Source organism: Podarcis erhardii (genome assembly GCF_964252035.2).
Source record: "Podarcis erhardii genome assembly, chromosome: 9".
Taxonomy (NCBI): Eukaryota; Metazoa; Chordata; class Lepidosauria; order Squamata; family Lacertidae; genus Podarcis; species Podarcis erhardii.
Genome location: NC_138512.1, coordinates 64262811 through 64396233, shown reverse-complemented (window position 1 = coordinate 64396233; position 133423 = coordinate 64262811). Strand labels below are relative to the sequence as shown.

The 133423-nt window shown below is 44.8% G+C and overlaps 1 protein-coding gene across 2 annotated transcripts; it reads left to right on the top strand.

Moving 5' to 3' along the window:
* Positions 1-34620: 34620 nt before the first annotated feature.
* MMRN1 (multimerin 1) lies at positions 34621-106717 on the top strand. 2 transcript variants are annotated; one of them, XM_081876646.1, is made up of 8 exons: positions 34621-35300; positions 55931-56050; positions 60827-60933; positions 72318-72428; positions 74995-75165; positions 84260-86212; positions 99540-99689; positions 103745-106717. In XM_081876646.1, the coding sequence occupies exons 1-8, from the start codon at positions 34762-34764 to the stop codon at positions 104164-104166; spliced, it is 3573 nt and encodes a 1190-aa protein (XP_081732772.1). In that variant the 5' UTR covers positions 34621-34761; the 3' UTR covers positions 104167-106717. The 2 variants fall into 2 exon arrangements, with proteins under 2 accessions (XP_081732772.1, XP_081732771.1); XM_081876645.1 differs by having other exon boundaries at positions 74992-75165.
* Positions 106718-133423: the final 26706 nt, after the last annotated feature.

Sequence of the window (133423 nt, the reverse complement as noted above, 5' to 3'; positions counted from 1 at the left end):
AAAATCTAACAGAGCAAATGGATGTGGTAACCTTTTAAAGGCATGTGCGCGCCCCATATTAAAAGCTTCCTTGCGGAGATAAAGCACCTCAGCGAGATAGGTCTACGGAGAACAGTTTCTCAGCCCGTGCTAGCGTCACATAGTCCGGGGTGTGCTTTGTATGGAGATCATTCAAAGATGCCTCCTGTGGTCTGAACTGGTGGAGCCCTGCAAGAGCTGTAGCACATGGCAGTCTTGATTTGTGCATTTTGGCTCTTTTATGCCACCCAAATTACCCCATTCCTGATTTCCAAAGCTGTGAATGGAAATGCACAAAGGCATGGGCTTGCCTGTTTGTCCAATGATACAGAGCTAATGAACCAAGGGTCATCTAGTCCAAGCCATATGAGCTTATGGCTGAATTACTTTAGGCAAGCTGCTTTCTCCCAGCCTCAGTTTTAACTCTCCAATCTGCAGAATGGGGGTAAAGTTGACTTATTTTAAGACCGGGGTGAATTGCAGCTCCCATCATCCCTGACCAAGCATTGGTCATGCTGGCTTGGAACTGAAATTCAAGAACAGGTGGAAGGTTCCAGGTTTATGAAGGGACTGTTGTACAGATCACTGAGATAATTGATGGGAAATGCTTTGGGCACATAGCAACATTTATATCACAATTTTCCTAAGTATAACTCATAGTTTTGTTCTTTGCATTTCCATGAACAAAACAAAGTTTGATGAGCAACCTTTTACATGGTCCATTTCCACAAGAAGTGATGTATGGAAGTGAGAGTTGGACCATAAAGAAGGCTGATCGCCAAAGAATTGATGCTTTTGAATTATGGTGCTGGAGGAGACTCTTGAGAGTCCCATGGACTGCAAGAAGATCAAACCTCTCCATTCTGAAGGAAATCAGCCCTGAGTGCTCACTGGAAGGACAGATCCTGAAGCTGAGGCTCCAATACTTTGGCCACCTCATGAGAAGAGAAGACTCCCTGGAAAAGACCCTGGTGTTGGGAAAGATGGAGGGCACAAGGAGAAGGGGATGACAGAGGACGAGATGGTTGGACAGTGTTCTCGAAGCTACCAGCATGAGTTTGACCAAACTGCGGGAGGCAGTGGAAGACAGGAGTGCCTGGCGTGCTCTGGTCCATGGGGTCACGAAGAGTTGGATAAGACTAAACAACTAAACAACAACAACAAGAAGAAGAAAAATAACAAATCCTATCAGTGCTCTCTTTGTTGTTGTTGTTTAGTCGTTTAGTCGTGTCCGACTCTTCGTGACCCCATGGACCAGAGCACGCCAGGCACTCCTGTCTTCCATTGCCTCCAGCAGTTTGGTCAAACTCATGCTGGTAGCTTCGAGAACACTGTCCAACCATCTCGTCCTCTGTCGTCCCCTTCTCCTTGTGCCCTCAATTGTTATTTTTACTGTTTTTTTAAAAAGATACAGGTTGAGGATGGGAGGACAGATCCTCAGTAGTATTTCCTCCCCCTCCCCTTGCCAGGTACTTAGAGATATCAATCTTCTGTTTTCTTCATTGGCATCATGCTGAACTATTAAACGGACTCCTTCTGCACGACCAAACCAGGTCAGATGTACAGTATTAGTAGCCATCAAAGGCCATCAGTGCTCAATTCCAACTAGATATTTTCAGCAATGATACTGCATATCACTTCAGGACTAAAGCACCTCCTGTCTTGATTATTGGTAAACAAATAATATTATTAATCAGGGGAGATATTCAACTGTATAATTGCAAAAACAGAATGACTTCTGCTTGGGCAACAGACCTCTTCCCTCCAGTGGCGTTGCAATGGGGGTGCGGTGCGCCCCAGGTGCCATGTCTGGGGGGCGGGTGACAAGAAGGCACCCCACTGGGGCTCACCCCGCCACGGCAGCACAAGCAGCCATCATGCCACCGCAGCTGCATGTGACATATCCTTAGTTTGCGGCTGCAGCCGCGAACAGAGGATCCTGGTGCCAGCGGCAAACCGCTATGTACAGCACATGTGCGGCGTCACACAAATGTGCTGTACTTAACGCCGCCGCACATGCGCTGTACATAGCGGTTTGCCACCGGTGCGGCTCCCACGCTGTATGGACAGCAATGGGATCCCTCCATCGCCACTACAGCCGCCTGTAGAGGATCCTCCGTTCATGGCTGCAACTGCCAGCAGAAGATCCTGGCACCGTCCGTACAGCGCTGGAGCGCCGGCGCCGGCAAACCGCTATGTACAGTGCATGTGCAGTGTTGCTACATACGGCGCATGTGTCGTACATAGCGATGCCACACATGTGCCCTACGTAGAGACGCTCCACCCCGGGTGTCACAACACCTTCATTTGCCCCTGGTTTCCCCCTTCTCCTCCCTTGCCCCCCCAAATCTGTTCTAGTTTTTTCTTGACTTTCTGGAGCAGGTTGGGGGATAGCATGGGGTGTCTGGAGAGAAATGGAAGTCCCATAGTGTAAGTGGAATTAGTTCCGCTTGTGCAATTATTTCATTGAATACCACTCACATTCTTTAACTTCCCCCACTGTTTGATTATAATTCTTCGCATTGCAAGCAAGCAGTCATGTTCTTTTCTACATCACACAAAGTTTAACTCTTTTCCAAAGAACTTAGCAAAGTTTTCTATGGTTTCCTTCTCTATGTTCCTTCTGTCCTCTGTTTTTTAAGCAAAGCAAGTTCTCTTCCCGACAACAAAGTCATCCGGTAGAGCACAGCGACTAATCTTTCAAGCTTTATATAACCACCTCCTGCAGCCCTCTGTGTGTTTTTAAAGCAATTGTCTTATATAAATGTGTTTCATCTGGCTCTCAGGCAGCTCAACCATCAGGCAAGGGAAGGGAAGGAGTTTGAGGGAATATTCATGTCTCTCTAGCATGCTGGGAAGAGAAAGGATAAGAACTGTAATTTTTGTTGGTGGTTATTAGACAAAACGGTAGGAATTGGTGAATTTGTCATTTTTGGTTTCTCATTTTTCCAATGTTAAGTTCAGTTCTTGACATTTCCACATCAGTTTGTGAATTACTTTTTTTTAAAAAGAGTCCTAATGCTAACTCATCAGCATTTTGGTATGAATTTCGCCTTACACATTTTGTTCTGCAATTTTGCCCAGTGTACACATTTTGCAGAGCAATTTCCCCTAACCTTAATGTTAGATTACTGCAGTGCGTTATATGTGTGGCTGCCTCTGAAGATGGCTTGGAAACTTCAGTGTGTGACAGATATAGGCTTCAAGCCTATACACACTGACCTGGGAATAAGTCACACCATTGAACTCAGTGGTACTTACTTCTGATTAGACGTTCCTAGGATCACACTGTTATTGGTGAAGCATACTTATTTTTCTTGAACAGTTTTAAACTGCGATTTCCATTCTGGAATATGAGATGTGGGAAAGGGAGAGGAACATATCTCCACAATTCAGCTTAATTTACATTTTATTTAAAGTTCAGTGCTCACAAAACCTCATGTCTTCAGAAAGGTTGAATGTCTAGACTGTAATTATAGCTAGTCTCCCTGGCGCCTGGTACTTCCAGATAACATCCCTAACTCGTGGGAGATGGTTCTCTTTTATTAAAAACCATACAATATTCAGGCCATGAAAATGTATTTAAATGCAACTAAAATATGCAGTCCTCCTACCTCCCACTTGATTTGACATAGGAAGCTGCCTTATTACAAATCATGATTTTGTCCATCAAATTCAGCATCATCTCCAACAGGTATGGGGAACCAGCAGCTCTCTAGATGTTGCTGGACTGCAACCCCCATCCATTTTCCCCAAATGACCATTGACTGTGCTGGCTGGGGCTAATGGGGGTTGGAGTCCAATAACATTCAGAGGGGCCACCAGCTGTAAGAAGAGCCTACTGGATCAGGCCAGTGGCCTGCAGCAGCCAACCAGATGCAAATGGAAGAAGAAGAAGAAGAGGAGGAGGAGGAGAGGAGGAGGAGTTTGGATTTGATATCCCGCTTTATCACTACCTGAAGGAGTCTCAAAGCAGCTAACAATCTCCTTTCCCTTCCTCCCCCACAACAAACACTCTGTGAAGTGAGTAGGGCTGAGAGACTTGAAAGAAGTGTGACTAGCCCAAGGTCACCCAGCAGCTGCATGTGGAGGAGCGGAGATGTGAACCCGGTTCACCAGATTACGAGTCTACTGCTCTTAACCACTACACCACACTGGCTCTCTGGAAAGCCCACAAGCCGCACCTGAAATTTCAAGAAGCACAAAGAGGCTATTAGTGGCCTCTTCACAGGAGGGGAGAGTGCTCTGGTGTTCAACCCTCTACTTGAGGGCTCCCACAGATGTCTGGGTGACCACTGGGTGACCACTGGGTGACCACAGGATGCTGTTCTTAACAGGCATTCAGAAGCATGTTGTCTCTCACTGTGGAGGCAGAACATAACCATCAAGTTAAGTAGCCACTAATAGTCTTATCTTCCATGAATTTGTTCCACACTCCTGAACTACAGTGATCTCCAGGTTTCAGTCAAGGGTTTTCCCCAACTTGGAAATGCCAATACTTGGACCGGAGACCTTTTCCACATAAAGGATGTGCCTGAGCTCTATCCCTTCTCCAGTGCATGGCTGCATGGCATCTGTTTACAGGTTACAGCATGCAGGTTCTATTTCCACTTACCTTTCTGTTTAGTGCTATTGTTCTCCATGGACATAAAAATAGGTCCAAATGTCCTTTTTGTCCAACATCCCGCTTCCTTCTGCAGTCATGCAGGTGCCCCCAAAGAGACCAGAAGCAAGTCCTGATGACAACAGCCAAGCCTCTGCTAACCCACCTCCCAGTTCATAAGAGGTGTGCTGCCTTTGAACACCTGATTCCTTATCATGGCCAGTAGCTGTTGAAATACCCATCCTCTGTGAATGTGTCCATTTTGTAAAGTCTCGGTAGCCATCACCATACGTGGTGTGACCACACTTGGAATCCTATGTACAGTTCTGGTTGCCACACCTCAAAGAGGATGCCGTAGAGCTGGAAAAGTTTCAGGAAATGATCATTGGGCTGGAAGAACTCTCTGGGGCAGGAGGGTTGAAACATCAGAGGCTTTTTAGTTGGGGGGGAGTGATAAGTGGGAATGGAATAGAAATGTGTAAGGTGGTGTAGAGAAAGCCAACAATGATTTTCCCCCCTCCCTTTTTTGTAATACCAACAGTCATGCAAAGAAACTGAATAGTGAGAGATTCAGGGCAGGCAGAAAGGAGCATTTCTCCACACAGCACATAGTGAAGACTGTGCAACTGTGCTATCACAAGGGGTACTGATGGCCATGTTAGAATTCCTGCTCCATGATTGCAGTCATGGGATTGTTGTCTTTCACATGATGGTATATGTTTTGACTCCACAGAGTGGGAAGTGACATGCTCCATGTGTGTTTATAGGTAAATAAAATAGATTAGCCAAAATGCTGAGTTGCTGAGGACTGTTACGCAAGTTGCGCAAACTCTGTGGATCCCTAAGTGTGCTGGTGTCGGTTGGCATCAGTCGCTGTAATGTTCGGGCTGAAGAAAGCTTTTGAAGCTCTCGAACGATCGACCAGGAGGGAGGGAACATGTGTCTCTGCCAGGGTCCTACTCGAGTGTAGGCTGAGCTCCTGACAGGCCACCCCTCTGGATGTCTTTAAAGGGGGTTTAGAGAATCCAGGGAGGGAAAGCCTATCCTTGGCTGCTAGACAAGATGGCTGTGTTCTACCTCCACAGTTGGAGACAAGGTGTCTCTGAATGCCAGTGGTTGTGGAGCTCAAGTGTGAAGAGTGCTTGTTGAAGCTGATGGGAATTGTATCTCAAGTCACCAGGCTGGTGGGAGTTTTAGCTGGAAAGCACCCAGTTGGTGAAGGCTGCATTGCTCCAGCTGTGCAGAAAACAGCAGTGGCCAGACAAGGGCAAGAAAGGAGACCTACAAAAAGGTAGATCTCTTTCTGAAATCAGTGAACCTTAATTCCGAGTAACTCTTTTAGAATTTGTTTGACTGATGCATAAGGGATGGATAGCCCAAGCAGCCTCTGCATGTCTACTCAGAAGTTGGTTCTATTGAGATCAATGGGGTTTTACACCCAAGCAAGTATGCACAGGATTTCAGCCTTGCCTCCACCAACTCTGCTGTACCACTCCCCTCCTTTTTAAAACAATTACCTAACTGAAAACCCTAAATGCCGCCAGAAAGCCGATTTGCTTCTTTTTTTGCTGAATTCTATTCTCAACTAACAAGATCTCTAGGGAACTGAGAGAACAATTTACTTCACTGGTTTTTCAGCGTTCTTCTCTCAGGGGAGGAGAAGCATATTCCTTAGCACAGTACAATAGAGAAATCTAGATTGCGCATACAGACTCTAGGATTTAGATATAGATAAGTGCTTGCAATACCCCTTGTCCAAGCCAGGCCTGTAACTTCTGCATAAAACAGTAGATGAAATATTCAAACATATGAAACAATGTAAAGTGTTGTTAAAGCCATCCAAAACCATGTACATGGCAAATGTGCTGGCCGAGCCCTGCAAAGATGTGCATGAATGCATGTACACCATATTTCCTGCACACCAGGAGCATATCTACACAACAGTGTGCAGTAAAGTGGCAAAGCACATAGGTAACGTCCCCGGTGCAATCCCAGCATCTCCAAGAAAGATTCTAATATGAAATCAAGCTTGCAACCAGTGTAGACCAGGGGTAGCCAACATAGCTGTTGCTGCACTCCAGTTCCCATCATCCTTGGCCATTGGCTGTGTTGGCTCGGGTTGATGGGAGTTGTAGTCAAACAACAGCTAGGAAGCCCCATGTTGGTTATCTCAAGAACCCAGTATAGATGACCCTGAACTAGATGGACCAATAGTCTGACTTGGCACAGCGCCAGCTTCCTAGGGATGCCAACTTTTCATTTCAAAAATTCTGGCCCATGAGCAGAGCTTTAGGGGGAAACCTGAAGCTGGTTGTGGGGTGAATCCTAGTGGACTCCATAGCAGCATTGTGAATACCAAAAAGTTTCTGATATATGCAGAGCTCATAGGAAGAGCTTTGTCTTTCCTCCTGAAGCTGGCGCTCAACAATAGGATGTGCTGAGCTTGAGTTCTGCTGTAAAATGGGAAGCGTCACAGGCAAGTGGGTTGGAGAGCAACCCCCAGCTGCCAGTCTGAGGTGGCCACGTTCTTCCGTCACCACCACTCTTCTCTCACAGCTGGGAGGGTGGGTGGCTGCTGGTAATGTGTGTGCTCTGCTGTCTCATCTTGCAGCAGCGAGCAAAATGCTAAGCTGGGGCTAAAATTCAACAACCTTGCTTTTGAGTGCACAAGGGCCCTTGCTTAATAATAATAATAATAATAATAATAATAATAATAATAATAATAATTTATTTATACCCTGCCCATCTGGCTGGGCTTCCCCAGCCACTCTGGGCGGCTTCCAAAAAAATATTAAAATACTGTAATACATCAAACATTAAAAGCTTCCCTAAACAGGGCTGCCTTCAGATGTCTTCTAAAAGTCTGGTAGTTGTTGTTCTCTTTGACATCTGGTGGGAGGGCGTTCCACAGGTTGGGTGCCACTACCAAGAAGGCCCTCTGCCTGGTTCCCTGTAACTTGGCTTCTCACAGTGAGGGAACCGCCAGAAGGCCCTCGGAGCTGGACTTCAGTGTCCAGGCTGAACGATGGGGGTGGAGTCACTCCTTCAGATATACTGGACTGAGGCCGTTTGGGGCTTTAAAGGTCAGCACCAACACTTTGCATGCAGAAGGTCTCTGGTTCAATCCCTGATTCTGCCTGGTTCAATTTGCCTGGTTCAATCTCCAGGCAGGACTGGAGACCCCTGTCTGATATCCCATAGAACCGCTGTCATAGACAATACTGAACCAAATGAACCATGGATCAGACTTACTAGGTTTTTACATAAATATGTGAATATACTGCTGATTTTGACCAAAAGAAAATCCAACTTCTCTCAAAAATTGTTGGCAACCAAGCTCGACATATGACCTTTCTTCAAAAAATCCAGGCTATTCTGCCAAAGTTAAAAGCAAAGCAGATCACAAATGACAAACAGCCCAGCCAGTCTGCTTCCCTTTCTTCGAGTTTGATGAGAACTTTAAGAGAAGTCCCCTTTCCTTGTGACCCACAGGAATGGTCGTTCTCAGAGCTGGGGCTAAGACTAGGCTTCCAATACTGGTAATAGCTTTTCCCCTCTAGAGCAGTGATGACCAAACTTAGCCCTCCAGCTGTTTTGGGACTACAACTCCCATCATCCCTTGCTAACAGGACCAGTGGTCAGGGATGATGGGAACTGCAGTCCCAAAACAGCTGGAAGGCCACGTTTGGCCATTGCTGCTTTAGAAAATATATAATGAGAAACAAAAAATGAAATACAGACCCAAAGTGTGATCATAGACTTTAATATCAATATTCAGTATGGAGTAATGGTGGTCGGAATTAACAGAAGCAAAATTAAAAAGAAAGAAATATGGTCAAATAAATTAATAATAATAATAATAATAATAATTATTATTATTATCTTGGACTTTTTGTAGGAAAAACAAATGAATGATTCTGAGGCACCCTGACTTAAATATTGTCTAACTGAATGTGGAGAAGATGGATGTTGTTCACATGGACAGAAGGTTTTAAATAACCATATTTTCTTTTTTCATGTAACTGGCGGATGAAAAACCAAGAGTTATTTTTTTAATCTTTTGCTAATGTTCCTTTTTCTGTTGTTTTCTTTATTCTATTCTTCTCTCTTCCTCTTTTTCCTTTCTTTATTTCTATTGTTGCTTCCATTCCCTTTGCTGTTTCTCTCTTTTGTTTTTTATTTATTTCATAGCTGAAGATGCTGCTGAACTCAAACTCCCCTCAGTCCCAGGCAGCATGGCCAAGGAGCAGGGATAGTGGGAATTGTAGTTCAAGGGTTTCAGAGGGCATCTCAGTGGCTATCATGGGCTTAAGGCATTAGTTGGTCCCAATTCTTACCTTCTGCTTGAGAATAGTGACGTTTTGGTCCTTGTGGTTCCCTTGCCTGAATGGACCCAGTCCTTTTTTGCTCTCCTGCACGTCATGTCCACACGCTGCACATACAGTCTGACAACAGAGTGATTGCAGCTTCTTGTTTTGTTTTTTTTAAGAATATTTTTTTATTAACTGACCAATCACATCAAATCAAACCAAATTACATAAATTCCAAATTACACAGCCGAATTTTAAATTTTTGTTGGGGGTACCCATATTTCAAGTTCTGAAGGGGATCCAATCAACTTCTTGCTTCTTACTGCTGTTTTAATGTCCACAAATCTAACCTTATCATGTTCACAGTACTATCCAGTCCTTTCTTCTTGTTTTTCCACATCTCTTGTTGTTATTTTCATATATTTTTCCTTTCTCTTTGTGACCTCTGATAGTCTCCACAAGCTGGTTAGACAGTTTGTAATCCTGCGTGGATATTATTATGTTTTATCCAGTAGCCATATCCAGACGTTTTCCATGTAACATCACTTCCATACATCAAAACAGTCTTAGCGTCATTAATCTTCACCAATCTGCCTCCTTTCTCAAAACCTCTGAGGAGATTCACCAGGAATGCAGTCTGAAAACAAGTCCATTCCTTCTCTGGGCTATAAATCCTTTGGCAAGATGGCGACTCCGAATTAATTGCTGCGCCATTCCAAAAGCTCTTATTGCTTCTCGATCTCCATAAAGCATACTTTTGGTTAAAGTTTATCTCCACACAGACCTTAATCATCCTGCTTGGGTCAGTTCAACAGACGATTCTAATGAGGAGGGGTTCTTGTAAATCACATAGAAGGAAAGTAAAAAAGGTCGTCTCTCCCCCCCCCCCCCCCGTGATTGCAGCTTCTTGTGATCCCAGAGGGAGCCTTCATGATTTCCACATAGCCTGCTCTGTTCCAGATCAGTAGACTATGGACAGACAGAACAGAAAGCTGGCTCTGTGTTTAAAGCTGTCCGGGGAAATTGATAGTTTTGAAGAAATGAAAGTGATGCTTCTCAGCCTGATTTTATTCACATGCCAGGAGTTGTGGTAGGTCCCACTTGGGCTTCTAAATCGGTTTTCAGAAACCTGGTTTGAATTTCAAATATCCCTAATGTGAAAGAGTTCGGTGTTTTTGGTGGATAAATGAATGAGATTAGAACTATAAAGTATAAAGAGTGTGACTTTCTGTGATTCTATGCAGGCACAGAAAATGAACATTGGTACTCAGCAGAGTATCTAACATCCTTAGAAGCTCAGCTTTCATTTTGCAAAAACACAAGTTTCCAGCACCTCTGATTCTAGGCTTAAAGGTATGCACTAAATAAAGATTTGCAAGAAAAACCTCAGAAGGCAGGAAAGAGTAAGGGGGCAGGACCACTTGTTAATTTGAAATTAATTTGATTGGTGCAAGGGGGGACATGTCAGCATTTTGCATAACATGCATGACTGACATCAGCATGGCACGCAATGTGCCTGCACAGCATGTAATGTGTGCACATGACATCAGCACATCATGTGGTGTACTACCTCTACCCTTAACCCCCCTCTACCCTTAGCCTCCCCCTACAGGAGAGGCGACTTATAGCATTTTGTATTATTTGTGTGAGAGCTGGATCATAAAAAAGCCTGATCACCAAAGAATTGATGCTTTTGAATTATGGTGCTGGAGGAGACTCTTGAGAGTCCCATGGACTGCAAGAAGATCAAACCTCTCCATTCTGAAGGAAATCAGCCCTGAGTGCTCCCTGGAAGGACAGATCCTGAAGCTGAGGCTCCAATACTTTGGCCACCTCATGAGAAGAGAAGACTCCCTGGAAAAGACCCTGATGTTGGGAAAGATGGAGGGCACAAGGAGAAGGGGACGACAGAGGACGAGATGGTTGGACATTGTTCTCGAAGCTACTAACGTGAGTTTGACCAAACTGCGGGAGGCAGTGGAAGACAGGAGTGCCTGGCATGTTCTGGTCCATTGGGCCATGAAGAGTCGGACATGGCTAAACGGCTAAACAATTATTTGTGTTTACACTCCCCCTTCCAGAAGGAGTCTCCAGTTATTTTCTCATCATTCAAAGGAAGACGGTCACATTAGCCATCGGCCCTCCAAGAGCAGCATGAAAAGGCAGAAAATTCAAGTCCAATTTATGATGGTTGCATTTTTACTGTCAGGGAGAAGGGGAGAGGCACATGTAGGAGGCCTTGTCTCTTTTCTGGGGTGGTGGGCAGCAACATATCTTTGGCCAGCCCTTTTTATGCAACCAAACACCCCTCTTTGCAAATCTCCACCACCACCCAAAGAATCCCAGGAAGAGGACCCTTGTTGCCCTCCCACAAATAGGACTGAAGAATTTAGAGCTATTTCACTTTAGCTTCAGATTTAAGCTCTATGTGAGGTACCTCCAGACAGCAGATTTCAAGTTAGGTAGAAACTGGAGTATATCCCTCCCTATGTATCATGTAAGGTCTTGACCTCCAAGTGTGGGAAAGACCCATGGGCTGTCGACAGCAGTAGCCCACCTTAGGTAGACTTGCCCATATTTCACACACACACACACACACACACACACACACACACACACACACTTTTATTGGGTTTTTTAAACATATCCTTTCCAACAATCATATAACATAACTTCTTATCTTATAAGAGAGCCAGTGTGGTGTAGTGGTTAAGAGCGGTAGACTCGTAATCTGGTGAGCCGGGTTCACTTCCCTGCTCCTCCACATGCAGCTGCTGGGTGACCTTGGACTAGTCCCACTTTTTTGAAGTCTCTCAGTCTCACTCACCTCACAGAGTGTTTGTTGTGGGGGAGGAAGGGAAAGGAGAATGTTAGCCGCTTTGAGACTCCTTCGGGTAGTGATAAAGCGGGATATCAAATCCAAACTCTTCTTCTTCTTCTTCTTATCTTATACAATGTTTTAGACTTCCGTCAACACCTCTGATGATTTTTCGTTCTTTATCACTCATTTCTTAATTACTCTTAATTATCATTAACTAATAACTCTCCTCATAGTCCTTCTTGCAATATTTCAAATAGTCCTCCTTACAAAACTTCTTGCAGTCCTACTAGTGTAATCTGTTCATTACAATTACTTTTCAAATAGTTCGTATATTTACTCCGACTTGCCCATATTTCCAGGACGCTGATGGCATGCCTGCTATTTTTACCCTGCTTTCTGATTTTCAGTGTCTTTCCTTTCCCCTCCCGGAGGGCTGAGGAAGTATGGGATGCCAGCGCTCTCTCCCTGGCATTCTGGGATAACTGGAGCGTAGGATTGCTCTGCCCCTTATTGATTCCCAAGCCAACTTGCTTGATGATATAAATCAAGCCACCCCCACCTTGACCCTGCGTTGTAAAATATTGAATCGGTTCCCCCATGATGCACTAGATAAAATTAGATTGTTGATGTCATTGAAACTCACCCCGCTCACCCCAGCCGGGATGTTGCTCTGTGATTTACGTTAATCATTTTCATGGAGTCAGTCCAGCCCTTTTGAAATAATGACAGCCTTGCAAGTGCTTAAGGAAAGCATGTCAGGGAGACTATTGTGAGTGATGTGCTAAGGATAAAACACCAGACAAACCTCTTCTCGGTTTTGCTGGTGAATGCTCACCTCCCCCCAAATACCCATCCAAATGAAGAGAATAGTCATGGAGCAGAACATAACAGTTCCTGGTTTCTAAAATGAGTGCTGCTGGTGCTCAGAATGGCAGTGACATAGGAAGCCCCTTAGCACCACCAGAAAGGGCTGGGGGAGCCCAATTTTAAACCCTTGGGAGCTGCTGCCAGTTACTTCAGCAGAGACTTTGTGCTGGCCAATAGGCAATGGCTTTTTCCCACCTGACATGCCTCTCCCTCCAGCCCTAGGAGTCTTCATAAGAGAGCTGTTTTCAGAGGAAGGACTGCGAAGGTTGAGAGGCTTTGTGCTGGCCATCAGGCAATGGCTTTTTTTCCAGCCCTAGGAGTCTTTCCCAGACCATGACTTTAAGAACAGCAGAAGCAGCTGGGAAGAGAGAAGAGGAGTTCAAGGAGACTTTAAGGGAGTTCACACATTGTGTTCAACGGGTGTGTGAACTTACGTACACCAATAGCAGAAATGTATACTCGTACAGTTATTATCTCATGTAACGAGTGTACGGTTTGTGCACAATAGCTGAGGTGTACACATCAACAAGTGTACACTTTTTCACACAAACATTTGAAGAGAATGATTGTACCTGCATTCAGTATAACACATGAACAAGCCATCTGTTTTAACTGAAATAGGCTGAAATAGAGACAACCTATAATTCCACCCTGAAGAAATTCCAATAGTCTTATGAGAGGGTGTTTTGTTTTTTGTTTGTTTCCTCTTAAAGTTCATCAGATCTAGGGTGGCTTCTTTGCATCACTAAAAGCGGAGGATAAAATAAGATATGGATTTGTATAAAATGTGCACCTGCTAATTTATATGTCTAGATGCAGATTTTGAATCTGTGGACCATCTCCTGTTTGCTATCTCTGAGAACATTTGCTCATCTTATCGTCAAGCTTGTAGCTTCCTTTTAAATTCCTCAGATGTTTCACCTGAAAAGAAACCTTCAAATTTGCTTCACGTTTGACTTTTGGTGAAATCTGGTGGCAGCAGAAGTGTTATGTGGAACACCCCATAATGTTTTAACAAAATTAAAATATCCAAAATAGTTCCATTTTCAGTTTATGCAACGTTTTTGGTGAGTATACTTGAGTATATAATGAAGCCCAATATCCCCTCCCCCCCAAAAAAAATCCTACGTGGCTGCAATTGTAAAACTCTTACAATAATAAAGGTCAATCTGACTAGTCAGGTTGTTCATCTTATTTTCCCCACAGGAAATTCTCAAAGCAAAACGCCAGACAGGGAAATTTCGTAAATGGATCTTTTCATTTTGGAGGCTATGATTGAGAGATACGCCCTAGAGTTTCTTGGAACAACAATGAAGATACTTCAAGTGAATGGAAAGTTTCTCCAGGGGGGCTTTAAAATTGACTCCTTTAAAGTGAGTATTGATTCTTTTAAAGCCATGATGTAGTAAACTACCATAATGGATTTGAAGGACCAGCAAAATACCAGAGAAATAAAGGTCAAAGGCTGAAATCCTAACCTTGATTACATAGGATTGTAGCTAAAATGTGTTAATTCTCCCCACCCGACCTTACAGTCTGTCAGGGAACTGCCATCAGGGCCGGAGGGAGAGAGCGGGCTCCGGAGGGGTCCCAGAGAGAGTCCTGGGATGGGGAGAGGCAGCCCATCTTCTGGGGAAGAGAATCAGCGTAGCACCAGTGGAGAAGGGGGGCAGATGGGGGAATCAGCGAGGCAGTCCCATGACTCCTTGCCAGGGACCAGCGGGGAGAGTAAGGGTCCTCCGCTGCCTACACCCTCCTTGCGCAGAAGGCTTCTGCGCAGGGAGAGTAGAAGGAGACTGGGCGTCAAAGAGCTTCTTTGCTGCCAGGATGCGTCAAAGAGCTTCTTGGGCTGCCAGGATGATGTGATTAAGGACCAGAACAAATTTGGTATAGCAGATCTGTGATTGGGCTCTCAACCCCTTTTAACTCAAAAGCAGCTGCACTGAGTTCCAATTTTGAACAGAGCATTGTTGCTTCAGAAGGTGGTGCTTAGCTTCCTCCCTGCCTGGCCATGTTTTTCCAACCCAGATTTCTTACCGAAACTGCTATTAGCCCAGTGGTCTTTTGGGGGGAGGGACAGAAGGGGTAGGAATAATAGATACTTGTATTATCATACCAGTTACCCACCCCAGCAGAGCTAATAGCAGCTCTGGGTGGGTGGGGTATTTAAATTAGGAAAAGGACACATGGGAAAGTGATTAACCAACTATTCTGTCCCCAGCACTGCTACGCTAATCAACATCGAAACTATCACTTTTTCTTTTAAAAAAACACACCCATGTCTCAGACATAAGACACCATGGGAAATCAAATGTCCCTATGGCACCTGCAATTTTCCCAGGGCACCTGAGATCTTTGTATGGATCCTCAGTGAGAACTTTTTGCTTCTGTCAGTCAAGTAAGTGGAAAGAAGGCTGGGAGAAACTTTTCTCCGACTCAGATTGGAAGGCAAGATGCTGAGATTTATAGGAAACTATGAACTTCTGTGACACTAGTAGTGCCCAGGTCATTTAGTACAACTCTACTCTTGGTACCTTTGCTTTCTGAATATAGGATTTTTTTCTGGCATGGTGCCCATATTGTGGATTTTCCTCCATAGTGGGCACATTCTCTTTTTGCTTCCATTAAACTGACATACTGTTAGGCTTCAGGGAATCGAATCCCTCCCCCTGTGGCAGCAATTAATCAAATGAAAAGAGCATTCTTACCAGATAGTTTCTTTAATAATCACAGCAAGACACAAAGGAATGCATATCTCTCTAAAAACGGTGTAGCTCCCAGTAAAGGTTCACCCCCTTTGTCCCCATTAATCAACATTACTCCTACGTCTGGTAATCTGAACTTTTTGTCTTTGCGTTTTCTGTTCCATCACTCTCAGAGCCCGTCGAGTCCTAGGCGAGGGGGGGGGGTCAAGAATGCTGTCCAAGGACACTGAATCTGCCAGCTGTCTCTCCCTTGGTGTTTTCCTCTTCTAGCTGTTCCTCACCCAGTATTTCCAGGCTTTCCCCCCTCTGGACTATGCCCCTCTGCAAACCACTGATCTAACAAGCCACTCTGTGAACGTATTAGCGCCAAGTGTGGCTCAATGAGAACTTACCCCCCCCCTCAAGAGTTCAGACAACTGCAGAAAATTATGATTCCATCCTAATGAACCTGAAGCATATCCTCTATATTCACTCCACTTGCTGTATCTTTTCAGCCTGAACATTGCTCAACGGTTCTTTTTACCCAAACTAAGCCTTATGTTTCACTTAGTGAGAGCCAGTGTGGTGTAGTGGTTAAGAGTGGTGGACTCGTAATCTGGTGAACCGGGTTCGATTCCCCGCTCCTCCACATGCAGCTGCTGGGTGACCTTGGGCTAGTCACACTTCTTTGAAGTCTCTCAGCTCCCCTCACCTCCCAGATTGTTTGTTGTGGGGGAGGAAGGGAAAGGAGATTGTTAGCTGCTTTGAGACTCCTTAGGGTAGTGATAAAGCGGGATATCAAATCCAAACTCTTCTCTTCTTCTCTTCTTCCACTATGTGGTGAGGAGAAGGATAGCAGAAGCAGCTATAAATTCAAAAGATGGCAGATCTTTGAAGGCCACAGTCTTTTACCTAGGAGCATGTCCCACCGAATTCTGTGTGATTGACTTCTAAGCAGAAATGCACAGGGTTTCACGGTACAACATGTTCTGAGCACATATAAGTGGAGTCTGCTTGCAAATGCACTGATCCAAGGCAGCTTCACATTTCCTAATATGGTTGCTGCAACAAGTAATTCATAGAACCAAAGAACCATAGAATCATAAAACTGTAGAGTTGGAAAGGACCACAAGGGTCTTCTAGTTCAACCCCCTGAAATGCAGGAATCTTTTGCACAACGTGAGGCTTGAACCCACAACCCTGAGATAAAGAGCCTCATGCTCTACCAAACTGAGCTATCCCTGGTGATCCATTGCTTTGATTTATTATTATGTTAATACTCCACTTCTACCCCCATTACAATCCTGTGAGACACATTAGGCCAGGCATCCCCAAACTCGGCCCTCCAGATGTTTTGGGACTACAATTCCCATCATCCCTGACCACTGGTCCTGTTAGCTAGGGATGGTGGGAGCTGTAGTCCCAAAACATCTGGAGGACCGAGTTTGGGGATGCCTGCATTAGGCTTTGAGATTGCAACTGGTCCAGCCCCTTTTCCTTCATTCTCCTTCCTTTGGACCTTTTGCTTATCCAAAACTAACTTCCATTCTAGTTCCAACAGACAACCTTCCTTTCCTCTTCTAATGCATGGCAGAAACTCCCCCTGCCCCGGACCAACACAAACTTACTTTCATGTACAGTATTTCATTTTTTCCCAGTTAACAAAGCATCCACTCCTTTCTTGCTACTCTCCTTAGCCAGCCACTAATCTCTGCCCTCACTTTTGCCTTCTTCTAAGCATCCGTTGCACTAATTGCATGGCTTCCAGCCATGTCAGGGGATTTTAGAGGATTTAATTCTAGGGGTGTGCATGTGGGGCATTGACCGTTGTGGCCGAATTCACTCATTAAATCTGGGATAGTACATCATGAGTGCAGTGCAGAATGCCTAAAGGAGTCCCTATAGTTCAAAGGGGTGGGGAAGCGCTGTGTGAGGGGTTCTCTGTCTGCTCCAAACCAGTATGATTAAAAATAATGGGCTGGCAGAGATGGAGAAAAAGACACCCTGACAAATGTGTTGCTGTGGAGAAGAGGATGTAGGCCATTGGGATCAAATTAAAGAAAGGGGATGGTAATCAAAATTTGGAAGAACATCTGGGTGGTGTGAGATGTTTGACAGTGGAACAGACCAGAGGGGAGTTTGGGGGAGTGTGACCAGTTTGCTCACATTGGCCGTTGAGCTGAGAGGGCGCTGCAGGGGGTGCCACAACAATGATGTAAAATGGAAGGCAAAAGGTGGGGTGGGGGCACCGATTTTTGGGTTTGCATATGATGCTGCTGAAATTTGAAAGCCCAAAGTCCACCACCAAACAGATTGTCTTGAAAGGTGGTTGGATGGACTCATTAGAATTTGTTTAGCAAAGGATGGGCAGTCACCCATCTGGGATGCTAGAACAGCAGATTGCTATATCATATTTTACAGCCTTTTTAAACAAACAATTCCATTTCTTTTAGGTAAGTCCAAAAAGGTAAAGGTAAAGGACCCCTGACAGTTAAGTCCAGTCACAAGCGACTCTGGGGTTGCAGTGCTCATGTCGCTTTACTGGCCAAGGGAGCCGATGTTTGTCCGTGGACAGTTTTTCTGGGTCATGTGGCCAGCATGACTGAGCCGCTTCTGGCGAAACCAGATCAGCACACAGAAATGCTGTTTACCTTCCTGCCAGAGTGGTACCTATTTATCTACTTACACTTTGACGTGCTTTTGGACTGCTAAGTTGGCAGGAGCAGGGACCGAGCAATGGGAGCTCACCCCATCACGGGGATTTGAACCGCCGACCTTCCGATTGGCAAGCCCTAGGCTCTGTGGTTTAGACCACAGTGCCACCCGTGTCCCTTAGGTAAATCTACAGTTGTTTAAATTGCAGTACACACACACACACACACACACACTTCAAGTTTTAAAACAAAACACTTCTGGGACTAATAATAATAATAATAATAATAATAATAATAAATTTTATTTATATCCCGCCCTCCCCAGCCGAAGCCGGGCTCAGGGCGGCTAACAACACTAAAACAGTACAACATTATAAAAACTTTATAAAAATTAATTAAAATCAAAATTGATGGCAACCATAAACTAAAGTTTTGTAAAGATTGCCAAAGGAGGGAGTCAGGCTGCGCCCTGACCAAAGGCCAGGTGGAACAGCTCTGTCTTGCAGGCCCTGCGGAAAGATGTCAAGTCCTGCAGGGCCCTTGTCTCTTGTGACAGAGCATTCCACCAGGTTGGAGCCGCAGCCGAAAAAGCCCTGGCTCTAGTTGAGGCCAGCCTAACCTCTCTGTGGCCTGGGACCTTCAAGGTGTTTTTATTTGAAGACCGTAAGTTCCTCTGTGGGGCATACCAGGAGAGGCGGTCCCGTAGGTACGAGGGCCCTAGGCCGTATAGGGCTTTGAAGGTTAAAACCAGCACCTTAAACCTGATCCTGTACTCCACCGGGAGCCAGTGCAGCTGGTATAGCACCGGATGAATGTGATCTCTAAGCGAAGACCCCATAAGGAGTCTCGCTGCGGCATTCTGCACCCGCTGGAGTCTCTGGGTCAGTCTCAAGGGCAGCCCCACGTAGAGCGAGTTACAATAATCCAGTCTGGAGGTGACCGTCGCGTGGATCACAGTGGCTAGGTCAGGGCGAGAGAGGTAAGGAGCCAACTGCTTAGCTTGGCGGAGATGAAAAAATGCCGCCTTTGTTATAGCTGCAATCTGCGCCTCCATGGAGAGGGAGGTATCGAAGATTACACCCAAACTCTTAACGGATGGTGCTGGCACTAATTGCACCCCTGCAAGAGATGGGAGTTGCCCCCTCAGTCCCATGTCGTCCCGTCCCAGCCAGAGGACCTCTGTCTTCGAAGGATTTAACTTCAACCGGCTCCCACGTAACCATCCAGCCACAGCTTCCAGACATCTGGTCAGTGTGTCTGGGGCCGAGTCAGGATAGCCATCCATCAACAGATAGAGTTGGGTGTCATCAGCATACTGATGGCAGCCCAGCCCAAAACTCCGGACAAGCTGGGCGAGGGGGCGCATAAAGATGTTAAAAAGCATCGGGGAGAGTATCGCACCCTGGGGCACACCACACACCAAGGAGTGGCGGGATGACAATTCCCCCCCAAATGCCACCCTCTGTCCCCGACCAGAGAGAAACGAGCACAGCCATTGAAGGACTGTGCCCTGGATCCCCACGTCGGCAAGGCGGTGGTCCAGGAGTTCGTGATCGACCATGTCAAAGGCTGCTGACAGGTCTAGAAGAATCAGCAGCCCCGACCCGCCTCGATCCAGCTGCCTGCGGAGATCATCTGTTAGGGCGACCAGAGCCGTCTCGGTCCCATGACCAGCGCGGAAGCCGGACTGGAATGGATCCAGAGCCGATGCTTCATCCAGAAACCTACCAAGCTGTTCAGCAACTGCTTATCTAGGACATCAGGTAATCTGAGCCAACATGCAGAGGATTTTATGCATGCATACCCTGTTCAGACATTACAACTCTGCATGGACATCAGGTGGCAAAATACATTAGGCAGTGTTTTGTGAGGGACGGTATCCGAAAAAGGAAACGATACCTGTTTCAAAGGGTGCGATGGACTTCATGTGAAATTGGAGGAGGTGAGCACTTATCCATTCTTCTGTCCACCATTTTCCCCAACATACATGTCCATCTGGGGAAAGTTTAAGCACACGCACCATTTGCTATGACCTTTGTGCAAATTATTCATAAAAACCTTGACATCTTTGAAGCATAGAAGGGGCAACCTGTTTTTCCAGTTCCTTAGATCCCAAAACTAAGAACTTGTCAAGAATGTATAACTTGCTGTTGAAATGGAACACTCAGGATGAAATGGTGAAATCTGCTATGATTAAATGGGCACAAGATGTTGGACATAACATTATGATGGCTGACTGGGAACAGTTATGGACCACAGGTATGAAATTTACGGCATGTAATGCCTTAAGAGAGAATTTAATGAAAATGATTTACAGGTGGTACATGACACCAGTCAAGCTTGCAAAAATTTATCATTTGCCCAGAAACAAATGTTGGAAATGTAATGAGACTGAAGGTACATTCTTTCACCTTTGGTGGACATGCCCAAGGATTAAGACATTCTGGGAGATGATTTATAATGAAATGAAAAAGGTATTTAAATATACCTTCCTGAAGAAACCAGAGGCCTTTCTCCTGGGCATGGTCGGCCAATTGGTGCCAAAGAAGGATAGAACATTTTTTATGTACGCAACAACAGCAGCAAGAATACTTATTGCAAAGTATTGGAAGACTCAAGATTTACCCACCCGGGAAGAGTGGCAGTTGAAGTTGATGAACTACATGGAATTGGCGGAAATGACTAGCAGAATCCGAGACCAGGGAGAAGAGATGGCGGAAGAAGATTGGAAGAAATTTAAAGATTATCTACAGAAATATTGTAAAATTAAGGAATGTTAGAAAGATGTTGGAATGAAGTTAAATGGCTTTAGCAGAAATGTTATAAAGAATTAAGTACAATAGATTGTAAATGGATTAAAGGAAAAAATAATGTTAGAATTTGTCAAGTTAAATGATAGGATAGAAAATTGAGGAAGATGGAAAGGATTCGCTGAAACAATTAATCGAAGTGGAATACAAAAAAAGGGAGGTGTGAGGAGGTCGCTGAAACAAGTAAAAGAAAGTTAATAACATTGAAAGTATTGGATGTGGGTTTTTTAATTGTTTTTGTTTTATTTTTGTTATGTATATGTAGTATTTTTGTCTTTGTATTGTATTGTATGGTTTTGTTATGTTTAATTCTTTTTCTTTTTTTCTGTAACTTTCAAAACTTTAATAAATATTATTTTTTTTAAAAAAACACACCTGTTTTTCCAGTTCCTTTCTGGCCACCAGATCAGAGGTGTCATCAGGGCAGGGGTTGTGGGGGGGGGCAGAAATATGGGGGCCTACTCCGCAGAATGAGGGTCCTCCCAAAAATGCAGTGCTGATGGTCTGCCGTACTTTAAAATAGATTTACTATCTATACATTCCCATCTCAAGAGTCTCCTTTGCAAGACTAGGAAGTCCAGAGGTTATAACTGACCACTGGATCAAACATCTGGTTTCAGCAATAAATATGCATTTTGGTGGCTACAGATGAGTGGGTTTAAATATGGAATTTGAAGGTTAATTTAGACAAACAAACCAAAGCTTCCTTCTAAGCTATTTATGGTTAAATTTCACTAAATCTCTTGGGGAGGTGGGGGTTATGAATTAAAACATATACATACATAACAATTTTTACCCATTTCTGTTGACAATTTGTGTTTTTGAAGAGAGAGAATTGTGATTGATCTGTTTATAAATCCTGTTGGTTCTGCTCTGTTGTCCAAATACCGATCTAATAAATTAGCTGATGGCTAAATTAAAAATAAAACTATAAATCATTCTGGCAATTAGCACAAGCTGCTTAATGTGTGACCTGTGTTACAGTTTCCTTGCCAAATATGCATTGTAACTGTTACTTTCATTTATGAAAAAATGCCGTGGAATGAGCTGCTTTAGCAGCATTTTATTGTTTCCAAAAAGGAAAGCTTAAAGGTGTGTTTTACAATGAAATTGCAGCCTGGATCAAGAATTTATTTTGATATTTCATTCATTTTTTAATTTCATTTAATAAAATGTATATTATTAATAACATAAATATTATATTTATTAAATCTCTATACCACCCTTCATCCATAGATCACAGGGCAGTTTAAAATATAAAAACACAGAGTTATACTCTCCCCTCAACAATTTAAAAGGCCGTAGATTTAAATAATAAAGCATTACAGTTTAAGGTGTACATTGAAGATGTATTGCGTGGCTATTCCCTCCCCCCCCACAGGTGTAAAGAATAAAGACACAGGACACAAGAATTTAAGTTAATGGGCGAAAATGGCCACAACTTTATTGATTACAGGTAAGAGAGGTATTGGCTTTAGGCATTGGCCCCTAACCGACTATCCGGTCTAACCGGGAAGGGTTAAACACCAACAGGGGGAGCTACCTGAGATGCGTATCCCTAGGCGCTCCCCGAGGGGTTACCGCTCGGGGGCGCGCTTTAGGCCCTAGCCTCCGTAGGTTTCGGACGAGGCGTCGCCCCTCGGAGTCCTTTAACGAACTACCCTTCAATCATTGGGGGAGGTGATGGCGCTCCTCCCCCCCGACCTCATTTGCATGACAATACCCCGGGCAATGCCTACCGCTAAAACCGGGAAAGTTGTGACGAATTTGCTACGAGGTAGGCGAAAAACCAAGTGGCTCACGAACCAGCCAATTAGCCAAATGGGAAAAAATTCCTACCTGGCCCCAAACGGCAACCGGCCGAAGCCCATAGCAAGGTCGATGGCAGAACCTAAAGGGTGGGTGGGTGGGAATTCGCGCTCGCTGCCAGGGAGAAAAGGGGCGAGCCGGTGGCTGCCCCGACCTTATGTGGCCTCTAGGAGGCCCGCCCCTGCCGCCAGCCAATTGGCTGGCGCGCGGGGGTGTGACTGGGGAATCCCTGAATCGCGCGAGGCTGACCCCAGCCTCGCCGGAACGTGGGGGGTGACTGGGGAAACCCTGTAATCCCGCGAGGCTGACCTCAGCCCCGCGGGAGTGTGGGAGGGGTCGTGAGCCCGCAACTCCACCCCCTCCTGAGGATCGGTAGTGGCATTGTATCTGAATGCATGAAGTGCGGTTGCAGCAAATTCACATTTGCAAAATTTGTAGAAGTGCATTGAACAGAAAATGGAATTTGGTATGGTCAACACACCAGTCAAATCTATAGTCGGTAGCAAATGTGGGTTTACAACCATCTACTGTTGGGGTTGTTTTTATTTATTTATTTAATGTTGAGGGTCGTATTCAGATGCTACCTGTAAGGGCCTACATACTGGCCACCGACATGGCAAAAGCCATCAGGAATGCTTTCTCTCTGGACTCATCTACAGTATACATTTAAAGCGGCATCATACTACTTGAAGCAGTCATGTCTTCGCCCCAAGAACAGGTTAAGAACAGTTTCAGGTTAAGAACAGACCTCTGGAACGAATTAAGTACTTAATCTGAGGTACCACTGTATGCTATAATATTATTATATATCATACTGCAAGGTCTTGCGATAACTACCATATCCACCATCCCTCTTCCTGGATCTTGTCCCCAAAGACAAGACCAACACAAAGCTAGAGACATACTTATATGGGGGACACCAGATTGCAGAGGCTTCCTAGGTATTCCAGATGGGATGGTGCAAATCTTCTGTAGTGTCTGCCTTTTCCCCCTGGGTAACTTCATCACATTGTGAACTTAGCATTTCCCAGAGCCTTCTCTCTTTAAGGCTCCATCTCCATGCACGCCCCCAGTTACCATAACAACCTAATGCAGCACATTTCCACTCCTTGATCTCAATTATAGTGTCTTTTCAAATCTGATTACCCAGTTTAACTAATAAACTGCTACATCCAAGCTGCTGGCTACTTTTATGTCTGCAGTTTTATGGTAGAAGGCCATCTTTTCATGTCCTCCCGAGCAAATTGGGAGGTGATGCTCAAAGGGGGCAATTCAAATTAAATTCCCATGCTGGCACACACACACACTGGCAACCTAGAGCATGAACTAGCTTGCTGAAAATCAGAACTGAAAACAAGCCACGTATACCAGCTTATTTCACATATTAGCTCCTGCGTTGTCGGTTGGATTTTAACTATTAAATTAAAGGTCTGAACCATATTGGCAAATTAATTGGTTTAATAAAAGGGTTTTGTACAGCTCCCTTCACTTCTCTCAATTCTGTATTTCCATTTCTATTTCTTGTTCTGCTGCACTTTTTGGGGGGTATTGGTCTGTGTGGAACAATCCCACTTCTGACACCATGTGTTGACTGCTGAAATTTGTCTAATGATTGAGTCTCCACACAGGTGATGGCTGCAGGAGTTGCAGGAAGGAGGCATATGAGGCGCCATCCAACTATCTTAGGGGCTGCCCTCTGGATTTGTGTAGGGTTTACTCCTTGGCCTTTTTTTCTTAAAAGATGATGTGCCGGAAGGCAGCGGGGTTTACTCCTGAATATACTTTCTCTTGAATAAGCATGGCCACAAGGCAGCGGAGATTTAGGATCAGAGTTTTCCTTCATCTAGATGGGTCACCTTCCTTTTTTATATATATAAATATTTATTAAGGTTTCCAATTCAATACAAACATAAACACCACAAAAAAGAGACAAATAATACACAAAAAAGAAAATACAAAAATATCAAAAACACATAATTTAAACAAAATAAAACAAGTATAATTCCGATCACTTATTTCCGTTACCTTATGTCTCGAACCTCCTCTCACCTCCCCCTTTTGTATTCCAAATCAAATCTTAACTCAGCAAATTCTTATTGTAACTTAATATGGATTATTTTAGCTTATCACTCAGCCTTTGCATTACAGCTGGTAACCACTTAATTTCAGTCCAACATCATTCTAGCATTCATTAATTTTGCAATATTTCTGTAAATAGTCTGTAAATTTCCTCCAGTCCTCTTCCGCCGACTCTTTTCCCTGGTCTCGGATTCTGCTGGTCATTTCTGCCAATCCCATGTAATCAATCATCTTCATCTGCCATTCTTCCAGAGTGGGTAAATCTTGTGTCTTCCAATATTTTGCAATGAGAATTCTTGCTGCAGTTGTCGCATACATAAAGAAAGTTCTGTCCTTATTTGGCACCAATTGGCCAACCATGCCCAGGAGAAAGGCCTCTGGTTTTTTCAAAAAGGTATATTTAAATATCTTTTTCATCTCATTATAAATCATTTCCCAGAAAGCCTTAATCCTTGGGCACGTCCACCAAAGATGAAAGAAGGTACCTTCAGTCTCCTTACATTTCCAACATTTGTTATCGGGCAAATGATATATTTTTGCAAGCTTGACTGGGGTCATGTACCACCTGTAAATCATTTTCATAATATTCTCTGGGTCACCTTCCCAGGTTGATGAGCCTCATCTGCCCCACATTTCCCTCAACAGAACATGCAGAACCTGCCTTCTTGACTACTTAAAGGTAAAGGGACCCCGACTGTTAAGTCCAGTCACAGACAACTCCGGGGTTGCGACGCTCATCTCGCTTTACTGGCCGAGGGAGCCGGCATTTGTCCGCAGACAGCTTTCTGGGTCATGTGGCCAGCATGACCAAGCTGCTTCTGGTGAAGCAGAGCAGCACACAGAAACACCGTTTACCTTCCCGTTGGAGTGGTACCTATTTATCTATTTCAAACTGCTAGGTTGGCAGGAGCTGGGACCGAGCAACAGGAGCTCACCCTGTCGCGAGGATTTGAACTGCTGACCTTTTGATCAGCAAGCCCTAGGCTCTGTGGTTTAGACCACAGCGCCACCTGTGTCCCTCTTGACTACTTACACTAAAGATAATTAAAAACTTGGTTTGCTGGTCCCAGCTGTACTGTGGCTGCTTCTTGGCCTCTGAGGGTACTGCAATGTCTCCATCCCCATTCACCTGCACTTCACCCTAAGTCTTTTGGAGAAAGACTATGAAGACGCTGGGAAAAAGTTTCTTCCTGAATCAGAATGTGGCATGACACTGTTTTAAATGACTAGTGCAGATGGGGCCTAAATCTGCACCATCTTCTGTATCACAGTCCTTCTCCCATTAACATTCTCTTCAGTGTTTGAGAGGCACCTTCCACTTGCAAATGAAATCATTGTTATTAATTTTGCAATGTTTAAGGATCCCTTGTTCAGAAACTCTCTGCCTGTGTGTGTCAAGATGGAACCCAAAATCTGAGGGCTCAGGGCAACCAATCTCATGTGTTCATCCAGCTTCTCCTAGCTCCTAGCAGAAAAAACAGAGTGTGAACCATTGAAATAAAATGGAGGGCTTTCATCATTTTCTTACGAGTAGGAGTACAAACCAACGTATGCTGTGCTTTGCCTTTGTCCTCAGCTTTTACTGCGAGAGGTTTAAAAATACCAAGGAGCAGGTTCATTTAATAAGCTCACTGTCGTCATTTTATCACAGCCCTGAACTTAACTGAGCACACATTTTGCTAGAGGTCTCAAAGCGGAGCTTTTCTGGAAACGGAGAGTAATTTATTGGGCAGGGGAGGATATTTTGCTTGCATATTGAATTTGACATTTCATTGTTAAATTATTTTATTGCAGCGGCTCACTCAGTTTTATTGGGACATTTCAGTTAATCCTTGGCACTATAGCTATAGACAGCTAGGTGATAGATTTAGGTCATTCAGCAGTGACCTCATTATTTTTCTAAAATGGGATCCCCTCAGAACATAATGATGGGCAATATCTTGTGATTGTGATCCAGTTGCCGTGAAGAGGCCACATGGCCAACATGATTCCCTTCTTGCCGGACTACAACTCCCAGTTGCTGGCCAATGGCCATGCTGGCTGTGGCTGATGGGAGTTGTAGTCCAACAATGTCTGGAGGGCAACACTCCCCTTGAACTCTACAGGTCATCCCCAATCAACATGGAAGGCTTTCTTCCCACTGCCTAACATTTCTGCTGGCAACTTGTGGCATCGTGGACACATTATCATGTGTGTAAGTATAATAAACAATCTGTCTCAGAAATTCCATCCAGCTATCCCATTCGTCTTCAGACTCTGTTGATTGAGAGCGTCTTAACCTGCAAAGTTAGTCCATCTGACAGTTTCTATATCTCACCATTATGAGTAAAAGCATTAGATCTGTCAGATGTTTCTTGCAATATTCACCCTTCGATGGAGAGTGCTTAGTTAAGAAAAAGAGACATCCTTGACTCTTTGACGTAAAGGCTTAATATGTACTCATCCTCTTGAGTGTGTGCCGTTCGACACGGCTAGTAAATAAAAAGCAACTAGGGTTTCCTGCTAGACCAAAAATATTGATTTTTATAGGCTCTTCGCCTTCCTTGCGGTGATACTGAGAAGTGGGAGGCAGTGATATATGGAACTTGGGAGAGCCAGAATCTCTCTAATATGGTTCCTGATTTATGTGTCTGGTAACAAGTGCCGTAACCATGCCAGCACAACAACCCCATCTTTTATGAAGCCTCACATGCTTCCAGCCACAATCCCACCAGCCTGTAGTGAGATGTGTGTTTTCTTCTACTGTCTCTCCACAGTCAGAAGATGGACACTGGTAAATCACATGAAGAGAGGTCATCAGTAAATCCAGATGCAGAACAAATAGGATCCACTTCACAATGCGCTTGATTGTATCAAGAAATCATGTGCTGTTTGCTCAGGAGAAATGTGCTTTCACCTGCTTGAAAGAAGAACGGCCAGTTCATGAATAAAGAAAAGGAGGAGTTGTGGATCCATGCCTTTGTACTCTGCTTTCCATGTGAGAAACTGGGGTTTCTGAGAGCCAGTGTGGTGTAGTGGTTAAGAGCGGTAGTCTCGTAATCTGGGGAACCAGGTTTGCGTCTCCGCTCCTCTACATGCAACTGCTGGGTGACCTTGGGCTAGTCACACTTCTCTGAAGTCTCTCAGCCCCACTCACCTCACAGTGTTTGTTGTGGGGGAGGAAGGGAAAGGAGAATGTTAGCCGCTTTGAGACTCCTTAAAGGGAGTAAAAGGCGGGATATCAAATCCAAACTCTTCTTCTTCTTCTGTGTTGAAGCTCCTCCCTCCAATCTTTTCCTTTATGAGCTCGAGAGAATTATTTTGCCTCAAGCTTAAAGATGAAGAGTGGGTATCCTGAGCATGGCAGCATCTCTTGTGACACAAAGCAGAAGGCATCACTGCCTCTGATGGCGGGCAGGAGCTTGAAGTACATTAGGCACCATGAACAGACGTGAGTGTGAGCTTTTTCTTAATAAAAAACCTTATTTCCCCCCATCAAGTTGATGTAGGAATGCATGAGAAATTTAATTTGGTTCACATTTAAAACCAAATGTATCGAATTTGCATTTTCCAAAACAATATGGGAACCGAAAGAAAGCGATCCTTCAAAAACGTGCACATATCTGAAATTTTGTGATGCGGTCTTCAACCAATGTTTACAAAAATGCAAATAAGGGTGCCTAAAAATGATTGTGTTCGCAAAGATATATTAGGAGGAATTCCTTGCGAAAATGTGTACATTAGACAAAATTGCATACAAAATTGTGCTTAGGAGAAATTCACACTAAAATGCTGGTGAATTTTCATGGGAACTGCAGTGCTTTAGCTCTAACAATTCTCAGAACTCCTAAGAAAACCCCACAGCTTCTAGGATTCTTTGGGGGAAGTCATGACAGTTTAAAGTGCTATGATACTGCTTTAACTCGATAGTGCAGCTGAGGCCTGACTTTACATAGCCTTCTTGAACCATATTAGAAACAATATTGCACAAAGAATGAGCTTGCCTATTATGCAAAGGAATAGCAGCCAAATAGTTGGTATCTACTGCACTTCCCCACATTCTGTGCTTCTGAGGCTGATCATATTCAAAGCCAGCATTTGTTTCTCCATTAAATATGATTGAGGAAGGTGGTGAATGAAGAATAGTCCAGAAGAAAGACTTACGGCATATTTTATCATAGAAGTAACAAATCAGAGAAGGGCAGTGGCAGCAGAGGGGAGGGGAGAGGATCAATTACTCTTGTTATCCTTCCACTTCCAAGCATAGGCAACAGTAACTTATTTCTTATAAAGTTTGATGGACTATTCCATTTTATTAGTACTATTCATCTTTCTGATGTTATTTGATGTCAGCATCCTCACTCCTCTCCTTTAGAAAGTTAGCACTGATTGCAGGATTGTGTGTACATATTGTTGTTAAGGTTGTGGGGTGTCTGGACTCCCCCTTCTAATTCTGGGCCACGCTTCTAATTCCAGGGTGCCAGACATGTTGAATTTAACATGTTAAACTGTAACCCAGGCTGGCTTTCTGATGAAATCATTGCCTGGAGAGATGGACCATTAAAAAAGCGCAAAGAAATGGCTGATGAAGAGACTCTCTGATTCAGAAAGCAAAGGGGGAAAACCCCTGAGTTAGCAGAGACAAAAGGACAGAGTTTCAGGAGGGAGGGGCAGAACTGCAGTGTGCAGTGAGGTAGGCGGAAGGAGAAACAGTTGCATTTTGCAAGCTGGAGCGGAGGGGGCGGGAAGCAGAGCATCAGGTGGGCTTTCTGTTTTATGTTGCAGAGAGGGTCAGACCTGATGTTTGGGGTCTCCTGGAATCTGAGGCTGCAGCAATGGAAGGAACAGGGCCCTCGTGGGGATGTGAACGCTCTGCACTCTCCCCATTTAAGACTCAGGTTGTATATATGTGTAAATAAACCATGTATCATAAAGACACCACAGTCTCCGCTGTGCCTCATTGTCTAAAAGGAAACTCAGCCCCTGGTAAACATGTCTGGTACCCTTGGAATCTCACAGCGCTCAGAGATTGGGGTGGCTTGTAAATGATGTACCCTTTCCAATAACTTCAGCTAGTTTGGAGGATCATATCTCATCTTTTGCTGGCCCAAAGAATTGCTTTACCCCTTTCTTTGCAGAAGCCACAATTAAACCAGGAAGCCTCTAATTAACCACAGTTTCCTGTTCTGGTGGAACCAGGAAACTATAGTTGCCAGCTTCAGAAAAAGCCAGGATGTTTAAACTAGCTTCACACTGTGCTTTAATATCTTGGCTTATTCGAAGGCTGGCAACCATAGCATGCCTCTGAATACCAGTTGCTTTTGCTCACTTCCTGCTTCTGGGCTTCCCAAAGGCATCAGGTTCACCAATGTGAGAGACAGGATAGTGGCTTAGAAATCTCTTTGGTCTGATCCAGCCGGACACTTCTTAGATTCTTGTGAACTGTGGCCCATACATTACCATCTTATAAACAACCTTTGAACCCAGCTTCAATTAATACACAACTTTTTTGTACTCCCTCCCTTCTCCAAACATATGGTTTCATTTTTAGTCATCGGTACTAAGAAATGACGTTGGTGCCTTTCACAGTTCCCATCCATGCTGGGTGTGGAAGGACAGGGGAACCCCAAAACCCTTTCCAGAAACATATTGCACCAGCTTGCATTCACTTCCCTTTTGTAAGCAGTAACTCCATCATCTTAAGAAATCCTGTGTTTTATATTTTGAGTGTTGCAATGGTGTACAGCTATATACTATCTATTTTCTAAACCTCCTGCAAAGACCAAAATGTTCTCACTTCTCCTTTCATAAGAAGGGGGTGGGGGTGGTATTACATTACCAAAACATATTACAACAAAACCAAGCCCTGGCACTTTCCCCAACTCTTTGTGCATATCCATATATTAAAAGAGGATTAGATCAATTCATGGAGGAGAGTTATCAATGCCTATTGAAGCATGATGGCTGTGCTTTGTCTCTACAGTTTGAGGCAGCAATGCTTCTGAATACTAGTTGCTGGAAACCCCATCTCCGAAATTTGCAATGCAGTTCTCCAGTGTTGTGTACCAAAAATGCAAATAAATGACTATACGTTGGTGAAAATAACACCAAAATGCATTATATTAGAAGGAAATGCTTTGCAAAAATGTTCATGTAAACATAGATGACAAGAAAAGTTTCATGACGACTTCTTTTTTTTTTCATTAAAAAATTGCCAATTGATGTGGAAATGTGAACTAAATTTAAAATTGGAAAAATGCAAAGCTGAGAGATCCTAGTACTGCAAGGAGCCAAAGCTGTGCTCCTCCTTGTGACTACCCTAATATGTGATACTGAAAGCTTGAGGTGAGTAAAGAAGGTGTGACCTGCTCTGAAATTGCATTTTCAATGAAGAACGGCTAAGAAAATGAAATGAAACCGAAACTGCCCCACAGATTCCCTTGCTGTTCCTCATCTCTTTCAAAACCCACAGAGTCTCTGCAGGGACTCTGAAAGGTCGACACCAACCCTGCAGGGTGGGATCCTAGAGCATTGAGCTCAGTATTCAAGCTGGCCATCATCTCCATGTCAGGTCCATGTTTAGGAGACATATGCCAGCTCCACAACACACCAAGCACCCCTTCCCCCTTCTTTTTCTGGATTTCTAATTGTGGGCTTAATTTCCATCCTGTCCCTTCTAAAACTGGGGGGAAGCTCTGTCCCCTGCACATAAGTTCAGATTGCAAAAGCATCTACTTTGAAGTGTGCTTGAAATGAAGGGTAATTGATTGTAGCCTCGACTGCTGATCAGCCACCCTGAAATGCAGGCATCTGGGCTTTTACTCCCCTGTCCTATTGTTATGTACTGAGTTGAATAGGATCCAAAATGCAGCAGTCTGATTGGTCCTAGAACAATAGGATCCAAAATGCAGCAGTCTGATTGGTCTTAGAACAATAGGATTCAGAATGCAGCAGTCTGATTGGTCCTAGAACAATAGGATTCAGAATGCAGCAGTCTGATTGGTCCTAGAACAATAGGATCCAAAAGGCAGCAGTCTGATTGGTCCTAGAACAATAGGATTCAGAATGCAGCAGTCTGATTGGTCCTAGAACAATGCCGCAGTATGATTGGTCCGCAGGAGCCACCCAATCCAGCTCCAGGTGGAAGTGAATCCACAACCTGATTGGCCTACAGGAGTATTGCGGAATTAGCCATTCACGTGCAGCCCATTGTGTAAAGAATGTATATAAAGCAGATATTGTGGGGGAACTTCCATTCCTCCTCATCACTATGAGCTGAATAAAGAGCATGAAATCCATTCTCGACTCCGAGTATATTTCACCTATTAAATCCTGCTCCCCCCCCCCCCAGACTGCCCTGTTACTTTTACCTACATAGCAATTACCCTTTTGCGGAGGTGTCTTCAAAAACCTGAGTCTTTGGCTTCTGAAAGCACAAGGCCACATGCGTGAGGAATATGGGGCATCTGGCTCCATTGTCACTGTCCTGGCTTCCTTCCCGATTTGCCCAGCACATTATCGACTGTTACAGCTGTAACTTAGCGCAGCAGCTCTGCCCAGCTAATCGGAGTTGTTTATGTCTTCAGCAGCCTTCGCCCGTTCCTGAGAAGTGTCGCTAATGAGATGCTGTCAGCTGCAGGGATGTGAGGAACCTCTTGCACTCGCGGCGGATAATTCAGGAGGCCACTTCAGCAGCTGCCCAGACTTGCTCAGAGAGAAGATGACTGCCTTTCAGTTACAATTAGTCCGTGCGCTCCACAATCTTTGGCAGGCTGCAACAAAAAGGCCCACTTCTCTTTGCATTTGATCTGAATGACTGCGCCAGATTCTGGTGTTTCCACTTCAATACCAGGCTGTATAGTGGGATGCAGCTAGGGGAACCTCCATAGTTCAGTGCTAGAGTGCTTGCTTTGCATTCACATGACCTCAGGTTCAATCCCTGGCATCTCCAGAAAGACCCTTGACTGAAACCCCAGAGAGCTGCTGCCAGATAGTGTTGACAAGATTAGGCTAGATGGACCAATGGTCTGATTCACTATAAGGCGGCTTCCATGTACCTATGGGACTGCCTCTCCTGGTATGCCCCACGGAGGACCTTAAGGTCCACAAATGACAACATTTCGGAGGTCTCAAGTCACAAAGTGGTCAGATTGATCTCAGCTTGGGCCAGGGCCTTTTCCGTACTGGCCCCGACTTGGTGGAACGCTCTGTCACAAGAGACTAGGGCCCTACGGGACTTGACATCTTTCTTGCAGGGCCTGCAAGACAGAGCTGTTCCTCCTGGCCTTTGGTTTGGACTCAGTCTGACTCTTATGTTTCCCTCCCCTTATGGTCTTGATCTATGGGCTACTTTTAAAATGAGGCCGCATTTTAAACTGCATTTTAACCTGTATTTTAAATTGGTCCCCCCTCCCATTATGTTTTTACTGTAATTTTACTGGTGTTAGCTGCCCTGAGCCCAGCTCTGGCTCGGGAGGGTGGGGTATAAATAACTATTATTATTATTAATAATATTAATAATGATAATAATAATTATCTGCCCTCTCACACTGGTGATGCTGCAGCTTCCCTGGATAGTGATGCGGTTGGGGTGAGGAAGGGCAGTGGTGAGGTCAGGGCTGTATGGGTGCACAGAATCTCATAATTGTAGAGTTTGAAGGTCCCCCAAGTGCCATCTAATCCAAACCCCTGCAATCCAGGAATCTCAACTAAAGCATCCATGACAGATGGCCATCCAACCTCTGCTTAAAAACCTCCAATGAAGGACATTTCTGTGGGAGTCCATTCCACAATCAAATGGACTCCGTCAGGAGTTTGTGGACCAGGGCCAGATTTAGAAGCCCTAAACACTTTAAAATTTTGGTTCCCCCATATATATCTAATTCAAAATATAAACAATAATAAACCGTAAAATAATCCCCCCCCGAAATGAAACAAAACCCACAGTATGATGGAAAATAATTGTTATTTGTGTATACTTCCACTTTATTTATTTATTTACTTGTTATTGTTGTATTTTTTGGGACGCGGGTGGCACTGTGGGTTAAACCACAGAGCCTAGGACTTGCCGATCAGAAGGTCAGTGGTTCGAATCGCCGCGACGGGGTGAGCTCCCGTTGCTCGTTCCCTGCTCCTGCCAACCTAGCAGTTCAAAAGCACATCAAAGTGCAAGTAGATAAACAGGTACTGCTCTGGTGGGAAGGTAAACGGCGTTTCCGTGCGCTGCTCTGGTTCGCCAGAAGCGGCTTAGTCATGCTGGCCACATGACCCGGAAGCTGTATGCTGGCTCCCTCAGCCACTAAAGCGAGATGAGCGCCGCAGCCCCAGGATCGGTCACAACTGGACCTAATGGTCAGGCGTCCCTTTACCTTTACCTTATTGTATTTTAACTCCATTTATTGTGGGAGCCTTTTTTTGGTTCAGCTGCACCATGTGGTCTATGGTGAATTCGGCAATGGAAAATTTCTCTGGCGCCCCCTTTCCCTTGATGCATATTTTTCTTAATAATGGTTAATCCAGCCCTGTTATGGACTGGAGGTTTTTAAGCATATCCACTCTGGCCTCAAAAGAGTGCAAAAATAGCTACAGTGTGAGCAGGGCTGCAGTGTGGCAGAGAGAACAGAGTAGTGACATGTGCTGCTTGGGAGCTGTTTTGCATGTACTCAGCATAGGGATGTGGTACTTTAGGATTCCATCATATTGGGCAGGTCTCTCATGTTCTTTGCTGCTAACCAACGTCAAAAGGAAATTACTCAGCACTTCTTATTCCCCACCCATCCCCCTTGAAGCGGTTTCATGGACAGTATATTTCCATGTTCGCATTGTGCCATTATTCCTCATCCTGTAGCTCCAACAAAGGCAGCCCTCTTTGCTTTCTCCTACAACATACTGGCTCCAGAGCTCCAAGAGGTCACAGGTCACACAGGAATCCATCGAAACAGGAAAGAGAGCTTCCTCGGTCCAGCTTCAAACGCTCAAAAACCTGTTTCCTCTCTCCGCCACAAATAAAATTCCCAACCGGGGATTCACTGCAGGTTCATTGTGAAAGCGGCGGCTTTGAGACAGGGAAGCATCCAGAGTCTTCTATATATGAGAGAGTCGCCGCAAAGTTCTCACAAGCCAAGAGAATGAGGGAGTTATTCTTGCTGCTGAGCTTGCTGGCCTTGGGGTGCAGCAGTGCAGAAGTCGAAGCAACCAGCGCACCTGTGATGGAGAGCGAAGCGGAGAGCAGCCACCTGGGCTTAACTTCACCTGAAACGCAGGACCTCAGAAACGTATTGGCAACCTCACTGCCTCCTACTTCAGAGAAGCCGGATGCTTTGCTGAATGCAAGCCAAGAGGAAGGTGTAAAGCACAGTTCTCCTCTAGCCATGAAAGAGGCACAGGGATTGCAAACTACAGCAGAGCAGAAGATACCCTTGGCCCTTACCGTAACTCCTAGCCCAGGGAATAATAGTGACGGCGGTTCTCCCAATGGGAAGCGATTCATCCTGTCTAGCAATGCAGGGGTTCCTCCACCATACCATCCTTGGAATCGCCTTCCTCCAAAGGAAGTTTCTGAGAAAAACCAAGGGACTACGGTGAGCAGGTCTTCCAGACACTCAGAAGATAGCAGCAAGCAGAATGCAGATCTCAAAAAGCCCAGCTTCGAAACCACCAGAGGAAAGTAAGCAGAACCGTTTAACTCTCTCTCCCCCCCCCTCTTTGCTCATTGTACCTAGAGAACCCGACTCAACTCATGGCATCCTGTGCAAGGCTCCTTCTTGTGCTCAATTTGGCCTGAATTTGGCCTAAATTCCTGGGATAAATGCCTGGAAGTGTCCTGTAAGGTCATAGCTAAAGAGGGTTGGCTGCTCCAAATTGACAAAGTGCAGTGATGGGAGGAGTGGCTGTGATCCTGCAAGTAGTTACAGTGTTTAAATCCTGTTGATTTCAGTAGTTACAGTGTTTAAATCCTGTTGATTTCACCAGGAGATAAAGCTGATCCACCTATGTGCAGGATTTCAGCGAGAGTCTGTAGTGCAAGGTATTGCAGTATTAAAAAACAAAACAAAACCAGAAATTTAGTAAAGGGGAAAGAGGGGTTTAGGAATGTCCTGTCCTGTGCAGTACCTGGTAATTGACAAATGCTTTATTGTTGCATTGGCAACATACAGAGAGAACACAGCAAGCCATTGTTTTGAGGACAAACCATGGTTTGGAATCCTAGATCCAAGTTACGGTGGCCAAGTTATGCACACATTGACCACACCCCTCACAAGCCCTGCTTGGCACTCTTGACTGTATTTGCCTGATTTGAATGCATATTCTTGATTACCTGAGTGGAGGACCTCTCCACCTGGGCTGTATGGGGTGTTCAGGGAGGGGTAGTAGGGATTGGGCACACATTGTGCCCCTTCTGGATAATATGTTGACCTTTGGTCCCCACCTGACACTCAGCTCTCATCTGTGGCTCCCAGAAGCTGTCTGCATGCGACAACAGCCACACCCTGGGAATGGCTTCATTTGGCCGGCTAGACCAGGTGAAGATAGGCAATGGGTTTTGAATGCTCGGTGAGTTAGAGTTGAGAGCCAGTGTGGTATAGTGGTTAAGAGTGGTAGATTCGTAATCTGGGGAACCGGGTTTGCTTCTCCGCTCCTCCACATGCAGCTGCTGGGTGACCTTGGGCCAGTCACACTTCTCTGAAGTCTCTCAGCCCCACTCACCTCACAGAGTGTTTGTTGTGGGGGAGGAAGGGAAAGGAGAATGTTAGCCACTTTGAGACTCCTTAGGGTAGTGATAAAGTGGGATTTCAAATCCAAACTCTTCTTCTTCTTCTTCTTCTTCTTCTTCTTCTTCTTCTTCTTCCCCTGCATGAGGAGACAGGCTCCAGCAGATTGAGTGGACAAGACCAATAGTGGGTCCAATGGTCAAGAAGGCGGTTTTTGTATGTGCTGTAGTGAGGGGCAGATGGGGTTTGTCACCCTGGGAAGGTAGCAGTCTAGGAGAAGGAAAACTCTGATCCTAAACCTCTGCTGCCTTGAAGGACATCTTTGGGAGAAGTAAAGGCTAAGGAGTAAACCCTACACAGATCTGGAGTGGAGTCCCTTAGACTTACATCTCCTTCTGGTAACTCCTGCAGCCAAGCTGGTGCCAAACGTATTGCTCTGCTTTCCTTTGGTCCACATTAGTGAGGCTGAGAGGGGGGTCTTGTTGTCTAGGCAGCCCAGGACCTCCATACACACGGCCCAGGCTTGCACCTCAGAGAGGTCACTTCTGCTAACACCACAGTTTGACTTCACCCTCAGAGGCACACTCCACTGTCTCTCAAGACAGATAGATGCTAGCAACCACTCTCTCCTCTAAGAAACTTAAGATATGATACACATGGCTGTCTATTTCTCTCTCTCCCAGCCTTTATCCTCATAGCAACCCTGAGAGGTAGATTACGTTGCGAGGTGACGATTGGCCCAAAATCATGCAGTGAGCTTCATAGCTGAGTGGGGTGTTTGAACAGATGCTCTTATCTAGAATTAGACAGATGACATCGTCAGATTACAACTCCCATTCTCTCCAGGCAGCACGGACAATGGTCAGGGATTTGTGGGAGTTGGAGTCCAACAACAGCTGGAGGGCACCACATTGAATACCCCTGCACTAACCACTACACCACACTCCTGGGTGTTAATTCTAAGTTGTTTAAAAATCTGAGTCATTTAGCTTCTCTCAGGCCAGGGTTCCATTTGACCTAGTGGGATCTACTTTGGACATGCATGGAACAGCTCCAAAGAAAGATGGATGCAACCCATTCTAATCACCCAGTTTTTTATTTTTGGAATGCATTTGCCCGAATTACATGAATAATGACTATGTGGCGAAATTAAGCCATTTGTTCAGATGGTATGTGCAGGGACAATGTGTACAAATTATAAGAGCATTGAAATGCTTAGTGTTTCCCCCATGTGCATTTTTGTTGTTTCTGCCTGCTGAAATAATAGCATTATATTACAGAAATAAATTTAACACTATGAACCAGACCGGATATTAAAGGACTATAAGCCTGGAGATGAATCCAGCTTTGGAAAACATATTAAAATGTTCCAGAAAGGAGCAGAAGCCCACGGCTTGCACACTCCCATGTTTTGTAGAGCCGTGGTAGGCGCCACAGGGAAACAGATGCAATGCAGGGTGTTAAGCTGGGGTACACAGGACAAAAGATTTTGATCACTGCAACTTCTTTAGCCCCTGACTGGGGAAAGTGTGATTAATGGAGAAAGTGAGTAGAGACGAGTTCTTCCTCCTCTCTCATAGCACTAGAATTTGTGGACATCCAATGGAGATTATTGTTAGGTGTGCAGGACAGATCAAAGAAAGAATTTATTCACAGAGTTAAACTATGGAACTCCCTGCCACTTGCATGGCTCTAAAAGAGGATTAGACAAAGTCTTGGAGGCCAAGGCTATTAAGAGCTACTAAAGGTAAAGGTAAAGGGATCCCTGACCATTAGGTCCAGTCATGGCCGACTCTTGGGTTGCGACGCTCATCTTGCTTTATTGGCCGAGGGAGCCAGCGTACAGCTTCCGGGTCATGTGGCCAGCCATGACTAAGCCGCTTCTGGTGAACTAGAGCAGTGCACGGAAATGCCGTTTACCTTCCCGCTGGATCGGTACCTGTTTATCTACTTGCACTTTGACGTGCTTTTGAACTGCTAGGTTGGCAGGAACAGGGACCGAGCAATGGGAGCTCACCCCGTCGTGGGGATTCGAACCGCCAACCTTCTGATCGGCAAGTCCTAGGCTCTGTGGTTTAACCCACAGTGCCACCTGCATCCCTATTAAGAGCTACTAGCCATGATCTATTATCATGCTATTATCATGCCCTCCATCAGCGCTGCTGAAAAGCCACAAATATTTGACTTCTTTCCAAATATGTCCACTGCTGCTGCCTACAAGGCCTCTGTAACTATGAGTGAGAGACTGAGATTGTGTTTTTTCCTCCCTCCTCCCTCCCCAGTCCCTTTTCCTTTTGTGAGGGCAAGGACTTTCTCGTTGATATTCGAAAGCTAGCCTTTTTGCTAGCTCTTTGCTCCTAGTTTAAGTATTCTGTCTCCCCGCTAAGCACAGAATAAGTCAGTCTTCCCTCAAGCAGGTGCTTTCCAGCTCTTTTCGACCGCAACTGCCACAGTGAGCATGATCATGTTGGCTTTGGGCTGATGGAAGTTGTAGTCCAAAACCTCTGGGAAGCACCAGACTGGGGCAGGCTGCAATCAGGCCCCTTGGACCACTCAGGTGCAATTGCATTACAAACATTCCAGGTATTCTGACAGCCTTTCCTTCCGTCACCTTTTCATGCGAAGGGAGAAGGAGGTGTGATACAACCTGCTGCAGATAAATCAGAGCTGCTTTTTTTTTTTTTTTAAGGGATGTTAATTGCAGAAAACACACACCCGGTGGCTTACAAAACACACACAACCAAATCTAAGTACATGTTTTCCAAGCTTCCCTCACGCGGGGAAGATTACTGGGTATCATCGTGACATTGTGTGCTTGCTGAACAGTGTGGGAAACGTAGAGCCAAGAATCTAATTTGTCTCTCAAGACTCCTTTGACTGTGAAGGTGATGCTTAGCTATGAGATTATAATCACAGGGGGAGAAATATTTCTTTCTAATCGGGACCATCAATAGAAGCCTGTCAGTGGGTTGTGTTGGGTTTTTTTTTTTGCTTGTTTGTTTTTGCCATCTTCCAAAGTGCTGCCGTTTAACATGAAAGCAGAGAACTCTTCTCTCTGAAAGCTGCCAGAAGTGTTCCTACTTTTCTTCTTGCTTCACTTCCAGCACCAAATTGCAAACTTTAAGAACTTTTCTGCACGCACGCTTCCATTCACACAAGGTATCCTAATGCTAGGGAAGGCAAGGCCTTTTGTTCCAAACTCCTCGACTCTAGCAATGCCGCACACCTGCTTGCTGTGCTTTGTAGAAGACACACCTGCCTCATCCAGCGCCATTTGCATAACGAATACCTCACAGATAAGGAATTTAATGAACACTCAAAAAAAAAAAATCAATGCGCAGAAAGGCCCATGATAAAGGTTTTCAGAAAAGGAAATGCGACAAGGTGCATCCTTATCTTCTGAGAAGTAGCTTATTACGTTGCCACCTGTTGGAAGATGAGAGCAATTTTTCATGCTAAGGAGCTCAAATTGTGCATGTTCTCCTGGTTAGGAGTCGCACATCTTAGAGCTAAAAGTTCCATCATCCTCTTTAATAATAATAATTTTATTACCTGTCCTACGCCAATAGGTCCCAGAACCAAGTTACAAGAAGTTAAAGTTCAGTATTAAAATCAGTTAAAACAAATTGCAGTTGCAAGGGGCTAGGGAGGGTCCTGAAAACATACTTTTAGAACTTTATTGTCTCAAAAAGTGAGGATGCAAGAGGGGAGGGCCAAAGGTTCAGGACGCCCCCTCCTTATCTGCCTACACACATCATTGCCTGTTTCGTGGTCCTGTCACTAGGGATGGGCAAACTTTGGCTTCTCCTAGCTTCACATTTAAGATCAGTGCATCCTATTTCTCAATCCATTTGTGATTTTTTTAATATATAAAATAACTCATTAAAAATTAGTTAGGATCTTAGGGTACATTTCCTCTCTAATGCACACATTTTGGTAGGCATTTTTTTTTTCTACAAGCAATTGCCCCTAATATGGAACATTTGGAGATGTTATTTTCACATTTTAATGCAAGCTTTCCCCAAATATACAGATTTGCGTATACTTCTTTTTGCTCGGGAACCACCCTGTAAATTTTTGAGAAATGCAAATTTTGCAGGATAATGGCATTTCTCTCCACATATTGTAATGGGAAGTGCAAACCGGGTAGGTCTGCATTAGAGTGCAAGCTGAACTGAATTTCTCCTCTTTCCTTACTTGACGCAGAAACACAGGAAGCCACCTTCTATTAAGTCTGACAATTTATCTATCCAGCTCAGTTTTGCCTACACTGCTCTTATCTATCCAGCTCAGTTTTGCCTACACTGCTCTTATCTATCCAGCTCAGTTTTGCCTACACTGACTGGCAGCTGCTCCCTTGGATTTCCAACTGGGGTCTCTCCCAGCCCTACCCTGAGATGCCAGGGATTGAAACTGGGACCTTCTGCATGCACAGCAGAAGCTGTGCCACGGAGCTATGGCTCTGCCCCTAATAATAACTCCAGAGTGCCAAGGTGAATAGCCCTTTCTCTTGCTTGGCTTCAAGGCAACATCATGCCTGAAGGTGAGACAGAGACTCTCACCTAAGAGATCTACAGCAAACCTTTTTAGAACTAAAATACCCAACAGATGAAGTTAGACAACAGATCAACAGAGCCAGACTGATACCCAGAGAGAACTTGCTGCAAGACAGACCCAAAAAAGAAAATAACAGAACACCTCTAGTCATCACATACAGCTCCCAAGTTAAAACAGTACAACGCATCATCAGAGATCTACAACCTCTCCTGGACAATGACAGTTCTCTTTCTCAAGCTCTGGGAGGAAGACCTTTCATTGCCTACAGACAGCCACCCAGTCTTAAACAACTCCTAACCCACAATAATACTACAACCAGACCTAACACGGACACTGGCACCAGAGCCTGCAATAAACCCAGATGCCAACTTTGCTGCCACATACACCCGGACAACACCATTACTGGCCCCAACAACATCACACATACCATCTCGGGACTATTTAATTGCTCATCGTCTAACATTGTGTATGCCATAAAATGCCAACAGTGTCCTTCAGCTCTCTATATTGGACAAACAGGCCAGACCTTACGCCAAGGAATAAACGCACATAAATCGGACATCAGGAATCACAAGACAGAGAAACCAGTAGGAGAACATTTCAATCTCCCAGGACATTCTATACAAGATCTCAAAGTAGCTGTTTTACTACAAAGGAATTTCAGAAATAGACTGGAAAGAGAAGCTGCTGAATTACAACTTATCACCAAACTCAAAACAATGGAGAAACCTGGTCTGAACAAAGACCTTGGATTCTTATCTCATTATACATGACAAAGCCATTTTTCACCTTTTCACCCCTTGCTTTTTCCTGTAAGCCCTATTGCAGTCGTTAAGAGTCGTCAACAGGCTCATCACAGCTATCTGCCAATCACCCATTCCCACCACCCTTCTGAGTAATACCCCTCCCCACCTTCTCACTATATAGAAGGGTCTGGAAACTTCTGTTTCAGTGTATCTGAAGAAGTGTGCATGCACACGAAAGCTCATACCAAGAACTGACTTAGTTGGTCTTTAAGGTGCTACTGGAAGGAATTTGTTTTGTTTTGATCATGCCTGAAGCCAAATCAGAGTGACGGTAATGCATCCTACTCCGGCTCTGGAATCTTGAACAGGTGAAGAAGTCTTCTAAGTTCATAACTGGCTCCAAGCTGATTTTAGCCCCTCTGCTAATTGCCAGATTAATTCCCCTTGATCTTGCAAGCCCAAGAATAGGCTACAAAAGAGCAATGGGTGCCCTTATGACCTGCTCTTTCTGTAATTTGTGGTCCTTAGGGTTTCTGTGTTTCATATAAGTGGAAAATTGCAAAAAAAATTGTTTGTTTTTGTTTTAATTTTCATTGATACAGTAATAAAAAAGAAAAAACACAAATACCAAATTACACACAGGAATAACCATAGACACATAATTTTCTTAACAAACAATAAAACATATATTGGTTTTAACTGTAAAGACCCAACCTCCCGTCTATTCCATATTTCGATTTCATATTACTTATTGCCAATACACATTTTTATCATAATGAAATCCCCTCTATACAATATTGGATCCAAAAGCTGACAGAATATGCCGAATTAGACGGTCTATCAGAAAAAATAAAGAATAAATCAAAACAGGAATTTGTTTCAAAATGGGAGGTTTTCAAAGAATATTTGAAAAATAAATATAGTAGTTTAAATTCTGTTGCAGTATTCGAGGAACTTCAGTAATAGTTGCAAAGTAAATATAGGAAATTAGATATATTAAGAAAAAGTTTAATTATGCAAAATTGCAATTTCATTTCCTCCCCACCCCCTCATAATCAAGCAGTAAATTGTTGTAAACTGCTCTGTGATCCTCGAATGAAGGACTGTACGTATATTTAACCAACAAATACAATCTTATAAAGTAAATCACTAACTAGACATTGTACCCTTTCCTAAGATCATTATGATGAAGGGCATTTCAAAAATAAATATCGAGTAAATAAACACATTTATTAGCTCAAAACCTGCATGCCAATTCACTGTCTCAAAGCTCCAGCCTTAAACGCCCTTCATGTGTGTGCACTTGTCCTCGAAAACAGCAGTGGTTGACTCCCACATTAAATTTAGCAGCAAAGTAAATCCCTGCTGCACTGTTTACATAGTGGGTTCAGTTTGGCTCAAACCACTGCTGTTCCTCTGTTTTTACGAGCCTGTCAGTGCTGAAACCTACAATCACTCGCTCCCACCCAGCGTCACAGTCGCCCTGTGAATGGCTCCATGGCAGTGCCAGGTGGGTGCTATATTAAATTTCCACAATGCAATACAAAGGAAAGGAAAGCACTGTGTGACTTTGCCAGGGCTGTAAGGGCATCACTTGCCTTGTCCTGACTCCATCAACCCTCCCCTGTCCACACTTGCATCAGGAAAACAATACAAGGGTGGCACCCATTGAAGTAGATCGGCCAGTGCAAAAACTTTTGGCTGTGCAGTGCAACTTTCTTTCGTTCTACTCTCCCCTTGCAACCTCTAAATATGTTCTGAGTTTCCCCCAGTCCCCTGGAGTAGCTTTGGGGAGCGCATTGGGGGTACATGGGGAGGGAAGAGGGGGGAGAGGTTTCATTGCACAAGTGGAAATCCTTGCACTATCAGATCTGATTCATTGCCTACCACCCTATGTCTGTCGCATCAACAGCAAAGTACTATGGAGACCCAGTAAGTGCTCAGAGTCCCACTGTTGAGGCTGGGTCCTGCAATGGGATATGCTGCCCCCAGCTCTATTGCCATAGTTGCTCCAGAGGTGATGGAAACTGGAAGAGCATCTTCACGCAAACCTTAGCAAAAGAGGTACCCCTAAGAATCTTGTTCTTTGGGGCTAGACCGAATCCAATGCAGGCTTCCAGAAATGGCTTGAAAGCAGTAAAGAGATTTGATAGCTGAGCACTGACACTTCAGGCATCAAGAGCAATGTCCATTGCTTGGAGGTCAAGCAGGAGAGTCCTGTTGAACGCATGCTCTGCTTGCGGGCTGCCAATAGGCATCTGGTTGGCTCGGGTGAAAACCTGATACTTGGTGTAGTAAAGTTAGTATTATTTAGAAATTATTCTTTGGTCAAGTAAAAGGAGTGAAGCCTTGTGGGAGTTTCATCAGCCACAAGGACCCTGGGAAGAGGTTGTGTATCTTTAAACTCCAGACTAGCAGGCTCCTTGGCGTGAAAGGTTTATTGGGATGAAGGAAGCCTTGATTTAATGAAAGGGCTGACACCTGGGTCTAAGAGTGTGAATATCCCCCCCAATGATGTTATCTGTCCTTGAATTGCTTGGGAATGTGCATCTGCAAAGTTTCCACGGAAGGGAGGAAACCCTTTGATTTGAGTTCTGAATTCTAAATTGACCCAGCTGCCAAGGGGTAGATTGATTGACTAGCAAGCCGGTCATTGGTGAATTTAAATATTAATTAAGACTTATGATTGGCTTGAGAGTTACGACGCAAAGTGCGAATTGTGAATAAAGGACCAGGGAATTGTTTGAGAAGTTGCTCTTTGCCATTGCTCACTGCAATCCGCATGGATGCCCGGCTGTCGTCACCTAATAGCCGTCGTTTTGTCTTTTGAAATGGAGATCTTCAAAAGCCTTCAGTCTGCGGATCCTTGAAAAGATTTCAACTATCCTATTTGTGTTAGGCTTGTGAGTATGTTAGTTAGCTATACTATGCAACGTCTTTATTTTTCGTCTGTGTCTTTCAAAAGAAGTGCCTGCTGTTTTAGCATGTTCTTTATGTTATTTTAAAATAAACCTTTTAAAAGAGAAACTGGTTTTTAGTTTTGTGTGCCTTCCCGGGGGAATAGCTAAGTCCTAGCCTTACGCTTGGTTACGCTTTACCGTAGAATTTCTGTCTGCAAGTTTGTGGAAACAACTTGTGGAGTGGGGGATAGCCTGGATAACGGGTCACAGCCTTCTTCCTGGGTTGTGATTCTGGGTCCCCTGGAACAGAGGGAGTGGTGGCAGCCCTACCGGGTCGTTTTTGTTCTGTTTTGCAAAAAGTAATGTACCTGCCAACCCTGCCCTAGGAAGCCTGGTCTGGCCGGAGAGCAGAGACAGGCAAGGGAGGGGCAAGCGGTTGGGGGACAACATTACGACGTGGTGGCAGTGGGGGGATACTGCTGCCCCCTACGTTACGACATGGTGACAGCGGTGGGATACTGCTGACACCCTGACGTTTACTACATGGTGGCAGCGGTGGGATACTGCTGACACCTACGTTACTACATGGTGGCAGCGGTGGGATACTGCTGACACCTACGTTACTACACTTGGCTAGACAAATCTTTGTCTAGCAGGCTCTCCTGGAACCAAATGGCAATTATAGCAATCAAAGGGATGGAGCAACGACCCTCTGATGAAAGGCAACAGCATTTGGGGGGTTTTCAATCTTGAAAGCAGATGGGTTATGGGAGATTTGATAAAAAGTATATAAAAGTATGTACTGTGTGGGAAAAGTGGACAGAGAGAAGCTCAAAAGACTAGACCCTTGTGTCACCCACCCAAGTGAAATATACTCAGAGTCGAGAGTGGATTTCATGCTATTTATTCAGCTCATAGTGGTGAGGAGGAATGGAAGTTCCCCCAAACTGTCTGCCTTATATACATTATTTACACAATGGGCCCCACGTGATTGGATAATTCCGGGATTCTCCTGTAGGCCAATCAGGTTGCGGATTCCCTTCCACCTGGAGCTGGATTGGGTAGCTCCTGTGGACCAATCAGACTGCTGCATTCTGGATCCTATTGTTCTAGGACCAATCAGACTGCTGCATTCTGAATCCTATTGTTCTAGGACCAATCAGACTGCTGCATTCTGAATCCTATTGTTCTAGGACCAATCAGACTGCTGCCTTTTGGATCCTATTCAACTCAGTACATAACACCAAGGAAGCTGAATTTTAGAACATTCAAGACAGGTGAAAGGAATTTCTTCTTGCAAAGGGGAGCACAACCAGTGTAGTCACACAGGGTGCAGAGCTTCTTGGGTGCTACAGGGGGCCGATTTGGGTGTCACACAGAGTGCTACTGAAATCTGAGACCCCGAGGTCTCCAGGGTCACCACTGCTTGAGCAAAAGATGGCTACTGTGCTCATGTCCAGCTTGAAGGCTTCCAAGAGGCCTCTGGTTGGCCACTGTGAGGGCAAAATGCAGGGCTAGGTGGGCCTTTGGCCTGATGCAGCAAGACTCTTGTGTTTTTGTCATGAGGTGGAAAATGTCGCCCTGGGTGGTAAATTAACCACAATTTAAAAATAAAATAAAATAAAATGACAGCATCCTGGATACAGAAACCAGATGATTCACCATCCAAACATTATAGCTGCTGCATGGACAAAGGGAACAAGTGATGAGAGAAAAGAAGCGTTTGCCACAATGTAGTACAAAGTGTCAAGGCCTCAAATCCTGCAGAAAACACATGTTATTTCCTTTCCATGTTATTAATTATGTAGTACAACCTGTTCTGGAGCAGAAAAGCACATTCTTGGCAGGGTACCCTGTGAGGCGACTCATACCTGAAACCTTTAACCACTGCTTATGGTTTGGCCTGGTATTCCTAATCTGCCTCATACTGGGTCCGTCAGATATGAGGGATAGATGGGTTTGCTTCTCTAAACAACATTTAAAGAAATAAAGGCCATATAATAGGTTTTAGCTGGATGCTACAGAGGTCCCGTTGCGAATTGTTATGCCTGTTCTCTGGTGTTCTCAATGTGAGATCTTCCAGAGGAGACCTGCTAGATTTTTCTTGTGTTAATAAAGTCCAACTGACCCCAATCAGAAACCAGGCATTTAATGTCACCGGTCCTATGCTGCTACCCTCGCTTTTACTTTCTGTTGATGACTTTTCATTTATTTCTAAAAGCCAGCAGGCCTTAAAAAAATTCTTGAGCGGCTGGTCTTTTAGTGGTGGTCCTGTGTTGCTATTAAAGGGTATTGTCTATGCCCCTGTACCCCCTCCCTAATGTTTTGTGATAGGGCAGTATTTAAATACTTCTACAAAGAAATACATAGCAGAAACTGCACCCCTTGTCCACATGGTGTAGAGATGCCCAGTTGAAAGCCCCTTTTGAGTTAGTTTTGGAAACCACACTACATTTCAAAAGCATGTATGCTTTTGTTATAAAGGTAAGCTAAAGGTAAAGGACCCCTGGACAGTTAAGTCCAGTCAAAGGCAACTATGGGGTTGCGGCACTCATTTCGCTTTCAGGCCGAGGGAGCTGGCGTTTGTCCACAGACAGCTTTCTGGGTGATGTGGCCAGCAGGACTAAACCGCTTCTGGCACAATGGAACACCGTGACAGAAACCAGAGAGCACAGAAACGCCATTTACCTTCCCGCTGCAGCGGTACCTATTTATCTACTTGCACTGGTGTGCTTTTGAACTGCTAGGTCGGCAGGAGCTGGGACAGAGCAATGGGAGCTCACCCCATTGCAGGGATTCAAAGCTCTGATCTTCTGATTGGCAAGCCCAAGAGGCTCAGTGGTTTAGACCACAGCGCCACCTGCGTCAACAACAACAACAAACATATTATTTTTATTCCACCCATTTGAAATGGTTGCCCCAGCCACCTGGGCAGCTTCCAGCAAATTAAAACATCAAACACTGTTTATTTGCATCACCCACTATTTGGAATTAACCTCTGCATCATGGGCTATGGGCATAAGGAAGAGATGCTCTCAGTCGTGTTGTATATCCATAGGCTCACCTTATGCCCAGTATCATCAGCATGGTAACACTTTGAATGAACATCAGGCAGGCATATACCATACTGGCATTTAGGCACCTGATTAAAACTCAGGCTTTCCCCTGAGAGGGGATCTGTTTATGTTTGGTGTTCTCAGCTGATCTGCTGCTTTGTGATGTATTCTTGATGTGTTCTCTGAATGCAATGTTATTGTTGATCTTACATTTTCATGGCTGTGATATTTTTTGATGGTACAGCGGGTTTTTTTATTTTATTTTGCAAATAACTAAATAAATAACAGGGATTCCCCAGCAAGGCTTGCCTGGCTTTTATCACAATGCACTGTTGAAAAAGTCATCTCAATTCAAAATTTCTTCAAAGAAAAGAAACTTCAGTTTTAAAAAGTGGGGAGGGGAATCCTCCTAAGTAGCAAGTGCAAGCCTTCCTCATGATCACTTCCCAATGAGTCCTTGCCTGACGCAGTTGCTTTGGCATAAAACAGACACCAAAGACTGCTCCAAATGTTACGACTGTTGGAAGATCTCTTTTCCATGGCAACCTTCCACATGGAAGCAGAAACTTCTATACACACTTCTTAACCCATGTGATTCCTAAGGATGGGGCCCCAGGACTCCACAGAAAGTGTGATGCTCCTGAGTCAAGGGCTGTGATTTGCTGGAGAAACCCACATTAAGAAGCTTTTATACATTGCTGCTGCTGTGTAATGTGCTGGCAGGGCATTGGTTTGAAACAGAGCTGAACCAAAGTAGGAATGGATGCATATCATTATTAGTTTTCATGTTATTACATTTCTATCCCACCGTCCTTCAAAGTGGCTTACGTGGTTTTCTCTCCACTCTCTATTTTAACCTCACATCAACCCTGTGAGGTAGGTCACACTGAGAGAGGGCAACTGGCCCAAGGCCAGCTAATGAGCTTCATGGCAGAGCAGAGATTTGAACTCTAGTCTCCAAGGTCCTAGTCTGACATTCTAACCACTACACCACGCTGCCATCTGTCCATTTCGGTTTGTGGGCCCACACAAAGTCAGGCGTGGGTGCAATAACTGACAGGTGATGGCTTAAACATGACCACAACATTATTAGGTTGCAGAACAGTCAGCTGTGGCGTCATTCTGACGGTTGATGTTGCTTTAGTGCTGAGGGCTGGCCCTTGTGCCCCAGACACAATGAGATCACACGGCGCATCAAACAGTGGCAAAGCCTGGCTACATTTTCTAATGGATCAAGGGTATGGAGCCTGCAGCCTGGGGAGCAAATCCAGCCCTGGCCCTGCTTTGCAGCCTAAATGGTTTTGGATGATGGGAGCCGTCTTTGAACTCTAATCCAGAGAGGTGTTTGAGAGCATTTGCATAGAAAGTAGCCTACCTTTTGTGCAAAGGTAAAAGTTTCATGGGTGAGACATGGGTGGTGCGGTGGATTAAACCACAGAGCCTAGGACTTGCCAATCAGAAGGTCGGCGGTTCGAATTCCCACAACGGGGTGAGCTCCTGTTGCTCGGTCCCTGCTCCTGCCAACCTAGCAGTTCGAAAGCACGTCAAAGTGCAAGTAGATAAATAGGTACAGCTCCGGTGAGAAGGTAAACAGTGTTTCCGTGCACTGCTCTGGTTCTCCAGAAGTGGCTTAGTCATGCTGCCCACATGACCCGGAAGCTCCCTCGGCCAATAAAGTGAGATGAGCGCCACAACCCCAGAGTCGGTTACGACTGGACCTAATGGTCAGGGGTCCCTTTACCTTTACCTTTACCTTTACCTTTAAAAGTTTCATAACTGGCTCCAAACACTTTTGCCTCCAACCCTGTCCACCACTGCCTTGTGGCCCTTGGGAAGTTGCACAGAAAGGAATGCTGCCTTGGATTGGAAAAAGTTTCCCTGCCCCTGTGATAGGCAATGGGGGCACCCCCCCCCCCCGAGTGCAGCCCTCCCCGCAGCGACTTTCATTCGGTGATGTTTGTTCAATACTTAGAGAAAGAATTCTCTCTGAGCTGTGTGAACAATAAAATTGCATAAGACAGTATACTGTATATATATAAAAAACCAGTGCATTAAAACAGTTCAGCAATTAAATTCATGGCAAACATACATCCAGAGTACAGCAGGAGACAAACGGTGCATGCATTGCTTATCCATTAAAAACTGTGCTTTCCTCCCACATCTCTGCTGCTGTTCAGACAGCAAGTTCAGCCACCCCATCACACACTATTAATTTATCACTGTTCTTAGTATGCCATTAGGTCTTCCGCAGCTGCAGGGATTACAGAACCTGGTTTGTTTGTCGCTTGTTTCCTTTTTTTGCAAATTCGCCTGTGTTTACATGACATGCAATATCAACTTGCATGCAGGCAAGATTATTTAATTGCACCACTGTAAACATGACTTTGGTGTTTCTCCTGCTAAGAACTTAAGAAGAGTCTGCAGGATCAGGCCAGCGGCCTATCTAGTCCAGCATCCTAGTCTCACCCATCCTGAGGTTTCCAGCAACCGGCATTCAGAAGCATAGAGAGTCTAATATAGTGGAGGTACTATTAATTGCATTCCAATGCTGTAGGAGCAGAAACTCAAAAGGAGAAATAGCTCTATAAGACACTACCATAATTCAACTTCCTATTGTTATTGTTATTATTATTGAATATAAAATTATAGAATTATAGAATTAAATACAGAATTAAAATATAATAACTTTTTTTTTTAACAGAGCCTAATATAAGAATATTGAGAAACTGATATGCTTGTGTGTTAGGGAAGGTTGCCATCTGCTGGGTAATTTTAGGAACACATGAACCAGGAGTCATCATAGAATCATAGAATTGTAGAGTCGGAAGGGACCCTGAGGATCATCTAGTCCAACCCCCTGCAATGCAGGAATATACAGCTGTCCCACATGGGGATTGAACCTGCATCCTTGGCATTATCAGCACTACACTCTAACCAGCTGAGCTACTGCAAAGCTTTCCCCACCACTCACCTCACCTGCATGCTAGAAAAAGACCAGCCTGATAACTTTTAAAAGATGCTCTGAAAGCGCTCGGAGCCTTTGACACCTGAGCTGTATATTTTCAGAACCCATACCATATTTTGTGGTTGCATTTTCTGTAACCTGGAAACTTTAAAAGCTGTTTTAATATTGTGTTTTAAGTTGCTATGACTCACTCTCTGGCCTTAGGGTGGGTAGTAAATTAAAAGGAGGAGGAGGAGAAAGAATAACAACAATAATATCAGCAACTAGTGCAAATTCATAAAGGGAGCTTCAAAACACATTATTAACAAGTGGGAAGTCATAAGGAATTGCTGAGAGAAAGTAGGGGGAAGTGCTGTTTTTGCTTCTGTCCCCCCTTCATTTCCCATACAATGGATTGATTGTTGAGGGTGGGATCAGGGAAAACTTCATCTGAAGTAAAACTGGGCGAAAACCACCCCGTTTTTGCAGGGTCACTTGTCTCCTGCAAAAATGGGGGGGGGGGGGTTCAGAGGCCCTCGTGTTATATGGGTGTTTTGGTTCTCTGTGTGTTTTACCATGATGGATATGAGTTGATAGAGGGTAAAGGTAAAGGTAAAGGGACCCCTGACCATTAGGTCCAGTCACGACCGACTCTGGGGTTGCGGCGCTCATCTCGCTCTATAGGCTGAGGGAGCCAGCGTACAGCTTCTGGGTCATGTGGCCAGCATGTCTAAGCGACTTCTAGCGAACCAGAGCAGTGCACGGAAACGCCGTTTACCTTCCCACCAGAGTGGTGCCTATTTATCTACTTGCACTTTGACATGCTTTTGAACTGCTAGGTTGGCAGGAGCAGGGACTGAGCAACGAGAGCTCACCCCGTTGTGGGGATTCGAACTGCCGACCTTCTGATCGGCAAGTCCTAGGCTCTGTGGTTTAACCCACAGTGCCACCCGCGTCCCTTGATAGAGGGTAGGGCTGGGCAAATAAATCACTCTTGGGCTGGATCTACACAGATATAAAAATGCTATGGAAATTCTATGGAAAAAAACCTGCTATAAAATATATATACAGTCATACCTCAGGATGAATATGCTTTGGGTTAGGCAAATTCGGGTTGCGCTCCGCGGCGACCTGGAAGTAACAGAGCACATTACTTTTGGGTTTCGCTCCGCGTGCATGCGCAGACCATCAAAATGATGTCACGCGCATGCGCAGAAGCGCCAAAACCTGACCCGCGGACACGGGTTACGTTCGCTTGGGGATGCGAACGGGGCTCCGGAACGGATCCCATTCGCATCCTGAGGTACCACTGTATATGCAATTAGTCATTGAGCTTTACACTGCCATCTGGTGTCACATTTTTGTAATGCACTTAAAATGTTATGAGATTCTAAGGTGTCTTGGAACTCAACCAGGGTCTGTGTTCTGTTGGGGGAAATGAGGCGTGGTGGAGTCTCCGGTTTCTTTGAAATACGATTTATTTACACATATTTAGACTGGAAGCTGTCAATGGAGAAAGAGTTCACGGCATTCACATCTCAGGAGCAGCCCATCCTTCACAGCAGCACAGCACTGAATTCTCAGACATCTCCATGCTTCTTTCCCAGCCTGCCAAGATGGTTCCAGCCCTCACAGCAGCTCACAGAGTCCTTCTTCCCCAACCTCTAAATTTCACATCACACACCCGCCTCCTTGGCAACCTCCCCCCTCACCAGAAGAGCCTCTGACCTGGTTGATGGTTTCCACTGATGAATTAATGACTTGCTCCCCCCACCTTTTGTCACTTTTAAAGACTTCTATCCCAAGTGAGACCTTGGCCTGGAAAAGTAGCTTAGCCTGTATTTTTCATTGGCCTGACATTGTCCCTCCCATACTCCAAATATTATCTGAATCCTGAAGGTAAAGGTAAAGGGACCCCTGACCATTAGGTCCAGTCGTGACTGACTCTGGGGTTGCAGCACTTTACTGGTCAAGGGAGCCAGAGTACAGCTTCCAGGTCATGTGGCCAGCATGACTAAGCCGCTTCTGGCGAGCCAGAGCAGCACATGGAAACGCCGTTTACCTTCCCACTGGAGCAGTACCTATTTATCTACTTGCACTTTGACGTGCTTTTGAATTGCTAGGTTGGCAGGAACAGGGACCGAGCAACAGGAGCTCACCCCATCATGGGGATTTGAACCGCCAACCTTCTGATCAGCAAGCCCTAGGCTCTGTGGTTTAACCCACAGCACCACCCGCGTCCCTCTCCCTGAATCCTACCCTTCCTTAATTTCTAACATTACCTAACATTCTAGCCCTTGCACCCGCAAACTCTGCTACACCAGACCTGTAACAATGTTCATTTTTTGTACACCTTGTTTGCTGGGAGAATTGCATTGCGAAATTGGAAGAAGTGTGGATTTTGAAGGATCTTATTTCTTATTCATATTGTTTTGGAAAGTTTGGATAAGGTAGGCTCTCCTTCAGACCTGCAAGCTGGAAAGCGTCAGGCTTTTCCTCCCTCGCAGGTACAGGCAGGAATTCAAGGCATTTGCTCTTGGCAAGAATAATGCTACCATTACTAATAAATCTGGTGAAAGATGTTCTCATTTCGCATTAATAAAACTTCACATGACTGGCGCAGTGGTGGGGAGATGGAGAGAATGGGGGCACCCAACCAGACTCAGCCAGGGTGGTCCAGGGATGCTGCAGGGATGCAGGCTGAGATCGATGGCTCCAAAACACAGCAGCTTGTACCCAGTTAGGGCCTGGGCTGCCAACTGCATCATATGTGCAGAAGGTAGAAAAGTCTAGCCAACCCCTTAAGCCAGCAGACAACACTCCCTTTGGATTCTAGCACCACAGCCTGTCCTCCTAATATTCTTTTGCTAATGAGCATTCAGATTATCTCATTTCCCCCCTATCCTTGCAAGCTTGCTTTTAAAAAGAAAGGTTATGGGTTGTTGGTCCCCCCCCCTTACTTCATCACCTTGCTTTCCCAAATGATCATTGTTATGAATGATCAAGGCTGGCTCCATGGGGTGATTTGGTCAAGGCATTTGCCAAGGCCCCAAGGCAGCTGCTCCAAAACGCATCAGTGTCAGCATGTAATCGATGAGTTATGCCTGCCTTGCCAACTCTGGCATATGCACGGAAGTCTGGCCAATGCAAAGGACTCCGTCATCCGTTTTTACTTTGTACCCAGGAAGATCGGAGGCAGCCTCTTCCAGCCGTGTGGGGTTCATAGGCAGAGTGTTAGGCTTGAACTGGGGAGAACCTGGGTTCAAATCTCCGCTTGGCTTTCAGGCTTGCAGGGGACTCTGAGGCTGTCTCTCAGTCTGACCTACCTCACAGGACTGTTGTGAGGACGATGTTGTTGTGGTGGTGAAACAATGTTTAATGCCCAAAACTCCTTAGAGGAAGCATTATGGTTAAAGCAGGCATGTGGAAACCTCAAACAAAAGGCTTCAAAGTTCATTTGAAAATGTGTTTTCTTGAGAGAGAAGACATTTGGAAAAGTTATTTTGTAAGAAAGTATGTTTGAAAATACACATTTAAATGTGCATTTAAATGCACATTTTCATAGAAAGTTCTTTTTTTTAAGAATTCAGACAAATGTGGAAACAGGATGAAATAGTGAACAGAGTTAAAAGTGTTAGATAGGTGATTCACTCATTCCAAGCCTGATCCAGCAAAATAATAATAATAATAATAATAATTTTAAAATTGCCATATGCTTTTTTCCTTTTCCTTTTCTAACTCCAAGGGAGAGATATTTACCTCCCTCCCTTCCCAGCTAAACACATGGGGTGTGTGTGTGTGTGTGTGTGTGTGTGTGCATCTTATCTGCTGCAATGTTATAACTTTCTCTGAAATGCAACCCCAGTGGTGTGATATTCATAATATTGATGATAATGATGATGAAGACGATGATAATAACAACAATGGTAAATTATTATAGCACATTTTTATTTCACTTAAATTGCTTCTTCCTGACAACGCCAGAAGGAAAAAAGGAGCGAAAGGGACAGGGGGAAAGAAAATTACCCTCAAATCACATCTATAGGTTTACTGCAGGGGAAAGACCCAAACAAAGCTTCATACAGAAATATTGATTTTTATATACATGCATACCAATTAAAAAGAATTATTGCCCTGCTGCAGATCCCCTGGAGCCCCCACAAAGGATGGAAAAAGAAACATTAAAGGGACTAAAGGGGAAATGCATTGGCTCTGAAAACCATTACTCAATAGCTGAAGAGCGACCTTGTCAGAAAGTGAAAGCACAGCAGTATCCTTGCATTCCAGGGACAAACCCAGGTCGGGGTGGACTTTAGTCTTTCAAATTTGAGGGATGTCTTATCCAAGGCTGAAGTTCAGCACCCTCTCACCTTTCGTTCTGCTCAATTTATTCTGTCTTCATTGAGAAGCCCTGCAGCGCCCCCTAGGCTCAGCACCCAGGTCGTGCTGCCCTAAATCTGCCTTCGCTCTCGTGGCGACTTTGAATGGGGTCTTGGAGGAGTTTGGATTTGATATCCCACTTTATCACTACCCGAAGGAGTCTCAAAGCGGCTAACATTCTCCTTTCCCTTCCTCCCCCACAACAAACACTCTGTGAGGTGAGTGGGGCTGAGAGACTTCAGAGAAGTGTGACTGGCTCAAGCTCACCCAGCAGCTGCATGTGGAGGAGCGGAGATGCGAACCCGGTTCACCAGATTACCAGTCTACCGCTTTTAACCACTACACCACACTGGCACCTCCAACTCCTTCCGTCTGCATATTGTCACCAGAGTCATCACAGGTTGTTCCGAGAGAAGGCCTTCCTATGCCTGCCCCATCGCTGCAGTGCGATGTATCACATTAAAAGGAAGGGAGATGCGTCGCCAACAAGGAGACAGATTTGCATAAAATTATGCAAACTGCTTATCTAGATATCCAGATGCAAATTTGGAAAAAAATTGTAGAATTTAACTAGAAATGCAATTCATCTTCCCACACAGTGACCAGGTATCCTCATACCCTCCTAGTTTGCCCAGGTGATAACTGTTGATGGGCAACTTCAAGTCTCCTTTGACTTTCCCTTTGTTTGGTCCTTTTATCCTTTATCCAAACCTTCAAATAGAGGACTGCCCTCTGTAAACAAGGACACACATCTTTCCTCGGCAAACAGCTGCATCCAGGGTGGAGCCACTGGGAGGCTTGTTGACCTCCCTCGTTTAATTATCCCTATTTTGTAGGTGGAATTCAGAGCACAGTGAGGACCAGCAACTTGTCCATGACACTCACGGCATATGTAGCAACAGACAGTCACAGCATGGAGTTCCCCCAATTCCCATTTATCTTTTTTTTATTTATGATACCAATTGTGTACAATTTTGCTTTCCCTCCCTCCTATTTACGCAGGAACTGGTGTGCCTACGTTCACACAAGACTCCAGCCCACCATCGTGGTTGACAACATAGAAACGTATGCATCGGGCAGAGCCAAGCCATGCACCTGGATTGCAGGACCCTGCGGATCAAGGTATAGCTGTCTTCCACCCTACCCGTCCCAATGGATGCCGGTTTTTATAAGCTTGCAAAGTGATGAATTGGAGGAGTGGTCCATTGCAGCACACAGTCCTTTTATTAGGTAGAAATTGATTGGCCTAAGGTCATCCAGCTGAACTTCATGGCTCATGACGGATGAGAACCCAGGTATCCCTCACCAACATTCAGTGTACGAACCTCCACACAATCCTTTGCCAGCTAATTGTTGTGTGGCTTTCAGCTGATCCTAATAAAATGGGTATTTTGCCATGTAACAACTTGAGAAGGGGCCTGCTGGATCATAGAACTGTAAAGTTGGAAGGGACCCTGAGCATCTAGTCCAATCCCCTGCAATGCAGTTATCCCATACAGGGATTGAACCCGCAACACTGGCATTTTCAACACCATGCTCTAACCAGCTGGGCTATCCAGTCAAAGGCCAAAGGCCATTAAGTCCAACATAGTATTTTCATGATGGCCAACCAGATGCTTATAGGACTTGAGCGGGAAAGCCCTTTCCCCTCTTGTAATTCCAGCAGCTAGAATTCAGATGCTCCTTCTCTCTCTCTCTCTCTCTCTCTCTCTCTCTCTCTCTCTCCTCTAACACACGCACACGCACACGCACACACACACACACACACAGAGAGAGAGAGAGAGAGAGAGAGAGAGAGAGAGAGAGAGAGAGAGAAGATCAGCACAGCTGCCTACAGACTCTCTGTGTGAGCATGACTCCATGATGAATTCCTTGTGCATTTCAAAACTTACTACAGTACTGCCCCACTGGTGAATTTCCCCCTGTACCTTACAAACCTGTTCCAAACACTCACCATTTCCCACTAGGTGGCAGGTTTGCATATACCTAAGAAACAACAGAGGCATCGAAGCAATTTAAAATCCAGACCATCTCCTCTCATAAAACTCATACCCTTTTTTTCAATTTTTAAGTCTCTCTTGCTCAATCTGAGATATTCTCTGACCAAGAATGAGAAGAGAGAGGGAGAGGGAGAAGGAGAGAGAGAGATTGATTCCAGAGCCATTCTGTATTTCAACTGGGCATGGATTTGTCTCTCAGAATCTTTTCTTCTTTGAGTCAAGTCAGGCTATAGTATTAGTTTTAGCTCAGATTTTAACTTAAAGAGCTGAGTACAGTATAACAGATTTACAACCCAAGGCAATCTGAACAGTTTATTTATCCTTGCAGAGCAATATATATGTGAAAGGGACTTTAAGGCATGATGAGGAAAAACCTTTGAAATACTCAGCTGGCAATCGACTTATCTTTACAATGGCATAATACATTCACGTAATTTTGCTTACTCATTAGCACATGGTAGTCAGGAGTTTTTCAACAGGAGTTTCAGCATCAAAACCAACACTCAGTTCAAGCACAGCGGTGGGGTTATTTCTTACATCCGAATGCAGGAACAACCACATCTAAGAAGGACCCTCTTGCACATTATGCTTTGCTCTGCTTGTGTTTTTAGGTAATGTGTGAATTAGACTGGACTTTCCTTCATTGGAGGCTTTTAAACAGATGGCCATCTGACAGGGATTCTTTACCTGTGATTCCTGCATTCAGGGAGTTGGACTAGATTTCTCTTGGGGTCCATTTCAACTCTACAATTCCATGATTCTATGTGATGTACATGAGCTTATATCATAAAGATGATGGCTTTTTTTCCAGGCAAGTGTTTCATCAATAAGGGAAAGGGAAGCCCCAATCCAACAGGGCTTATGTGGGAGAGCAGCAGCAGCAGCAGCAAGTGAGCCTTCCAGTCCCTGTTCCTCTGCCCATGTGAAGACTTTCATGCCAGCCCAGTGGCCTCCCACTCATCACTATGAAACCCCACCTTCTTCCACAGAAGCCACATTGTAATAATACCTCTGTGACTCACCTTCCACACATATGTCCCTATTACAGACATATCCTTAGAAACAGCCAAAATAATTTACAAACAGTACAAGCGCAACCGAACAGAGGTTTTTTAAAAAAATACAAAACAAATGCCTGAGGCAGAGATCTTTTCATTCAGCTGGAAAACCTACTGACAGCATATAATTGCTGTGAGGTTACTGCTGTGGTTTTAGCATGGATTCTAAGGCCAAGTTTTGTGTGTTTGAGTTTTTAATCAGGCTCAGCATAAATGGATAAAATGGATTATAATGTATAACAGGCATTGACTGGCAGAGGTTCTCCGTGGACAGCAGATGCCCTTCCACTGAGCTACAGTGCCTTCCCCAAACAAACATGGCTGCTGTACTACTTGAGTGCAAAGCCATAACTCACACACCGAGATGTGTGGATACCAGGTGGCCATAACTTGTGTTTCGCATTGTGAGATTCACTTGGAGAGCTATAGCCTTTCAGTATTCACCAGGGATAACTAAGTGCCCTCCAGACTAACTAACATGACCCACGGCCAGGGCTGATGGGAGCTGAAGTCCGACAACATCTGGAGGACACAATGATGACTACCATTGGCACGGGCATTATAAGGCAGTTTCATGGGTTCAGACTGATGTCCTGCAACTTCCTTGCCATGCATTCCAGATGTCAACGCCATAAGTGTGTGTGCTTCTGCATCGAAGGCCATCTTAAGAAGACCCCTTTGGTAAGAAATAAGTAGGAAGACACCTAGGAAGCAGTTGGGTTTCAGAAATCTCCATGTTAATTATGTGTTCCTCTAGAAAACCAAGAAGGTTCCCGGGGACTCACTTGAGCAGAAGCGTTGAGTGGACATGAATATTTTGGAACTGAATTCCGTGCTCTTAATGACACGTATTTGCTGGGCTGCTTATTCATAGTCATGCTGAAGCGCAAGGCATAATTTTAGCTACTTAAAAATGAATATTTACCTAGTTTGCCCTTAGCCCACTGCACTCCCAAGCACTCATTTTTGCCCCCGCAAAGGGAATGAAAATTCAAACAGATACCTCTATGGCAAGGACTACAAATAGGATGGCTTTTTATGTAATTTGCTTTTTAATTTAAGTTGTTGTTTCCCTCCTTTCATTTTTAATGAGATTTTCCTTCAAGTAAGGAATGAGCACCGTCCTTTCCTATGGCATTTGTCACGGTCTTCTGGTTTCTCAAGGAAGAACCTGCATCCTCCTTTCTCTGCTTCATAAAGCAACTGGAGCAAGGACGAGTCAGACCAGCAGAACATGATCCATGCCAGGGATGGGGAACTTCTGGCCTGGGCTCCACGGATGGCCCTCTAAGCTCTCTCTGTGGCCCCGGGACTCTCCCCAAGCCACACACCCTTATTGGCCCTGCTTCCCACCTGCTTCTTCCCCTCCCAGATTCAAAATCACTGAGCATATTAACAAGAGGGGTTGGTGGCTATGAAACTGGATTTCGGGCAGTGCACATTGGGCTATTACGTTTTGCAGGGTTTAGGTTTTATTGTGTAAAAGCAACTAGTGCGGGAAGACTTGGGTTAACGTGGGAGGGTGTAATGGACCGGCAGGAGTCGGAGCAATGGGAGGCACCAGCTGGGGAACCCCCAAGGCGAGAAGGTTCAGAGCCAGGGGGCTGGTGCTGGGATGACAGTGAGTGGCCAGAGGGAGAAGAGGGGGAGGAGGTGTCAGAAGCTGAAGAGGCAACAGGGTTTAATGAGCAGGGAGATTGTGGCAGAGAGCAGTCTAGAACCAGAGGCAGAAGTGGAGGCTGGAGAGGAGGGTGGCCACGAAGCAGTGATGGGTCATGCTTGTGGGAGGCACAGGTGTCCCACCCATGCTGCAAGGAGCATGGAGCGGGAGGAGCAAAGACAGGTTCGCAGGCACAGTCTCCGATTGCTTGGGAAAAGCCCTGGAGAGGAGGAGACATAGCTGGCTATTGGGAGGCGGGAACCTTTTGTCTTGGCTACTGCCTCATAAGGGCAATTTCTACGGGAAGAGTTGCTGTGCTCTCTAGGCTTGACATCCTGAGCTGTCTTGTTTCTTTGAATAAAGAGTTAACTTCACTGAAACTGTGCGAGTTATTGCTGACTGGCTCCTGGCATCTGCTCCTGACAGAGGGGGAATCCTCTGGATTTGGTTTGTACATTATATAAGATGCTGACATCTACCATTCACCCCAAATTTCTGCCTTCCAGGGACATGAAGGAGTGCCCTTTCTTTCATGAACGTGCCTGAGCATTAAGACAAGCCCCCATGGCTCTGCTTTTAATCTCTTTGGTGTCAATGGGTGGATGTTGACAGGAAACAGGGCCTTTTCAGTTGTGGCTCTTCATCTCTGGAAGGCTCTCCCCAGATACACCCCCTTCATTATTTTATTTTATTTTATTTTATTTTTTGGTCAGATAAAACCTACTGGTATATAAGCTGCCCAGGCCTTCTAATAACTTGATATCTTTTTAGTGGGTTTATATTGCTTTGTTATTGCTCTGTTGTATCTTGTTATCTTTGTGGGATTTTTTTACTATAAAAAATATGGTTTTAACGTTCCATTGCCCAACTTTGGAAGCTGCTCCAGGATCTTTCGCTGAAGAGTGGCTAAGTATTTTAAATCAATGCCTACATAAATAAATAAAACCACCCCCTGCCTCCTCAACTCTTAATTTCAACTGTGCTCCTGAGGTCTTTATTTTCACTAGGTTTGACACGAGGCTGTTCTGTAAAAGCGTTTGCTTGTGGTCTTGTACAGGACGCAATCAATAGACTTCAAAAATAATCCCTCAGTGGCCTATTACTGATGTATCATCCTGTATCATGTCCATTCATCTGAGACAGAGCCCCGCTAACGTTTGCTTTCCAAATCACCTTGCAGCTCCCAGTCAAGGACTCGCCAAGCTTACAGGGTCAAACATATGATAGTGACATCACTGGACTGGAAGTGCTGCCCCGGATACAGCGGAGCAACGTGCCAGCCCAAAGGTAGGGGAAGTGACGGAAATATTAACCCTTCCTGGCAGGCAATCTGACCTGGCTACAAAATGGCTGGAAGCAGAAGGGAATCTGCTTGCAGCAGATGGAAATGGAAGCACTTCCAGATCAGGTGTTGGGAATCTCTGGCCCACCAGATGTTGCTGAACTACAACTCCCATCATCCCATGCTTGTCAGGTATAGTGGAGGATGCTGTCCCATTAGCAATGATGTTGGTCTGTTTGGGTTCTGGATGTTTAATGGGGGTCACCTTTGAACAGGCAGCAGAATGTCTTGGACTGGCTCTGCGGGAACCTTGGACAAAGCAGGAAGAGTCTGGTCTTAATCCCAGCTGATCCTAATAAATCAGGCACAGCAAAGGAATGAATCTTCAGTATAGTATCACAGGCGCCAACTCCTAGGGGCCGAGGCACTTTTGCCCCATCCCAATTTATTTTATGAGGGAGCTGATCCCCCTCAATGTTCAGAGGGTTTTCAGCTCCACCCCCGGCTCCTCAGAACGTCACGCACAAGATGTCAGGATGTCATGTGATGTCAGCCACAGGACATTGCATTGGACCCCCTCAATAATCCAGAGAAGATGGTGCCTCTGGTTAGTACGGTGGTTAGTTTGGCCCTAGCAGAAGAAGCCTGTCTGGTTCAAAGAACCATTTCATAAAGTAATTACTCAGCAAATGCCTCTTGTTTAAAAATTAATCCACCTAGAGTAGCTTGACCCTCCTGACTTTTTAAGGTACGCTGTCTCTGAATGCATTTCAGCCAGAGGGCATACATTTAGACACTCAATCCCATTCCCATTGAAGTCAAAGCAAATTTATAGCCGGGGCTTCATTTGGATTAAGATTGAGGCAGATGGCAAAATGCCACGCAGACTATTGCACCAACCTTGTGTGAAACATTGCCTGCTTGAGACACGGAGTCCTGTATTTTACGATTGCGCCCGTGATCAAACATATGCCAAGTGTGTCGTGGTTTAACAGGCTTGCGACTGCTATTACTTGCTCGTGGCCTTATACAATCTCCCCTTGAAAAATAAGATATGGCATCCACATACATATCTTAAATGGATGAATATTACAAGAAATGCCATTAGCTGCGGTAGGGAACTCAATCATCGGCGGTAGAGAAGAGGCTGTGATTAAAAATTTATGGGCAAAAATGTAGAGAAGTCACTGCCGTTCGCATCTAAGAGAAGGAAATCTTAATACTGGTGGCGGCATGGGAATCCCCTGTGGAAACAAGAGTCTCTCTTATACATGGCTGAAAGAAGGTAGATGTTTTGGATTAACTCTAATGGGGACTGTTTGTTCGTCATGCTTTTACATCTGGGATCCCAGGCAACATGGATCTAAAATGTTTTCAAGGCTTCATAGAATCAAAGAATGGTAGAGTTGGAAGGGACCCCCAGGGATCATCAAGTCCAACCCCCTGCAATGCAGGAATCTCAGCTAAAGTAGCCATGAAAGATGGCCATCCAACCTCTGCTTAAAAACCTCCAGTGAAGGAGGCTTGTTGCTCTTGTTATTATTGGACAATAGCCACAGTTCCATGAGCATGAGTTTGATCTTGGGCCTCAGGTTTCCCTTTTGCCCCCCAACCCAAAAAGAAAGCCTACTCTGAAGGGTTGGGAGATAATCCAGAAGAAAATAGGAGCATAGGCAACCACCTTACCATTGCTCCATCCATCTCAGTATTGTTTGCACTAATTGGTAGCAGCTCTATGGGTTTTAGGAAGGGATATTTAGCAACCCTACCTATAATAAATAATATTTTTTTATTTATGCCCCACCCTTCCCAGTTCAAAAACTGGGCTCAACAACAAATTTAAAACACTTAATTGATGCAACAACAAAAGGCATAAAATACGGTTTAAAACATGAATAACAATAAATCCAGAATTCAAAAATCAATTTAGGGGGAAAATCCATCCAATAAACATTAGATGATCATCAGGGCTAGCTGGCTAAATTAGTCCTATTTGGGCCAGTGTGGAGACCAGGAGAGAATTAGCTGTGGGTTCCCAGAATGGGTAATCTTCATAAAAAAGGGAGGTTAAGGGAAGGAAGGGGAATAAAAGATCAGGCTAAGTTCAAGTTGAAAGCCAGGCGGAATAGCTCTGTCTTACAGGCCCAGCGGAAGGAAGTTAAATCCTGCAGAGCACTGGTCTCATGGGACAGAGCATTCCATCAGGTCGGAGCCATCACTGAGAAGGCCCTGGCCCTGGTGGAGGATAATCTAACTTCCTTAGGGCCTGAGACCTAGAGATACTGGGGACTGAACCCAGGAACTTCTGCATGCAGAGCGGGTGCTCTGCTACTGAGCCCTTCCCTATGGGAAGTTGCAGGGGCCAGGCCAAAGGGAAGGGGTAACCAGAGAAAATAACATTTCCTTGCTTCACTTCCATGTGCTCTGCAGGATGGAAGGCCTGCTTACCTTAACAGAAGGGATGTGCTGTATCCAAGCCATAGCAACCACTGTGATGTCCACAGTGGATAAGCAGTGCCTTGCTGGCAAATTTTATTGGGATTGATGAACTTGAGGTTGTCCTTCAGAGGTTCTGATTAGCTAAGACAGGGATGCGGAACTTGTGGTCCTCCAGATGTTGTAGGACTACAACTCCTTGCAGCCCCAGCCAGTATGAGGAATGGTCAGCGGGGGTGAGGGGAGTTGTAGTCCAACAACATCGGGAGGACCACAAGTCTAAGGTCACAGTACTCCTGAATAGGCCCACAGAAATGAATGAGGGCTCCACAAGGGTATGGAATAACACACATTTCAATGTGGTTGCTTGGGACATCTTCCTAGTACATCTTCCTGAGGTTAATATGCCTCCCCTTCAACCATTTTTCTGGCCCACAATCCACCTATTAACAAACTGGAACACTAATGTGATATTCCCTGCATCTGAATGAACCCTGAGCAGGTGCACACAGGTCAGCTAGTCAGAGTCTTCCTCACTATAGTAAGAGGTATTGAATTTCTATTTAAATTATATAGTTTCTAAAGTTGCATTTGTGCATATAAATCAGGGTATGAAAATTTTAGGAAAGCCCTCTTCTTTGATGAAGCATTCCTTCTTCTTTTTTTGTCAAGGCACCGTGCCCCAGTTTTGAAATTTGCTTCTCACCCACCATGTTGGCATCTCTCTCTCTCTCTCTTACCCACGTGCAAATTCCAAATGGCAACGGGCCATCAGATTCTGAAAGCCAGCAAAGTTTATTTAAGCAAAATCTCAAGGCAGGCTTGGAAGTTTCTGCTCGAGTGAAAATTTCAAGTGGAACTAGAAAAGTTTCAGTAAGACAAGTGTCTTGGGATCTACAGAAAACATAAATGCATGTTACTAGCCCAAATGTGTTATGAATGTTTCCTGCCTCTTACAGTATTGGGAGTTGGAGTCTAACATCTGAGCTCCAGTACGGCAGAATTTCTCCTTCGGCTTCCCAAAATTTCAGAGGTCTGCTCCCATAGTAACTCAGAGTGGGGCTTTCTGTGTGACTATCCCACTTCTGTGAAAAAGAATTCCTCTACTTACTGGGTACAGTTGAATACATGTTTGTTTTGACAAGTTTTTCAAGCTCGGTGAAAAAGTCTCTGCCTTTGGGGTTCCTGTTGTGTTGTTTTTAAACCAAATCTTCAGTTGTTTGCACAGTTTTTAAAAACTGTTTTTGAGCTGTCTTTGCGGTATTTTTGCAAATTGCCTTGGGACCCATATAAAAGGCAACTAATTAACTAATTAAATATAAATGTTTCTGAAAACCCATGTGGGATTCCTTTCAACAGAACCTGTTTTTGTCAGGTGCAAAGAATTTTCAGTCCTGCGACTAATTCTGAACAGAAGACAAAAAGCTCAACATTTATAGACTTTTCCCAGTAGATGGCTGTATAATGTTCACAATAACAGGAGGCCAACTGCGGTATAACACAGCAGACAAAGGAGAAGACTTAAGAGTTAAGCCCATCTACAAAATTCATTGGGGATTTATTAAACCGGTGTAAGCAGTCAATGAAACGACTCCTAAGAGGAATCACACTACTTTTAGGTGTGCTCCCCATTATCAGTCGCTGTTGCAGAATGAGAGTTCCCAGAGTTCTCCGGGAAGAGGAATGGATGGTTCAACCACCCTGGGAACTTTAGCGCCCTTAACAAAACACCACTTTCCAGCATTCTTTGGGGGAAGCCATGACTGTTTAAAGTGGTATCCTAGTGCTTTAAATGTATCAGATAGAATAATCATAGAATTGTAGAGTTGGAAGGGAGCATGAGGGTCATCGGACTAGAATCTTTTGCCCAACATGGGCAAAAATCTTTGGGCTCAAATCCACGACCTGGAGATTAAGAGGCTTGTGCTCTACCAGTTGCACTAACCCAGGTGGTATAGCCTAGTATATTTTAAGTGGAACATAGGAAAGTGCCGTAGAACATATATTCCTCTATCTAGCCCCCCATATCGTCTCCTCCAACTGGCAGCATCTCTCCGTGGTCTCGGGCAGCGATATTTCCTGCTACCTAGTCATTTGAATTGGAAATGCTGGGGTTTAAAACTGTGACTACAGAACGCAAAGCAGGCACTCTTTCTGTGAGCTTTGGCACCTCCTTGAAGAGCGGACCTGAAAAATACGAAGCGCAAGAGATACAAAGAGGAACTTATCAGATGCATGCTCACCCCAGAGTCACGATTGGCTGCAGCTATTAACTGTACACTCAGTGGCAAACCTATGCTTGCCTCTGGGTATTATGTGAAATAGTCCACCTTTAAAGGGTACGCGTGAAGCTGAAAGGAAGAGAGGGGATTGTGAAATCTGCATCATATCTCAAAGCAACCACCTAGCTGATTTAATTAGGAGGGTGCTGCAAGGATTTACTGGGGGGCGGGGGAAGCACCTTCACATTGGCAGCCCGTATATTTGGGAACAAAAGAATGGTAAGCGGAAGAATAAAAGGACATCCATCAGGTGGCCTTTTATCACCGGAGAGTAACTGATTCCCCCCCATCACAGATTGTATCGTCACGCTGCCACCTGATAAATCCTATGTAATTAATTGGGATGAATGCAAGTATTTAACTCCTGTTGACAGCTACGGCCTTATGAAGATAACAGCGGCCACTGAGAATGTGAGCTGAGCCTCCAGCTTACATTGCAGCCTTGACTGCTGCTATGATAGGCTTTGAGGACAGCTAGATCTCACACGCCCCTGTGGAGCACCTAATTGTTGCTTTCTGCAATTACAGCAATGTATTTGTGTCATCTGGAAGGCTTGTTCATCCTGGGGCTCCTGCATTTTGGATAGCATCATACTATCTGTCAGTCAGGAAGGACGTGAGCCTGGGAGATGCCCGAGAGTCAGCTAGGAGACACCTGCCAAAATCTTGTCTGAACAGGACCCTGAAAACACCTCTTCTGAGAAAGAGGCTTGGGGCCCTAGTAAGAGCCCCACTTCAACAGAGACTTGGAGAAATCCACAGTGGTTCAAAGGCAGCCTAAAAAGCCTCATTGCCACAAGATTGCATCCTCCTGGCCCCTCAGCTGTCTGCCTTAGTAATCAGGAGTCTCCTAAGGAGGAAGGTTCCACATGGGATCAAAAATCTAGGGGCATAGGTGTGATGGCCTGGGACTCAGGCTCAGACTCGGAGCCAGAGGAGTCTCAGTCTGCACCAGATCCTTTGCCTCAGGCAGCAGCTGAACCTAGTCTGGTGTCTGATTCTTAAGAGCCCCAGTCTGTACAGGTTCCCCTGCAACAAGCACCAGCTGGGCCGAGTCAGGGGCTTGAGCCTGCCCTGGCTCCAGATGCGGGGATTACCTCGTTGCCTTCAGCTGGGCCATCACTTACAGCTGCTCCACTACCGGTTTGGTCGGGAGAGGCTGAGGCAGCCCCTGGGTCTAGTAACCTACTGACGTCTCGTGAGCTGCAGAGACTGAGGTCTGAGAGAAGGAGAGACCTCCAGGAGGAGTGCTTGCCTTTAGGCGAGACAGGGAGGTGAGTCACCAGAGGATCAGGACCGGCCGTTACCCCAACAGAGATAAAAGGCTGCTGGACCCCACCCCAGGTTGCGGGAGCAATGTTACTGTTTGCCAGAACCTGCCTGTGATCCTGTGCCTGACCTTGCCTAGCTTCCTGCCTCATGTCCTGCCTTGGCCCTGTCGGACTGACTCCTTGCAGAACCCTTGGATTCAGGACCAGACTTGGATTCAGGACTCGGGTTACCCCTTGGCCCAGCACAATAGGAACACAGATAACTTCCTTATCCTGAGCCAAACCACTGGGCCATCTTGCCCAGTATTATCTACAATGACTGGCAGCAGCTCTCCAGAATTTCAGACGGGATTCTCTGCCATCCACCCTACCTGGGGATTCAACCTGGGACATCAGAACTCATGGACAGCCAATGAGGCTGAATGTCGGAAAATTCAGGACAGATACAAGAATGTACTTCTTCATGCAGTGCATAATTAAACTATGACACTCACTGCGACAGGAGGCAATGATGCCCACCAACTTGGATGGTTTTAAAAGAGGATTAGACAAAGTTGTGCAGGCCAAGGCTATTAACATCTACTAGCCATGATGGCTATGCTCTGTCTCCACAGTTGGAGTTGCTGGAAACCAGAGGAGAGAAAAATGCTCTTGTGCTCGGCTCCTGTCTAAGGGTTCCCCACAAGCATCTGATTGGCCATTGTGAAAACAGGATGCTTGACCCGATAGGCCCCTTCGGCCTGATCCAGCCAGCTCTTCTTATGTTCTTAAGCACTGCCAGTTAGAGTGGCTAACAGCAGGCAAGATGGACCAGCTGTAAAAGGCATTGCCGCATATATTCAAAGTACTAGAGGAGGAAGCAACAGAGACAGAAAAAGTGCAAATGTGGGGTGCCTTCAGGCAACTTAAAGCTAGGTCCACACCTTCGAAATGTGGAAACGCACAAATGCTGATTGAATCAGAGCTTTTAAAATATTGGAACTGCTTGATCCTTCAGGTGACAGAGATACTAGATTTTTGAACTGGGTCCCGATATTATACTGCCTTTCCTATAACAAACAGCAGTATGAGTTAGAAATCATGTCAACGGAGCGACAAACCTCAGCTCCTCGTCTCTTTCTTCCTGGCAACCCTGTGACCCCCGAGGCATTTATCTGCAAACAGCAGCGAGCCCAGTGGATCTGCTGAAACTAAGATAAGAGGGCAGGGATGGAGAGTCAAACTATTTTCCTTAATCCTTTTGTACCTAGAGAAAGGTCCCCCTCTTTATTTAAATTCAGTTTAAGGTCATAGCTGAGATCCATGGTGACTTTTCTCTTTCTTCTTCCTCCCGAGCCCCCAGCAAACTGTTTCACTAGGCTCTAATATTTAGCAACCTTCTGTGTAAATATGTTGCTGTATGCTTTGCAACCTACCAAGCGAAGCACTGTTCACTCACCATGAATGGGCTCAAACCAAGGGCTCAAACCTTCTGCCTTTGCCGCTGCTTGGGACTGTAAGAAGAGAAGGCTTTTCAGTCACCTAGCAAATGGCAATTTATATCGGGGGTTGTGCGTTTGCCTTGGACTTGGGGTACCAGAAGTTAGGCAGGATTCTGTACACTGTAACTCTTTTGAGAGAGAAGAGGCATGGTGACACAGAAAGACGTTCAGTGGTAGAGCATTTGCCTTGCATGCATAAATTCACAGGTTCATTTCCTGGCCTCTCCAGGCAGGGCTGAAAAAGACTCATTTTTAGAAAGCCCGGAGAGTCTTTGCCATTCAGTGTAGGCAATACGGAGTAGGACTGAAAAGGCAGATGATGATGATGATGATGATGATGATGATGATGATGATGATGATTTATACCCCACCCATCTGGGCACCTCCCAACAGAATTAGAAGCACAATAAACCATCAAACATTAAAAACTTCCCTAAACAGGGCTGCCTTCAGATGTCTTCTAAAAGTCAGGTAGTTGTTTATTTCCTTAACATCTCATGTGAGGGTGTTCCACAGGGCAGGTGCCACCACCGAGAAGGCCCTCTGCCTGGTTCCCTGTAACCTCACTTCTCGCAGTGAGGGAACTGCCAGAAGGCCCTCAGAGCTGGACCTCAGTGTCCGGGCAGAACAATGGGGGTGGAGATGCTCCTTCAGGTATTCTGGGCCAAGGCCGTTTAGGGCTTTGAAGGTCAGCACCAACACTTTGACCAGTGCTCGGAAACATACTGGGAGCCAATGTAGGCGTTTCAGGACTGATGTAATGTTCCTACCTGCTGCTTCCAGCAAGAGAACTGCTGCTCTGATCATTCCATGGAGATCTGCCAATTCCACTTTCTCTCAGCTTCTCAGCTTTCTGAGCTTAGGTTTCTTTTGGTTCATTTTCACACCCGTTTGCATTTTTTTAAAAAAACAACAAAAGATGTCTGCATGGAAATCTGTACACATTTAGTGTGCATTTCCAGATTAGACGTGCTTATTTCATAGGATAGCTGCATTGCATCCTGGTTCAGAACGTGCAAATTAGATAGGTCCACATTAGTATCTGCCCTGGATGACTTTCCCTCCACCCCCTAGGCTAGTGCACAATATAATTTTTCTCACAGTGACCGCTTTTTCTCCCCTGACGCACCCATGGGGGCTGCTTTCTGCCTGTGACAAATGAGTGATCTGACTCTTCTACCATGAGCAGAACATAGCATTTTAAATGACAGCACAAGCTAGTGAGAAGGCCGAGGTTCAAAACTATGTGGCTCATGATACTGATTTTGCCAGCATGTAATGCTCATTTTTAGTACGAGGTGAGCCCCCTTCACTTGAAATCCTTCCTCTTTTCATAATTCCAGCTGCGAACTATTTCAAGGATACGTGGAGATTTTGCTATGGCTCTGCATTCATCCTTCTCGGTGTTCAGAGCCAGCAGCCACTGCTGGTGCCCGCTCAAAAGCCAGCTACTCTCAACTGAAATGTGTGTGACTTTGATTGATGAAATTACAAATGGGGATATATTTACAGAAGGATATCTTGCCCCCCGGACAACAAATGTGCTCAGAAATGTCCCGTGTGTGTGGCTGAGGTGGCTCACAGCTCGCTGGTAGAGTGTTTTCTTTACAAGCAAAGGGCCTGAAGGTCAATCTCTGGTATGTCTTTATATGGCTGGTAAACATCTCTGTCTGAAGCCACAGAGTACTGCTGCCAGTCAGCTTAGAAAGAGCTAGTTAATGAGCTAGAAACTGCCCATCACTGGCATATGGCCCTTGAAAGGTTGTCCCAAAAGGAATGCAGCCCTCAGACTGCGAAATATTCCCTACCCCTGCTCCAGGGCATTGTGGGAAATATATGGTGTTTCCAAGCTGCCCCCCAGTGCTCATTGGAGCATTGCTATTGCCTATTACCAGATAGGTCCTTCAGGGTCCGTGGGCACCTACCAAAGCGCATTATGTCAACAGATCCCTCAAACTGAGTCTGGCCTCCCCCTCCTCTCAGTATCCCGAAAGAGCTATAACAGTTGAGTTCTGATTTGCTTAATACAACATGCACCTTGACTTCTCAACTGGCAATTCAGAAATCCCAAGTATTATAGCTTGGTGTCATCCTTACCATTGCAGTGAGATGTGCTTTGTAAACAGTGCAATAGTATATGCACAAATAAATGATAACCCATTTCCATAAAACAGAAAACGCATTGCCAACACTGTGGCAATTTACTGTAGAATCCCTGCTGCTCACACTCACTGGAAAGGGCCTCTCTGAAGAGATCAGTTCAGAGTATTCTCAAGTATCTGGAGTGCAATTTTGTTCCTTCGTTATTAAAAATGATATGGTTCTCTTGCATGCCCCTTGGGTAACTGCTGAATACAGATTTAATTATTCTTCATTCTTATCTAGAGCACAGAGAGTGATATTATTAGTGATGATGGGCAAACTCCCCCTGTCTCGATTCAGAATGAGCTTGAGTAAAATGCTATATATATTTTCAAGATTGCTGGATAAATTATAGGAAATGCATCACTTTAGCTTGATTCTGTTCCGAGCTGGGCTCCATTGCACACTTGATAATGTCACTGGAAGCTTTACTAGTCCCGCGATGAGAGATTATAATGTATCTCCCCATAGAAGGGAAGACAGGGACAGGGACCAGGTGACCAGTGTGTGCCTATTTGGTCTGCTGTCCAGGTACTGACTGTTGATGGACATCTTCAAGGTCCCTGATGCTCTCCTTTCTTAGGGCTCTTCAAGTTTAAAGTGGACGTGGACTGGACTGCCAATCAAGTCAATAGCAACTTGACTTAATCAAACTAGAATTGACATTCTTTGTCCTGCATTAGCGACTGGGTGGATAGTGCCATTTTGTAGCTTAGTCAATAGGTGGCACTGGACTTAGATGCATCTGAGCGGAGTCAGAAGTTCTGTTCTTACTTAAGAAGAGAGATAATAGAGTTCTCATCTATTTTCCAGAGGTGTGTCTTCTGAGCATTCAATGACAATGAGAACTGGAGCTTTCAAATCACAGACAGTTTTAGGTTCCCAAATTCTCTCTCTCTCTCTCTCGTCTGTTATATTCAGGAATGCTGAATTAACTGTACACTGTCCTCTTAAATATAGACTCCCCTTTTCATGTCTTCTCTTAGAATAGGAAAAACCTTGCTGTGGGCCTATGCTTGGGACATCAGCCAGGGAGCGCACATAACCTGGTTAAATAAACCACTCAGTTTTCCATATCTGTGTATGGAACCTGAATCCCGTAGTGAACATTTCACAGACAACACAAAGGTCAGCTAGGTTAGTCCGAGCCTCAGTGAGATTCTGTCTCTCTGTCCCCCAAAATTCCAGCAAATATCCACCCCCACCCCACCCCCAAGAGTGCTGCAGATTTACATCTAGTAGCTCAGAAATCCGTTGAGCATTGTGAAAGGGCATAGTTGAATTCCAGATCTAAACCTCGCACACTTCCATGGCATTCCTAATACGGGCCCATTACCTGGATTACTCTTCCCCATGATCACTGGAGCTGAGCAATGGGCACGATGTAATTACTATGTGGGGCTTGCTCTATGCCCTTCTTTAAGCCTCCACTTCAACATTAATCTCGCCGCTCTCCAAGTGTTCCTAATGATAAGGGAGGGCGAACCTTGCATTAGCACGAGCTCCTGCAAATCACAATCAATTGCAACCTGAAGGAGACACTTATAATCCTCTCTGGTAAGAATTAAAGCCATTCACTATCCCCCGCCAATATGGTGGCATAGCATGTGGTCCAGATGGGCAAAGCAGCTAACTCGGGAATCAGCACAAATGATTAGGATTTAGCTGACTAAGAGCTGGGGGGCACCAGAGTGCACCGGCGATGATATTGCCGTGTACTGGGTGAATTAGTCACGCCGAATGTTTCGCTCACCCTTATTCTTCTCCCCCGTTTTAGCCCAACAGGATCAATTGCTTCTACACAGCAACCAAGCGGAGAGCAACGCAGCTGTCGGCGGGGGGACACCAGGGAGCCCAGAGCAGCAACAGCAGGATCCCAGCGACCCAGGTCAGCGGTTGTAATTACTGCAGTCCCTAACACAATCATTGTCAACACTATTTATTAAAACCAGAACAAAAGAAATCCCCCCGGCCACTGAAAGCGATGTGATGAAGCATTGGAGTCTCTTGCAATCTTGTTTTCCTTTGTGGGGTCTGCTCAGAAAGGTGAGGGGGCAAAACAGAATATTGATAGAGAAGGGGCTTACACGGGCACTGCCGCACTTGGTGGGAAATTCATTTTCCGGGACAACATTATTGGATGCAACAGCCCGATAAGGAACAACAAAAGCAATATAAAGTCAGGGGCTCCAGTGACATATGTTAAATGATTGCTAATGGCCAATCTTTTCTGCTGCTAGTGCCAGGGCCACGGGCAAGGGCAAGGGCTCATATAATCAGGCCTACACTCCAGCCAGGGAAGGGGGCACCGCCAGGTATCTTTCTCCTTGAGGTCTCTGTCTGTTCTCTCCAGGTGTATGAAGGTTGCGGGCAGGGCTACAGATGCAAATCCATGAGCAGAGCAATGAATGGGCATTCATAACAGAAAGGAGCAAGGGCCTCAGCTTGCCTTCTCCTCTCCTTCTGGGTTCTGGTGCAGATTGGGGGAGAATGTAATGGGTAGTGGTGACAATGGCAAGGTGAGGGCATCTGGACCAAGGGCTCTGCAAAACTGGGAGTGGGCACTGGCTGCTGGTTACCGTTATTTATTAAATCCGTAGATCACAGGGCAGTTCACAACATAAAAATACAAAAAAAACATAATAAAAACAAGAACAAAACAAACCAATAACCCCCCTTGCCCCTACCCAGAAACACATTTGAAAGGGTACGGGATGTGAATCAGCTGAACACCAGGCTGAAGAGGAACATTTTTACCTGGTGCCTAAATGAAGGTGCCAGCTGAACCTCCCTGAGGAGATCATTCTACAAATGGGGAGCCACTGCAGAAAAGGCCTGTTCTCGTGTAGCCACCCTCTCTTTCGGAGGAGTCACACAAAAGGCCTCAGATGATGATGACAGAGTCTGGAATGATGGGAGAGGCACTCCTTGAGGTACTGCTGTTCTTAGCCATTTAAGGCTTATAGGTCAAAGCCAGCACTTTGAATTGGGCCCAGAAACTAATCAGCAGCCACTGCAGTTGGGCCAGGATTGACACAACCTGCTCCATCTGTCTTGCCCTGGTGAGCAACTTGGCTGTTGAATTCTACACCAGGTGAAGTTTCCAAACCATCTTCAGAGGCAGCCCTATGTTGCAGTAATATAACCTAGAGGTTACCAGAACATAGACAACAGAATACATGACAAAGCCATTTTTCACCTTTTCACCCCTTGCTTTTTCCTGTAAGACCTATTGCAGTCGTTAAGAGTCGTCAACAGGCTCATCACAGCTATCTGCCAATCACCCATTCCCACCACCCTTCTGAGTAATACCCCTCCCCACCTTCTCACTATATAGAAGGGTCTGGAAACTTCTGTTTCAGTGTATCTGAAGAAGTGTGCATGCACACGAAAGCTCATACCAAGAACTGACTTAGTTGGTCTTTAAGGTGCTACTGGAAGGAATTTGTTTTGTATAGACAACAGAAGTTAGGCTTTCCCTGTCCAGCTAGGGGAGGACTTGGGCCACCAGCTGAAGCTGATGGAAGGCACTCCATGCCACTTGAGGCCATCTGAGTCTCAACAACAGCAAAGGACCCAAAAGGACCCCAAGCTGTTGCCATTCATTAGTCCAGATATAACAAGCTATGCTTTTTTTGTAGTGCGATCTACTGTTCGCAGAAAGGCAGCTAGATCAATTGGGGGGGGGGTAAAATGCAGGAGTATAATGCATTTATTTAAACCAGAGTGGAGATAACTCATGCCCAGGGGCCAAATATAGCCCTCAGAATTCTTCCTAGGCCATGTCCCTTTCCCAAACCCCTGGCTATGCTCCTCAATAGCCTCAATCTGCTCTCCCCTCAAGTGCTTTTGCACAGTGGATATGTCCTTGATCTGTGATAATGCATTTTGCTTGCCTAGATGGAGGATAGGGAGCTGTATGTAGGGTTGGTGTATGCAAAGTCTCTGGTTTTTACTGTACAGAGGAAAGAGTCTTAGCTTCTCCTCCACCCATTTTTTCCTCAGGTCCCAACCACCATGGGCTTGTGGCCCCCAGAAGATTACCCACAAGGGAATGCAGGCAAAAAGGGGGGGGGAGGCTCCCCATCCCTAATTTAAAAAGTAAAACTGAATCCTCCATAGAAAACTAACTAGGAGGAAGAAAGCTCCACTTAGGCTCATTAAATTTCTCTTAACTATTCCATATACTCTCCTGGAATTATAACTACTCTATAATGAATATGGATTATTCAGCAATTATTTGCTGCTGTGCTTGTATGAATGTCACTCATAGCTGAAGATACATGACAAAAATCAGAATGGCCCATTCTTATTAATGACTGCAGAAACTTTTCGTTTCTGGCAATCGCTCGTGGAATTTGTTTCTGTGCTTGCTTTTTTTTGCGATTTAATTTAGTGACTTTCTTCCCTCTCTTTTTATTCCATTCTCCCTCCCACTAACCCTGACCTAGCAGTTGCGCAAAAAATGAATGAGCAGATTAGCAGCCAGGAGATGAGACTGACTTTGCTACAGAAGAAGGTTGACAACATTTCTGCCGTCGTGAGTGATGTGAGCGAGACACTCTCCTCTCTGGAAGGCAAAATCAATGAAGATAAGGGCAGAGACTTCCAGGCTTTTCTAAAAGGTAAAAGAAAGAAATTAATGCAATCACTCACCCAGTAAAAAGTGCCAGGGAAGGAGAAAGAGGAGGAAAAAGAGAGAAAGAAACTATTAGAAATGGACTTAGGCTGTCCTGTTCCATTATTCCACATTCTGCCAGGGAAGTATGTTTTCCTTTGTTCTGTTACTTAAAAAGAAAGAAAGAAAGAAAGAAAGAAAGAAAGAAAGAAAGAAAGAAAGAAAGAAAGAAAGAAAGAAAGAAAGAAAAGAAGAAGAAGAAGAAGAAGAAGAAGAAGAAGAAGAAGAAGAAGAAGAAGAAGAAGGTGGTGGTGGTGGTGGTGGTGGTGGTGGTTGTGGTTGGGCGTACCCCACAAGCCAAAGTGTTGAAGGTGGAATGATAAAGCCTTTAGCGCTTCAGTCGTGGATGCTCATCCCATGCCTGGACGAACAGGTTGCACATCCCAGGTTGCAGAGAGTTTTTGTAGTTTTGTGAGCAAGTGCCCCCTCTCATCTTGAAACAGTTAGTAAAGGGACATGACTAAGCGTATTTGGGTCAAATCAGGCCACAACTTTATTGACTACAGGTGTAAAGAGGTTTGGTATAGGCGTTGGGTAAAGCTACCACTTCCTGCCCACTCACTGGGGTCAACCGGAAATGAGGGTGTCCTATGATCTACATCAAATACCATCTCCCTCTCTGGATTGTCACCTGGGGAGTGCCCTAGCCCCCACCTGGGCATCTGGACAGAAGCCGCTCCCTTGGACCCCCTTAATGGCCTTAATGGGACACCCCCTTTCTTTCAGAGTTGTGATGATTCCTATGAAGAAGGTGAAAACCACCAGGTTGGTGCCAATTTGCCGAGTGGGAAAATTCCTACCCGGCCCCAAATATGGCGGCCGACAAAATCCATAGCAAGGTCTTCATCACCAAACACAGCAGCAGAACTGAGAGGGAGGGTGGGGGATACGACGACGAAGTGGCTGTTGAGGTAGGAGGTGGGGCCCTTTTTATTCACAGGGGGCAGACCCAAGAGAAGCCTGTGAGCCCAGTTGGGTCCGCCCCCTGGGAATGCCCCACTTTCTTGACCACCCAATTTCATGAATGGGCAGATTCCATCCATCTAAGCTCAGCTTAGATGAACGTCCTGCCACACATGTGATTACAAGCATCTGCAAAGGCCCCAAGTAATGTGCTGGATCTTCATTCAGCAGTTCGCTTTGTTTGTCATCAATTGAAATTTGTCCCTGGGTCTTTGTTGTGCTGCATATTGTGTTCGAATGTCTATTGCCTCTGAGTAGTAATGCAGAAATAGCATACCTTTGAGCCTCTAAAAGCCCCTTGGAGACATCTTCATGCATTTCAGGTCCATTCCTTACTTGCCTCGGCAGTTTCTGAGCTCTGGATATTGCTCTCAAATAGCCCTACTTTCCCCAGTCATATTTAGACCACCTCTCCCATCCATCCTGTTCCTCTCCCCTCCCCGCCCCCGGTCCTGGTGCATTTTATTGCTATGTGGCATTCTTCACCCTTGGGTATATGTCCAATATGGCTTTGAACATTTTCCATTTCCTGTCAGCTTCCTTCCCATCCATTTTTTTGTGTTCCCTGCGGGTTAATCTGTTACTTGCACATGTACCTCTGGAAAAACCACTGTCAGATCTTATCCCACTTCCTTGCTGCATTTGGATTCACTTATATTGTCAATTGCACAGTAAGGTTCTATGCTCACGCACAAAAGAAAATTACTATGATCATATGAAACCCAATCCATTTGACCCTTTGAAGACAGCAAGACATGATCTACTTGAACAACTTCCCAAATTCACAATCCCTCTGTGAACCGCTGCTAGGCTAGAAAGAGCCTCTCTCTCTCTCTGTCAATTGTTGGAACCCCATCAAAGAAACACAGAATCGTAGAGTCCGAAAGGACCACAAGGGTTATCTAGTCCAACCCCCTGCAATACAGGAATCTTTTACCCGACGTGGGACTCAAACCCACGAACCTGAGATTAAGAGTCTTATGCTCTACTGACTGAGCTACATCCTTATCTTCCTTCCCCCAGGATTGCAGGAGGTTATAATAGGAACCTCAGGGTTCCTTCCAACTCCATGTTTCTATGACATATTCCCAGCCTTTCCATGGAAGGCTTAGGACAGTTTACATGCTTCTCTCATCCAAACACAGATCACTTCCACACTCACTTGTTTCAGCAGTGCCCCAGCATTCTGTGTTCCTAAATCATTCAGTGATACCAGACTTCCTTACAGATTTGTATCACTGGCCCCACAGAGGCAGCATTTTGCTTTAGATGCTTTTAAAATGAAATTTCCTTCCCATGTTACATCAGCCTTGTCCCAGGCTAACCTCGGATCCACTCCCTGTCTGCTGGCTTTCTCTTTGATTTATGTGAGTTATTTACAAATTGCATTATCTTTCTGACCACTTTGTTTTATGAAAGTGCTACTATTAGCTTCTTTTATTAGCTTTTCATTATAAGCCTAGGGACTTGACGGGACTCGATCCTTCTAGTAGTGCACACTGTGTGTGTGTGTGTGTGTGTGTGTGTGTGTGTGTATGCATGGAGACTGTGCTAGTGAAGTAGCGTTGTGATTTTTCCTTTGAAAAGGCATCCTTTTTCTGTAGCATGTTTGGGTACTGCTCTCTGCATTGTTCTGCCTGCCTTGCAGAGCAACACTTCTATCAACAGAAGATTGATTCCCAACTTCAGCATCTCTTTCTCTCCAGCTCCTTATCCCCCAAAGGAAGATTTATTTCCACTTCTCTATATTCTTCTTTCTCCATCTTTATGCCCACCCCTACAGTCCAGTGATTACTTTCAATTTTCATGCAGTCCTAGCATGATTGCAAAATAGAATCCTGCAATCCTGCAACAACAGAGATGGGTAAATTATGGCCCTTCAGATATTGCTGGATTCCTCTTCCTATCATTCCTTGACCATTGGCCATCCTGGCAGGGGCTGATGGGAGTTGGAGTCCAAAAGAATTGTGGGTATTCCATTGTGGGAATGCCCACTTCTCTAGGCATACGTCCCAAGGTTTAGATATGTACTTCACTCTTTCCTCGTTGAAACTATTCGTACTTCCCCATCCTTCATTTTGGCCTGAGTGTGCCTCTAGAATGTAGCCTATTTCATTTACATTTTTTGTCTTTGTCTTTTTTTCTTCTTCATTCCTGCTCATCTATGAGTTCTACATTCATTCATTCATTCATTCATTCATTCATTCATTCATTCAATATGATTGATAGAGTGTGGTGAGAGAGAGCCAGTGTGGTGTAGTGGTTAAGAGCGGTAGACTCGTAATCTGGTGAACCGGGTTCTCGTCTCCGCTCCTCCACATGCATCTGCTGGGTGACCTTGGGCCAGTTACACTTCTCTGAAGTCTCTCAGCCTCACTCACCTCACAGAGTGTTTGTTGTGGGGGGAAAGGGAAAGGAGATTGTGAGCCGCTTTGAGACTCCTTAGGGTAGTGATAAAGCGGGATATCAAATCAAATCCAGAGTGCTCAATCTAAAAATGAATAAATAAAGCGGTTTACATACAATTGCATAAAATGGTCATATGAAGATGCCAATAAATAAATAAAATGATCAAAATATAGGTAAAACCAACAGAGTTTAACAGCAGATATACATGATGAAATAACCTGTCTGGAGAAGCTTGCCTGAACAAGAGTGTTTTTACCAGGCAACAGAAATGGTACAAACACAAGGTCTGCCTGATATTAGTGAGCTGGAGTCCAGAGCCTGGGTGTTTGGTCATTCCCAGAATTGGTGAGGCTCATTTGACAACAGTGAGAAATCAAGCCTTGAGTGTCATTGGCCCAGTCCTGTGGAACACCCTGACAATAGAGATTCAGCAGAGATTAAATCATGATTTATTGTTAAATTGCTTTTGGATTTTTCCTGGAAAGAAACAAACAAACTAATAGTAAATTTTTAAATCAAAAAATGGCCCAGTAAATTGTCATTCTGGGCACTCTCTCCCTCTCTTCAAATCACACTACTGTATCTATAGAATTTACTAATCAGTGTATCATGATTCTGGATTCCTGGATTGCAGAAAGTTGGATTAGATGGCTCTCTGTATCCCTTCCAACTCTACCCTACAATTCTAAGATTCTATGAGAGCTTAGCCTAAGCTAATGTAGCCTAAGCCAAGCTTGGAGGCCTCAATGCCTTTCTTTACTTAAGAGTGCCCTTCTACTCCCTGCCTTCCTGTTTTCTGCCTGTATTAGATTTATGCTGGATCTGTCCCGCCTTCTGCATTTGTTCTTTGCAACCTTCCACCCTATTTTCAGATATGACCTTTGCATAACCTAAGAGGACCTCTGAACCGTCCTCATTCCTCTCCACCCTTCCATTAAAAGTCAAATTGAGGAGAGCTGGGAGAGAGGGGTGATGACTTCTGCGAGCCTTGGTGGGTGGCAGGAGGATGAATGTCTAGCTGTGACATGCCACCATTAAACTCAATGAAGATACATAGCTAGGCAGAAAGAACAATGAGGTTGCTGCTGAATGAAAGAGCCATGTAAGCTTGACCTTAGTCATAGAATCTCTCACTTGTTTTCTTGCAAAAAAGAAAGGAAGAAGGGAATGCCCTGGCAGTTTAAGAGAATATTCAATATGTGATTTCTTTTCATATGGAAATGAAGAGAGAAGTGGCAACTGTTTTGATTTTCTTCTTTGCATTTTTTTAAAAAAATACAAAAACACCTGCAATCCACCTTGTTTTAAATGAATGAGTACATGGCCAAGTGATGCTCGTGCCACCTTATGAAATCGCATCTTTAAGAAAATCACCCTCCTCCACCACCTACTTCCCATTATATTACACAGCTGGAAAACCCTCTGGCAACCTCTTCATCTAAGCAGCAGAAGAGTTTGCTGGGCTACTTCACAAGATGCAATACGCATGTCAAGACTGACTTCTCTCCCACCCCCTTTCCCTAAAAATATGCTGTTATTCTTTGGCTTTGCTGCTTTTTCAAACAGAAACACACACAAGTGCTCAAAACTCAACTGCATTTCAATAACTATTATTGCTTCCAATGCAGCTGCCCCTTAAATACATAAATTTATTAGAAGAAGATCACTGTGCTGCTGTTGTTTAAAAAAACTCAGCAACCTCAGGACTTTCCAAAAGATGCCATCTAGGAGCACATCTGCCACCTGCAAGAAACAGACAAAAGAGGCTGGCTTTGTTCCTTGCCATTCCATGGCTGCTTGCTCCATTGCCACATGCTTCAGATGACATGCTCTCAGCCCCCTTAACACACTACAGCTCCCAGAATTCATTGAGGGATGCCATGACTCTTTAAAGTGGTATCATAGTGCTTTAAATGTATGGTGTAGAAGGGGCCCAGGTCACATGCTGAGTTGTCAGCGTGTTAGAGAAAGGGTGAGGGCAGAGAACACAAATTCATTTTGGCACAGAAATAAGTCTAGGTATCTCCTGATATGGGTGGTAGTGGTGGAGGGGGGGTCTTATTCCCAAGCTGCTCTGCCTCTGCTGGAGTCTGTTATTGTTGTTTAGTCGTTTAGTCGTGTCCGGCTCTTCGTGACCCCATGGACCAGAGCACACCAGGCACTCCTGTCTTCCACTGACTCCCACAGTTTGATCAAATTCACGTTAGTAGCTTCGAGAACACTGTCCAACCATCTCGTCCTCTTTCGTCCCCTTCTCCTTGTGCCCTCCATCTTTCCCAACATCAGGGTCTTTTCCAGGAAGTCTTCTCTTCTCATGAGGTGGCCAAAGTATTGGAGCCTCAGCTTCACAATCTGTCCTTCCAGTGAGCACTCAGGGCTGATTTCCTTCAGAATGGATCGGTTTGCTCTTCTTGCAGTCCATGGGACTCTCAAGAGTCTCCTCCAGCACCATAATTTAAAAGCATCAATTCTTCGGCGATCAGCCTTCTTTATGGTCCAGCTCTCACTTCCATAGTCTACAGATGGAGTTTACTGCTGGAGTCGGGAAAAACTCCTGGGTGTACAGATAGGTGTACAAAGCCCTATGCAACTTGGGTCCAGAATATCTTAAGTATCATCTCAGTCCCAATATATCCAACTGATGTCTGGGGAGTTCTGGTTCAGATGCTACCTCAGCTACAAACTCAGTGGGTGGCCTCAGGCAAACCACTTTACCTCAGCCTATATGGGGGCAAGAACAGCAGCCTACTTCATAAGCTGCTGTAAGAATTACTGAGGTGAAGTGCCTGGAGCCCTTGGAGCACCATGAAGCTTCCCTTTCAGACACTGAGCTCAAAGTTTCCTGCCTTCCTTTGTGCGCTTTGTTACACTTGTCAGCTGAAATATTTTGCTGTACTTGCATTCGGGTTAATGTTTCGGAATAAGGAGAATTGGGCCAAGGGTCTTATAAATCTAGGCTGTCTAAACACTGAACACTTTGTTAGAGGAGAGCAGGATAAGTAAACAAGTACAAAGTTATGGGTTTTAATGTAATTCTTCTCATCTTTCAGAGCTTTTCTGCCTGTAGAGCCCCACAGAAACATAATCTTCTGAGGAGATTATTTCATTTTAGTTCAGGGTGGCTTTTACTCTGTTAAACAATTAGTGATTGTTTAAGTTTCTTTAGCCAATTAGCACTGATTTAGGATTTGGCAAGAGATGAGGGAATTCTTTAATTGACCCCCACAAGACAAGTCTTTGTTTCGACATCATGTGGTCACATGCAATTCCTGTCACAAATCCCTCCTTGTATTCTGATTAGTTAAACCTTCTCTTTCTTCCCCTTTTCTTTTTCGGCCTCAGGTTAGGTGAAAGTTTGCGATTTTTTTTTGGTCATGTTGTTATACTAATGATTATACCAGCTTAAAACCTCAATTTCTACTTAGTGTACTGTAGAATATTTCCCATGAAGCATCCCTAAGTGATTTACAGTATAATTAAAATGTATATTAAACAGTTACATCTATAACAACATTTTTATAAAAAAGCACCCCAAAGCAAATAAAACAACAGCACCTACATAAAATCAAATTTAGATATCAGCTGGGATAGACCTCCATTGAGAAGATGAACATCTTTAGCAGATGCCAAAATGGAATAGAGAATGCTTCTGTCGGATATAAAGTGGAAGGGACTTCCAAAAGTTCCAATTTCAGTATCGTGTGGAATTGTGGTGGTATCTGAAGGGTGTTTTGTACTGCAGAATGCAGCAATCAGTTGAGTATGTTGGGAGTGGGAGGATATTTAAAGTATTCTGGTCCCAAGCTGTATATGGCTTTGTACACCAATGCCTAGATAGACAAATAGATAGATCATAGATGAAAGATATAGATGGATATACATTGTTTTGCATTTTCTTTTCCATGTGATAGAGCATATTCATTATTATTATTAATTTAAAAAACTGCTATTCAACCATGTTGTCACTTTAACCCATAATCATTGGTATTAAAGATGCAGCCGAAGAGATTGAACTCAGATGCCTTTCTAAATCAAAGCTAATTCATCTAAATTATACTTGTTTGTTGTGTACTCTGTACGCCAACTGAAGAGGGTTTTCCACACAGGGTGGATAAAAGTGTATATAAATACATACATCTGTCACTGCTTTGTTGCATTTAACTAAATATGAGCACTGCAGGTGCTTGTCACTCATACTCAGAAACTAAATATTCAAGATGGCTACAGTCATTGCCCCCTGTTTCAGCCCACACGTAGAAGGGAATAGTGAAATGTGCCGAGCGCTCATCCCTTATTCCTTCTAATATGGCTTTCTAATTCTTCAGTATGGAGTTGTTGACCTTTGGAGGTGTGGGGGATAATATTGCTCCTGCCACTGCTGCTTCATTGCCACTTTCCAGCGGAGAGTCATTGTGGTATGGCAGGAGATGCCAATGTAATGCCCACCAGATCTTCTTGGGCTACAATTTACCTTGCCCATTAGCCATGCTTGCGAGCTGTGGCATCTTAAGAAATTTATTGGGTCACAGCCTTTTGTAGTCTGGAACATGCTTCATCAGACCCATAATAACACGGGGGTTGACAACCTTTGTGGAATGCTGGGTGCATTTTGAGAGAGTACTGGGGGCGCCAGCCACAAAATTGCAGCTGGGGTAGTGGTGGCATCACACGACATTAAAGAGACAGCCGTCACTGACAACCTTATGCTCACCTTGAGAAGTCAGCTGTGACCTGCTGGTCCTGCTTGTAGAGAACACAAAATATTTGTTTTACACATGTGTGCATGCACACTGATGCTGTTGTTGTCCAACAGCAGCAGGGAACATTCCTCAGTATTCAGTACCAGTATCACTGCTTAGAAGGTGCCTGCACATTTTGCCCCATAACTTTCTTTCTAGGAGAGCTAGAGACTTGATTTATTTATATATATATATTTTTTAATGAAATTTCAGAGTCTGGGGCACCTGCCCAGGAGCACAGTGGAAGAGTTTGGCAACACCATGGGGTCCACAAGCACTGGCTTGGTGACACCTGATCTAATAAGTAAATTCCAACCTATTCAATCTTGGGCCACAAAAAATGTGTCTGCCTTTAAGGCATTATAGGATGCTACTGCATGCTCCCCCCCAAAAAAAAAGTTCACTTGCACCCTCTTGAAAAAGGCAGGGCAGACTAGCTCTGTTTTCCTTTTCACTTCGAAATAACAAAATTCAGGAGGTGCTTTCAGTGCTAATTAGGGGGCTGACAATTAAAATATCTTGAGAGCCTCTGCTGTCTTCCTGACAGTCCACTGTTTTCCTGGAAAGTTAACGGTGTATCTGCCTGAGTGATAGGTCTTTTAAATCTATGGTCTACTAAGCTAGAAGCCATGGTTACATTTCACCTTGTCATAGTAGTGTATAATTGCAGGGAACAGCATATTATGGCTTCTCCCTCAGGACAGCAAAACTGATTAAAAGGATGAGAGCAACTAGCACAAGCACTATTCAAACACAGAACCCTCTTGAGATTCAGCAACTGAAATAATCCACCGCATAAGAGGTGGGGAGAGTGTGATTGTTATACAAACATAGATACATACATAATGCTTAAGTATTGAATTTTTGCTTCCTTTCCCCCCTCCAACCTGTTCTTTATTTATTAAGGCATTGTGTCTTCCCCCTCTCTAGATCTCAAGTCCAAAAGCATTGCTGAGCTAGTCAAAGAAATTGTAAGAGAGCAGATAAAAGCATCCCAGAGTGAAACACAAGAGACAGTGGCCCAGATTTTCAAGATTACGTCTGGTCTGTCTGCAGATCTTGAGAACATCAAACAAATGATCAAAAGCTTGAATGCTTCTCACAACAAATTGGCTGGGGAGATAGAAAGCAGGCCCACGAGGGTGGAAATCCTAGATATAAGGACCCAGATCCTCCATATTGAAGAGGATATAAGCATTACATGTGAGAAACCAATTGAAGACCTTCAGGAACATCAGAGGTCTATAGAAGCGGCCTTGGAGCATCAAAGTTCAAGGAGCAACATATACTATGAATCTCTGAACAGGACTCTGACTCAAATGAAAGAAGTTCATGAACAGCTGTTGACAGCTGAGCGGATCTCAGACCAGAACATCCCAACAGCAGGGAACTCCATAACCGATAATCTTACAGATTACATGGTTGGTCTTCATGAGAAAGTGAAAACACAGAGTCTGATGGTTCTGCAGCTCTATGATGACCTCAGAGTCCAAGACAGCAAGATCAGTAACCTCACCGTAGCGTTGGAGATCCAGAGAGATAACTTACATGGAGAGTGCAGCAGCATATTGTCCAAATGCCGGCGGGACTTCCAAACACGACTGAAGGGCATGGAAGAGAACATGCACTCCTTAAATAAAAGCATGGAGAACCTTGTGTTTCCCTTGGATGATAAGATGGACAAGATGAACGAGCAAATTAATGACCTCTGTTACGATATGGAGATCCTCCAGCCTTTGATTGAGCAAGGGGTTCCCTTCAGCCTTACATCAGAATATGAGCAACAGATTGCAATGGACGCTATAAGCAGAAAGCTGGAAAATTTAACCAGTGTTGTGGCAGGACTAAGTTCCGCCACTGAAGAACTCGTCAAAAGCAAGAAGGAGCTTAAAGATGAGGCTCAGGCTTACAATGAAATCTCTGAGAGGCGTATTAATGAATGTTTCATTTTAATGGAGGATGGCTTAAACAAGACCATGATGGTTATCAACAGTGCCATTGATACTATCCAGGATAACTATGTGCTCAAAGAAACATTGAGTACCATGAAGAATGAAACAAAGGCCTGCTGTAGTAGCGCTGAGAAGATGGAAAGCATATTGACATTAATACCTCGGTTTCAAGAGATGAATGAATCCCTTCAGGTGCTAGTCAATGAGAACAGGAAAGGTGTCTTTACTTCAAATGCCATCCATTCTTCTTCTTCATCATCTGGTGATCTCAGCATAGTTCGCCATAATCTAAATGCAACATTAAACCTGCAAGAGCATCATCATGACATTGGCCACCTGGATGGAAAGGGGTCACGCTCCACTCAGGAACATGAAGATTATGAAGGTCGCCTGGCAGCAGTGGAAGCAAAAATAACCAAGTTTTTAGCAAACAACTGCATCACAGTAAGAAACATCAAAGCTGCTTCCACGGAAAAGGATAAAGTGATCTCTCTTCAGGTTCAGGCCTTGAGTTCCAGAATCAGGGCGCTAGAAGCCAAATCCATACGCTTCTCTGTGACCATCCCTGTGTTAAACAAGACTGCCTATGAAGCACGGAGCTTGTGTGAGGTTGTCTCCGGAAGCCTGAAGGGAATGAATGCCAGCATCCCCAGGTTAGTGAAAGCCGCTCATCCAGACAACTTGCTTTTTCAGAAAGGCTTGCAAGAGCTCACAGAATCCATGCTGGAGGTCAAAGCAGGAACAATCCTATCCAATCTAACCTGGTATGTAGACAAGTCCCTAGATGAGGCAGTGGACACTCTTACCAAACGTCTGAAGGCAACTCCTCCTGTTTCTAAAAAGCCACCGCCAGTGAAAAAGATCCCAGTGAGCACGACTGCAAACCAGGCTGGACGAATGCAGAGAAACACAGACACTGCTTCAGAAGCAGGTAAGGCTTTTTAATATTACTACTAGTGACGTTGCCCAAACTTGCAACTTATCCACACGGATTTGTGTAGGGACATAGGAAGATGCCTTATGGTAGCCTTTCTCAACCTGTGGGTCCCCAGATGTTGTTGAACTACAACTCCCATCACCCCTAACTAGCAAGGCCAGAGCTCAGGGATGATGGGAGTTGTAGTCCAACAACATCTGGGGACCCACAGGTTGAGAACCACTGCCTTATGGGTAGTCCATCTAAGCCAGTATTGTTGACACTGGTTGACAATGACTGTCGAAGGTTTCAAGCAAGAGTCCTTCTCAGTCCCATGTGGAGATGTCAAGGTGTGAACCTGGGACCTTTCGCATTCAGCGCCTGTGCTCTGCCACTGAACCATGGCCCTTCCCAACTGCATGGCTTGGATGCTATAAGAATCAAATATTATGTTCTTCAAATGCTCTGGGTGCGGAGAATGAGATTCTGCACATGAGCAGAGAGCCCTGGAAGCCAAAGCTGTAATTTACACTGGGTGCAAATGTTTTTCCTCCCAGGAGGGCGTGAAAACATTGCATCCCCTGGTCCACTTGGAACTTGCTGGCAGAGGCCATAACTAGTACACATAAAGCACGTCACGCCGCCACCACCATTTTGAATCCAGTTAAGTCCAAAGTTCAAATCCCCAGCAAATCTAGATGGCCCCATAGAGCTGCCATCACTGTCACTTATGGGAATGGTGAAAAGGTGGGGGGCCCACAATTCCTGCATGTGACATTGGCATCGCTGTCGGGAGGGCAACTCCGTGGGATCGCCCCATTGCACCATTCGGTCCTGTGGAATCTCTGTGTCTTCTGTTGAATGGTGACGGCAGAAATTAGGCTTCACACAGGGGTTGGTAAATTAAGTGCTGTTTGTGGCAGGACTCTTGATGTAAGCCTGCAGAAGGGTCTCGCCAAGGGAACAGAGGAAGTGGAGGAAGTGCAAGGTGGGTTGTGCTTAAGGAACAGCGTACAGTTAATTCACTGTGGCTGAACAGCGCATTGTTCCGTGGTGCTCTGGGGAAATCTAGTCAAATTGTTATGGAGTGTAAGGATGGAATTTGCATCCAGGTCCCTAATTTAGTAGGAAAGGATTGAGTGCGCTTTGCAAGAGGACTGTGGAAATATGGAATCCAGGTCAATCCAGACCAAATTAGCACTAGTTTTTATACCAACCAAATAATCTGAGATCAAATTTAAAACGATATTTCAGGAGAGAAGCCTTTGACAAAATGACATTGTTTTGTGCACAATAAGGTAAATTGGTGAACGGCAAAGGCATTTTTATTCTTTTATGTCCCCCGTCATCTTTTTCTTTATTTCCATTCCTTCCACCTCAGTGCACACGCTCAAGACATGCCTCGAGTCAAGTGCTTGCAGTTCATCTGATAATCAAGCATGCAGGAAGTTTAAAGTGGATTGGGGCTTCAATAATGTTTCCACTTTATTTCATATCTCGCTGCTTACTCATTCTGCCTTAAACTGCTGGAAGCATTTTCTGCGCAGCAGTGAAACAGCAGAAGTCAGCAGCTGTGTGGATGAAGTGCCTCGGCCTTTTTTGTGGGCTGAACAGCATCTTTCCATGCGAAACTTTACCGTGTTCCAGCCAAAGCTGCTCCTTCACAACAGGCAGTATTTCATTCAACACATATATGTGACAAAGATTATTTCCAGGACAGTGGGAAGTGGGAGTCGAAATATGAAGCTACCTCAGTCCGCTGGTCCATCTAGCTCAGTATTCCTTATTGGTTTCCAAGGATCTCACGTAGGAGTCTTTTTTCACAACTGATACCTGACATTCTTTACTGGAGATGACAGGGGTGGAATCTGTGCTTTTCTGTTTGAAAATCATGTACAGTGGTACCTCGGGTTACATACGCTTCAGGTTACATATGCTTCAGGTTACAGACTCTGCTAACCCAGAAATAGTACCTCGGGTTAAGAACTTTGCTTCAGGATGAGAACAGAAATCGGGGTCCGGCGGTGCGGCAGCAGCGGGAGGCCCCATTAGCTAAAGTGGTGCTTCAGGTTAAGAACAGTTTCAGGTTAAGAACGGACCTCCGGAATGAATTAAGTAGTTAACCTGAGGTACCACTGTACTTCACCAATGACCTACGGCCCAATGAATTGTTACAGTGTTTATAGAATATGCTATTCTGTTCATAGATTCATAGGATTGTGGAGTTGGAAGGGACCCTGAGGATCATCTAGCCCAACCCCTTGCGATGCAGGAATATACAGCTGTTATATACGGGGATCAAACCGCTTTATCGCCGCCATGCTTTAATCAACTGAGCTATCCAAGTGAAAAGAATGTGTTCCTTTCTCTAGGTCAGGGGAGCCAGCACAGTGCCTTCCAGATTTTGTTGGACTATAACTCTCATCATTCCTGATCATTGGCTGTGCTGGCTGAGACTGATGGGAATTGGAGTTCAATAATATCTACATTGCTTACCCCCATGCCCTGCGTTCTTGCATAGCCTGCTGGTTTACGGTTACATATTAGTGCTTCCTTAATCAACTCTCATGGCCCATTGGGGGAGAAAGTTGTACTAACTTGTAAGGTAAAGGTTGAAAGGAGCAGGTTGAATGTCTTAAAATATGGGCAGAGAAGGGAAAAGGGCCATGAGCTTTTGGAGCTGGCTAGCCAGAGCCTAGGACTTGCCGATCAGAAGGTTGGCAGTTTGAATCCCCACGATGGGGTGAGCTCCCGTTGCTCGGTCCCTGCTCCTGCCAACCTAGCAGTTCGAAAGCACGTCAAAGTGCAAGTAGATAAATAGGTACCGCTCTGGCAGGAAGGTAAACAGCGTTTCCGTGCACTGCTCTGGTTCGCCAGAAGCGGCTTAGTCATGCTGGCCACATGACCCGGAAGCTGTATGCTGGCTCCCTTGGCCAATAAAGCGAGATGAGCACCGCAACCCCAGAGTCAGTCACGACTGGACCTAATGGTCAGGGGTCCCTTTACCTTTACCTTAGCAATAGGCAGTCATGGTGGAGCTCAAGAATGCTATATGCTTTTGAGTAGACTGCTACTGCTATGTCTCTAACTCTGTGAGCGAGTGCACCTACCTGAGATGGTTAGATGGCACCTTGTACGCCTCCTTCCTGCAACTCCTGCAGCTAAACTAGTGCCAAACATATTGCTCTGCTTTCCTTTGGACCACATCCGTGAGTCATCTGGGAAGCCCAGGACCTTCATACACACTATCCAGGCTTGCACCCCAGGGTGGGCATTTCGGTGCTGCTTTCGCAGCTGTTTGACTTTACCCCTGAAGACACACTCCATGGGCACCCAAGACAGACAGATGCCAACAAGTCATGCCAGACTTGCCAAATTATCAATCTGGAATTCTTATACCAGACTTCCAGCTTTCTCTGGGCTTTAGTCAGAACTCTCAGACAAAGGGAAGAGTGGGTGAAAACCCCTCCAATCTTAGCATCCTCCTGCCACCCCCTCTCCATTGTCTCTTGCAGCAGGGCTATACCTGAAGAAACTGTCACAGGAGGAACACACCACTCAGGTTCCTTCCTGAGCAATTTCTCCCCTGCTTCAACAGACACCTGCTGTCTATTGCACCACCTAGCCTAGTTTAAACAGGTGGAGATTCCCCTTTCTCTGCTCTCTCTCTCCCAACCCCTTCCCCTCAGCGTTTTTCCACTCTAATTCCCCAGCCACACTGCCAGCAGAGAGCAGCCCAAGATTTACATATTCATTCATTAATTAATAGTATTTATGTGCCACCCATTAACCAAGTACCCCGAGCAGCTTACGGTAACAATAAAAAAAAACCATATAAAGGTACAATTCTAAACCACAAAGTAGAATGCATAATGCAGCATTAAAAATTTCAGCAGCGACAGCAGAGAATAAAAAGAACCCTCTCCGATGACAATTCCGAGCTTTACCTTGGCAAACTGAGAGGGGAGGAGGTGATCTCCTCCAACACTCTGCTGCTGTTGCTATAGGTGGTGTTGCTGTGGGGATGGTGGGGGCAGGGAGGCGAGGGGACCGGCCCTCGATGGGTCAACAAAAGCTTTAAGGCAAAGAAAACCACCTCTCTCTTCAGCCGGTCTGACACTCTCCCACTCCCACTTTTACTACATGGTAGGAACTGATATCAGGCTCCCCACCACCCTGGGTGGGGGGAGGGGAACCCAGTTGGCATTATAAGCAGAGCACTGCCCTGATAGAGATGTCAGACGATTCCATCAGAAATAAAAATGGGAGCAGAAATTCCATGGGGGTTCAGGGAAACGTGAGATGGTTTGGTGGGCTGAAGCAGGAGGCAGGGACGGAAGGGGCTTTGCCCCCCTCAATATTTGCTGACAGGAGGCCAAGCCCCCCCCCAATATCGAGGGGCCCCAAACACACCAGCCTCCAGCCTGCAAACACACCCTCTGCGCTCCCCATTCCTTCCTCTGATGCAACATCGCACATGCATCAAGCGTCATGCGCACGATGTCACACTCACACGACACGTGCAGGACCCCCCAAATCTTGGGCACAAGTAATGCCTCTGGTACAACACCTCTTGAAACAGTCGTGCCTTTCCCCCCCCCCAAAAAAAAAATCCTGAGAGCTGTAGTTTGGTCAGAATGCTGAGAGTTGTTAGAAGACTCTATTCTCCTTACAGAGCTACACCACTGAGCCTCTTGGACTTGCCGATCGGAAGGTCGGCATTTGAATCCCCACAATGTAGTGAGCTCCCGTTGCTCTGTCCCAGCTCCCGCCAACCTAGGAGTTTGAAAGCACACCAGTATAAGTAGATAAATAGATACCGCTGTGGCGGGAAGGTAAACAGTGTTTCTGTGCACTCTGGCTTCCGTCATGGTGTTCCATTGCACCAGTAGTGACCAGTCATGCTGGCCACATGACCCGGAAAGTTGTCTGTGGACAAATGCCAGCTCCTTCCACCTGAAAGCAAGATGAGCGCCATACCCCCATAGTCGCCTTAACCGTCCAGGGGTCCTTTACCTTACACTTCTCAGAATTCCCTGTGAAGGAAGATTGATTCTTAAACCACTCTGTAAACTGTAACTCTGTGGTTCTAGATTCAGGTAGGTAGCCGTGTTGGTCTGACACAGTCAAAATAAATAAGAAAATAAGAAAATTGTCCAGCAGCACCTTTGAGACCAACTAAGTTTGTTCTGGGTATAAGCTTTCATGTGCATGCACACTTCTTCAGATTCTTCTGTGAGTACTCTTAATGAACTACAGCTCCCAGAATTCTTTGGGGGGAAGACACAACTGTTTAAAGTGGCATCACAGTGATTTAAATGTATGGTTTGAATGTGACCCTAAAGTCTCCCATGAACAGCTTGCACCTGGGCAGCAGACTGAGCAGGCACATACAGGTCCACACTTTCCTGCTATGCTGAGGTGTATATCTATTTAAATTCTAGTACATTGTGTCTAATGATTGCATGGATAGATATAAATTAACACATGCACATTTTATGTAAATTGGTGTCTTCTCTTTTGGTGAGGCCAAAATGGACACTCTAATTGCCCATCTTCATTCTCTCCCATCTCTAAGGTAACCCATTTTCACAGCTTTTCTTCCAGCGTTAGTCTATTTCTCTTTGAGAGAAGGAGAGGTGGACATATAGGGAGAAAGATAGCAATTGGAGGTCAGTGTGAGGGAAAGGCTTGAGTTTTCTTTTTCCATATATATTTTTTTTGTCTCCAGGCTTTCTAAACCACCTGCTGCTCTGACCCCTAAACCTTCCCCCCTTCTACTCCCATAGTCTGAGTCTCTAGAAACCCAACAAGCCTTCTGGGGGAATTGGAGGCCACAAAATATTTATTCATTCTTACATTTGTGCCTTACTATTCCGCCAAAGAGTCTACATGGTTTTCCTCCTCTCCATTTTATCCTTGCCATGACACCCCTGTGAGGTAGATTAGGCTGAGTGAGCATCGTGGTTGAGTTGGGATTCGAACCCTGGTCTCCCACCGTCCTAGGCTACCCAATATGCCATGCCGGCTCTCAAAAATGTTTAGCTGTAAATGCCAACCGCATCCGGTGGCGTCCCAAACACCGAGGCATCCACTGTTGCTTTGTTGTTGTTCGGTGCCAAAGCGCCTTTGTGAACGTCTTTTGCACTCTGAGTTTTAATTGCAAGAGATTGATCGTTACCCTAATTCAGTTTGACTCTTCATGCTTCAACTTTGCAAATTCAGTGCAATAGGGCAGGAGACAGATGAAAGGGGTTTTTGTTGTTGTGTGCAATTTAGCGCAGAGGGAAAGCACTGAGTCTGTCTCGGAGAAAATGGAGTAGCTACAAGAGCAGCAACTTCTTATTGCTGCAGTACCAGCGGCCCTCCCCAAACCGAACTCTTGTCAGTGGGAGAGAGGGCAGTACATGCCATCCCTGCTCATTCAGTCCTTAGGTCCCCTTAGGTGATGGACAAAAATAAGCCGTTCGGCCATCCTGAAACAAATTGAAATAGCTTCCCATCATTATTACATTGGTTCACAGACTATTGAGACAGAGGCAATGTGGATCTTTTATTTACACAGAGCTGATATGTGGCACACTGGTGGCCTCAAGGCATCGCCACACGATGCACATAGCATACCCTGCAACTTCCCCTCAAAAAGCTCAACTTTTGTGTATGAATTTTTTACTTCTTGAAATATGGCAACCCTACTCCATCCCCAATAACCAGACAACATTCTACGTTGTCTGAGCTCCTTTCTGATTACTTTTGTCCTCTCTCACACACCCCTTTCCGTTTTCTGCCACACACACTACTAAAGAGGATGGCAGCATTTTGGCTGTATAAAGATCCACAAGAGCCCGGATAGCTCCGTTGATTAGAGCGTGGTGCTGATAATGGCAAGGTTGCAGGTTCGATCCCCATATGGAACAGCTGCATATCCCTTCATTGCAGAAGGTTGGACTAGAATCAGCGGTTCTCAACCTGTGGGTCCCCAGATGTTGTTGGACTACAACTCCCATCATCCCTGAGCTCTGGCCTTGCTAGCCCAAAACCTTACTAGATGATCCTCAAGGTCCTTTCCAATTCTACAATTCTATGATTCTATGTAGAGGATAAACTCCTTATTAGTTTGTAGAACAAGTGGAACCTGCAACAAAATGTTGCAGTATGAAATCCTCCTGATCAGTGTTCCAGTCAATCCACAATGACCGCGTCCAAGACACTTTGTTTCATTCCTGTTCCAACTCATCCATTTCTTACTTACTCTCTCTCTCTCTCTCTCTCTAATAATAATAATAATAATAATAATTTATTATTTGTACCCCGCCCATCTGGCTGGGTTTCCCCAGCCACTCTGGGCGGCTTCCAACAGAGATAAAAAATACACTAAAATGTCACATATTAAAAACTTCCCTGAACAGGGCTGCCTTCAGATGTCTTCTGAATGTCAGGTAGTTGTCCATCGCCTTGACATCCGATGGGAGGGCATTCCACAGGGCGGGCGCCACCACTGAGAAGGCCCTCTGCCTGGTTCCCTGCAACTTGGCCTCTCGCAGTGAGGGAACCGCCAGAAGGCCCTCGGAGCTGGACCTCAGTGTCCGGGCAGAACGATGGGGGAGGAGACGCTCCTTCAGATATACTGGACCGAGGCCATTTAGGGCTTTAAAGGTCAGCACCAACACTTTGAATTGTGCTCGGAAACGTACTGGGAGCCAATGTAGGTCTTTCAAGACCGGTGTTATATGGTCTCGGCGGCCGCTCCCAGTCACCAGTCTAGCTGCCGCATTCTGTATTAGTTGTAGTTTCCGGGTCACCTTCAAAGGTAGCCCCACGTAGAGCGCATTGCAGTAGTCCAAGCGGGAGATAACCAGAGCATGTACCACTCTGGCGAGACAGTCCGCAGGCAGATAGGGTCTCAGCCTACGTACCAGATGGAGCTGGTAAACAGCTGCCCTGGATACAGATTTGACCTGTGCCTCCATGGACAGCTGTGAGTCCAAAATGACTCCCAGGCTGCGCACCTGGTCCTTCAGGGGCACAGTTACCCCATTCAGGACCAGGGAATCCTCCACACCTGCCCGCCTCCTGTCCCCCAAAAACAGTACTTCTGTCTTGTCAGGATTCAACCTCAATCTGTTAGCCGCCATCCATCCTCCAACCGCCTCCAGACACTCACACAGGACCTTTACCGCCTTCACTGGTTCTGATTTAAAAGAGAGGTAGAGCTGGGTATCATCTGCATACTGATGAACACCCAGCCCAAACCTCCTGATGATCGCTCCCAGCGGCTGCATGTAGATGTTGAAAAGCATGGGGGAGAGGACAGAACCCTGAGGCACCCCACAAGTGAGCGGCCAGGGGTCTGAACACTCATCCCCCACCACCACCTCTCTCTCTCTCTCTCTCTCTCTCACACACACACACACAGCCAGTAGCATTCAATGGCTACTGAGCATGCTCAATCTTCATTGGGCTGTCTTGAGATATGGTTCCTCACCCCCTTTTTTGGTTTCTCACTCCCCCTGAAAAGCAGGAGAGGATAGGCCAAAGAGGGCTTCAAATGATGTAAAGGAAATGTAAAGGAAATTCACCTTAGAATCATAGAATCATAGAATCATAGAGTTGGAAGAGACCACAAGGGCCATCGAGTCCAACCCCCTGCCAACCCCCTTAGTGTGGTACAGTGGTTAGAGTGTCAGACTAGGACCTGGGAGACCAGGGTTCAAATTCCCACTGAGCTAGAAGTTCACATGGGACTCACATTATTGTATACAATTAATCTCCGTCCACAGAGACAACTAGACCGCTGTTTTGGGTTTCTCTTTATCTTCATCATATCTTCATCTCTTTATCATATGGAAGTTGCAAGTGCCAGGGGTGTGGCTTTAGGGCGCTGCCTAGGGTGGCAGTTGACACACCGCCCGAAAAAGAGGATATGCACCACTGTAAAAGAGGACCACCAATCTGCATAGAATTTGCATGTGCTAATTTATATGCATCTAAATGCAAATTTGAAAATAATTAGCAGAATTTGAATTTCACAGAAGGGAAGCCAATTACTTACCCATGCAAATCACTCCCCTCAAATCTTTAAATTGATTTGCACCCCAATAAGATCACCCAAATAAGTTCTTACTCAATTAATTTATCACCGAGATCATCCAGAAATCAATCTGAAATCAATTTCCCTTTATTAACTACCCCCATTCAATTCAATCATCACATCATTACCCCACTAATAAAATTCAAAATAAATAGGGCGCACATTGTGATTCCCTTCAGGTGGTAGGGGGGGATTTTTATTGCTAGTCAAGGTGGCCAGTGGGTGGTCTATCTTTTCCTTTTCTGTCCCCACCCACATTAAAATAGAAGGCAAATTAACTCTGTGTAGGGGCAACCATCTCTGTGAGTGTAACAAATTCCCTGGAAAATTGCCCTTCTGAGACGCAGACGTTGAGGTTTCAATTCACAGAGCATCAGCAGTGAGTCTTTCTTTTGGCTCAAGTAAGTGGGGGGAAAGAAGAAGGAGAAAGCTGGACCATCCATTGGGACATCATGTCCTCCCGTGTCTCTGACACTGGACATAGGGAAAATCTATTCCTGCATATCCATTTAAATATTGGGCTATTTCATAGAAGAGAGGACACCTTACCATGTTGTCCCTGCCCCACTCCTTCATCCATGCACTCGAAAACACTTGCAGGAGACTAGAATGCACATTTATGTATCACAACAAAATAGGAAATGCATCGCTGGTGAAGAGGGTGGATATTTACATAAAACTTGCATATGCTAATCTATGTGCGTGGGAGCCAATTTAGAAAGTTATTTCTGTATAGGCATAGCTACAAACTTAGAAATGATGGCTGTCATTTAAAGAGTAAAATACAGCACATCTCCATAGTGGGGAAGATAATGGCTAGGGGGCTCATGTGCCTGCTCAGTTCAGTTCTAAAGTCCTCACACTTCTTTCTTTTGGTACTTCTTCTTTACACCAGACTTGGGCTGGACAGCCCTTCAAAGGGAAGACTGTCCTACAGGTCACAGTGGGGATAAGCTGAAGAAGGGACTCAGAATGATGTCAAGGAGATATTATTTAGCTTACAATTTCCCCATAGTGTTGTGTAGTGGTTAGAGTGCCAAACTAGGGCCTGTGAGACCACGGTTTCAGCCAGTGAGGTGAGGACAGTCCAACCCAGCCACTGCCCCTCAGCCTAACCTACTTCATAGGGTCGTTGTGAGGATAAAACGAGGGGGGCAAGAACCATGCACTCCTTGGAGGAAAAGGCAGTATATGCATGTCATAAATACATAAATGTGATGGGATTTTTGTTGCTGCTGCTGTTGTTATCAGGCAGCTTTAACCAAGCATTTTCCTTCCAGATGTTTTGGGCCACAACCCCAGCTGGCTGGAGTTGATGGGATTTGTACAGTGGTGCCTCAGGTTACATACGCTTCAGGTTACATACACTTCAGGTTACAGACTCCACTAACCCAGATATAGTGCTTGAGGTTAAGAACTTTGCTTCAGGATGAGAACAGAAATCGTGCTCCGGCGGCAGAAGGCCCCATTAGCTAAAGTGGTGCTTCAGGTTAAAAACAGTTTCAGGTTAAGTACAGACCTCCGGAACGAATTAAGTACTTAACCTGAGGTACCACTGTAATCTGAAACATCTGGAAGGAAAAAGCTTGGTCAAGGCTAACATGAGCCATCTCCAGTTTATGTGACCCTTACCTGTGGCCTGAAGCCATGCTGTCCAAACCTAGGTTTGCCCCCACAGTGAGAACATGCAGTAGCACCTGGTGTGTATGTTGATTTCCTCCAATCTCTGGGCAAACCCTAAATATGAAGCTAAGTGAGGCAGCTTTTCCTCTTCTTCTCTTGGCACTCGAACTGCACTCCTACATTGCTTTATCCTGAGCCTTATTGTTGTGATAGATGAGATGCAATGTGTTCGCGGGGGGAAAGCGGCGAGAGAAAATAATTACTTAAGTCGGACAGAAACTCCTTGGCGTGTTGCAGTCCATAAACCTCATCTGTCTACCCCCAGGAGCAGTGTGTTGTGGGGGGAGGTTCCCCCCCCCACTTTGCACAAAGCGCACAAAGCTTTGCATTCAGCCTGGCAAGCTCAAATCCATCACCGTCGAAGTGCTGCGACCGAGGAGCGCCATGGCATCTGAAATGACTGGGCTGGAAATTAAAGATAGCTCAGAGTGCCGATGAAGTGCCTGTGAAAAGAGGCAATTCCACACATCTGCCGGCAATCAGTGCTTATTCTGAAACACCCTTTTCATCACCCCACACCTAGCCTGCTTCTTGAGCGTTCCTGGGCTTTCGTTCTTTCAAGTTTCAGAGGCTGGCCCACTTGGCAATCTCATCGCAAGAATGTGCATACCCCTATTGTCACTGCGTAGGACTCTTAAGAGCTGGAATTGTTGAATAGTCTCCGGCAATTCAATTTGTCTAATCCCCAGATGACAGAGAGCTGTGATTTACAGTGGACAGTTCAAGGGGAAAGGGGAATTGTCCCTCACACTTCAGCCCGGTTTATCCATGGCATAGAATCAAGCGATAATCAAGTTTTACTGTGATTGTACCTCTTCAGTCTGTAGGGATGTGGGTGGCACTGTGGGTTAAACCACAGAGCCTAGAACTTGCCAATCAGAAGGTCGGCAGTTCAAATCCCTGCGATGGGGTGAGCTTCAGTTGCTCGGTCCCTGCTCCTGCCAATCTAGCAGTTCGAAAGCACATCCAAGTGCAAGTAGATAAATAGGTACCACTCCGGCGGGAAGGTAAACGGTGTTTCCATGTGCTGCTCTGGTTCGCCAGAAGCGGCTTAGTCATGCTGGCCACATGACCCGGAAGCTGTACGCCGGCTCCCTCGGTCAATAAAGTGAGATGAGCGCTGCAACCCCAGAGTCGGCCACAACTGGACCTAATGGTCAGGGATCCCTGTACCCTTTACCTCTTCAGTCTACGGCAGGTGGGAGAAACCTTTGGCCCTGCAGATCTTGATGAACTGCAACCCCCATCAGACCCTGCAAGCATGACAACGTCCAAGGATGATGGTAGTTGTAGTTCACCAACATATGGAAGGTTCCCCACACCTGGCCTACAGATAGAAGCAGAGCCGGCCGGCCTTTGAAGTAGGGTGAGGTAGCTGCCTCAGGCAGCAGAAGTGCAAGAGATGGTGGTCCACCTGCCCCACCACTTCTGCCACCAGCAGAACGCCCCCTCTAACTGGAAGCGTTCCAGTGTGTGGCGTTGTCTTCCCCACCCCTCAGTGATGCGGAGGGGACATTCCAACGCACCATGTTGCCACTCGTCTTCCCCACTCCTGGGGCAGAGAGGTGAGCATCGAAGCCTTGTGGAAATCTCACCGAGTTTGGCAAGCATGTGTATGTTCTGGCATGAGGAGGAAGTAGAGGGCAGGGCATAGAAGCAGTGTGGGGGCAGGAAGCAGTACATTCTTTTTTTCTCCTCAGGTGGCAAAAGAGGGTGGGCTGCCTGTGAATAGGAGCTCTTTAGTACTTGCTAGTTTCTAAGGTGGCACACTTACCTCTGCCATGTCTTTAATGCATTATCTCTACACCAGTGGTGGCCAAACTTGGCCCTCCAGCTGTTTTTGGACTACAACTCCCATCATCCCTAGCTAACAGGACCAGTGGTCAGGGATGATGGGAATTGTAGTCCCAAAACAGCTGAAGGGCCAAGTTTGGCCACCACTGCTCTACACAGACACCTGCATGTGTTGAGAGCCTCCTGCTGAAGTACACAAATGGTAAGATTCAGGTTTCTGTATGTACAGATGCCCACCTCACGTGGCATATTATGCCTGGGAGAGCCTTTGCCCAATCTTTAATTTCAAGATGCTTCCAGCTCTGCCCTAGGATAATTGCATGGCCTGGGGCAAGCGACTGAAAGGGAGGTCCCCATCTGTAAAATGGGAGCAGGATTGTAAAGCGCTAAGTAGCATATAAATGAGGGATAAAATACTATTTGACAGTATGTTTGGACATGGAGGCTGGGACTGAGTGCTTCCCTCATGCCTTGGATTGGCAGAAATGAGGAGCAATTAGCCAGTCGAGACCCAGTCAGTGGCAGCAAGCAGTGTCTGACTAAATTCCCCAGTGGCAAATAATATTAAGCAAAAACACCACTACCACACAATCCTGGGAAATGGTGTAATTTATATGCAAATAAACAATGGTGGTTGTCTTTCTCCCCATATCGCCTCTAACTTGAGATTCAAATACAGCTAGGGAAGAGATGGGGTAGGAAGCTGCAATCTGGAAGTCTTTGCAAAGCTCCTTGCTTCTGTGCCTTCATGTCCTTCTCTCCCATTCAATGCAGGTGATTATCTGAGCTGCAGCAGCTCCCCGTGCCAAAATGGGGGGACCTGTGTCAATGAGAGGAAGAGCTTTGTCTGCGCTTGCCGTTATCCTTTCGGAGGAGCCAACTGCAGCACGAAGATGGTGGCGGAAAACGCTCCTACAAGTATAGGCGAGTATAAGTGCGACCTAAGCCATCCCTTTGCCTGTGCCTCTTCTGCTATAGATCAGAGATTACGAGACCCAAGTTCTCTCTCCTAGTTCCTCTCGACAAAGGCTTCCCAGTGGCAGAGTCGTGGCTTTCTCTCTCTCCTTTAAAGCACTCGGTTCATGATGAGAGTCCGCAATCCCCCGTTTTGATGCATCCCACATCACAAAGTATAAAATTTGATTTCTTTCACAAGCCTGTCCATAAAAAATAATAATAGCAAGCAGCCCTATGGAGGGATTGAACAAGATGGTTGTCAGCTGAGCAGCGCTATCATAAATAGGCCAGAGCAAGCTGGCAATTTTTTTGTTACAGAGGCTGTGAAATTGCATTATTGGGAAATTACGCGTTTGACTAAGGCTGCACCTTCCATTTCAAAATATAAATAAATAAATAAATAAATAAATAAATAAATAAATAAGGCAACGGACATTCGAGCCTGAGGTCTGTGTGTGCGGCAGCAGTTCCTTTCTCACATTCCCTCAGGAGGGGAGAAAATGGAATTGGTGCCTCTTGCCTGTGGTTCTTCATGAGTTCAGGAAAAGGTGTGAATCGCACTAGTTTATGTACAATGAGATGCATGTTGGCTCCACCTGCGTAAAACGGATCTCTGAAAAAGACTCATTCCTTCTTCATGCAGCACATAGCTAAACTATGGAACTCGCTCCGACAGGAGGCAGTGATGGCCAGCATCTTGGATGGCTTTAAAAGAGGATTAGACAAATATAACATAGCTGTCAACCGTCCCTTATTTGGCGGGAAACTCCCTTATCTCAGCGCCGTGTCCCACTGCTGTCCCTTATTGATGATGTCCCTTAAATTTCCCGGGTTTCAAAGGAAGCAGCTCCTCTCCCTCCCTCCCTGCCGGCTAGGGAGGAAAGAGGCTCCAGCTGTGCTGCTTGGCTGCGTTGCTCACCCAATAAGGAGTCTAAGAACGACTGGGGGTGGAGCTTGCATGCCTTGTGCCCGGCCACGTTGTTTGGGGACTCGCCTTTGGTCAGCGCTTCCCAGTAGAGAGGTGACGGTGGTTTTCCTTGCTGCATCCCCTTTGCCGAGTTGCTGCGCTGTGGGAACCACCGCTTGAGGCTTCGTTTGCCTGCTGGCTGGGCTTTCTGCCTTTGGCTCGGAGGGGCTCAGAAGCTGAACATACCTGTGTTCTGAAAATCCCTTATTTTGGCTGCTGGTCCCTTCTTTTCAAATCTGTAAGTTGACAGCTATGAAATGTAATCATTTCACCATGTTGCTTGTTACATGTTCTCAGCACCATTGGTGCTGGCTCCCTGGGGCCCTGGTGCCCAAGCACCCACAAAATTCCCTACGAAGGGGCCTGGCACCCACAAATTTTGGTGCCAGAGCCATGCACGCTGCATGGCACACACGTCCCCAGACACCCATGGTCGTGGAGCCAAGCTGGCACTCCTGCTCAGCTCCTTTGGACCATTTTGCACAGTGTGCAAGCAACAACTCGGAGCAGACACTCAAAAGGGAGCCACAGGCAGTCTCATGAGGACAGGGTCAGTTCCAATGTGGGTCCCTCCTTCATCACTTGGCAGCTCTGGCAAACGTGCCTGAATGCAGAAGCAGCAGTCAGTGGCATGAGCCCTCCGATGGATCCGCCATTTTTCATTTCCCACAGTGACTCCAATGAAGCATCATTCTGGGGCATTCTGGGAAATTAGAAGAGGAGCTTCCAGACTCAGCTGCCCAGGGCAGTCATTGGGGATGGGGGTAGAATCATAGAATTGTAGAGTTGGAAGGGACCACGGCGGTCATCTGTTCCAACATGTTGCAATGGAGGAATCTGTTGCCCAGTGTGGGGATACCTTGTGTTTGATCACACTCACATCTTCCATTTTTAGGCATTCCCCTCAAATTTATTAGATGTCTCCCTCCCAAAGTGATTTGTGAGATGCCCCTTAAGCGAGTTACAACATTTGTAACAAAAAAAATACAGTGGTACCTCGGGTTACAGATGCTTCAGGTTGCAGAAGCTTCAGGTTACAGACTCCGCTAACTCATAAATAATACCTCGGGTTAAGAACTTTACTTCAGGATGAGAACAGAAATCACGCAGCGGTGATGCGGCGGCAGCGGGAGACCCCATTAGCTAAAGTGGTACCTCAGGTTAAGAACAGTTTCAGGTTAAGAATGGACCTTCAGAACGAATTAAGTTCTTAACCCGAGGTACCACTGTAATATGGGAGGAATTTGTGTCTGGGTTTGAGCTCTCGCACCAACGTAGACTCTGCTCGGCCACAAATGTTCAGTTGAGGCATCACAGTGACGCTTGCTATAAAAATGAGCAAGCTGAGATTTGCATTTGGAATACATGAAATCTGTGTTTTATGCCTCTCTCAGCCACAATTTTGTCGTTTCTCAATCATTTTTTTACAGTGATGCAGGCATTGGTTTATATGCTACGGGTGAAGGAAACGAAACAAAGGACATTTTTATTTCCCCATTTATTATTATTATTATTAAGCTTCCAAATCTCCCCAATCTTTGCTTGCGAGCAAAATTTTGGGCATATGCAAGCATGTTACATTTACAAAAATCTGTGACACAGCCATTGGGGGGGAAGAGAATGGCATGAAAGCTTTTCTTCTTAATAATGCAGCACAGTCAAGACTGAAATTTCCTTGCTGTTTCCGAAAAAAAGAAGCATTTTTTTTCCTATTGGTGCGTTTGACGCTAATTGTGGAGAAAATTGCTTTCTATACAGTACTTAAGAATTCATTCCGCTTTTCTTCTTTAGCTTCTTGAGAACTTGACAGGAGGCCTGGGGGGAAAGTTTACAACCACCCCTGTGTCTGCAATACAGAGTTGATCCCATTTAAATAGGCAATTCCGCTTGAGGAGAAAACAACAAAAGGCAGATCTGGATGTTATGGCAGACGTGGGGTGAACGTCGAAAATAGCAGCCCTACGTGTAGATCTTCCTGCTCGCCTGTACTTACACTCGCTCCGTAACATGACAGCATTGTGCTGGTTTCCTCACCTTTTTGCTTTGTACTATTGGCTGCTGTGGGGCAGGCAGCAGGACAGGGTTCACAGTGAGGTAGAGGAGGGAGAAGGTGTCTTATCAGCCCAACGTATTTCAAGTCTTATGACTCTTACTCAGGCATAAAACAGCTAAACCAAGGATGAGTGGTTGTGACCTTTAACCCCCTAAATGGCTTCGGCCCTGTATACCTGAAGGACCGTCTCCATCCCCATCGCTCAGCCCGGACACTGAGGTCCAGCACCGAGGGCCTTCTGGCAGTTCCCTCACTGTGAGAAGTGAGCTTACAGGGAACCAGGCAGAGGGCATTCTCGGTGGTGGCGCCCGCCCTGTGGAACGCCCTCCCATCAGATGTCAAGGAAATAAACAACTACTGTGGTACCTCTGGTTAAGAACTTAATTTGTTCCGGAGGTCCGTTCTTAACCTGAAACTGTTCTTAACCTGAGGCACCACTTTAGCTAATGGAGCCTTCCGCTGCCGCCACACCATCAGAGCACAATTTCTGTTCTCATCCTGAAGCAATGTTCTTAGCCTGAGATACTATTTCTGGGTTAGCGGAGTCTGTAACCTGAAGCGTATGTAACTTGAAGTGTATGTAACCCAAGGTACCACTGTATCTGACTTTTAGAAGACATCTGAAGGCAGCCCTGCTCAGGGGAGTTTATAATGTTTGATGTTTTATTGTGGTTTTTATCATTTCTTGGAAGCTGCCCAGAGTGGCTAGGTCGACCCAGTCAGATACGAGGCATATAAATAATAAATTATTATAATTATTAACCATTAGCTATGCTGGCTGGGGTCAGAGGAAATTTTAGGATATTGCAACTTCGAGGTCTCCTCAACCTTCATTTCTGAGTTTCATTGGATGTTATAGGAAAGAAATACACATTGGTCTGGCAATTTCAATAGCAGACCCATGATTGCCATAACATCTAGCTTTACCCAACGGTTCTAGCAAATGTGCTTATCTTATCTTTGCTTATCTTTGCATTATGTTTGTTCCCCCCCCCCTTGCAGATTTTACAAAAGGATCTTACAGATATGCACCAATGGTGGCCTTTTTTGCTTCGCACACCTACGGAATGAATACTCCTGGCCCTATTCGATTTAACAATCTGGATGTCAACTATGGGTCTTCCTATGTCCCAGCAAATGGACGGTTCCGTGTGCCATACCTTGGCATTTATGTCTTCGAATACACCATTGAATCAAACAGCCCGCTCCTCTCAGGCTACCTAGTGGTCGACGGAATAGACAAACTGGGCTTTCGGTCTGAAAACACGAAGGAGAACAAATACCTGGAGAGAGTGGTTACTGGAGATGCCTTACTGGAACTGAACTATGGGCAAGAAGTCTGGCTCAGGCTGGCAACAGGCTCTATCCCTGCCAAATACCCACCTGTCACTACATTTACTGGCTACATATTGTACCGCACATAAATTCCACTCTATAGAAAAGCAGTCACTCAGAGTGGTAACTCTTCTCCTTTGCTTCTAATAAAAATAACTCTTGTTTGAGGCTGCCATCTTTTCTTTTAACAGCTGCATGATAGGCAGAAATGAGGCATGAAACCTCTTTCCAAATCAGCATCTTCGTGCTGTAGGAAGCAACATTCTGCCTGCCACACAGATGTTAAAAGCAGGAGAGGCCTTGTGGAAAATAGGTGGTGAGGCCCATCTCATTAGATAGTTACCTGAATGTCAAATTTTGAAAACGGCCAGCTGTCCCATTGCACCTTTGATTGGCAAAATGGAAGTATTTGTAAATAGGTCTCCCATAGTTCTAGGCACCCCATCAGCTGAATGTCTTCAGTATGTCCATTATTTTTATGCAGCTATTTTGCACCAGTATAAAAGAAATGTACAAGAAGTTATGCATGTTATCACCATTGTTTAAGTGAATTTGATTTCAGTCACTTTTGGGATTTGTGTGACGTAGGCCACCAGTGGGTAAAACTTAAGCCTTGCTTTTATGGTCCACCAGCCAGTTGTACAATAGTGGCTCAGGGTGGGGGCAGACATACACTAAGTTTTTAGGGACCTCTGAATGCATGCTTAACTCTGGAACTGAGCTTACTGCCATGTCACACAAGAATCCACTCCTGGCTTCCCTCTTATTTTCCTTCAGTTCAGCCTTGCACTTCAGGGTGTGGAAAGCTTTTTTGTTGTTGCACTTGTCAAGCTACTGAGATTCCAAAACACATGCAGTGTCTACTGCAAATCACTCAGTAGATTCCTTCTGCCCACCCTGTCCTGGCATAGCCATTTGCTCATGTGACACCATTTTCTATTTTGGGAGGAAGCTGTTGGGATGGCGGGTGCCATCGAGCTGAGAAGGGCCCACCTTTGTGATTGGAATGGTCACATAAACAGACCAGCAGAATGGGACTGCATCACTGGGAGCCTTTCCCAACCCAATGGGTCTACTTCTGTGAAAGGGGCCTGCTTAGGAAGCACCTAAGCTTTTGAATCCCGAGTCCAAAATGGCCAGATTTCATTAAGTTTCACTCTTCATTTGGTTACATAGAATACTTAGTTGAAGAAGCAATGTGCACATAGGCCAAATATAAACTATGCCTGCATATATATTCAGTTGGCTTCCATTTAGTCTCACCACCACCCTTTCATTTTTATTTGTTCATACCAAAATTTGTAGACATGTAAGGTATTCACATTTTACCTTGAAAAGATTCCATCTAAACAGCAGAATTCCAGGAAGTGTAACCTCTCTGTAATTGCGAACTTCCAATAAGTTTTTAATAAATTGTGTGGCACACACTGAACAGATTAAGAAATCAATCAGAGCACTAAAAGAAGTGTGATGCTATGAGGCAACTGAATGAAAGTAGTCAGGGCCAGGCCAAGACATTTTGGTGCCTGAGGCAAAGGACAAGAGAGTGCCCGCTCCCTGGTCCATGTGCAGAAGCCAGCTGGGCTGCCACTTGAACCTTAACACTGGTGATGGAATAGTGTCATCCCATGCCGCCTGCCCAGCACCTCTTTCTTGAGGGGTACACCTCCTTCTGCCAAACGGTAGGGCCGGCCCTGATGGTGGTTTCTCTTGCTTTAAAAATAGCAGCAATAATTGTTGAGGTGGGAATATATATATATATCGCCTAATTCCAGGGAGCTATATGGTTTACACAATACACCACTCACAGGGGAGAGCTTTGATGAAAACCTGATCAACAATCCATATATTTAATCTGCGGCTCATAAATTAGACAATTAATAGCACCAATTAAGGGGTTAACACATTCATCCCCCCTCACTTCCTGCTGGGTCACATTCACTGATAATGAATCCATGATGCCTAAAATGTTAGGCAAAAAAAAAAAAAAAATGGGTGGGAGACTGCGGCAAGGGAACTGTATATTATTTACAACTGCTGTTGAGAATAACACTGGCTCAGCTCATGCTTTGCTTTTTTAATCCTGTCTTCTGTTTATAAAAGTAATCTCCAACACACCATGAACTCTGAATATATATATATATATATATATATATATATATATATAGTCCAACCATTTATTTCATCAGCTGCACCTTATCTTTCTGTAAATACTTAAAATCCCCCATTTGTCACTAACCTATCCTAGCGTATCATTGAATTTTATCAAATGTCGTGCCCACATGGCTAAATCCTTCCCCACCCCTTGTATGACTTTGTCAGTTTAATAACCTGTTTAGCCCTCTTTATTCCTGCCATGGATAGGGCTAAATAGCGTGGAAATTACTCTGCGGATGAAATTCAAATGACCCACCAGAGACTGCGTCTCTCTCTTTAAATATGACTTTCACTGCCCTTCCTGCCCTCCCTGCTTAATCCTTCAAGCCAGGTCTCCATCTTCAGAGTTGCTAATTGTTTTCTTCTAAAGTCCATTTCTTGATAAGGCTCTCTTGTTGTATATTTTCCTCCCTGATACCAACAAATTTCGTTTCGCCGGAGCAGACCTCTGACCTATAGCCGTTTCAAATAAACGCATTTACTGAGAGTACACCTATAATGAAAACCACACCCAATTTGCTTATTGAAAAAATAACACATATACACACTTCTCCATAGTTGTCCTCTTGAAGCTTGTTGGTTACAAGTAATAATTTAACAGATGGATATTAAGACAACATAATGTTTCTAAGAGTGGTGCAAGTCTTTTGAGAGTTCTGTTGCTGCCGTAAAAAAAAAAACCTATGGACGCATCTTTTTATTATTATTATTCTTTTGGAATAAACAAGAATTAACAAAACCAAAAAACACCACGTCTGCAGTTTTTGTCATGTCGGTTTGCGTACAGAACACACAGAGAGCAAGCACAATTTGTGGACAACTCCAGGACCCCAGCATTAATTAGTGTATTTTAAAATAGTGTATTTTAAAATGGGGTTTTAGAGTTTTTAGGGGTTTTTGAATGTTTTATGTAGTTTTTATGTAGTTTTATGTAGTTTTTATGTAGTTTCGTGGTAGTTTTATGTAGTTTTTATGTAGTTTTTCAATTTCATTGTTCCGCAAGGGACAATGACAATAAAGATATCGTATCGTATCATAATTAATGGCCCCTTCAAATTAAGGCATCCCCCCAAAAATGAATATTGAACAAATTGGCTTCTGGCTCCTCCTCCACCACCACCTATTAACAAATGTTACACCTTCAACTCTTCCTCCCAGTCTGCTCCATCTTCCCCCTCTGACCACTCATTGCCTTCCTCCGTTGGGGGTTCCCCAGCTAGTGCCTCCCACCAGTCCTCTGCATCCAGCCAGTCCATGACAACAACATCCCCTTTGCAGATGTCTCTGCTAACATGCAGTTAGATATAGGTAAGAGGTCCCATCACCTCCTGGCAAATAGAAGGGGAAGAAATGGAGGCAGCAGTCACGAAATTAAAAGAGGCCTGCTCCCTGAGAGAAAAGCAATGACAAACCTAGACAGCATCTTAAAAAGCAGAGACATCACCTTGCCAACAAAGGTCCGTATAGCTAAAGCTATGGTTTTCCCAGTAGTGCTGTATGGAAGTGAGAGCTGGACCATAAAGAATGCTGATCGCCGAAGAATTGATGCTTTTGAATTATGGTGCTGGAGGGGACTCTTGAGAGTTCCATGGACTGCAAGAAGATCAAACCTATCCATTCTGAAGGATATCAGCCCTGAGTGCTCACTGGAAGGACAGATCGTGAAGCCGAGGCTCCAATACTTTGGCCACCTCATGAGAAGAGAAGACTCCCTGGAAAAGACCCTGATGCTGAGAAAGATAGAGGGCATAAGGAGAAGGGGACGACAGAGGACGAGATGGTTGGACAGTGTTCTCGAAGCTACAAACATGAGTCTGACCAAACTGCGGGAGGCAGTGGAAGACAGGAGTGCCTGGCGTGCTCTGGTCCATGGGGTCATGAAGAGTCGGACACGACTAAATGACTAAACAACAACGACAAGAGGGGCCAGCAGGAGATGTTATGTTATTTTCTGTTCCCTGCACATGAGAAGCTTATACTTATTCTCTTCTTTGGCAATCACTCATAGCCAAGTAAGATTGTCTTCCATGAACACGGTCTTAACAGTGGGAGAAACTTATAAGCACAGCCTGAATAAGTCTATAGTTTAATATGGTCCCTGCCATCTATTGGTGATTCTGCAGCAATACATAACTCCATTAATAAAACTCCATTAATAAAAAATAAAATAACTGGGATGGTGTCTGTTGTTCTTAAGCAAATTATAGATGCTTTCAGCATTGCTGTATCCCAAATGGATCTTGACTTGAATTCTGTGCTGATTTTCAGCTGGCAGTGCAGAGACATTGGAAGGAGAAACTTCTTTTGTCTGCTGATGTTCCCTTATCTGAAGGAACTAATTGGAGATCGTAAATCGCTAACAGTAAGCTAAGCCCAGCTTGCTGTGTCACCCATCAATTGCAATCCCATTAAAACAGCCCTACTGCAGCACACATCATCAGGTGCACAGAGATGCATTAGTAATGCTGTCTCTGTGGCAGCTGGATAAACCTTAGCATAATGCAAAGGTGATCGTCTCCAGCCCTGTTCCCATCATGATTAAGGATGGGGAGGAATTTGGTTCAGTTCACATTTTAATGTGACTCCATCTATTGGCACTTCCCAAGAACTAAAATGCAGCTGTCCTTCCAAGTTCACACCTCTGAATTTTGCAATTCAGTTCTAAAAGGAGAAGAAGAAATCTATATTAGAGGGAAGTATGCATGGAAATGCAGACATTCATGTGGAAATACAGCACGCCAAAAATGCATTAAATCAGCTTGCAAAAATGTGCACATTACGACAAAGTTGCATACAAAAAAAATGTACCTATTAAAGAAAGGCACATTGAAATGCTGGTGAATTTTCAGGAGGATTTTTTTAAAAATCCACAAACTGATGCAGAAATGTAATGAACTGAATTTAAAATGGGATAAATATCTGACCATGAACATTGCTACCAAGCCACACCCAACTGCAAATGTGGCTCCCTTAATGCTGTACCATCAACTAGTGAACCATCCTAGATTGTCTCCCAAAATGGCACCACAGCCCATTTCTTTCCTTACTCCTGTTCACTTCTTTTACCTTTACAGCAAGTCTAGGAACAGGGGAGGAGGGCTACTAGGCCTATCGACACCTTGGTCTCAGGAAGCATTTGTCATTGACCATAGCTGCAGATCAATAAAATCGGTCAGGCTAACCATTATGCAGAAGAGAGTGAAATCAATCACCCCAGCTTCCTGCGGATCTTTCTCTCCACCTTCCCAGCTTCCCCATTGCTACTCTCTTTAAGCGTAAGTGCAAATAGCCTCTCCTGCAGCACATTCATTTTATGCTTTCCCCGATAATCCAAATGTGAGCGCTTATCTCTTCCCCAAAGCTCAAAAAATGGTAGCCAAGTCCGACACCCGGCACATAGCAGGCTGCCTCCTCTGTATATTTGGATAGCCCAATTACCATGGCAACATTTTTATCTGCTTTGGCTTTGACAAGCCCATCCAATTTATCGTGGCGCTTTGCACGATTCTTTCCTCACTTATGACAAGTGAGCCATCCTTGAAAGTGTTTGTCAGCACGTCACTTTTCCAAACACTTTGTTGCAAGCTGCAGGTTTTACAAGAAGCAAGATATCCTATTTCCCTGGCTTAACAGTACCAGTTGCACACTTTATTTACAAGCCCCCAGTAGTAAAAAAATAATAATAATGAAAGAGAATGGGTGACTTTGAACATAGTTATCTGGACAGGTGGTTACCTTCGTGGAATAGAGATGTGCAAATCTGTCAATTTCAGTTTCTCTTAATCTCTCCTTTTTCAACTCTTCGGTTCTCCACATTTCTTGATCAGTTTGTGACTTTTTTTAAAAAAAAGTCCTCCTGAAAATTAACCAGCATTTTATTTCAAATTTCTCCTCATATACACATATCCAATTTTCCTAATATACATGTTTTGCAAAGCAATTCTCTTATTATTTGTCGCTTTTTTCCTAAAAAAGTGAATTCAAAGTTACTTTAAAATACAACCCTTAAAATCAAGTATAAAAATCAGAGTAAAAACATCCTAAAATGCTCACCAAAAATGTATATAGAATCATAGAAATGTAGAGTTGGGAAGGGACCCCAAGAATTATCTAGACCAACCCCTGCAATGCAAGAATCTCAACTAAAGCATACATGACAAATAAATAAATGATGCTCCATACATGTATGTTAGCTTCACTAATATATACATTAGTAAGCACACTTTAACTTGATATATCCATTCTGGTATGCACTGCTTGACTGGACTAGTGTATCTCAGAAGTCAGAGAAGTGCAAATTTTGTAGGATGGTTGTGTTTTGGTTCACATATTGTTTTGGAAAGCATGGATCAGGTTTACCTTTAAATGTAAACTGCACTGAATTTATCCCTCAACCTATCCATTCTTAAGGAAATCAGCCCTGAGTGCTCACTGGAAGGACAGATCGTGAAGCTGAGGCTCCAAGACTTTGGCCACCTCATGAGAAGAGAAGACACCCTGGAAAAGACCCTGATGCTGGGAAAGATGGAGGGCACAAGGAGAAGGGGACGACAGAGGGCGAGATGGTTGGATAGTGTTCTCGAAACTACCAGCATGAGTTTGACCAAACTGCAGGAAGCAGTGGAAGACAGAAGTGCCTGGCGTGCTCTGGTTCATGGGGTCACAAAGAGTCGGACATGACTAAACGACTAAACAACAACAAAACTATAGAAAGAATGGAGCCAATTGCAATAAGTGGAGCCGCTCTCAGTAACAAAGCTAACCTCCCAAGAAAGAAAAATCTGAAGGCTGTGATTCTGACAAGTAAATAGATAACTATGTGAAACACTAATTTTTGTAGTGAAATTCGAAATGAACTTGGTGGGATGTTTGTTACATTTCGTTAAGAAGACTGTGAAGAGTATGCCAGCAGGGAAACAAATCTCGGTGTTACGCATTCTTACCATTGCAAAAATTCCACTTACCTTCAGCGGTAACATGGGGGTGCAGTACAGCGATGCCCCCAAATTCTCTACTGGCCCTTACAGCTGGGTCCCTCAGCTGGTAGAAGATGCAACAGCCTCTCCCGCCAGCTGGGGAACTTTGAATTTGGCCTGACGGCAGATTAGCCAATAGCAGGCGGGTTTTGGGACAGGCATGCTTGGGGGGGGGGCAGAGCTGAGTGGGCCCCTTGAGGACTTCACTCAGGTCTGCTCCCCGGGGGTAAAAAAAAGTGCCAGTCCCTCAGCCGGCACTCAGTCTGGAGACCGTGGAAAACTCTTTAAGACAGAACTGATTATTAAATGGACTGCACTTAACGAAGGATTCTGAAAACTACAAAAATCTAAATAGACAGGCAATTTGGTACATTAGACAAATGATTGGTTTAAAGGTTTAGAAACAGATTCATGCTATTATGGAATGTTAGAGGGAAAAATAAAAATTGTAAGGTAATGCAAGGTGTAGATAGAGATGTTCACTTCCTTATTCCCTTACAGGGAAAGGCTGTAGCTCAGTGCTGTAGAAGTAGTCAGTCCCAGGTTCATTCCCAATGGTATCTTCAGATAGGTCTGGGAGTGACCCCGGCCAGAAAGCCTGGAAGCCACTGCCCATCCATGTAGACCAGGGTTTCCCAAATTTGGGTCTCCAGCTGTTTTTGGACTACAATTCCCATCATCCCTGACCACTGGTCCTGCTAGCTAGGTATGATGGGTGTTGTAGTCAAAAAACAGCTGGAGACCCATGTTATGTACTGAAGTTCTCACCCTGGGCCAGCAGGGGGATATTGTAGATAGTTCAGGTCCACATAAGCAAATAAGAGATCAAAAGTGACGTTCAGTGATTGGATAGTTACAGAAAGATGTTACAGTTACGTTGTACTGGAGCTCTATATAAGCAGGCTGGCTGAACCCTTCAGTTCAGTTCTGTTCTGTTCTGACCTGTGAATAAACAAGACCTGTTTGGAGAATCGCTGTGTCATCTGATATGTTCACCCACAACTTAACAACCCAAGTTTAGGAAAGCCTGGTGTAGACACCACTGAGTTGGGAGGACCAATGGTCTGACAGCTTCCTCAGTTGCTATGAGTAATTGAGTACCATTGCATGGATGTAGCTTCAAAAACTAATGGTTGGAGCAAGTTGGATGTGGAGTAAGTGGCAATGTGAAAATGGCCATTGACCATCTAAGATCAGTATTGTCTACACGGAACGTAAGAGGAGGAGAAGCTGTTAGGATTCTTGCTCTGATTCTAACAGAAGCTGCATGGTACGGTGGTGATTGTCTCTTATGTTTTAAATGTTTCAGAGCTGTCCAATGAGTTGCTAAAACCTCAAGGACTGCCCCTCCCCATATGAACTGACCCTGACCCTGCACTCATCATCCAAGGCCCTCATTTGTGTGGCTCCTCCACATGAGGTCTGGAGGGTGGTAACATGAGAATGGGTTTTTTCTGCTGTGGCTCCTTATCTATGACCTTTAAAACTGTGCATGAGGGGGTATTTTTGTGTTTTTATATTGCGTGAATTGCAGCACAGCTAAGGGACCAGTGCCTAAAAATGATTCCTACAGCCCATTTTACAGCCCAGTCCTGTGAGGGTCAATTAATTAAGTAGCACCATCAGCACTGCATGTTTTGACTAACTCAGCTGGCATAAGCAATGGAAAGAAGACATGACATCTCTCCGCCCTTTTGAGTTCATAATCTGAATTTTAACAGGCAGCTGACAGAGGGAGGGTAGCTGTCTGGCTATAAAGACTGATAACTTTCTGGGGCCACCAAGCTGAGCCCCACAGGTCCAAGACACTGTGGAAGCACAATGGTTACAGCACCTGGCTTCCCTCCTCAGGCACAAGACTCCACATTCTCCATGGATAGTTTCCTCTCTCATTCTCCTATCCAGGCCTGCATAATTTGCAGGGTTCACCAACATAAAGACAGCTAACCAGAGACTTGATCATATATATACTGTATATACAGTCGTACCTCGGGTTACAGACGCTTCAGGTTACATACGCTTCAGGTTACAGACTCCGCTAACCCAGAAATAGTACCTCGGGTTAAGAACTTTGCTTCAGGATGAGAACAGAAATCGTGCTCCAGCGGCGTGGCGGCAGCAGGAGGCCCCATTAGCTAAAGTGGTGCTTCAGGTTAAGAACAGTTTCAGGTTAAGAATGGACCTCCAGAACGAATTAAGTACTTAACCCAAGGTACCACTGTATGCTCCTTTTCTACCTTAGCAAAACCAGGGAGTTATTCACACGCTGGATATGACACACTACAGCTGAGGAGGCTTCAAGGACAGGATGGCCCACTGATAGAAGACGTCCAACTGTGGCTAAAGGAAACCACTGCTGGTTGTGTCTGTATGGTGCTGGTCCACCTATTCTCCATGTGTGCTTCAGGAAGATGGTAGGAAAGGTTGACTGTGTGAATAGTCCCCATTTAATTCCGGAGTCACCATTAGAAACTTGGTTCTATGTGCTTTCAAGGAAACGTTTCAAAAGCAGACACAATTTAAACAGAAACCCCCCACATCTAGGAAAAACGCCATTTCTCCGAGCCTTGGATCTCTTCTTCATACACAACAAAGCTCTAACGGGAGAAGGGGAAAGTAGCAAGTATTATATTAGCATTGTTAATTACGTGCTGACAGGGTACTTTGCATTTTACAAGACAAAGATAAAGACGCAGGTTCCTGGCCTGATGAGCTTGTAATGTAAAAATCAAACTCTCATCGACTGATCGTACTATGAATGTATCACCCAGTTACCTAGCAACTTCCAAGACCTGATTAACCCTTTTTTTAAAGGGTGTGAAACGTACAACACTTCAGAAAGTGAATTCCCAAGTGATTTTTACCTAATCTTACGCATGTCGGATTCGTGGTTTCCCTGTCCTCAACCAACGGTTAACAGGAACTAGCCCCGACTATTAATCAGGATGTGATATTAACACCCGTGTGAGCAACGCCCCCCCCCCCCAATTTCCCTTTACTTCTCTATTACAAGAAGACCTTGAGATTATTTATTGTTCTGCGGACAAGTTTTGTCGTAGTTTTCAGTCCTTCCACGCAACTCGTTTGAGTTGGTTCACTCATTCATTTTGTAGCACTCTTCCCACCTGGTTGCTTCAGAACTGTTTGAATTTCTCCATGTCGTGTTGGCCCACAGATTATGTAGATACCAGCATCAGCCGGCAAGTAAAGGTGGCAGAGCTTACCTGACTTCATGTCACCAGCATCGCTGGAAATTACTGGGCAAGAGAAAGGATGAGATGAGGCAGTGGCAAAGTCAACACAGCATAGTGGTAGGTGGCCTTTGACCCCCTGCTGTGAACTTGATTTAGACCTCCTATTTGCATTTGGGGGGGAGCTCCCACTGATGGGAGTAAGAAATACCGTAGCTTCTGTTGATATCTCCTGTTTGGATCAGGATCGAAGAGTCATGATGACCTTATTCCTGAGCAATTGCAAGAAGCATAAGAGCCAACTCCTAGGGGCCAAGGTCCCTTCAGCCCCACAAATAAAATATTTGAGGAGGCTGGATGCGTCCCAAAGTTGATGGGCATTGCCATTTAAATGGTGTATGTGCACCGTGTCTCAGGCACCATGTCATTTTATCCAAGTTGGCACCTCTGACAAGAAGCATTTTCCAGAGAGCACAGGTCTGCAGCAAATTCAGCTGCTGAGAAGGTGAAATCATATCTCAAAAACTATTCCATTTATTACTGGGATATGTGTGGAGCTTCCCCTGAATCACTTAGAACTCCACAGAGGCCCTTTGTCAACACCATTCAACACAAGAAGGTTCATATGGCCATGCCAAGGTTGCAGTGGAGAATAGGAGGTCCAGGACAGTTCTTGACAGTAGGTTAAAAAAGGTAAGGTAAAGGACCCCTGGACGGTTAAGTCCAGTCAAAGGCGACTATGGGGTTGCCGTGCTCATCTTGCTTTCAGGCTGAGGGAGCTGGTGTTTGTCCACAGACAGCTTCCCAGGACATGTGGCCAGCATGACTAAACCGCTTCTGGAGCAATGGGACACCGTGACGGAAACCAGAGTGCATGGGAACACCGTTTTCCTGCCGCAACAGTACCTATTTATCTGCTTGCACTGGCATGCTTTCGAACTGCTAGGTTGGCAGTAGGTACCATAGAACGATATGGTCCACCCTAAGATGCCCAAGCATGTTGGCCTGGGATATCAGCCCTGCTGGTTCAGGAAGGAGCCTAAGGAGCCTGGCAGACACACACACACACACACACACACACACACACACACACACACCACTTTTCCTTTCAAGAAAAGTTAGCTGAAGGGAAGGCACTAGTTGTCTCCAGAAGGAAACCTCCTACAGAATGGGGAAGAAATCTCTATTGAGCTGCAGCCTTCCACCTTGTTATCTGGAAGCAAAGGCAGGAGGGATAGCAATTAAAAACTCACATGACAAAATTGATAGACGCCTCGAAAAAGAGAGAGAGAGAGAGAGAATCACTCTCCACACTATCTAAGCAATCTGACCTCTGCAAATTGCCTTGCAGAGGTGGGGAGGAAGAGTTCAGTGACTCATTACTGTAGTTCTTATCTATTTTTCAGATCATGTAAAAGCACGTGAGGGAAGGTTGTTTATGATTATAGCCATGCTTTCTGCTTATATGCTACCCAAAGGCAACAACACCTATTAAGGCTCAAGATATAGCACTAAATTCTTTATTCAATATGGGAAGCAACTTGTGTATTTCATTGGCATTGAGGAGGGATGGACAAATTTGCCAAGTTTGATTTCTCTCAGCTTCTCATTTTCAGGCTTAAGATCAGTTTGCCTCATTTCCACATAGGTTTGTAAATTCTTTTAAAATGCACATGAAAATTCATACGCTTTACTCCTAACATACAGATCTTTGCATGCAGTTTTGCCTTATATATAATCTTTGCAAGCATAGAAGGCTTTTTTTCTTGCTTTTGTGCATGTTATTTTCACAAATATATGCATTTTTGTGTTCCCTCTTCCACTAATACATGCAAGTTTGTGTGTATTCTTTGGTTTGAGAACTGCACTGTAAAATTTAGAGAAGCGGAAATTTTGAAGAGCTGCGTTTTGGTTAGCATATGGGCTCGGGAAGTGTAATTTTTGTAGGTTCGGATTAAAATGCAAACTGAAAGAACTCCCCCACCTCTAAAATTGACAACATTCAGCATGTGTGATGTCACAAGGACATAGGAAGCAGTCTTATACTAAAACCATTGGTTCACCTAGTTCCATATGGTCAGGCGTAGACGACGAGCTAGCGAGAGGTGGCTGAAGAGACTGGGTGTCCTGTCTGAGGCAACTGCCCCACCTTGCCTCAAGGGTGGGCCAAGACTGCCACCACTGATGCTCTACCACTCCACCCTCCCTTTAAAATATGTTAAGACTATACCGCGAGCATTAAATGCATATTCCAATCAAGTAGCTGCAGTGGGTATCCTATTAATTAATAGGATGATGGCATGCCTTAGATACCCACTGCAGCTACTTGACTGGCATCCATTTTTTCAGTATCAGATCACCTTACGCATTGCAAATTCTATTTTAGCACTCCGGACCCTGCCAGAACTGCCTGTCGTGGAGAATCTCAATATGGAGCTGCCGCACGAGAGATTAGCCATGGCACAGATTCCTTGGCAAGTGGATGCTTCTTAGAAATGACGGCATCCCAGCCAAGGCACTTAAGCACATCCAGATGGTGATTAGCCAGCCTCCTCAATCGCCTGCTTTGCTGCTGAAGGGAAGGCGTAGTTCCATAAGACAGGGCAATTGTGATGCCAACATTATTACCCTGTGTGAGAACAAAAGGGACCAGGGAGGCTGAAACACCTCCTGTGAGATCTCCCTTCACAAAACTGCAGAGAATCCATTATGCAGTGTCACTGGAAGAAAAACAACAACCCCAATCCAAGCATGGTCTACAAATGCAGAAGAATGAGATGGTAGGATCCTGAGGCAAGATGGAGGGTGGTACTACATGAGTGGAAAATGCCACTCGTCAATGCTTCCGCATGGGGGAAAGAAACTCTGCAAGCAGAAAGCGAGGATATCAGGGAGACATGTTCTGGTCTTTTCCATGCTTTGCTAATTTTCTACTTGCAGAGAATTATTGCAACATAGGGGAGCATTCAAAGCTATGATTCCCAAGTTGCACTCTGATGCTCCTTCTTCCATCGTGGGGTTCTACAAGCTCTTTGTGCTGCAGGAAGATGGCTATGCCTTGTCCAGCCAGGTTCGGCTAAGGCGGCAGCCCCACAGACAACGCCACCTGCCCCACCGCTTCTGTTGCTGGTGCAGAAGTTGGCTCCACTTCTCTGTCAGCGGTGGAGGGGGCAGGGTGGGCAGAGAAGCAATATCGGCGGCAGGACAGGGCAAGGCGGCACTTCCTGTTTCGCCACAAGTAACAAAATGGGACACGGCACCCCTGTGTTCAGCTGAAGAACAAGTTGCTCCAGCTGGTGCAAAAGGCTGAAGCTAGATTGTTGATAGGAACAGACTGCCACCAACCCGTAACTCTGGTGCTTAAAAACTTAAACTTAGGTGCCCATATGCTCCTCTACCAGGATGAAGTTTGTTGTATTAATTTACAGGGCCCTTAACAACTTAGGTTTAGGACAGGCTTCCTCAACCTCAACCCTCCAGCTGTTTTGAGATTACAATTCCCATCATCCCTGACCACTGGTCCTGCTAGCTAGGGATCATGGGAGTTGTAGGCCAAAAACATCTGGAGGGCCAAGGTTGAGGAAGCCTAGTTTAGGAATCACTATTAATGGTACCCCATGGTTGGGATGCACAGCTTATAACTACTAGGAGTCATGTATTGTAGGTCCAATTTTATGGTACTTCCTTCCAGTCAAAGTGAGACAGATCCTCTCCCTGTTGAACTTCCAGTGACTTTTCTTATTATTATTTCAGCTGGCATTTTAATCAGCAGGCAATCTGATTTTATAGTTTTAACTTATTTATATCCTATTGTATAAATTTACTGGGATATTCCTTTTAAGATGACTCTAATGAAGCTTCACATTGTCAAAATAAAGGGGCGGGACAAAGAAATAAGTGCAAACATGTAATTAATGGATTTCTTGTTGAAAACCAGAGACAGAGAATGAAGCTAATGTTAATCTAAGTAATTCAAAGGGATGGTGCAAGTTGTTGTTTTTTTAATCCTGTAGAAAAAATACATTTATCCTATATATCATGTATATATCCTTCCCAAAGCCACAGTAAATGTAGAAAAAGAATACAACACATGTCATTAAAATCCAATTAAACCACTTAGGTGGAAATAAGGTTTAGAAGCCCAACCTACTAGTAATCCAGTATAAACACCATGTCAACACTTCCAAACCGTGTGGGGTTTGGTAGTGGTGCCAGTGTGGTGTAGTGGTCAGAGTGTTGGACTAGGAGCTGGGAGACTAGAGTTCAAATCTCCACTCGGTCATGAGATCCACACCCTCCAATATTTCTCCAAGGAAAATAGGGATGCCCTAAGGAAAAGTGGGACATTCCAGGGTCAAATTAAAAACCGGGACGGCTTCTGTAAATCTGGGACTATCCCTGAAAAATAGGGTGTGGAAACCCACTAAGGTGAACTTGTTCCCGCTCACTTTCTCAGATCACCTGCATTGAAGGGGATTGGACTAGATGATCGTCAGGGTCTCTTCCAACTCTGTGGTTCTGTAAATATCTCACAGCTGTCCATGGAGGCACAGGTCAATTCTGTGTCCAGGGCAGCTGTTTATCAGCTCCATCTGTACGTAGGCTGAGACCCTACCTGCCCGTGCACTGTCTCGCCAGAGTGGTGCATGCTCTAGTTATCTCTCCTTTGGACTACTGCAATACGCTCTATGTGGGGCTACCTTTGAAGGTGACCTGGAAACTACAACTAATCCAGAATGCAGCACCTAGAGACCACATAACACCGGTCTTTAAAGACCTACATTGGCTCCCAGTATGTTTCCGAGCACAATTCAAAGTGTTGGTGCTGACCTTTAAAGCCCTAAACGGCCTTGGTCCAGTATACCTGAAGGAGCATCTCCACCCCCATCATTCTGCCCGGACACTGAGGTCCAGCGCCAAGGGCTTCTGGCAGTTCCCTCACCGTGAGAAGCCAAGTTACAGGGAACCAGGCAGAGGACCTTCTCAGTAGTGGCACCCACCCTGTGGAATACCCTCCCACCAGATGTCAAAGAGAAAAACAACTATCTGACTTTTAGAAGACATATGAAGGCAGCCCTGTTTAGGGAAGCTTTTAATGTTTCGCAGACTGCTGTATTTAAATACTTTGTTGGAAGCTGACCAGTGTGACTGGGGAAACCCAGCCAGATGGGCGGGGTATAAATAAATTATTATTATTATTATTATTATTATTATTATTATTATTATCTCACAAGGTTGTTGTGGGGATAAAATGGGGAGAACCATGTATGCCACACTGAGCTCCTTGGAAGAAAGGTGGGATATAAATGGAATAATAAAGGGAAATAAAGAATGAAAAAAAAAGTTTAACCCCATGACAGAGGGCAGCACCAAGTTGTCTGTGTCCTCACTTTCCCTGAGCATGGCTCATTTTAATAAATATATAAAATAATTTTTACAAGGATATTTTATGACTCAGCTGTCACAAAGGTGAAGGAAGGCTTTCTCCCAAGCTACAGACTTTGCATTTCTTCCTCACTATCAACTGCAGCTGGACCATAAAGAAGGCTGATCGCCGAAGAATTGATGCTTTTGAATTATGGTGCTGGAGGAGACTCTTGAGAGTCCCATGGACAGCAAGAAGATCAAACCTATCCATTCTTAAGAAAATCAGCCATGAGTGCTCACTGGAAGGACAGATCCTGAAGCTGAGACTCCAATACTTTGGCCACCTCATGAGAAGAGAAGACTCCCTGGAAAAGACCCTGATGTTGGGAAAGATGGAGGGCACAAGGAGAAGGGGACAACAGAGGACGAGATGGTTGGATAGTGTTCTCGAAGCTACCAACATGAATTTGACCAAACTGCAGGAGGCAGTGGAAGACAGGAGTGCCTGACTTGCTCTGGTCCATGGGGTCATGAAGAGTCGGACACGACTAAATGACTAAACAACAACAAACAACTGCAAGCATTAAATGCATATTCCTCATTCACACACAGACACACACACACACACACACACACACACACACACACATCTTTCTCAAAAGCTGCACTTCATTGGGCCACAGCCACTCTTTTGTGCAACTGCACTTTAAAGCTTAAAAGTCAGTTTATTCTCCTCTGACTAGTTGCACTAATAACATAATAGAGGTGGCATGAATAAAGCAGAAGGTGGCATTAGGACGTCAACAAGGAGACGCTAAGGGGAAGTGAAAGAAAATAATAGATCAACAGACATAAAGAACTTTTACTGAGCACTAGAGGGGGGAAATTGAAACGGTAAAAAAAAAAATTGCCATTCAATGCATCACTTCCTTAAAAAAAAATATGAATCTCTCTCTCTCTCTCCCTTTCAATGACAAGACGTGGATGGCTGAGGAGACATGCAATGCTTTTATCGGGAGGGGTGGAAAGAAGATAAAAAGAGAAAAGTGTTAACTTCTTCTGTAGAAAAAGAAACACACATTTTTGACAGCAGATGTCTTAGCACAAGCAAGGAAAACATTGTTTTTGGCTGCTGGATATAAATCTGTAGAGGTAAAAGCCCATTGCATTGTGAGTAGGGTTGCAGCATATCTCTTCTTCTGCTCATTGAACAAAGATAATTGGCATGGTAATTAATTGGTTGGGCAATGTGTATCTCTGGAGTGTGTGCATTTGTATAGCGTGTGTGTGTGTATGTGTGTATTTGCCTTGAAATTAGGGGTGCCGCCTTTTCTCCTGGCAGCCCCTCCCCCCAATTAATTGATGTAGCATTTTCTTGCATAGACATGCACTGATAGGAGAGGGGGACTCCACCTGTTGAATTTCCCCAGGTTATTGTATAATAATGCAGCTACTGCATACAAATGTCAATGACACAAGAGCTCTGCTAGTTAAATAATGCCCTTGAAATGGGAGCAGCGCCCGTTGCCAGAACAAGAGAGAAACTGCAGGATTTAGCGTCCAGTGACCTTCTAGGACTTGCTGATCCGAAGGTCGGCGGTTCGAATCCCCGTGACGGGGTGAGCTCCCGTTGCTCAGTCCCTGCTCCTGCCAACCTAGCAGTTCGAAAGCATGTCAAAGTGCAAGTAGATCAATAGGTACCGCTCTGGCGGGAAGGTAAACGGCGTTTTCGTGCGCTGCTCTGGTTCGCCAGAGTGCGCTGGCCACATGACCCGGAAGCTGTACGCCGGCTCCCTCGGCCAGAAAAGCGAGATGGGCGCCGCAACCCCAGAGTCGCCCACGACTGGACCTAATGGTCAGGGGTCCCTTTACCATTACCTAACACATGAAGCCAATGGGGGAATTAGGAGCTGGTACACAACCCATTTTGTTGGCCTCTGTTGTTGGAGAGGACTGAAGCTGTGTCATGGCCCCAGCTTTGCCCAGGCAGATGGTAAACTCCTCCCGATGGTTCTCCCAGTGGTGGTAGGCAGCAGTAGCAAACTCTGAAATGGGACGTGGGGTGGAGGCTTGGTATCTGCTGGATTCCACTTCAGTGATGCAAATCGGGCCTTGCACCCCAAATCTGAAACAATATTTGAAAAACTGAAGAATTTATTTCCCAATCACTTTCCCAATGCATATAGCTCAGATTTTTATTTCGAAAATCTGTTTGTTGGGGCAAAGCACCAAACCCATTTTAACGGCACAACCTGAATGTGCTGGTACACGGCTGAATCCCACCACAAACAGCCTGGCAGCGTCCAAGGTAATAAAAAATAAGAGATTCTAAATATGCAAACGACACTACATTAATGTTTAATAGCATTCCCATTTGTACAAACTTATTCTCTCCCTTTTTTTTTTTTGGTCTTAATGTTGCCTGGCCCATTTAGAAGTATATGAAATAGAACTGCATTATTTTCTAACCAGAGAGGATGCAATGAAATATGGGTATGCGCACATAAAGTACAAAGCTACCAGGGTTGGAGATGCTGATGATGTGGAGCTGGGTGGTGTGTTTTCCCCGCCCCCGCCCCCTGCTTCTTCGCCCCCCCCAAAAAAAAGAAAAAAAGAAGACATCTAATTTGCTGCTCTTCTAGTTAAAATCATTGGGAAAAAGTGCTGACAATGACAGGCCAGAAACAAAGCTGCTTCTCAACTAACAACCTTAATGAGAAATTTTCTGTCTGGGTTTTGATCTCCCCCCAGCGTGAAGGCTGCCCTTTTGCAGACTTGCATTCCGATCATGAGCTCATGTATGCTGATAACAGCGTGCAGCCAGCCTCGACGTTGCTGGGCTTGTCTATTGTCGGTGATGGTATTGATTGTAGGCACGGTGTCATCCACAAACCTTGATATCTCCTAAAAGCAACGGAGGAAATCTTATTTTGTGCAGCACATCTAGACTTTTTCTCATAAGTCCCTTTGCAACTGAGAAAGCCTCACAGAGATCCTTTGGTAACTGTTATAGCTTGTTTGGTGATTATTCTGGGGGCTGCAAGGCTGGACTGGAGCACATGGGCGTCCTAAACTCTGCAACCGTGTACCCACTTACCTGGGTACCAGTCCCATTGAACTCAGTAGGACTTGCTTCTGATAATATATGCAGACTTGCAGTGGTTAAATGTGGCCCTCTATTAATCAAGTCATGGATTGTATGTAATTTTACACAATACCATGTTATACCAAACCATACCATACCATATATCCTATTTGATTACATTATATTAATATAAGTACTGGTGGGGAGGGGTGGATAGCAGGAAGGAAGGGACCTCAAGAGTAATCTAGTCCAACCCCCTGCAATGTCGAAATCTCAACTAAAGCAGTGATGACAGATGGCCACGCAACCTCTGCTTAAAGACCTGCAGTGCTAGTGTGGTAGCACTAAATGCCGTTATGCATATAACAGGTCTGTTTTCAGATGCTGCTGGACTCCAGCTCCCATCCTTCCTGACCACTGGCCATGCCAGCCAGGGCTGATGGGAGTTGGAGTCCAGCAACATCTCAAGGGCCACAGGTTACCCACGATAACAGCTTCAGAGAGACCAAACAGGATCAGGGCTGCAGCACGTGGAGAGGGGAGGGGTTAATTCTCATCACCTTTACAGAAACGTCTGAAAATGTTTCCACTTCAGAGTTTCTAGGAAGCTTCCAGGAAATGGTGTCAATGTGAATTTCCATCCTGGGGTTTACTAGCAGCATGTAGGGAAGGGTTTTGTGGGACCACATGGAGGGGATGAGGGGAAATAAGCTGGTGGTGTGAATAGATGTTTCGAAGAAAGCTCTCTAAGAATCACTAAAATCTACAATTTCCTACTCAGAGTAGACCTATTAAAGTTAATGGACATAGGAAACTTAAGTTCATTCATGTAAGTGGGTCTACTCTGAGTTGTTGCTGCTGTTGTTAATTTTTTATTTCCAAAACTGGAAAAAGAAAAATTACAAACATCAAATTCAACATCCATATTTATTTTCTAACATAAACCTATTATATAATTAACTAAATTAAAATATACCTAATTACTCTAAACTTCTCTTTTCTGTATACAAATACAACACAGTTAGAAATTTTATATTAAAGCTTTTATATTATAAATAATATTTCAAATTCCCCTATACCGCCTGTTCCCCTTCACCCATGTGTGATCTCTTGCTCTCTCTTTTTTTTTTTTACTTCTTCCATCTTGTTGTGTTGTTATAATTTAATCATTGTTCAGTGGGTCTACTCTGAGTACAGCACAGGCCTGTTTCTCATGCTGCCCTAGTTGCAGGTGGCAAAATGAAAGGGTCATTTTGGCCATCATTCTCCCCAGTCCATTTTGACCTCACGACAACCCTGTGAGGTAGGTTAAGCAGATGGCCAGAGAGGGGAGGGGAGGAGAGAGAGAGAGAGAGAGAGAGAGAGAGAGAGAGAGAGAGAGACTTTCCAAAGTTCACCCAGTAAGCTTGTGGCAGGGGTTGGGAGTGCAGGACTGGAACACCACACAGCTGGAGTTTTGCCTATGGCTATTGAATGAACTCAGGGTTGGGGCGAAATTTGAACCAGAGACTTTCTGCTTCCCGCTCGGAGCGGCTGTGCTACACCCCATCACACCGGCTCTCAGCTTTCCGTTTGCTCTGTGATCAGTTACATGCTGCCTGCCAACAATTGTAAATGATCACCAACCAGACGAATCTGACAGACGCTTCCCCGGAGATTCATGAACTGTGCTTTATAGCAGGCGGATGCACCACACCATCAAACTCAAAGAATGTAAACTGGGCGGTGGGGGGGGATGATTACAGCTGGAGCTGTGTGGAGAGGGGAAGGGGGGGCAGAACAGAAACTGGAATAGAATGCATATTCGATTGGCAGCAGCACGGCCAGAGCCAAGGGTTGATGTGTTTGGGCACCTGCTGAGGGACAATACCTCAGCTGAGGCACAGTGGCAAAAGTCCCCTCCAACCTGCTTGTTCACCCACCTCTGCCTCTCTCTCTTACAGACAATGTTGGTGGTTCTTATGGAAGGAGCAGACATCCCTGCCTGCTTGCTCATTTCATCTCTGAGCCAGTGTGGTGTAGTGGTTAAGAGCGGTAGACTCGTAATCTGGGGAACCAGGTTCGCATCTCCGCTCCTCCACATGCAGCTGCTGGGTGACCTTGGCCTAGTCACACTTCTTTGAAGTCTCTCAGCCCCACTCACCTCACAGAGTGTTTGTTGTGGGGGAGGAAGGGAAAAGAGAATGTTAGCTGCTTTGAGACTCCTTTGGGTAGTGATAAAGCGGGATATCAAAACCAAACTCCTCCTCCTCCTCTTCTTCTTCTTCTTCTTCCTCTTCCTCTTCCTCTTCCGTCTGTCAAGCAAGCAGATAGGACCAAGAAGCAAGGAGGAGGTGAAGAGGAGCAACAGATAATAAGGGTAGTGAATTGGTCATGAAGGAGGATCATCCATGCAGGGTTTCTTACCCAAGGACTCTGGAACCCATGTTCATTTACTTAATTCTTGCATATCCATCCCACTGTTTCTTCAAGCAGTGCAGGGTGGTATATAGCCCGTGGTTCTTCCTCTCTCCATTTTATCCTCACAGCAAGGTAGAGGCAGAAAGAGTGACTGGTGTAAGGGTATCTGGTGAGTTTCATGACTGAGTGGGGATTTCAACCCTGATCTTCCAGGCCCTTGTCCAATACCCTAGCCCCTTCCAATGATGTTGAAGGATTTCCCCTCACAGATATCTGCAAAACTATCTCACAAATTCCATTTAAGAGACCTTAAATTAGTTTAATGCAATAGTGGAGAATTGGATCCGGCTGGTGGACCAGATCCTTATCTCCCCAGGCTCCATGAGCCAGTTTTGACAAGTCCGTGTAACCACCTACCTGTCATTCTGCTGGTGCCATGATAATAGCAGGTGACTGGGGCCTGTCAAAGTTCAAAGGTGTTTGCTGTAAATATCTATCAGCTGATGGATCCATTTGAATCCATTTGAAGATGTGCTTTCAGTGCTTATCAGCTGATTTTCGCTGGTAGTGCATCTTCAAAAAGACCCCCTGTAACCGCTGATCAGCTGATCACTGGTTATAGGAGGCCTCTTTGAAGTATCTATAGAGAGAGAGATGCTCTGAAAAAGGGGGGGTCTCTTTCCATAAAAAATGGTTTGCATTCAAATAACTTCCTCCAGTTCTTTGTTGGGGGTTTCAGCTGGGCAGAGCTCTCTTCAAGCACTGACAATCAGCTGATTGTTGGTGCTTTCAGAAAGTCCTTTGCTGCATGTTGAAGCCACAACAATAATCTGATAACGGAATTTCAAATACATTGCAATGGGCTTTGCAGGTGCCACCAATCAGCTGATCAGTGGTGCCTGAAACCCCTTTTTGGCAAATATGTGACTTTATCTGCCACATATCTGACATCATCTAGTAAAGAGACCTACTATTAAAGGCACAAGAGTGCTGACCTCTTTTGTATCTTGCCACTCTGTTGGGCGTTGCATAAAATGAGGCTGAGAGCCACAGGTTGCTTATCCCAATATATATATAAGAGAGAGAGAGAGAGAGAGAGATCATTGCACGTGACCCAAAGCATTCCTTCTCCAAAAAAGGCAGGTATTAATAGTTGAGGTGAAGGAAAGAGAGAGAGAGAAGGTGAAGTTAGGCAAGTCCTTTTACTGGAAATTGACTCCCTAAAAAGCTATCTGCTTACTTGTTTCCCATTTTGTAGGACCTAACACAATAATAACAACAAATCTGCACCAGAACAAGAAAGAGCGGAAAACAGATGTCGGAGGAGAGAGCCAACAAATGCAATGAAAGCCACTGCACTATGCTGAGCATTGCAAAGTCCATGGGTTTGCACATGCAAAACAGGAAGTGACAGAGGAAGAACATTGTTTGGCAGCTTTTCTCAAATCAGATGAAAAATGGGGAAAGACTATGGGATTCAGGAGGGGTGGGCAAGGACGACAGGAAATAAACCTAGCTTGCTGCTTAACAGGCAAGAATTTACACCATTTAAAAACTTCCGCAAAGATCACAGCTTATCATGAAATGTATTGTATGCCTTGCTGGGTGAGACCAATGGGCCTTTCCCCCAGTATCCTGTCTCTGTCCAGAACCAGGTGTTCCAGATGAAATGTACAACATTACATACTATTGACAACTTCCTATACATTCCCATCTCTCCTACAGTCATAGGCTTATGTAATTCTTAAGTATGAAGGGGCTGGCAGATTTATTCTATAATGCACTTAATCAGTTTTCATTGACTGACTGCCATTCTTCCCCACCCCCACCCCTTTTAGAGTATTATAATAAAAATAGTTTCTGTTCATTTATTATTATCATAACTGCATGCATAATTGTATCACAAAATGAATAAGAACAAACAACAAAACCTGACCCCTTAATAATCTTTTAAACATAATGTTACTAATCAAGAACTTATCCAAATAGAATGCTTTAATATTTCCTACCTGCCTATCAGGGGAAGAAGAAAGAAAAAAAAATCAATTCAACATTCTCTAAATACAGAAATAGCTAATCTCTAGTCCAAAATGGTTATTCCAACCCAAAATAAAGCAATGTCTTTAAAGAAGAAAAAATAATTTGTCTATATCTTATCTAAACCATTACCTAAATCACTTAGTTTATTCATGCATGGAACTTCTAATGCTTTCTGTAGCCATTCTCTAACAGATGGAATTGTTGAATTTTTTTCCCAATATCATGCCAAGGTAACCCTTGGTGCAATTAAAAGGTTGACAATCAAATTTTCACACTCTTTGAAACATTTGCATACAGTATTCTTTATTTTCTCTTACATTTTACTTGAATTTTCAAGATGATTTCAACAAATAGACCACTCGCATTCTTCCAACAGTCTTCCTACTTACGGTATGTGAAATTATTGATCATTGGTTGGCACATTTGCTATAGAAACACAGGGAGTCTAGGTCTTTGCTTCCAGCCTGGCATCAGCAGATCAGAAAGTAGGAGGATGCTATCTTTAAGAGTCTCCAAACACAATTATTTGAACATGCTTGATAATGGAAGGCCAGTGTGATGCCATCAGGCCCATTTGGTTTTTTTAAAAACAACAACAACAAGATTTAAGAGCCCCTGGTGAAGGCTGCCTCAGTAGTGTAAAATGTGCTGGTGTTTTTTACGTTCAGATTTCTAATTTGACCCAACCTTAGCCCAAGGCAGATAACATTTCAGACGTAAGACTAAGAGTATTAAATACTCACTACAGTGGTACCTGTCGAACAGCTTGGCTCATGAACAAATTGGTTCCCGGTTTGCGAACATGTTTTGGGAGCCGGACGTCTGACGCAGCTACCGCAGCTTCCGACTGAGTGCAGGAAGCTCCTGCAGCTAATCGGAAGCCGCACCTTGGTTTTTGAATGGTTCCGGGAGTCAAACGGACTCCCGGAATGGATTAAGTTCAACAACCAAGGTACCACTGTAAATAGAAAATAGTACATCAAATTTAAGTGATCCCATATATGCTTAAAACATGTCATGGGAAATGTGGGTTTGTCCACCTACCCCTGAAAACAGCAACTCCACAACATCTCTCCTGGCAGCAAAAACAAAACACAGGGCTGACCCAGGTTATTTTATTTACTGGACAAGATGGCCCCCAGTCATTTCACATACTGAAGCTGATCATAGTAGCAGTTGAATCTTATTTCAAGACTGGAGATGAAACCACGTTTTCTACCACACCAGAGATCAGGAGGCTGGTTTACGGTTAAGTCACTTGGGACACATGGCTCTGTACTCCAACATCTCATTACCACTCTCCAGCATCTGCTGCCTCACCCTGCCTAATGTTAGAGCCGGTCTTGACAAAATATTTGCCATCTTAGCATTGTGGCCCGAGTTTCCCCTGTACCTCAAGCTCCAGCCAATGAAGTGAAGGAGGGCAAAGAACTTGGAGCATGACATCAACTTGGACTTTTTCTTTAGTAGACTTTTATGGGGAGTAGCAGGGGGAAGGAGAGAAAAGGTAAACACTTGGACCTTAGCTTCATCCTTGAACTTGGTTAGCAAACTTCAGCCCCGAGAACAAGACTTCCATGGTTCCTGGGAAATGAAGGACCACAGCTGCAAATGATCTCCCTGAAAAAGTGTCCCTCTCTGTGCTCTTTCATGTGGACTTGAAGCATGAAGGGAATAATTAGAGCAGATCTGGGAAGTTGCAGCAGGCCATATAGAAGGAGAAGGCAGTCAGGAGGTGTTTGCCAGCAAACTACAGGGCTGCTTACAACATAAGAGAACGGAGGGGTTGAGATTACATGTGTGCCTGATATCTACAAGCCATTTGGGGAATGCAGATCCTACTTGAAATGGTCAGTTCAGCAACTGCAGTCCCACAAGAATAGTAGAGATACATTTTCCTCACTTTTGATTTAGTGCTGCAATAAGTGGGGAAAGATGCCATCTGGATACAGCTTAAGGTCAGCAGGACTGAAGCTGTTCAGGACTTTCTAGGCCAAAGCCAGTACCTTGAAATGCGCCAGGAGGCCAATGGTGATGCTGAAGCATGGGTTCAATGTGATTCCTATATTTTCCTTCAGAAGTGAATCGCAGCAAGGGACAGGTGCTAAAATAAAACAGAGGAAAAATGAAAACGTACAAACTATATACAGTCATTCATCTTCTGGCAGCCTGAGCGAAGCACAAGCCAGTGTCAATTTAACGAACTGAAGCTTTAACAGTGCCTTTTGAACTGCTTGAATTAACAAAATCAATCCTCATAAATTAAAGTATCATTGATCTATGATACAATTAAGTCCTATAATCCCCCCCACCCACACATACACACAAAAAAGCTATCAGCATATGCCGTGTCACCAAGCTACTTCCAACACTGAATTTTAACCACTGTTGGCTACCTCTCCTGCCGGTCTGTGTAAAATTCCCATCTGGCACATGAAATGCTCACATTAGGATACAGTATTCCACTCACCCTCACTCTCCCCCCTCCTATCCACACCACCTCCATTTTTCAATTTAGGCTGACATCTGCTGGCCTAAGCTAATGGTTAGGCAAACAATGCTGAATGCAACCCAGTTTCAGGAGGCATTTCTGCCTTTTGTCATTTCTGCTTTGAAACCACAACCAAACCTCTTAATTACGTAGGAAATTCACATGGAATAATAATTTGGGAAGCAGCAAGGGATGAACAATACCAGCCGGTGAAAATATGCATTGCAAATACAGCGCACCGTGTCCTTAATACAGAGAGTCAATAGGAACCATCATATATTGGCCAATTAAGCCTATACAGAGAGGGGCGATTTAATGGTACCATACTGGGGGTCATAATGAAGTCAGCACACACGCCCCCTCTTTTAACCTTTGCAGTCGGACTAAGGGAAGGGGGAGTGGCCTTTGTGGCTGGCAATGGCCTAGAGAGGTTTGATCCGACAGAGGGTAATTTAGGACAAAATGCTTGCCTTTCAGCCGAGTGCATGGGACATTTCCGACAGTAATTAGTGGCAGTCCAAATGTAGAGGAACTAACTAGAGAAAGAGACCTATGGCAGAATGACTGACAGGGTGCATTAAAAAAGTACAATTTCACGACAAGAAGATTGAGTCCAATGAAGCCAATCCCCAGTACTAAAAAGCCAAATAAGAAGTTCTTTTAAAAAACCCCAAATATCATCAGGTCAAGTTGGTATGCAGTGGTACCTCAGGTTACAGATGCTTCAGGTTACAGACTCCACTAACCCTGAAATAGTACCTCGGGTTAAGAACTTTGCTTCAGGATGAGAACAGAAATTGCACGGCGGCAGCGGGAGGCCCCATTAGCTAAAGAGGTACTTCAGGTTAAGAACTGTTTCAGGTTAAGAACGGACCTCCAGAATGAATTAAGTTCTTAACCCGAGGTACCACTGTATAAGGAACATAAGAAGCATTTGCCAGATCAAACCAAGCACATTTCTAGTCTGACATCCTCTGGGCAACCCTGATATTGATAAGAAGCCCACAAGTAGAGAGTCGCCCAATGAAAGAAATAAGGGAGAGTCAGTTCCACAGTTCTTGCTTTGACATGAGAACCAAGCCCAAGAATAGTGGAACACTGTATTCATGCTGGCTCTGGACCTTGTGACCTTGTCTTGGGGCTCCTTGTCCTCCCTCTGCTGAACCCCCTTGGCAGGTGGTCAGTCGCAAGACTTTTTAAGTCCATGTGGACACCCCCATACAGGGGGAAGGTCGTGTTGAAACACTCATAGTCAGAGAGGTGAGAGTAACAAGGCCAAAAAAACCTTTTTTTGAGAGGTGGGACTCTCCTCCGGCTAAGTGGCTCATACACTTTTAATAAAGGGAGTTTCATCAGGTTTAGCTCACACTGTTTGTGCAATGCTGAGATAAGAATAAGAAAAATGTATTACAATCACACCCAACTGTATGTTGTCTTTATTTATTTAACTGTTACACATGGAAACTCCATTGTTGTAGTTTGGCGGAGGGAGGAGTGGTTGCTCTCAGCCATGTAACAATTCTGCTCAGGAGTCAGCATTTGCTGTCAAAGGCAAAGCCTTTGACAACATTTGTTGGAGCTTTATGAAAAAGAATCTCCAAGGGATGGGGGTAGGACAAGGTTTTGAAAACGGTATAGGTGCAATATATTCGGAACAAAAAGCAAAGTTAATTGTAAACAATGTGGTAACGGAAGAAATACCTATAGAAAAAGGCACACGACAGGGTTGCCCAATATCCCCTCTACTTTTTATATCAGTCCTGGAGGTTTTGTTAAATATGATTAGAAGGGACCAGTTGGTTAAAGGAGTTCAGGTCGGAGCCAGACATTATAAATTAAGAGCATTTGCAGATGACCTAGTTTTGACTTTACAACAGCCAGACACTAGTACTAAAAGAGTGTTAGAACTAATTGAAATATTTGGTCAAGTAGCAGGATTTAAATTGAATAAACAGAAAACAAAGGTTTTGGAGAAAAATTTAACAATGGAAGAAAGAGAGAGGTTTCAGAGTGAAACAGGTTTGGAAATAACAAAAAAAGTGAAATACCTGGGTGTAAACTTAACATCTAAGAATGTGAATTTATTTAAAGACAATTATGAAAAATGTTGGTCAGAAGTAAAGAAAGATTTAGAAACATGGTCAAGGTTGAAACTGTCCTTGTTAGGTCAAATTGCTACTATTAAGATGAATGTACTGCCTAGAATGCTATTTTTTTTTCAGACCTTACAAATTCTGGACAAGATAGATTGTTTCAAGAGGTGGCAGAAAGATATATCAAAATTTGTCTGGCAGGGCAAAAAGCCCAGAATAAAGTTTAAGATTTTAACTGATGCAAAAGATAGAGGGGGGTTTGCCCTGCCGGACTTAAGATTATATTATGAAGCAGCAGCTTTCTGCTGGCTGAAAGACTGGCTACTTCTTGAGAACACAGACATTTTAGATTTGGAAGGATATGATAATTGTTTTGGTTGGCATGCATATTTATGGTATAACAAGGCAATGGTGTACAAAGGTTTTAAAAACCATACTGTTAGAAAAGCTTTATATAATGTTTGGAGCAGATACAAAGACCTATTGGAAAGCAAAACTCCCAGGTGGTTGTCACCAATGGAAGCCAAGGGGGTGAAAAAACTTAATATGGATTCTAAATGGCCAAAATATTGTGAAATCTTAGAATATGAAGGTGAAAGGGTTAAGCTTCAGAGTTATGAAAAACTAAAGTCCAAAGTTCGAGATTGGCTGCATTACCACCAGATAAATGAGACATTTAAAGAGGACAGGAAAATAGGATTTCAGAAGGAGAGGTCAAAGTTAGAAACGGAACTGTTAGAACCCAATACTAAGAATCTGTCAAGAATGTATAATTTGCTGCTTAAATGGAATACACAGGAGGAAACGGTGAAATCAGCTATGATTAAATGGGCACAGGATATCGGTCATGACATTATGTTTGCTGACTGGGAACAGTTATGGACCACTGGTGTTAAGTTCACGGCATGTAATGCCTTAAAAGAGAATATAATGAAAATGATCTACAGGTGGTACATGACCCCAGTCAAGCTTGCAAAAATTTATCATTTGCCCAATAATAAATGTTGGAAATGTAATGAGAATGAAGGTACCTTCTATCACCTATGGTGGACCTGCCCGAGGGTGAAAGCATTCTGGGAAATGATCTATAATGAAATTAAGAAAGTCCTTAAATGGACAATTACTAAGAAACCAGAGGCTTTTCTCCTGGGCATGGTTGGCCAATTGGTGCCAAAGAAGGATAGGATTTTCTTTATGTATGCTACTACTGCAGCAAGAATTCTTCTGGCAAAGTATTGGAAGATGCAAGAACTACCTACTCTGGAAGAATGGCAGACAAAGGTGATTGACTTTATGGGACTGGCAGAGATGACCGGCAGAATTCGTGACCAGGGGAAAGAGGCAGTGGAAGAAGACTGGAAGAAATTTAAAATATATCTTAAAAACTGTTGTAAAATTGATGAGTGTTAAGATGTCAAGGGGTAAGAAGCAGAGAATTACAGCTGTAACCAACAAATTTATGGGAATTTAATGAAGGGAACTAAATGGATAAATTGACTAAAGGGTTGCTAAAAAAATTCTTTTTAAAATAAGGATGCAGCGAAAG

What these genes read in the sequence shown, in the direction of transcription:
- MMRN1 (XM_081876645.1), top strand. Translation starts at nt 34,762, where the DNA reads ATGAGGGAGTTATTCTTGCTGCTGAGCTTGCTGGCCTTGGGGTGCAGC. An exon ending in GCAGGATCCCAGCGACCCAG is followed by an intron (nt 72,429 to 74,991) that starts GTCAGCGGTTGT and finishes ACCCTGACCTAG; the next exon opens with CAGTTGCGCAAAAAATGAAT. An exon ending in CTTCCAGGCTTTTCTAAAAG is followed by an intron (nt 75,166 to 84,259) that starts GTAAAAGAAAGA and finishes CCCCCTCTCTAG; the next exon opens with ATCTCAAGTCCAAAAGCATT.